The 142,386-nt window shown below is 45.6% G+C and overlaps 5 protein-coding genes across 8 annotated transcripts in view; 4 read left to right on the top strand and 1 right to left on the bottom strand.

Moving 5' to 3' along the window:
- Positions 1-6,407, top strand: part of LOC123034520 — an 8,208-nt gene extending 1,801 nt beyond the window's left edge. Inside the window, exons 2-3 of one of the 2 annotated variants that reach the window (XM_044451922.1) lie at positions 2,684-2,810; positions 4,647-6,407. In XM_044451922.1, the coding sequence (XP_044307857.1) occupies positions 2,684-2,810; positions 4,647-6,226 (1,707 nt within the window). In that variant the 3' untranslated portion in view covers positions 6,227-6,407. Of the gene's footprint in view, positions 1-2,683; positions 2,811-4,643 lie in introns of both variants that reach the window. The other variant, XM_044451921.1, reaches the window with a different exon arrangement.
- A 29,165-nt stretch (positions 6,408-35,572) lies between these two features.
- LOC123034523 (zinc finger protein CKR1-like) lies at positions 35,573-52,594 on the bottom strand. 3 transcript variants are annotated; one of them, XM_044451929.1, is made up of 3 exons: positions 52,509-52,594; positions 43,829-43,952; positions 35,573-37,329 (listed from the first exon to the last, which is right to left on the bottom strand). In XM_044451929.1, exons 2-3 carry the CDS (start codon positions 43,914-43,916, stop codon positions 35,849-35,851), a joined length of 1,569 nt encoding a protein of 522 aa, XP_044307864.1. In that variant the 5' UTR covers positions 43,917-43,952; positions 52,509-52,594; the 3' UTR covers positions 35,573-35,848. The 3 variants fall into 3 exon arrangements, with proteins under 3 accessions (XP_044307864.1, XP_044307862.1, XP_044307863.1); XM_044451927.1 differs by having other exon boundaries at positions 35,574-37,329; positions 52,513-52,594; XM_044451928.1 differs by having other exon boundaries at positions 35,574-37,329; positions 43,829-43,949; positions 52,513-52,594.
- Positions 52,595-63,187: 10,593 nt separating this feature from the next.
- LOC123034403 (zinc finger protein with KRAB and SCAN domains 7-like) lies at positions 63,188-82,875 on the top strand. Its single transcript, XM_044451728.1, has 5 exons — positions 63,188-64,440; positions 71,095-71,550; positions 71,775-71,886; positions 73,116-74,106; positions 81,431-82,875. Exons 1-5 carry the CDS (start codon positions 63,190-63,192, stop codon positions 82,179-82,181), a joined length of 3,561 nt encoding a protein of 1,186 aa, XP_044307663.1. The 5' UTR covers positions 63,188-63,189; the 3' UTR covers positions 82,182-82,875.
- Positions 82,876-102,762: 19,887 nt separating this feature from the next.
- LOC123034537 (ADP-ribosylation factor-like protein 6) lies at positions 102,763-116,490 on the top strand. The gene is made up of 8 exons (XM_044451952.1): positions 102,763-102,816; positions 106,871-107,021; positions 109,864-109,925; positions 110,526-110,594; positions 111,459-111,553; positions 113,585-113,714; positions 114,874-114,929; positions 115,546-116,490. The coding sequence occupies exons 2-8, from the start codon at positions 106,899-106,901 to the stop codon at positions 115,569-115,571; spliced, it is 561 nt and encodes a 186-aa protein (XP_044307887.1). The 5' UTR covers positions 102,763-102,816; positions 106,871-106,898; the 3' UTR covers positions 115,572-116,490.
- A 5,475-nt stretch (positions 116,491-121,965) lies between these two features.
- The window catches only part of LOC123034532 (pantothenate kinase 3), a 23,704-nt gene continuing 3,283 nt past the window's right edge, over positions 121,966-142,386 (top strand). Inside the window, exons 1-7 of the mRNA XM_044451942.1 lie at positions 121,966-122,402; positions 126,597-126,949; positions 130,784-131,037; positions 131,877-132,053; positions 134,342-134,465; positions 136,496-136,621; positions 138,098-142,386. The exon at positions 138,098-142,386 is cut by the window's right edge and continues 3,283 nt beyond it. Of these exons, the coding sequence (XP_044307877.1) occupies positions 122,375-122,402; positions 126,597-126,949; positions 130,784-131,037; positions 131,877-132,053; positions 134,342-134,465; positions 136,496-136,621; positions 138,098-138,148 (1,113 nt within the window). The 5' untranslated portion in view covers positions 121,966-122,374 and the 3' untranslated portion in view covers positions 138,149-142,386. The remainder of the gene's footprint in view (positions 122,403-126,596; positions 126,950-130,783; positions 131,038-131,876; positions 132,054-134,341; positions 134,466-136,495; positions 136,622-138,097) is intronic.

Genomic DNA, 142,386 nt, shown 5'->3' with positions numbered 1-142,386 from the left:
GGTGATTCTGGGTTTTTAATTGTATTATTATGTATTATATTTATTTATTTTATGTGAGCTGTCTCAAGGCTATAAGTGATGGGACGGCATACAAAAATTCTAAATAAATAAATAATTCTACCCACCCCATGTCAGGGTTTGGGGAGGGCTGTGCTGGCAGGGTTCCTGTGAATTTTTCTCCTTTTAAAAGCTTTTTGAAACAGAGTGGTTTCTGTTATGCAGCTCTCATGATAGAAAGTTTTTTGGTTTTCCCCTTTGCAGTTCTAAAAGCCATGAGAGCCACATCAAAAAATTCATTTGCTTCTGTCCCCGTGCTGAAGCAGGTTCTGTATTAGTTCACAGATTGCTCAGATTCTGAGCAAACGGGAAGCACCTTGCTATCTGGCCTTCCATTCATCTAGTGTTTGGTTTGATTAGAAAGAAATATGGGGATTTTGGGGGAAGGCAGGGACCACGATGAAGAAGTTTCATAAAATGCAGTGATGTGGAACCTAAAAATGGACGCTCAAACCTGGTCTGGAACTGTGTTCAAACCATCCTTAAAGATTTGGCAAACCTACTAGCTTTTTGGCAAGTGATAGAAATCATGACAGAAAGCAAATAGTCCAGGTGTCCAGTGCACTGAGCGTATAGCTGCTTTATGCTGGCTCAGACCACTGGAGTTACCTTTCCCAGTGGCACGGGGTCTCCAGTGTCCTGGGCAAGGGCCTTTCCCAGGCCTGCTAGTTGTATTTGTTCCAGTCAAGATGCCCGAAGGCCTTGTGCCCACAAGGAATGTGTCCTGCTGCTTAGCCTCAGCTTTAAAACTTCCTGCTGTACCAGCTGGGCTTCCTCTGTCCTGGTCATGCCAGAAGGGCTTGCCCACAACTCAGACCAACTCCTCTTTCACTCTAAGCCAGTGGTTCCCATCTTTTGGTCACCAAATTATGTCGGACTGGAATCCCCATCACTGCCAACCATTTAACCAGGTGGGAGTTGTAAGCCCTGCAAGAACTAGAAAACAGTATCCTAAGAAGTAATCATCTCCCAATCCTACACCAACAGGCCTGATACAAAAATAATTTGCAGAGAGATGTCAATGAATCACAAAGGTCCATTCTTCAGATAGGATTTTGTTATAATTTCATCAGGTTTGGCTCATCCCTTTGCAGCAGGGGTCCTCAAGCTTTTTAAACAAGGGGCCAGTTCACTGTCCCTCAGACTGTTGGGGGGCTGGACTATAGTTTGAAAAAAATACGAACAAATTCCTATGCACACTGCATATTAACAATTAATTTAAATTAAAAAATTAAATCAAACTTTAAATTAAATTAATTAAATTAAAATTAATTAAAAATTTTAAAAAATAAAACATGTTTGTGGGCTGTAGTTTGAGGACCCATGCTTTACAGGGCTATAGTAACAGGAGAACTCAGGTGATTGAATGTTTTGGGCAGTTCTTAACAACCTAGAGCTGCAGCCACCATCTGGTTGTGACCTAAGAGTCAGGAGATGTTGCTCCAGCCCATGTCTGGGGAACTGCTAGCACATTTTAACAGAAAGCTGTTAACTGCCGCTCACTCAAGCCTCCAGGAAGGCATTTCAACCTTTCAGGAAGGGTGGGGGAGCGGCACAGAAGGTGGGAAGCCACCAAACAATCAGGGAAGGGGGGTAGGGCCATCTGGTGATTTGTTTTAGATCTGCCACCCTGAATCTAACTGATTCTATTGTAAGGCGCAGGACGAAAGTCTACTTAAATAAATAAATATTGTAAACACCCCACACCACATCTCCAGCTTTCCCGTTCTCCTTACTTTAAAAATAATGAAAAGTGATTAAAAGTTGAGGAACGTAAGAGCCTCACACACGGGATCAAAACAGAGGTCCATGTAAAGGGGCATCCTTCATCTAACAGTGCAGATCCAGACGCATCCAACAAGCAGGGCAGGACCAAAGGGAGTTTGCCCATGTGCATGTCTCGGCAAGTGGGGTTCGGAGGGTGGCCTGGAGTTTCCACTTCGCTGCAATGCCCAGTAGCCACTGGTAGACCTATCACTCTCAGATTTGTTAATTCCCTTCTTAAAAGCCATCTGAGCTAGTAACCACAATGTATATTGTGGCAAACGTATCAATGAGATGTGTGACTGTTTTTAAAGTATTGTTATCCCACCCATTGGCCAAAAGGGTCTTGGTGTAGCCTACATATAATCAATTAAGAAAAGATAGTTGCTACACACAGGCTTATCTAAAAAGACATGACACACAAGGAAAAAAGGAAGAGGAGGGAAGAGGAAAGCATTGGCTTTTCGTACTGTGATAAATAGCCGTTCCCCTCTCTTCTCTTCCTTGGTACAGCTTGCTGAAGTGAATGCTGGTGGTGACTGGTGATATAGTTCAGTAAAATAGTATTGTCTCGCTGGCAACAGAATTATTTTGGGAGATTTGTAATTATTTCTTGTTCTTTAAATTAGCAGTGTACTACAATTTATAGCACCACCCCTGTTTCTTTACACTTAAGGAACATCTAGCATTCATTGCCATTCATGCAGAAATCACGTGCAGTACAATATTGATTCCCAATTTACAGATTAGAAATGGGCTGGCAAAAAATGGACTTGCCCAGGACTGTGCAGAAGAAAGTCTACGGCTCCATAAATTCAAGCTCCAAGTCTGTGCAAAATATCCTGACCTTTGGTTGTTTCAGGACCCAGTGACCTTCGAAGACGTTTCTGTGCATTTCACCGAGGAGGAGTGGGCGCTGCTGGGCTGTGAGGACAAAGCCCTTTACTGGGCCGTCATGCATCAGAATTACGACAGTGTGGCCTGCCTAGGTAAGAAGTCCTGGCAAACCCTGCCTGCTGTGGGAGCCCCGGGCATAAAGGGGAAGACAATGCGCTGAATGACTTTGGCCCTTAGAGGGAATGTGTAGACAGACTCCGGTTCCCAGGATCCAGTTTGTTAATTAATTTATTTAAAGCTTTTATACCCCATCCCATTACTAGTGTCTCAGGACGGTTTACAATCTCGGGATGGTTTTTTCCTAAAACCCCAAGATCCACCAGCCAGAGCTGATACAAAGCAGTAGAGGGACAGGCTGACTGACAGACAGACAGACAGACAGGAAGAATAAAGGAACATGGTGCTACTGAACACATGCTGAGCCCAGGAATTTATGATCAGTACCAGAACCAAAGCTACCCTGCACCAAGCATCCACTGTCCGTAACCTGTTTTAGTATATAGGGGGTTGTCCGTATTGTTAGACCCCTGGGGACCAACCCCTTGCCAATCTGCTGCAGATCTTCCAGAGACCTGCCCACGGAGCCCTGCCTTCAGCGGCAGCTGCTGCCCATCTGGGGTTGGTGGGGCTGAGACTGGGCAGATGCTCAGTATGCTCTGAGATTGCCAGAGCTGTGCAGAAGGCGCCCATTGCGTTTGGAAGCAATGGCATGAATGTGCCTGGTTGTGGCAGGAAATTTCTGCTGCAGGCGTTTGGGGGAAAGGCAGGAGGCTACTGCTCCCATTTGCCAAGAGCGAGTCTGGAATAGTGGTTAAGAGCTGGGACTGGGACTCGGGCAATCTGGGCTCTAGTCCCCTCTCAGCCATGGAGCCAACTGGGTGACCTTGGGCCAGTCACAGCCTCTCAGCACCAGCTCTCAGACTCTCACAGGGCTCTTGCTGTGAGGAGAAGATAAGCCACCTTGAGTTCCTTGGAATGAAAAAAGTGGGATATAAATCCAATTAATAAATAAATTAAAGAGCCTTCTGTACCAACCTTCCTTCCACTAGTACAGTTGAAAATTTTTCATTTCTGCACTGGAAGGATGTGAGTTTAAATATCTGAATGGCTGTAAACCTCAATGGCTGGCATTAAGTTTAGCCTAAGCATAAATTTATATAAACTCCCCTATAATCTCCTTAGAAGAAGTTGCACACTTTAAAACAGGAAGGGTTAATCTCAGGCTTGTGAGCAAATCTGCCTAGCCCGAGATCCCAGTCTGGCCAAATGGTTTTCCCCAGATGGGCACACCCACCCCCTTTCCCCTGGCCCCCACCCCCTTTCCCCTGGCCCCCACCCCCTTTCCCCTGCCTTTGGTGGTTACCTGGCTTTTGTGCAGCTTTTCTTGATTCTGAAAAGCTGAAATACCAATAAGAAGTTACTGGCAGTAGAAGCTTTAAAGGAAACTGCTGGGATTGGTGGCATTTCGACCGCACCTCCTTTGCCATCAGTCCTACGCACCACTGGGGTGCAGCCACTGGGATGACATTGAATTGGGCTGGAAGAGGTTCGGCACCCCTGCATTAAAGCAATGCGTAAATGAACTAAAGGGTTGGTTTGACTGGTTTCTCCTTGCTTCTCCGCCTTCGTTATGCCTATCCTACTGCCTGTACCTTTGCTGCAGACAGAAAGGGCTTCAAAACGATCGTGGGAGACACGTCCAAGCAGAACAAAATATTATCCAGTGGGTGAGGCTTGTTCCTTCTGCTTCACCTACTGCACATTGACTAGTATTAATTTAAGATTTTTTATAAAGCATCTTAATTTTATAAAGCACTATGCAATTCGGAATACTTCATAATTCTACATTCTTCTTGATGCTACAGGAAAGTCTCTGACAAAGGCATTAAGGGTTTAGGGAGTGACGGTTGTTTTCTTCGCTTCAGCAGGTTATGGTGCAAAGCACAAAGATAAAGAGAAGGAAGCTTTCCAAGAAGCTGCCACAAATCTGGTGATGGATTTGTGGAGAAAATCTGGAAAGGAAGTTTCACAAGGTACTGAACAAGGCTTGATCACGGAGGACTGTCTGGAGAGGCAGTCTGAAAGCTACTCAGGAGAAGAAATGTTTACTCATGGCAGAAAGAGTTGGGAAGAAGTAGGCCCAGGGCCCGATCATATAGAAATGGAACTAGGACTGGAGAGTTGGTGCCCATGTACTGATTGCGAGAAACGGGCTGAATCTTCAGCACAGAAAATATCCAGTGAGGAAGATCGAGAGGTACTGTCTGGGGAGTTGCCTGAAATTTCCCAAAATCTCAACCAAAATCTAATCCAAGAGGACCAAAACCATGTGGAGAAGCAACAGGCAAAGCTCTCGGGAAAGGGAGATGATAATTTGAGGAACCTGATTACTCAAAATATTGGGCCTGACCGTATGATTCAATGCATAACTATGGACAGTACAGAACAAGATGAAACAACACTCCTCCGTTATAACATCCACAGTGGGGAAGATTCTGAATGTGTCGTGCTCTCTGGGGAGTCACTAGAAATGTCTGAGGCAAGAATTTCCCAGGGAGCCAAGCAAGAACTGACAAAAGATGCGCTTTGCTCAGATGCTCAACCACCCGCAGAGGACCAGCAGATGCACGTCTGTTGCAGGCATCAAGGTGTGTGCTCAACATGCACTGGCAGCCAGAACCCTGACTCTGGGGGAGACCTCTGTGTGCACCCTACGTGTACGAGACCAGTCACCCAGAATTCGGCTCCTGTCACCTGGCCAAGCTGCTCTTATACTGGGAGAATCACTGGTGGCCCCTCGGCTTTTACAAAACACCGAAGATTTGACAAAAAACACCAGCGTTTTAAGGAGAGAAACTGGTGCATCAGGACCGCTCTTGCACACAAGAGAATCCACCCAAGACGGGGGCCTCAGAAATATTTGCACCGGGAGGACCAGGGGGGCAACAGGCAAGGTAGTTGCAGGCTTCTTAAACCAGGAAAGGGCCTAAGGGAGCCCCCAAAACCAAGCTCCGTAAAGCTGAGCACCCCAGTGCATGGAACCTCTCATCCAACTCTGGAGAGAGCTGGCACGCCTTCAGGAGCAGGAGCTTCCTCTTCAGACCCCAAAGGCCTGGATCCCCAGCAGGGATCTTCCTCCCTTCCCCTTCTGGACAAACCGGCCACGGAGTCTGCCCTGGCCCAGTTAATTGCTGTCCTGCAGCAGGTGGCGGCAGATACGGCCGAAATTAAGTCTGCCGTCTCCAGCCTGCACAGCACGATAACCGGCATCCACGATGCCCTGGGCAGCCTCTCCGGGTCCACGGATGAGGCTGAGCACAGGATTTCCCACCTGGAGGACACATCCCGGAACACCAGGGCTCAGCTGGTGCAGCACTGCAACGATATCAAAGCCATCGAGGCCAGGCTGGTCGGGAAGCCTGTTCAGAGCAACGTCATAGCAGGCCTGTGGTCATTGCTGGGGGCCAAGAGAGGGGCGAGTCCTCTGTATCTGCCCCCCAAGTCATGAGTAAGGAGGATTCCAAAGATGATTGTTTTGGCTCAAAGAGGATTCAAAGGCCAATCATTCCATAACTACCCAGGCGAAATTGTCCAGCCACCCAGTCAAATAGCACTTCTTTTTGCCTTCTTGGAAAACCTTTGCAAGCCTTTGAACCCGTGCTTGTTTCAATAAATCCATCGCAATCACAGTGGTGGTTCTTCTGTCCAAGCTGTTGACCATCTGGGTGGGATCGTTGCTCTGGGATGTGGAATGGGGTGAGGGAGATCAGTAAGCTTCAATCACGCCATTGAAATGGTCCGAGCAAAATGAAGTCCTTGTGCGCCATTGAGTGCAGTGGGTCTTCAGAACGTGCTTGGTTTGCACATCAGAAGCCCATGGTGGGCATCAGTAGCAAAAGAACTGAAATTAAAACAGCCAATATCATATTGCCCTTTAGCAGGGGAAAGGGGATATTGTAGGGCTGGGGAAAGTGCAGAGAAGGGCAACTGAAATGATTAAGGTGATGGAGCAACCCTCTTGGAAGGAAAAGTTACAACAGCTGGGATTGTTTAAACGTGGTAAAGAAAGGAATGACAGAGGGGTACAAAATAATGAACAGGGGAGAAAGTAGATAGGGAGACAGCTTTTCTCATCATACTGTAGCTGAGGATCATCCCATGAAGCTGCCTACTGGGAGATTCAGGGCAGATCAAAGGAAAGACTTCTTTACACGGTGCTCTGGAGTTCGCTGCCATGGGACGTGGTGGTGGCCACCAACTGGATGGCTGTAAAAGGGGACCGGAGAGATCCCTGGAGGAGGAGGTTATCCATAGCTACTCACCTTGATGGCTTTATGTTGCCTCCAGTATTGGGGACAGGGCAGCTGTATAGACCAGTCGTTGGGGGACTTGGCGAGAAGTTCTGCTACACCCCCGCGCTGCTCGTGGGATCCTGTGGGAAGCTGGGCGGCCACTGTGTGAGCAGCATGCTGGCCTAGATGGGCACTTGTCCGGCCCAGCAGGGATCGTCTTACGTTCTTGTGAGTTAAGAAGAGCTTAACTTTGCATGGATTTTGCCTGAAGGCCGCATTTGGACCAGGGGCCCAAATTCACTTTCTCTAAAGTTCACACCTACATTTTTAGCTATGTTTTGCAGCACAGAAGAAATACCTGCAAAACTACATGGGACCTACAGTAGCTCTACACTCCTACACTTAACATAGGTCAGGTGTAGCTCCCTACCAGTGTGACTTCTATGGTACTTGAGTTGGAAAAGATTTCCAAAAGGCAAGACTTGAAAGGTTTGGAAGCTTGGGGAGAGGAAGACTCAGCTGACCATTAAAAGCACCAGAAACATTTTGAAATGTCCATGGATACACATATGAAAATAAGCACCAAACCTCTTTATCTCCCTTTCTATATCTCAGGAGCAGCTTTCTTCTTGTGCTCAGGAAGTTTGTAATAATTGCATTATCTCTATAGTACTTTTGCAATTCATGCTTCAGCCAAGTTTCTCTGTAAGAGAAGACACAAAGCAGGAAATACGCATAAAAATAAAGTTGCCGTCTTAGGCATACTTATTTAGGTTTAAGCTCCATTGTGTTCAGTTCGACTTACTTCCAACTAAACTTAAAAATCAGGTGGCACATCATTATTTTCCAGTTAAAATTATTTTACTTTTTTCATCTGCATGTATAACATGTTGAACTGATGTTACAACATTCAAGTCCAATTTCAATCTATATTAATCAAAAAGGATGTGTAACTATCTGTCCATCAGCACCATCACAACCTAGAAACCGAGACATATATGTATTATAACAGAAACTAGGGGTATGCACCTCAGGTTATGTTCTAACATGAATCCGCTATTGTTTATCCATTTAAATGTGATTGAAGTTGACAGTAACAACTTCAGCCACTGGGGGCAGATTTCCCTGGCAAGCATGTAGTTCAGCTTCTAGGCGGGGGGGGGGAGTAGGATGAGCTCTATGCCAGCCCCTACCCTTGAGGTTGGGCTGATCTCTCCAGCAGCAGCGCCCTGCCTGCCCAGAGTGGAGTGGCTGGGTCTCCACTGGATGTTCATATGCATCTGAGATATGCAGATACGCATCTGAGCCCAATTCCAGGGGCTGGTTTTAACCTATAAAACCCTACATCTCTTGAGACAACAGTGCCTGACAGACCTTTCCCGACTACAATGTACCCAGACACAATATCTGGGACTTTCCCCTAAATGCCACCTCCAAGGGAGAATTGGTTGGTGTCAACACGGAGAAGGGCCTTCTCTGTGGTAGCCCCTACATTACAAAATGATCTCTCCACCGATGCCCACCAATTTTTACTCTCTTTCTGGTGCCACATCTCTTTGCTAAGGCATTTACCAGCTGTAAAAACCACACAGGAGTGGAGACCTTGTCGGTGGTTTTTAGCAATTCCTAGCAGGATGTTTACGTTATTAAAATGTCATTTGAAAAGTTGGTGTGATTTTACGATGCTTTTATGGTTTTATCCTGTATGTTATTGTATTCATTAAGTGCAGTTCACTCCCCAGAGAGGAGGGGTCCAAATAAAATTAATGAAAATAAAGAGTGCAGCAAGGCAGGGTCGTGCTGGGGGTGGCAGGGGTTTCTCCCAACTGTGGAACTTTGCTTGAAGGCTTCACTGTGTCAAATGAAGGGATGTTTTGGGCTGTGTGAAGTCTTGTGTCCAGAATGAAATAAAAGAGTCTGTTGCAGAAAAAAAGAAAGAAGGAAATCTCATCCTCTCCCAATGCACCCATTTCAGCAGTTCCTGCCTTGAGGTAACACATACGGTACCTTGCAGATGTATTCACGTCCCATCCTGGACCTTTCCATATTTTGTTGTGTTATAACCTGGAATTAAACTGGATTTAATTGGCATTGTGATCGCTTGATAAACCTAAGATGCTTGGTACAGTGAAGGTGCACAGTGTGGTAGCAGACAAGACCAGCAAAATTAAGTGGCGCTTCGTTGGTTGCACAAATATTCCCAAACACACAAACACCGGTCACTACTTGGGAAAACTCCCTTGGCAGCAAGGACAGCTGTGAGCCATTCTGGGAAAACTTGGCACCTCTGAATCCTGCCATGTTTACCCGTTCTTCCTGGCGAAGCTGGTAAGCAGCAGCTTTCAGGTCCTGCCACAAACTCTCAACTGCACTGAGGGCTGGGACTTGAGCAGAGCCTTCTCAGGCCACTTGGTTCTCGTTTCGCAACCACTGCAGTGTAACCTGAGCCATGCATGCAGGGCCACCATCCTGCGGGAAGGGGGACCTCTGCCCTGGGCCCAGGTCCCTCGCAGACTGGAACAGGCTGTCTTTGCTTCCGCCCAGGCCACCCTCAGTCCTGACCAGCTCTCCAGGCCCTTCCAGGGAACAGCAGCTCCACAACAAGATGGTGCTGCTACCACACTTCACTGTGGGGCAGGTGGTCTCAGGACAACGAGCGCTGCTGGTTTTGTGGCACACACCAAGGCCAGGATGTTCCACATCGGTCTCCTCGGCACAGAGGACTTTCCCTGCTTGTTTGCTGTGTCTTTTACATGCCTTTTTGCAAGCTCCAAATGGGCTTTGTTTTGGCAATGGCTTTGTTCTCACCACTCTGTGGCACGTTGGGCAATAGTTGCCCCGTGGACAGTATCTCAGCTGTGAAACTCTCCAGCTCTTTTCGAGTTTCCACAGCCTCTTCGTGGCTTCTTAGAGGAAAGTCCTCCTTTCCCAGTCACTGACTTTCCCAGGCAGAATTGCAGCTGAGCCATATTTTTCGCTTGTCGCCAGTAATGGATTTAACGGTGCTCCAGGGAAGGGGGGATGGTCATCGTTTCAGATTATCCTGGGGTAGTTTTAATTGCTCCTTGGTCTTCATGTCGCTTTTTAGATTACCCTCCCACAAATTCAGGCCCCCTCCAGGGACAGGTGTATTTAATCTGAGATCCTGGGGAACTGTAAGTGCATACAGGTGGACTTCATTCAGCTGCTTGCAGTATGTGGCTCCTGAAGGCAAAAGGTTGCACCCAAGCTTATTTAGAATCGCAGGATCATGGAAGAGTCTATTGGAAGGGGCCAGAGGGCCATCAGGTCCAGCCCCCTGCTCAGTGCAGGACTCCCAGTTAAGCCATCCCTCTCAGGGGGCTGCCCAGCTGCTTCTTGAATGCCTCCAGGGTGGGAGAGCCCACCACCTCCCTTGCAAATTGGTTCCATTGTCATGCTGCTCTAACAGCCAAGATCGGCTTCCTGATGTTCAGTCAGAATGTGGCTTCCTGTAACTTGAACCTGTTATTCTGCCTCTTGTACTGTGGGGTGATCCAGAAGAGATCCTGGCCTTCCGCTTTGTGGCAGCCATTCAAGAACTTGCAGAGTATTATCATATCACCCCTCAGTCTTCTTTTCGCAAGACTAAACATGCCAAGCTCTTTCTGTCTTTCCTTATGAGGCTTTGTTTCCAGTCCCCTGATCATCTTGGTTGCCCTCCTCTGAACTCCTTCCAGTTTGGCTGTATCTTCATGGAAATGTGGTGCCCAGAACTGGACACAGCACTCCAGATGGGGCCTAATTAGTGCCAAACAGAGGAGAACGAGCACCCCATGTAATTTGGACCCTACACTTCCGTTAATGCTACCCTCCACAGCACCTGCTTTTTTGCAGGCAGCTCAGACATGTGACAGCAAAAGAGGTGAACACTTACATGCACCCAACAAGTGCCAGTTCATCTTCTGTTTAACTTTTGTGCCAGCATAACAATATTCGAACCTTCACAGTGCTGAGTATCTTGTGCATATCCCAGGACAACCATGCTGGTTAAATCTATTGCAATTCTAGGTTGTAAAACCCCAAAGTGTGCGAAGTCGGTGCATGTGGCATCCATAAGGTGAGCAGTGGTCCTGCTGAATCAGACCCGGTGCTCTGCTCCCAGTGTGGCCAGTCAGCTCCTTGCTTGAAGGGAATGACTCCCTTTCCAGCCTCTGTCCTCGACCACGGCTGTCAGAGCAGGACTGCAAATGCTCTCTTCATGGCAAAGGAGCATTCCGTTCTCTTCCCTGAATTTGCCTAAACGCCTTTTCTAAAGCCGGCTGAGCTGAAAGTCATCGCCATAACTTGCAGAAGAAATTGCTTTCTCTTGCTGCTCCCAAATTTAAGGGACTAGATGACCCTTTGCCTCCTGTGTGGATTTGCCTGTGTCCCACTACTTTGCAATGAGAAGCACGAACTCAGGTCTACAGCCCTTGGCACTTAATCATGGCATGAGAACTTGGAATGGACCTTTCCACCAGGCCTGAAGGGAAACTTTAATATGTCTTCACACACACCTAGTCTCCCAGCTGAAGTGGTTGTCCCCATTCATCTGGTTTCTCAGGGGGTGCAGCTTAACCTGTGAAAGGCTGTCACACACTCCCTTAAAGCTTGCAGTAATAGGATATTGCTTCCCCTGCCAGCTGAATACTCTGAGGAAACACATTAGCTGGGGAAGAAATTGTTGAAAGAAATTGGATGGAAAGTATCTGGCCATGTTAAGCCTGTCTCAGTGCAACCCTCTTGAGCCCAGTTTTCAGGGTTCTGTTTTTGTGTACCATCTCAGCTGATGCAAAGTGGTAAAGACAGTGGGACCTCTGCTGAAACTTGGGGTGTTCTACAAAGCTGCTGCATACCTTGTCTAAAGAAAAATGTGCCCCCCCCCTCAATTTCAGACTTTCTGCAGCCATATTATGGCAGAGTTTGGGCTCATTTAGTCCTAACACCTGTTAAAGGGTCGCGTAAATCGCGGCCTTTGATTTGTTTGCCTTTCAGAGAATATCCTGTTGTGAATTCCTAGAGCTGACATTCTTCAAGATTAGGCTCTCTCCTTGGGATCTCAGAAGTTAGATCTCTGAAGTACACATTCCCCAAACTAGTTCATGGACACCGAGACAGCGTTTCACATACTGCAGCTGCTGAGTTGCAGTGTCCACTGTCAATAACATATTGGAGGATCATTGTTTTTGTTTTGTTGTGTTTTCTTCTGTCACACAGATCTTAGAAGAATAAATTCCCTTCACAGAATTTTGTTTTTGAGTGTGTGCAGGAGAAGCCAGAGCAGATCACAGGACCAGGACCAGGACCAGGACCAGGACCAGGACCAGGACCAGGACCGGGCACATGCTTCAAGTGGCAACATGCAGGCCAGGGTGGAGGAGAGGAAGAGGGCGGGAAATGGTACCGCAAGACTTCTTGAAGCACTGGCCCTAGTAGGGGAATGGGAGACACACCGTTCAGGTTCAGGGTCCCCTTCAAACAGCAAAATGTCTTGAGTCAACAGTGGTAAAAAGGATAAAGGTAAAGGTTTCCCCTTGACGTGAAGTCCAGTCATGCCTGACTCTAGGGGGCGGTGCTCATCTCCGTTTCCTAGCCGAGGGAGCCAGCGCTTGTCCGCAGACAGTCTCTGTGCTCAAGTGGCTGGCATGACTAAACTGCAAAGTGCCCGGAACGCTGTTACCTGCCCACCGAAGTGGTACCTTTTTATCTACTTGCATTTGCATGCTTTCGAACTGCAAGGTTGGCAGGAGCTGGGACGGAGCAACAGGAACTCACTCTGTTGTGCAGATTCGAACCTGCGACCTTTCGATCTACCAGCCCACCAGCACAGCGGTTTAAACCACTGCGCCAACAGTGGTAGAGTAACCAAAAATAAAAATAAAAATGGAGCATGCCTCCAGCTAAGCTTGCCAGCTTTTGAAGTGTGTCTGACTATACCTTGATTTGCAGATGTGTTTCTTCATAAAGTGTCTACAATTGCTAGGCAAGGCACGTTTTTAAAAAATCAGTAGCTGCCTGCAGAATTGGAGTCTAAGAGCACATAGAATAATTGAAAACAGAACTGGGTTTTGCAAAGGCATGAATGGTATAATGAAATATGGAACATGGTAATTAATGATAAACTGACAACAGAAATAAAAATTAAAAGAGGGCTAATGAAAGTAAATAAATATAATGAAATTTGGGAAGATTTTGTAAAAGCAGTGCTGATAAAAGGCAAAGGCTGTAAATCCGGTCAAGATTATATGAACTTCTGGAGGGGATATGAAAATAATTGAAGTATATTATATATGATTATTAATTGTTATGGTATGGTGGCAGCATTGGTCTCCGGGGTGGTGGGGGCACTTTATTATTTACTTTATTGTTTTGTTATGTTACATTATTATTGTTGTGATGTATTGTAATTTTTTTTTGTAAAAAAAGTTTAAAATGGGAGGGGGGAGAACTCATAGAATAGAGGAGTGTGTTTGTTTATTATATTTATATCCCACCTGTTTTCCTATCAAGGAATGCAAGTCAGCTTACATAATTCTCCTACTCTCATTCACCACCCAGCCAAAGCTCACTGGGTGACCTTGGTCACCTGCTATTTCTCAGCCCAATTTTCTGTTCTGTAGTAAGGATAACATGGAAGCAGGGGCACTGCACGCGCTGCCTTGAGCTCCTGGGAGGAAAACTGGCATACATGTCCTGAAGCAATAATAAAGGAAGATCGGAATCAAGAAGAGGAATCTAAGCCAATCGCAGCACCCTTCCACGCATGCCTAGGCAGGAAAAAGTCGTATTGCTGAGAGTTGTAGGATTCCCCGCCCCCTCTAAACATGCATAGGATTGCACGCAAATGTATGACGGAATCTTACCGGTTTAGCCAAGGTTACCCCAGCGTTTTCCCTGCAGACTGGAGGGCGGAAGGTGCTGCGGGGGGGGGGGGGCTTAGCTCCATGCTGCGAAAAGCACCCTCCGGGGGACTGGGGCTCCTCCAGCGCGGCCCGCCCCCGGCCGGAGAACAGCCCCGTCTCTGGGCCGAAGGGCCGCTGCTGCTCCTCCCGGCCGGGCAGAGCCTTATCAAGGCACAGCGAGTGGCCCAGCAGGCGGGCGCGGGGAGCGCCTGTTTTCTTGGGACCTTATGCTAAAACCTGAACTTCCTCCGCTTTTATCATTGCTTTTCTCCAGTTGGATGCTCGTTGCTGTGACGAACGTAGGGAAGGAGGAAGAGTTCACGACAGCTGAGCCTACACGACCAGGTGAGACCTCGATCGGGATTTGGACGTTTGGCTCCAGGTAAGAACCTACGCAAAGAGCATAGTCCAGGTTTTGGGACTACAGTGAGAGGAACGGATCCGTGCTTTTGCACTTAGTTGTCTCTTGGTTTCCCATCCCAGTTTACAATTCAGGGCTTCTCTCAGAACATTGCTTTGCTTTTTGCGTCCTCTGCCTGAGAAATTAACCCTGTTTCAAGAGCTTATGCTTGGTAACACAGGTCAGAAAGAATGAGGGGCAAATCATTATTTCAGTGGAAATCTAATCATCCTGTCTTAGAGCATCACGGTTAAAATAATTTTTATGGGGTAACTAATCTGCTTCATTCATGGAGTCGGGAAAGTAATACCTTCCATTAATACTATGATATGCAGACTTTTGACTTACACAGAACTCATCCTCAGGCTGGATATGCTAGCGGGGGGATGGTGTTTCTGTGGAGGCCTGGCCTGCATGGACTTTCTGTGGCTACAATGTGCAGAAATAAGAGGCAGCTGGGTGGATCCGGGGATACTCCTTTTTAAAGTCTATTCCAAGTATTCTTGATCCAACCCATCAACACCCATTTTAAGTACACTTGCTCAGCAGGAAGGCCCACTGAACTCAGCGGAGTTACTTCAGAGTAAACAAGCTTAGGATTGTGTTGTCACTAACAAATATTTCCTTTTAAGCTTCAGGTGAGCTGCTGAGACTTTTAAAAAGCTTTGCTGAGCTTTTACTATCATTTTAGGTTCTGTTTATCTTCCTTTTAAGTCTGGAATAGACTTTAGGCAATTTGAACTGGTTTTTGTTCCACCTCTTCTGATTGCAGCCACTGTTGAGGCTAGCTTATAAAGAACAGCAAGGTGGGTATTGTAGATAGTAATATAAAATACTAGAGTGTCATTTCCCACTGGCGGGAAGAACCCTGCATTATGGAACACTTGGTCTGCAGCTATGAGCACAGGAAGGTCCTGCAAGAGATGATCGGGTAGAAATTCTGTTTCAGACACATGCAAGAGGAAGGGAAGTACTTTTGGAAAAGAATGTGGAAATAACAAATGTGTGTTATCTTATTAATTAATAATCCTGGCCATTTTGCCTTTTCACTATCTTCTTCCTGATTCTGATGCAGGTTCCTGCCTACAACTTACACTGAAATTCTCTTGAGAGTCCCACTGAACTTAATGGCATTTCAGTGGTCTTTAAGGTTCTGTGCTTCCTTTGCAGGCAGCAGTGGCCCAAGTGATCCTTGTCAGGTCCTAATGGGCTTATCTGACTCACTTTGCTCCCATTGTGGGATAATTGCCTAAGACCACAAAGAGGCAAAGAGCCTAATGACCAGTTCCAGTAAATTATAAAGTCAGTGACTGGAATTATCATGTGAATCCTGCTACACAGGAATTCGCCCATTTGCCTTTGAGAAGCTGTAGGTCTGCTGAAGTGTTTTTATAAACTGGAGCAAATGAGCTAGAAAGCAGATGAATAACTCCCACTCCTGTAGTTTGTGCCATCGAGAAAGGCCACTGGGACTCATGGAAGAATGGGATATATAGAATAAATAGGTACTGCCTTGCTTTTTTAAGGTCAATCATTATTGTCCTTTGCCTTTCCCCCCTCTCTTTTTGTTTCCTTTTCAAAAGAAAATATGTTCAGGTATTTGCCAGCACCAGTGGGAGTGACACTGCCGGCTTGGCTCCTGCCCTAGTTGAGGGTGCAACTTACCTGTGGGTTCCAGTTCAAAACCAGTAGTGTATTTTTTGTCTGCCTTTCAGGAAGCTCTACAATCACAAGGAGAATTTCCACTATTGCAAAAACATCAGTGTACAATTTCAGTTAAATAGAGCAGGTAGATCAGCAGTAGCTACTGATTTTGCAACACCAAACAGATTGGAAGCAGTAGTTTTCAGGGTCCCTTTCCCTCCAGAGCCAGCAGTGATGAAGGTGTACATACCTCTCTAGGAAGGGAGAGAGTTCCAAAGGCATGGAGCCACCACTGAGAAAGCCCTGTCCCTGAGCGCTCTCCAATTTAATGGTCCTGCTTTGCAGCCAGAGAGCAGGGCTCCGATATTATCCTTAATGCTTGAACAGGCTCATGCAGGTGTTGGCAGTCTTTCAGATAATTTTGAAAGCAAAGCCAGTACCTTGGGTTGGGCCTGGAAATAAACAATCGAGCACTGTATGGCTCTGTAAGTACCATCCCCAAAGCTGCAGCCTCCCCCACTTCTCAGTTTAGCATGATTAGTACTGGTGCCAACAATTACGTGGTACCATTGGACCCTTTCTGAAAGCCAATAAAGGGAGCATTTTAATACTCCAAAGTTAAGGTCTCAGAGGAGCCCTGTGTGGCTCTGTCGTGCACCACCTGCTTAATTAAAAGTTTGTATTTCAGCCACTAGGCAAGTTCAGCTATTGCAGGACTCCGTTTCCTCAGAACACTGCTAACTCTCAGTCCTCGGTTTCATCTTCATCATGCGACCCTCCATTGGTTGCTCCATTCTGAATCTGTGCTAGGCTTAGGCGGGAAGCTTGGCCTGGGGTTGTCCTGTGGGCCTAGAGAGGCACTGCCGGTCCGTGTTGACAGTACCAGGCTAGATGGACCAAGGGCCTGACTTGGCAGCACCTCATGTCGTGTCCTTCTTAGCATATAGAACATTTATGCGAATCATGGCCCCTTTTGAGTCCTCTCTTTTTATTCGTTTATTCACATATTGATATGCTGCCTATAACTGCCTGAATGGCCTCCCTTTCTGTTGATGCATATCCTCTTTCGGGTGATTCTTAAGCAGCCACCCCAGCATCAGGCCTCACAAACCCCTCTGTGCTTGCCTCAACAGGTTGTGGGTTAGGGCTCTCTCTGGGGTGAAGATGGCTCAGTCCAGGCCTCTGGGCAGCCACATTTCCCTCCCAACCCTTCTGTGCTCGGGAAGGGTCCTCCAGCCATGGTCTTCATCCAGGAGAGAGTCAGCAGGCCCCAGTGCCAAGCCCAAGACGCCTGGTTTAGCTTTGCCGCCAACCAGCCAGGAAGCCCATCGGCAGGAGTTCCGCCAGAGCACCATCCTGCCGGGAGAAACTCCCCGGGAAACGCTGACCCGCTTGAGTGACGCTGCTCATCGCTGGCTCTGCCCTCAAGAGAGCTCTAAGGAGCAGATTGTGGAGCGGATCGTCTTGGAACAGTTCCTGGCGTTACTTCCAGTCGACATGCAGGGGTGGTTCAGAGCTCAAGGGCTGGGCAGCAGCCAAGAGGTAGCTCAACTAATAGAGACTCTCCTGGGAGAGCAAGAACCTGCTCACGTTGCCAAGGTGAGGAAGCCAGGCCGTTGACAGATGAGTGCAAGCTGCAACCCGACCCGGCTAACCACAGGGCATGAAATCGGCTTCCCGGTGCACCATCACTGGCAGCAGGCATTCATTTTCTCTCTCTGAGTGGAACTACACATCTAGGGTTAGAGCTACCGGAAGGGAGGGCCATGTCCACAGAATGTCCTCACCCCAATTTTGGGGACATGTCCCCTCCCCCAACACACATGGCAGTCACCCTGCTCAGCAAGGTCTCCCATCTCTCTGTGTAGCATTTTCAGGGGACATGAAGGGCTTCCCTGGGAAGGAGGGCCACTCCTACCAGCACAGCTGAGATGTGGATCCAATCCAGAAAATTTCTCCCAAAAATTATGAAGCTGGTGAGGAATGAGAATTTCGATCTCTCCTGGCCACATATCATGCATCACATAAGCACTCTATAGCTTTGTCTAGAGTTCAGCAGGCACTGCATCTATGTATTTGTTCAATCCACGAGTTCTAGGATCCTGTTCCTTCTGTAAGACAGAGAGACCGACCGACAGAAATGGGTGTTCAGGAACTTGAGGCCCAGTTTCCGTTGTCCTGTGGCAGTTGGCAGTCCTGTAAACAAATGTTCCTCTACTTGTTTTGAAAAGTGGAAAAGCAACCTGCACTTTTTTTTCCCAGGCTTCTAATAGCGAGTGGGCTTTGACAGAAGCCAAACAAAAGACCTTTTACTGGGAAGCAACAAAGGAAAATTATGAGAACAGGGCATCAGTGGGTAAGAACTCGAGACTCCCTCTTCTCTCTGCTCCTGGATACTGCTATGGTGGGCGGTGGGGAATTGCCAGGGAAGAGCTCTTGCTGCTTGCACTGTGGTGCTGAGGGCAGTTCCTGCAAACTTGGCAGGAAAGACCATGCTAGAAATTAGCATAGTTGAGATGACTGATCAGTGGGAAGCGGGGATTCTCTCCGCACCAGGGACGGCCAGTGCACCCAGCATCCTTACAGCTGTGTGTGGTGCCCCTTGCCCAAGGATGCCTCCTCTGAAGCCCATGCTAGAACTCTGTTTGTGCTAAACCTTGTGTTCCTGTTACTGTCAGTGCTTCAGGTTTCAAAGGAAGCCATGCCGCAGGCCAGAGCCTCTGTGGGCAAGGAGTCTGAGAGCAGGAAGGTAAGCAAACCTTGGGGGAAAAGGGCGCTGCTAGAGGGATGGGAGAAAAAGGTTTACCATGGGCAGGTCACTCATTCTCTTTCTGCTGTTCTCTTAACAGCTTGAATCCACACATCCAGACTCTAGTTCCACCTCTAATGATCCAGGTAAATTAGTGAATAGCTGGGGGGAAAGCAGAATGTAAAAAGTCCATTTCCAGTGCTCTGAACTCACCACGCCAGGAACAGCTCTGAGCCTTTATGGCAGCTTTCTCCAACTTGCAGGTGTTCTTGGGCTCCTGCACCCACCTGTCATCCCTGATCACTGGCCACCCTGGCTGAGGCTGATGGGATCCAGAGTCTGACAGCATCAGGGGGAGGAGGGGCAATTGTTTTAGAACTCATGTCATAACTTAGTACTCACATAGAGCTTTGATCCTGTTGAATTTGCATCATCCTTGAGCATTGGCCATGCCAGCTGTGGCTGATGGAAGTTTGCTCAGGGTTTCATGTTACTTGCATGCTCCTGAGCCGAGGGTATAAAAGGAAAGAGACATTGTTATCTGGCCCTTTTTGGACATGCTGCTAGCCCTGAACCCACCACATCTGGCTGTCCTCTGGGGATGCAGAATGCAGGACTAAGTGGGCCCCATCCTGGCCCAGAAGGGCCGGAACCGACCAGAGATGCTGGATTACAACTCTCAGCTTGAAGTCAGTGATGATGTTATCCAGGACATCTGGAGGCTGGGGAATGCTCTGCTAGTTGGACAAATGGCCTGACCAGCTAATAATCGTTCTCGGCTCAGGAAAGGGTACCACAGTCCCAGGTGCAGCTAGGACCCGGCCTGGGCCAGGGTCCAGTGCCCCACAGCCTGGGGTGGTGGGCAAATGACCATCTAAAGAGTGGCAGGTGCAGAAGCAGACTTGACTTTATTGCGGTTGTCATCAGCTGCAAGTAGTTTAAGCTGCAACGTGACCCATGCTCAGTGTCTTTTTTAAGAATCAGACTTGGCAAACGGTGGGATTGTTCTAAAATGTCTTACAGTAGCAGCAGTTGTAAAGTATGGAGCAGAAGTGGAAGGTGGAGGGTGGGAGGGAGAAATGTCTAGTGTGCTACACAACGGAGGTGATGCTTGTGGGCATCTGAAGGGAGAGGGGTCATTAAACCACGCAGCCCAGGGAATGCAGCCGCGCAGCTGTTCCACTGACTGCAGTACCAGCTGCACATGTGCACAACGGTGAAAGAGAGGAGACTCTTCTACAGTGAATATTTGCCAGGAACAAGCAGGATTCACCTCTGACAGAATTTTATATTTTGTCCCAGATTTTCCAGATATCATTGTTGTGGATGTAAAGGAAGAAAGAGATTTATGGCAGGAAGATTCTAAAGAAGATGGGAATGAGATTGTTTCAGACCACAGGAAGCACAACAAGGAAGGTGAGAAGGAGAACTTGTATCAGCCAGAAGGACGGGCATGGCGGCAGAGCCTCTCATGTGGGGGGAAAGAAACACTCACTCCCTTTGGAAGCAGCTTGGCAGGAAACCACCGTCTCCAGGCCTTCTGCAAAAGCAAGCAAGAGGTTGCTCTCACTTCTACCAGGCATTCACCTGACAATGCACGCCAAAGTGTATCGAGATTTGTCACATGTCAGAAATGGAAAACGAGGGGGAAATTATTGTATAAGAGGCCTGACAATGAAATGGAGCTCCACCTTGGTTCAGACTCTATGGGCCATCCAGAGATCTGCGTTGAATTGCCACCCTATTCCTGCACCAACTCTGAGACCATCTCAAGCAACAGTTTTGCCTTCCTCGGATATGTTTCCTCTACCCCAGAGGGACGTGTTATGCATGTGGGGACTGTGGGGAAAGCTTTACTTAAAAATCAACCCTGAATAACCATCAGAGGATTCACGCAGGTGACAGACCCCACAGATGCCATGAGTGCAGCAAAAGCTTCTGTTCCCAGTCAACTCTAGATTATCATCAGAGAATCCACACTGGAGAGAAACCCCACCAATGTCACGATTGCAGCAAGAGCTTCAGACTGAAATCCACCCTCACCACCCACCAGAGAATTCACACCAGAGAGAAGCCCTTTCATTGTCCCGACTGTGGAAGGCAATTCATGAGAAAGGAAAGCTTGCCTGTCATTCCAGGATTCACACTGGTGAGCGTTCCTACCAGTGCCTTGGCTGTGGGAAAGAGTATGTTGCACGGAGAAGCCTGCCTAGACACCGGAGAGCCCACTCGGGGTACAAGTGCAAAGATGTCCCACGGGAGCTGTCTTCAGCCTAGGTCCATTTTTAATAAACGCAGAGGCATAAAAGAACAGTGCATCTAGCGTGTTTTGTGAATGACCCAGTGGTCTGCAAAACGTCGTTGTGTGTATAAGAAGTGGCCTTACAGGCAGTGGCTGCATTCACATGTGAGTGTGAGCTCCAGGTTTTTGAGGGCTCCTTTGACGGATCTCCTACTTGAGGGATCCCACCCTCTCACTGCCTGTCTCACCTGCTGTTTCTTCTCCTAGTCCTCATTCCTGCTCGACAGGCCAAGCGCTTGGTAGGCATCCACGGCTGCTCCTTCTCACCCCCACCATTGCACGGCCGAAGTGAAAGAGAGGTGAATAAGCAGGATGTGGGGGTGGGGGAGGAACCCCCTGCTGGAACGTGGGCCCTCAGCAGGTGCCCAGCTGTCCCTAGCCTGGGTGCCAGCCCTGCTCTGAATGGCTGAGATCTCTGTTCTCCCGGGAACAAGCATGCATGTTTGTGTGTGCTGTTTGCTCGCTCGCTCTCTCTCTCTCTCTCTCTCTCTCTCTCTCTCTCTCTCTCTCTCTCTCTCTCTTTCTTTCTTTCTTTCTTTCTCGGCACCTCTGCAGCAGGAATGGCTAAACAAACCAGAGAGCCTCTGTCTGTGTTTACTACTGCATCTCAGTGGGAAGCCAGAATTGTAAGCCAGGGTTTGTTCTAGGAAGGGATGCACGCCCAGCCAGCAGAGGATCACCAATGGTGGCATTGCACTGGCCACGCAGGGAGGCCTTGATCAGTTTCCCCAGGATGCCTTCCAGCCTCGCAGCAGCTAAGGTGTTGTAAATGGCTGTGCTTCATAGGATATGGCTGGGGCTGGGGCTGGGGCTGTGAATGCCAGCCTGAACACCACCTCTCCCATCCTATTGCCAATCAGACCAAGGCCATCTAGGAACAAAAAGCAAAGGCAATATAATAGGAAGTTTTGGAAGACCAGTTTGCTTCCATCTTTACTATTTTCTGTTGCCCTGTCCCCCTCCGCCAGCTGCTGTTTCAAGGAATGGACGAGGCTGTTTCTGAATCCAACTGGTTCACAATCCTCTTCCTGTTCAGTTGTCCCATTAGTTCCTCCACTACCCCCTTATCAACTCTTTCATGATTCCCCTTAGACTTTGGGGTCCTACTTCACCCAGTACTCCCAGGAATGCAAAGGTCTCTTATATCTCAGATCTCCAAAGATCCCCCCTCTTCTCCTAAGGCTGAGCCAAGATGTGCTCAATGTCCTTTTGATTATGACTGTGATTGTACCAAGGAAAAGCATATGACAGAATCAACTTCTCTGAATATGTATCAGTCTTATATCAGTTCACTGGCATTGTTTCCATACCCCAAATACTGAGAATTTGGTTGAGCGTCTTGCAATACTGGCCAGTTAGCTTAATGTCTGTTTTGAGTTCATTGCTTGAAAGCATTACTTAGAATCAGTAAGCACAAAGAGGGACACCACTTGCTGAAAAACAAACAAACATGGCTTCCACCAAGATAAGGCCTGTCTCATTAGCCTATTAGAGTTTTTTTGAGAATGTCCATCAGCACATGGACACAGTAGACTTCCAGAAAGCTTTTGACAAAGTCCCTTACCAAAGAGTCCTGAGCAAACTTGGCAGTCATGGAATAAGCTGGTGAAGAGGCAGGGTCTTATGGATCAGTAAACAGAAAGCAGAGTAGAAATAAATGGTGATTTATCCCAATGGAGGAAGTAAGCAGTGGGGTCCTGCAGCATTTTTATATTAGGACCAATGCTCTTCAACCTATTCATCAATTATCTGAAATGATGAGTGAGCAGTGAAGTGGCCAAGTTTGCTGAGGACACCAAATTATTCAGTGTGGTTAAAACTAAAAGAGCTCCAAAAGGAAAGTGAACATCAAAGTGGCAAACACAGTTAAAGCAGTGAAAAGCGAAACATGTTGGAGCAAAAAATCTCAACCTCAAATATGGACTGATAGGATCTGAACTAGCAGAGGTAGGTCAAGAAAGGGGTTGGGGAAGGCAGCTTGATGTCAACCCACTGCGCAGCTGCTGTGAAGACTAGAGATGTCATGTTAGGCACAATTATTAGGAAATAAATTGAAAATAAAATTGCCAAGGCCACTATCCCTTTATAGAAACCTTTAATGCAGAGGAAGATCAGATTTCATTCCCCCTGGGCAAGACCACTGTCCCAACTGTTTTCAACATATCTCTCACCCCATCTTTGAGTGTCATGATAAAGCAAAGAAAAAGACATACATTCAGGTGGCATCCAGACTAATGTGCCTTGTCTACATCTTTTGTAATGCTGATGGCTCCTAATTAGCCATCCAGGACCAGGTCAGCCCAAAGTACTTTGCATCACAACAGTAGTTGCTGCTGGGGAAGTCCACCCCCATCCTTCCCTAGGCTGTGAGGATTGCAGCCACTTTCAGAAACAACAGCATGGTCTGAGGCAGGTGGGAAAGGAGGCCCGTGTCCAGAAACTCCTGGGCATTTTGACCCCACAAGCCCCACAGTGGCTCCACTGCGTACAGGGATTCCTGAACAGATTCCCTGTGAAGGAAAAAAGACAGGACAGTTATGTGCAAGAATGTCACCTATGCGCCAAGAAGGAGGCATTAAAATTGCACAATACCAGCCTCATCCAGAAGCGCCACTTCAGCAGTGCCAGCAGTAGGAAGCTTTAAAGTGGAATGCATCTGTTCAGACCTCAGCAGATGAGGACCAATCTATACATCCTGACATGAGTGACATGTTTAAACAAGTGTAATTAATCTGAATGCTTTTCTTTTGGAAGTGGGGGAGGGCACACCAATTTCCTTTTGCTAATTGCTCTATCCTCCTTCCCCCCCCCCCCCGCCAAAAGTGTTCTTTTGTGCAAAGGATGGCTTCAGTCACAAAGAGCAGCCAGCTAAGTGTGATTTCCAGCAGAAAACAGTATGGGATCCAATCCCTGTAAACGAAAAGTGGTCAGGGTGAGCATGCTTGTTCAAGCAGGTCATGGCTAAGCAACTGGGGCATTGCCAGCTTCCACTGCAGCACTCTGGCAATGAAGACTCCTAGAAGAGTAGGGTTGAAAGAGGTCAAGAAGGCCGCTGGGTCCAAGCCCCTGCTGGTGCAGGACACCCGTTTACACCTTCCTGCTCAGATGACCGTCTAGGTTCGCCTTGTATATCTCTAGTGTGGGAGAGCCCACCAGCTCTCTAGGCAGCTGGTTCCACTATCCTATTGCTCTGACAGTCGGGAAGCTTTTCCTCCTGTCTAGCCTGAATCTGGTGTGCTGCAGTTTCAGTTAGTTGTTCCATATCCTACTCTCAGGGATGAGTGAGAAGAGTTACAGTGGGAGTGAGTCAGACAGGATGGACAAGGACCTGGAAAGACAGAAAACAGGCAAGGGAACAGGGAGTTCAGTGCACCCTTTGAAAGGAGAATTAGACACCCTTCCCTATCCATCAATTTGTCTTGCTCTATGTGTATACTGTTATGCCTGACTCCCCAGGATCCTGACATAATAGAAATATCTATCAGCTTTCTCAGGGCATTCAGGATAGGCATGACTCCTCTAGGCTCCAGATAGGCATGACAGGCCAAACACTAGAATAATCAAACTGTCTCAGGGTATGCATGATAGGCTTAGCTCTCCTAAGCTCTAGCCCATTCAAATGTCTAGTAACTGCTTCAGAGAATTCCCCTCGGAAAGTGGAAAGAGCTTACCTATTGCTTAGAAGGTGTAAATTAAAAGATAAAACTTACTGCTAACCACATCTGCTTTTGTATATCGCTTGCTTAACTGCTGCTATGTGATTCTGTAATGTTGTCGCCATTGTTCTGATTTCTGTCAAAAACTGATTGTATTGTTTCCCATTTACTGAAAACTCACTGTGAAGCTATAAAAACCTCATTCAAACTCCATTCGGGACCGCATTCCTCTATGAATGTGGTCCCTGCTGCAGGAATAAACCTCCTCTTTATTTTACCATCCGGTCTCTGGTCTCATCTGTAACACCGCGGGTTACAACATATACCATGTTTCAACCATTCTGATTCTTGAAGAGGTTCACATGAGTAAGATCAGACCTGTAGGTGGAACATAGCATTCTTACAAGGACAGATCCAGAATGCCAGAGTATGTCAAAGGTATGAAAACGTATTTTCCCTCCTTCCAAGGAATTCGAGGTGGTGCATGTTTCAGTTGCTTTCCCACAGTTCACAACCCAACAACCATGGGTTCTCTTCATGGGTTATTTGTGGTTAAGCTGGCACATGATAACCCCCATTTCAACAGTAACCCACACTCAGCCCATACTCAATCCTTGAATGTGCATTACTATGTTGTCTGAGCCTAGTCACTAATTTCTCACTTCCTTGTTCTGCAGTTGAGCAGTGTCTGGACTGCATCAGTCCTGCAGGCTGCAGCTGAGGATTCACAACACTGAATGCACTTTTGTGCCAACAGAAATGTAAAATGGAAATCTCTGCACATAAAATGCTGCTGCTGCTGCTGCATTGCACGTATACCCCACCTTTCTTCCTCTTGCAAGGAACTCACAGCGATTACAGGGTTCCTCTCTCCATTTTCTCCTCACAACAACAACCCTGTGAAGTAGGTTAGGCTTGAGATTCAGTGGCTGGCCCAAAGTAAGCTTCATAGCTAAATGGGGCTAGAAACTGGATCTCCCGGATCCACAGTCCACATCACATACTAGACATGTTTCCTGACAGCACATGGGCAGCATTCCATGTGCAGGACTCTCCTTCCTCTGGTATGGATTTGCATCATGCTCCCTCCAACCTCCCACTCTGAAGTCGTTCCCTCCAGAGACAGGCTTGTCTCCCCTGCTTCTTTTTCAGTGATGCCAGCTTCCAGAGGAGACAGGGGCCCTGTCAAGTCTGCATCCAGCTTTTGTGGATCCTTAAAAGACACTCCTCATCATCATCATCCCGACTGCCTAAGCTTTCTGTGCCCAAAAGGAATTCCTCTGAAGGGGTTGCTTGATGCGCCGCATCACAAGTCGGAAAGAAGTTGCACGGAAAGAAAGGCCTTGCTAAGTACGAGTGCAAGAAGCGCCTTGAGCTGCTCGCCGCCGGGGCGGGGAGTCTCGGGGCCGCGAGACGCAGAGCGCGCCGGGCCTAAGCGAGGGCAGCGAGAGCCGCCTTCGGATACGGCCACCGAAGGCCTGCGGAGGACGGGGCGACGGCGGCCCGCCTTTCTCGGCGTCTGCCCCGCCCCCCCGGGATGTCGGGAGGCCGGGCCTCCTAGGTCGGCGCGGCTCCAGGCTGCCACCGGCGCCTGGGGCCCGGAGCCGCGCTAGCGGCCCCCGCGGCGCTGAGGCTGCGCCCGGCTGAAGCGAGGGGCACCCCTGGCGGGCGAAAGCCCCCGGGCTGCGGGCTGCCGGTGGTCGCGCCGAGAGCGCGCCCCGCCCGGACCCTCTTCGGGGAGCAGCCGCGGGAAGGGCTCCATCTTAGCCGTGCGCCCAAGCCTGCGCGTTCGCGGCCGAGAGGCGCACCTTGCCCAAGAGGACAAATGGCTCTGCAGGGGAACTTGAAAGTCAGCCTCATCTTTTAAAAATGCCTCTCCTCCTCCTCCTTTTTTAACAAACGGGTTATGAAAACTGCGCGGAGAAAAGAACCTATTTACCACCACTAATTTGCTTTAGCGTTTGCCTTACACTTACCCGTACTTACACTGCAAACGATTTTTTATTATTTTTATGGCTTTAATAACTAAACAACACAGCAAAACGACTGATTCACTGTGAGTATCACAAAGTCCTACAGGGCAGATAGGCGAGCCTGATCCAAAATCCATTCAGATCTGACAATGGCGTTTCTGATGGGTATGTCACCTCCCTTTTCTTACAGGTTGCTTTTGAGCTTTTTATACCATATATGATAGGGTTGCTACCTTTTCTTCTGGCAGTGCACCTGTGGCTGGCAGAAATTCAATAAGTCTTCTTTTCTCATTGCTATACTTATGCCCCACGAGTTGGTGACAGAAAATTCCCTGTGCTGAATTTTGGCAACCACGCAGCTGTTAAATATTTAAAAGTCTTGCAGGGAAAAAGGCTGGAATCCTAATGATGGCAAAACATTAATCAGGTGCAGCTTCTTGTATTAAATGTATCAAAGAGCTGAAAAGAAGGGGACCATGATTTTCTCTTGGGAAAGTATAGGAACATTTGCACAAATATTTATTCAAATATCCATTCATCCATCCAAAGTTCTAGTTCACCTTTCAACCACGGCAGCAGAGCAGGGTGGCCAGATGCAAAATGGGACAAAAAAAGGCACATTTAGCATGGCTAATGTTAGCCACACCTGCTGCAGTCCCACTTCTGCCCTGCTGTGAAGTTGCAGCAGCCCTTCCTGGCTTCCCTGTTCCTCAGCCTCAAATCCAGTATAAAGTATAGCTAGTCAATAAAACAGCCACCATTTACTGCTGGAAGCATCTCAGGCTTACTTTTCCTGGAATGGCTGCTCATTGTTCCAGAGGTTGTGGTCTGCTGAACCATGGCTACTGGTTGCCATGGAGCAGTATGTGTTCCTAGATCCTTGGCACAGGGCCTTGTCCTGGGATGTCATGCAAGAGAGCTATGAAACTGATGCCGCTTGGTAGGGATCCGTTTCCTTTCTATGGCTGGAAAGCTCAAAGGCCCATCCTGGGTTCATTTCTGTGTTCTTTCCTTCATCCTTTACACTTTTGAAAGTGGGGCATCCTCTAGCCATTCCCAAGTGAGTGATCTCCTCTCTGCATGATGTCTTGAAAGTGAACTCTGTTTTGTATATAATACTGTGTGTGTGTGTGTAGTTATAAATACAGCTGTAAAGGTAAAGGTTTCCCCTTGACATGAAGGCCAGTCATGCCTGACTCCAGGGGTGGTGCTCATCTCCATTTCCCAGCCGAGGGAGCCAGCGCTTGTCCACAGACAGTCTCCGTGGTCACGTGGCTGGCATGATGAAACACCAAAGTGCCCGGAATGCTGTTACCTGCCCACCGAAGTGGTACCTTTTCATCTACTTGCATTTGCATGCTTTCGAACTGCAAGGTTGGCAGGAGCTGGGACAGAGCAATGGGAACTCACTCCGTTGGGCAGATTTGAACCGGCGACCTTCCGATCAACCAGCCCAGCAGCACAGTGGTTTAAACCACTGTGCCATCTGCAGTCCCTAAATACAGCTATAGAGAAGTGCTAAAATACATAAAATTTTATCTTTTAGCATTAGCCCAGAAAGTGAAAAATGCTCTCATTGGTAAGGCAACATTTTGCATTCTGTCAGTTTCTGTGCCAGTGCAAATAAAAGCTTTCAAGTTACATAGAATTTAGAACTGGGACATTCTGATCTGCATTTTAGAACTATGTGAGCTAGGAAGATGCTTGCTTGATGTAACAGTATTTATGAATCACTTATGTTAAAGAAAGTTTTAAACAATGTACAAAAACATCCCATTATACAGAAAACAAAGCTACTTTTCTAGCTGGAGCAAACACATTTTCACTAGGCACCAAAAACCCAGAAAAGTCAGAGCTTGTCTAATTTGTATGGGTAAGGAGCTCCAGAGAGCGAGCGAGCACAATGACACAAAGGGCCCTGTTCCAAGCTGTGGTGGACCATACCTCTGAAATCTTAGATACTACCATGACAATATCTTCTGATGATTGTAATAACTGGGCAAGCTTGTAGGGGAGTCAGATGATCTCTGAAGTATCCAGCTCCTGAGTTGTTCAGGAGCTGTCATTTTCTTAAGGAAAAAGAGGCAACCAAGAATTTCAGAATGTCAAACTCTGAACTTGCACAGCAAACATACAGATGTCATGGGAGTGCCTAGCCCCTCATTATGTAAATCACCCCACATTCCCTAAGAGAATGAGGGTACTCTGAGTTTCCCACAGTCATTTCAATATACCCGCAATGAGCTTGAAGCACTGAGCATGATGGGAAGGATTTCATGAGCCTGTTTGTACACCACAGCAGCCCACTGCAGCTTAATCTCCCTGCTGGGACTGGCACATTGTGCTGGGCGACCGTGATCACCAGTTTTGCACAGCTTGTCATGCCAGGCAAATCCAGGGTTTTCTTGCCCCAGGCGACCCCTGCTACTGGGTGTGCAGGACAAGACAAGCCCCTGCAGGTCAGTCACCTGGCGTAACATAACAGTGCCTGCAGCTGTGTTAAGTCACAGTGGGCTGTTGTGTCTTGGCAAGCAAGCCAGTGCGGCAGCTCATGAGGATTTGCCTGTTTTCAGGGCCTGGAAATACATAACATCAGAAACAAGTTCCAAGTACAGTTTCTTGATGGTTGAGTAAACAGACTGTCTCCCCACATCAGGGGAATATCTTCTGGACTGCAGGGTGTGGGTGGTGTTTCCACAAGAGGAAACTTGGGACATTGCTTTTTCTTAGGAATTATGGCTGGACGATTGGGCACAACGTATGACAGGAGCGGAAAGACTTCAGGCTTGTTCAATCAACTTTGCATTTGCATTGTAACCCCAAAATTCAACAGCCGGAGCCGGGTGGAACATGGTAAAACAAGGGTCCCCTGTGCTAAAACAAAACATCAAACCTGCAAGGCGCCATTCAGATGTGCTCAGCTCAGGATGCCCTTTTCCTCATCAGAACTGAGCTCTCAGCCTCTCCAAATAAAAATCTGATCTGGGGTTTGCTCCACATGTCTGATTCTGTACCTTAATATGCAACGGGTCTTTCCGTTGTTAAACTATGCAAAACAACCCTAATTAATGAATTAATTAGCATTTCTGTTTCTGTACTGCCCAATAGTTAGAGCGCACTGAACTATCTCCAGTTGCCCAGAGACTGTCAGTATTTGTAAACCTATAATTCCTAGTGTAGAACCAGGTCTAATTTACACCCACCTGTTGCAATTATCGCAATGTTAAAAGGGTAAAAATGCATTTCCTTGTTTTATCGGCTTAGGCAGATGAACTAAGCTGTACTTGCATTCTCTCCTGCCCCCAATCTATCCTTTTCCGGAGAAGAATTTCAAGTCTGATTTGCTGTCCCAAATGGAACAAGGATATGACACAAGAACCTTTGGCCTGCAGGGGCCAGGAGGCATCCCTTCAGGCGGGTCATGGGCCAGACCAAGGGGCCTGGAATTCTTTGCTACCCAGATCCCAAGGGTCAGAGTGGTGAGTGGTTAGCATGTTGGACTGGGACTTGGGAGAGCTGAATTCTAATCCCTGTTCAGTCACAAAGCTCACAGAGTGTCTTTGGGCCGTTTAGGAACTCCCACCCTAACCTTCTTCACAAAGTTGTTATGAGGCTAAAATGAAGAGGAGAATATTGGAAGCTGCCTTGTGTTCCTTGCCAGAGGGAAAAAGGCAGGATACAAATGCAATGCACTCATCATCATCATCCGGGTTCTGTTCAGCATGCACAACTGGAATAAGCTGTGCACATGCATCTTAAGTGACATATACTTCACCAGCATTCTTCTTCCTGCTTGCACGTTTGTGGTGAAATGTTATTGAGTAATTGTTTTCAAAATGTCCCCAGAATTTAGGATGGCTGTCCCAGTGGAAGCCTGATATTCGAAAAGTACCTGAATTGCTGGCTGTACTTTAAAATCTGCAACCTGAATACACCAGTGAAATCATAGAGTGTATAAATGTCAAAGCAGTCTTTCATTTAAGAACTTGCCTAACTATAAAAGCAAGGTGGAGTTGCTTGCAGGCCAGGGAGTGGGCTGATGGAAGAATGCAGCCAGCATAATATGCAGTGTGCTGCTCTCGTGAGGAACAAAATTCTCACCCCGCTTCCGTCAGCCCCCCACAGGCTAGTAAACCTTTTGCAAGCTGGTAAGTACTGTGACCTTGCCTACATAAACCATTATTTTAGGCCTAGTTTTCACAAACAGCAGGTGAGCTAGCAACCTTGTCTGGATTATGCCTCTTCAGATGTGCACTGACATACAAAGATATTTCATTGCCTTGCACAGAAAAGACTAGACATCATGTTTTAGCCTAGCCTTTTCTGACACTGAGTTTCCTTGGTGCAAGGGAAGAGCCATCAGGCATGCGATCTCCCCAGGGCGGTCAAAAGTGGCACCTCCTCTGCAGGTTGTGAGAAGTGGGCTTTGCAGGACGATCCTGCACCAGGTCTCTGTGCTAGTCTGATGCAGTTCCAGAGTTTTGTGACTGGGAGCCACTCAAACATGTAGGTGTGTACTTGTACCTGCAGATCACAAAGAGGAAGGTCAAGATCTCTTCTTGCTGATAGCAGAGTGTAGGACAAGGAATAATCAGTTCAAGTTGTGACAACCCAGATTCAGGCTGGACATCAGGAAAAGCTTCCCACTATCAGAGCAATATGACAGTGGGACCAGCTGCCTAGAAGTGGTGGGCTCCCCCACACTAGACATTCAGAAAGAACCTGGACAGCCACCTGAGTGGGATGGTGTAATGTGGTGTCCTGCAGCAGCAGGGGGTTGGACCTGATGGCTCACTTGGCCCCTTCCAACTCTGCTATTCTATGATTCTGGGATCAGCTCAGTCTCTGTCTCATGAAGTGCCATAAGTAGCCGACTCTCTGGCTCAGCCACTGCTTTGCAGGTGTTGTGCCTGGTGGATCCTGGAGGTCCGGGTCTTGTCCTGGCCTTGAAAAAGAGCTCGCTCTCCTCCTCCTGCCTCCACTTGCTTGCCTCAGCTTGTTTGCTCTGTTTCTCTTTTAGGTGCAAGGTGTAGACAGTCCCGGTTAAGGTTTCTCCCAATACTCCTCCCTGCTTGAGCCTTTGCTTCCTTTTTCCATGCACTCCGTGGCCTTTCCTGCCCCAGCTTTTATCCTACTTTCTCTTGCCAAGATGTGTTTCAAAAAATCTCCATTTTTGGAGGCAGAATAAATTCGTGTGTGTGTGTGTGTGTGTGTGAGACACGTGCCTTTTGCAGAATTCAGTGTGATTGCAATAGTAGTTTGGGGGTCACTGAGCATTACATTCAGATGTCTCCATCTAGCAGCCATGCAAATTAAGGGATGGAGGAAGCAGGTGACTGAGACAGAGGTGGGAAGCAAGCCCTGGAGCTCCGGTGCTTCTCCCACCCAGGGAGTCCAGCACGGGGAGGCAAGCCTGGCTCCATACCAGGAAGCCAGCTGGACCCCTTGGCCACCCCTCCCCCCCCCCCAGGGCTCTCAGGTGCCCATTCAAGGCAAGCCTCTCCAAGCTCTGTACATCCTCGCTGGTTCATTCGTCCCCCACCTCCCTCGCGTGACAACTCCAGCTAAGATGGAGGGGACAAATAGCCGTTGCCAGTCTCCCACCCCCGCGAGTCCTGCCTCAACTCTGGGGCAGGAATTCCTGCTGAAGATGGTGGGGTTTTGCCTGGGGTGCCCTCTCCCCACCGCCCCAAACTGAGCTTCGGCAGGTTGTCACAGATGCCCCAAGAGCCCCGTTCCCAGTCGCCCTCCCAAAGGAGAAGCCGCCTCTACACCCAAACTTCAGCCCACTAGCCCAGGCCCTTCTCCTCAGCAAATGCAGCGGAGGGGTGGTGGGGTGGATCTTTCCCCCACACACACAGTCAGAAAGTTGCAAGCTGCTTCACTTCTGGGGGCTGCAAGGGGGCAGGAAAAATGAAGCCATCTAAGCACTGCATGGTAACCCTGCCCTGTGCGTGCATTACAAAAGCTGCAGTACAGAGCAGGACAACAACTCCCATTATCCATCACCAGTAGCTATGTTGCCTAAACCACCAATGAGGCTTGCAGACTAAAACATCAGCGGGACTGCAAATTTCCTCACCTTTGCCTTGGTGCTTTTCTGAACCAAAATAAAACAAAACCAGTCTGTTTTTATCCACCCTGATCGGACAAAGCTCTTGCCATGGTTCCAGCTCACTGCATTCCTTCTAAGACTTTAGCTTAGTCAAGCAAAAGGATTCATTAACCGCCTGGGCTTAACCGCCTGGAAGCCATGCCGGGACCCCAGCATGGTGGGACTGCTGTCGCAGCCTCGCTCTGGACTTGGACTGCAATCCAGTGGGGGTTTGTGCTCCGCTCATGCAAGGCCAACACTTCAGCCCAGGGGTGGCAAGACTACACTTTTCTAGAAGTTACCGGGCCTCGGCTCTCCTCAGCACCAGTCAATATGGTCAATGGGCAGAGATCTAGGAAGCTGGAGCTTAAAAGGACCTGCAAGGCAATGAGTTTCTCTTGGGTAAAGTGCTTTCAGTGCACCTTGCTGGAGCTATACCAAGCAAAAGCAACTTCGTGCTCTCTGGATCTTTTGGACTAGAATTCCCATCAGCCCCAACCAATAGCCAGGGATTCCAGGAGTTGGGGTATGAATGTCTGGAGTGGAGTTTCCACCCTCTGCTCTGTGTGAACAGGCCCAGGGTTCTCACATGCATCAGGGAAAAAAACCCAGACTCACCTGATGTACATTTTGTCTTACTTTTATTACTCCTAACCAACAACAAAGAAATCAGAGCTCAGAAACTTGGTTTTTCCTCTACAAGTCAGTTGGAGGGAAGGGGCCCTAAACAGAAAGATGCTTGCTTGCATGGAATCAAAACAAAAAGGGAAGGGGGGGAAGCAACTGTGGGACCTTGTGGAGAACAGACATCCCCAAGGTAATGAAGTAAAAAACCTGATGCTGAGAGGCAGAACAGAGGGAAGCCGGCAGGGAAGGGCAGGGCAGGGCAGCAAGACAAGAGGCCGGGATACAGTGTTAGACGCAGGGACCGCGCCAGCGCATTTGCTAGCCATGCCAAGCAGGTGCTGTGGCCCTTGACCCCGCGCACGCAGCATGTCGGGATTGGCCTCCAGGTCTCTCCCTTCCATTCCAGACATTTCAGGCCATCACAGGATTCTGAGGTAGGTGTTGGGAGAGCAGTAAGCCAAGGAACAGCAAGGTCACCACCTTAGTGACAGAAGGAAAGAAAGCCCCCTCCCACCCCCAGTGTTTCTTCCACTCGCTTAGCCCCACTCACTCCCACATACTGGGGGAATCAGGGCCCCCTTCATAGCCCATCAGAACAGGGGGGCAGATTCTATCTGCACAACCCCACCAAGCATAGGGACAATTCCACCATTCACAGCCTCAGCTGGGAGTACCAACTCACCTCTCCTCGTGAGCAAGTTCTTCCAAATCCACTGTGGAGGGGCTTCAAGTCTTCAGCAAGGCCTTTCTTCCCTCTCCCAGCTGTGCTGCCTTACAGTCGTGTACCCCGGGGGGTCAACCATGCAGGGTAGGCTGGCATTTCCTTCCCTGCCCTTCAAGAATGTACCCCCCTCCACCCATGCAGCAATTTCTCACCTGCCTTCTTCCTGGTGGAGACCCAAGCTCTGCCTCATTGCCCCTCAGGCCTCCCTCTCAGTAAACACAACAAAAGACCTGAACTTTCGTAACCCTGGGCAGAAATGCGTGCGCGTATACTGTCAGTTTTCCTTTCCTTTGTTAAACCCTCTACCAAGATAGGAAGAATCCCAGGAGTGCAGGTTGTCTGGACTGCTGGAAATGAGATCCAGCCATTTAGGAAATCTGAAAGTTTTTAAGAAGGTTGGTGCAGGACTGATGCAAGAGGGCCGCTCGCTCCCTCACCAAAACAGAGGCTGGCGCTGCCCAACACCGATTCTGAATCTCTCCCATCATCCTTGTGGCACACCAGCAAGCTTGCTCCTTGTTGCCAAAGCTGGGTCCCTCCAGAAGCCTCATCTGGATTGCTCTCTCTCACTATGTCGCAACCTTTGGCAATCACTTCCCTAGACTCAGGCAGCTTTCTCCACTGTCACCTCAAGCAGCAGGTCTACCCACACGCACACACGCACAAATCAATGCCTGCAGCCGAACTACCAAGAACCCCTGGGCAAGAGCACCAGAAACGGGACCATGCAGCTCCACTGTGGCTCATACGCCCAGCACTGCTCCTTCCCCAAGTTTCTAAAGAAGAGCCAAGCGTCTCCATTCTCTTGGCTCCTTCGGGTTCACGGTGAAGAAATCACCAGGCATTTCTGAGTTTGGAGGAAGTCCTTTACCCACCACCAACTTGGTAAGCAGAACTGAACTGCTGGGATTCCCAGAACGCAGGGAAACCAAATGGAGTTTCTCATCCATGTAGAAACTGCGGATGAAATCACGTGGCGTGATTTAGCCAATGCTGCAGTCTGACCTCAGACAGTCTCTGGATGCTCCGTACTCGCGCGCGGCTTGCTGAATGCAGCTGGCCAGCCCTGCACAGGGGAGCTATCGCAGGGCCCGCGACACCGAGATTCGTCGAACTGGGTAAGTCAATAAAGCTTTTTCCTCCACATTAAAGAGGCTTGCAAAAGTTCCATTTTCACCTCCCTGTGAATTCTTTAGCTGCTAGTCAAGTCCAAGTCTGCCTCAGCCGGACGCTTAAGGTTTGGAGGTCAGTCCTTGACGTTTGTTAAAGCTTTGTTGTCCAGAGTTCAAAATTATAAAGTGGGGTGGAAGGGATTTCAGTCTATCCCAGGAAAGGTTTCTGATGCATAAACATAAAGATGGTCAGTAAAGCTTTTTTCTCCCAAAGTTTGTTTGGGGCATATGTACAGTGTCAAACAAATTTATAGATTCCATACCAGGATCTATTTCCAATGTGTACATGGTTGCTTTTTTTTTTTTTTAACTTCAACAGGTCTTGTCCCCACCCCCCCCAAAACCCTCACCCCGGCATCAGCTACACCCCTCCGTCCTTGCGTTTCTATGAGCTTCTCATTTGTACTGTGCATTTTCTGAAAAATTCCTCAACTGAGTAGAGATCACTGGGTGCCGCTGCAAGATTCAGATCAGCACTGAAGTTACCCCATAATCAGAACATACAGAAGGGCTTCTCTCGTGTGGATTTCTAGATCGCCAAATGCAGAAAAGCACGATCCCTCTCACACCTCCGGCCCGGCGAGCTGCACACTCCTTACGGGCTCTCCTTCATGTGGCACCTCTGATGCTTCAGGAGGTTGGCCCGGCGGGTGAACCCCTTCCCACAGTTGGAGCAGCGGTAGGGCTTGGTTCCAAAGTGGGTCCGCTGGTGGATGATGACTTCCAGGGTGGTGCCGAAGCTGCGGCCGCACTCGCTGCACTTGTAGGGCCTCTTGCCCAGGTGGCTGCGCTGATGCTTGAAGAGCTGGGACGTCTGGCTGAAGTGCTCCGGGCAGTCGGGGCATTTGTAGGGCTTCTCGCCCGTGTGGATCCTCTGATGCCTCTCGAGGTGGGAGCTCCAGGCAAAGCTCTTGCCGCAGTACTGGCACTTGTGGTTCTTCTCCATGGCGTGGCCCCGCTGGTGGGCCAGGAACGCCGAACTGTCCCCGAAGCGCTTGTCACAGTCCCCGCACTTGTAGGGCCGCGTGTGAGAGTGCGTCTTGTTGTGCTGGAGCAGATGCACCTTCTGGGCAAACTTCTCCCCGCAGGTGGGGCAGGGGAAGGGGCGCTCGCCCGTGTGCACCCGGCGGTGGCGCTCCAGGTGCGAGGCCCACACGAAGCCCTTCCCGCACTCCTCGCAGAGGTGGGTGCGCTCGCGGCGGTGCCCCCGCTGGTGCCGCATCAGCGTCTGCCGGCTCCGGAAGACCTTCCCGCAGTCCTCGCAGCCCAGGTGGGTCTTCTTGTGCTCCTCCAGCTCGGCGATCTGCGCAAAGCTCCTCCAGCAGGCCGGGCAGTTGTAGGGCCGCTCGCCCATGTGGTTGCGCCGGTGCTTGGCCAGGTGCGCGCTCTGGCTGTAGGTCTCCCCGCACTCGGGGCACTTGAAGGGCCGCTCCCCGGTGTGGACCCGCCGGTGCCGCTCCAGGTGGGACGCCCAGATGAAGCACTTCTCGCAGTCGACGCACTTGTGGCGTTTCACGGCCGTGTGCCCCTTCTGGTGGTTCTCCAGGGCGGAGCTCTGGGCAAAGCGCTTCCCGCATTCGGCGCACTTGAAGGGCTTCTCGAGCAGCTGGGAGCAGCGGTGCTGCAGGAGGTGGAAGTTCTGGCTGTAGGCCTCCCCGCAGTTGAGGCACTTGAAGGGCTTCTCCCCCGTGTGCATGCGCCGGTGGCGCTCCAGGTGCGAACTCCAGATGAAGCACTTGCCGCAGTCGGAGCACTGGAAGGGCTTTTCCCGCGCGGCGTTGGCCTCGCTCCGCTGGCGGCCCCTGCCGGTGGTGTGCAGGATCCGCGTACAATCCGAGCAGCGGCTCTCCAGACTTTTCTTCAGTGCGTGGCCACGCTGGGTGGCTTTGTCCTTCTTAACCACCGGCGCGATTTTCGGTGGCTCAGGAGCAGCCCGGTGTACCAAGGGCATGATCCGCCTGTGGGTGCTTTGAGATGTCCCAGGACGCAACTCCTCGGGGCCTTCATCGTCCTCTTCTTCATCATCTTCCTCCTCCTCCTCCTCATTGTTATTGCTATTCAGCAGTTTATCAGCAGCTGAGAAAGACAGGCATACACAAAAATCTTAGAAAAACTATTTTCTTCATCCTGTTTCTAAGCTAACATAATCTTCTTCATAACCATTACTATTTATGAGTTGTTTCTCAGTACAAAAAGTAATCTCAAAGTGATACACAAATACAGAAGTCCATAAGTTAATATAACAGGAAATGGACACCTAAATCCAAACAAACCACAACCAGCACAGTACAAGTAAAAATAAGCATAAACATAACCTCAAACAAACACAACTGCAACCTTTTTATTTTCCCATTATTTTAAGGATGATAGGTTTTAATGTGGGTTTGATTGGAATAATTCAGATGCTTGCTTCATTTTATGTTACTCTGTTTTTAATTGTAAGACCATCCTGAGACTTTAGTAGTTGGACAGCATATAAAAGGTTTAAATAAATGAATAAATAAAAAACAATCTGCTTTTTTCAATTTTAATGTCTCAACTGCTAGCAGGTTTGAACTGCTGCAGTTTAAAAAATTTTAATGGAAACATTTAAAAAACTGTATTATATTGCTTTTTCTGTACACATTTTAATTAATATTTCTGTAGGACAATATAGGTTATATGCTTAACATCAAAAACCCAGGACAGAAAAAAATATACAAAAAGGAACCCTCGTTTGCTCTTCTTTATTTCCTTACCATGCCCTGCCTTAAACCCATGAGAAACTGCAAGACTATTTTTAAATTTCTGTACATCACCTACTGATTTTAGGCTTGTTATTAACAATTGTGTGAAGGGGGGAGTGTGCCAAGACTGAATGAAAACTCATGAGTGTATAAATTACAATGCTGAGCATATATACAGACCTCCTAATTCCAGCAGAGATCAGTGTTTCCCCCACCCCAGCACCAGTGCCCACAGTTCCACCACATCTAAATGCCCCCCAAACCCCTCACATGCCCCAACTCTACAGAGAGTGGGCCATCTTGAAAACATGCGCAGAATTTCTCCTTCATCCATGGACTACAAGCAAAATCTCCATCCTGCTCTCTTCACGGAGCAAACATGCAGGCCAGACCAAAACCCCCAAACACAAACCCCAAGCAGGCCAAGCGCCCGGGTTGCTAGCAGAGGGCCCAGCAAGAGCTGCAGGGCTCAGGAAGGAGGGTGGGCAGGGGACTGGGTGGGGATGGAGAAAGCAGCAACTATACAGGGGCTCGAACAGATCCTTAGCAAGTGGGAAGTGGGGCTGCAAATGAGGAGGAGGAGGAAGGGAAGGAAAGAAGGGGAGACAGATTAGCAAACACTGGGGTGTTGCAGCCTTGTTAGGCCTGAGGCCCTACTGATGTGTGGGGCAACAGCCCCCTGGCTGGGGATGCTGGGGGTTGCACTCCAGGACATCAGGAGGGCACCCAGTTGGAAAAGGCTGATATTGAAAAGAGGAATAACAATGCATGGAAAGCAAACGTTAACAGCAGCCACTTTTCAGAAAGCATCTAACAAAATCCCACCCTTCACAGCCTCCCACTTTTCACTTATTCATTAACAAATCCTACTAACCGCGGGTGATGGGAACGCTGAAAACAGGATCCTCAGTCCATGCTTTTCCTCCTCTTCCTCGTCTTCTCCTCCCCCTCCCTCTTCCTCTTCCCCTTCCCTCCATTAAAGTAGCCAGAGTTTCTACCTTTTCCTCTCCAGGAGGGATGAAGGCAATTTATTGGCTGGACAGACCACTTGCCTGGTGGGTGGGGCTTTGAAGGAGCATCCCCCCAGCACAGGAAAGGGGAGGCTTAACCCCTTTGCCTTGTTTCCAGAAAAAAAACCAAACCCACCAACCCCCAGATCTGCTGCCCTCCCCCTCCCCACTCTTAGAGGAAGTGGGAAGGTTCAAAAATTCCGATATGGGTGGAAGGAACCTCCCCAGGACTTCCAAGCTACCTGCCCTACCAAATAGGGAAGGGTAGGAAGATGTTATGGGCAAATGTACATTTTTAAGGTGCACTGACAGAACATGGTATTTTAAAGCTCTGGTCAGGGGAAAAAATATTCTTTCTAGTTCCTGAAAAATCTAAGATAGTACAAAACATTGTTGTTGGAAAGAAAATCTAGATGGTTTATGAAGCTGTAAAGTTAAATAAGGGGCCTGATTTCATACTGCTGTTGTAGAAAGTCTAATTGGCCAGTCTAATTGGCTCCAGGTGCAAGCACCCTGAAGGGCAGCAAAGGTTAAAAGGCACTGCAACCCCAAGCTTATACCCAAGAAAACAGGGTGCTCTTAGATATGTACAGCACATACAGAATGTATAGCTTGATATGCATGCCACTGAACAGAAAGAGCAGCTTTGCCTTGTCTTCTTGATTTATAATCTAAACTTTAATAGTGGAGGTGTCTCTTTAGCTAGGTGTTTAAGGTTGTTTAAGGTTGTAACCCTATACCTGCTTGGTTGAGAGCAAACCCCACGGAATTCAATAGGTCTTCCTCTATGTAGAAATGTCCTGAGCTGCATTAGGAGCCAGCTTCTAGCCCAAGCCTTTGCTGCCCTAGTTTAAAGATTGCTTTTGCATCTCTGATTGATTTTAAAATAAGTCCTACTCTTAGTTTTCTGCCAGAGTATGAAGCGTTTCATGTTTGAAGTTACAGAAATTACGCTGACATGTTAACAAACTGAACATGTTGTGTGATAAGTGTTGAAAGGGCAGAAACAACTTTGTTTTTTTAGGGCTCAAAGGAATGCCCCTTATGAATGCTCACTCTGGCTTTGGAAGGCCCCGGGGAACAACAAGGCTGCCTTCCTCAGTGATGGTGATGGGGCCATTGCTGCCGGCTCTTTAGCAGGGCCTCCTCTTCCTTGCAAGCAGCACTATCCTTGGCTTGAGAGGGCAGGAGCCCCAGGCCAGGGCGGCAGGTGCCTCCAGGGCTTCTCCTCCCCCTCAGTTACCTGGACCACAGGCAGAGGGAGGTGAACAAGCAGCCTGCTGGGAGGGGTAAGGAAGGGAGGCAAGTCTGGGAAGCACTTGCTTGCCCCGGGGCCTCGCTGGTAAGCGCCCGCCCATGGCCAGCTCTGTAGTTGGTGCATTTTGAAGCCCCAGCACTGGCCACAGCTATCCTGCAGCCAAGGCCTCACAGACTGCACAACAAGAACCCAAGTCTCACTTTCTCGAACGCCTTGGAATGAGTGGTGAGCCCAGACTGGGATTTGTCCCAGTTATTCAAACATCCCCTTTTCTGAGGCAGGATCCTCTGTGCTGGCTTTGAGACGATCCCTAAAGCCTTTTCATGTCTCCAGCCTGGTTTCCAAATGCTCACGGGCTGTGTTTTAGCAAAGGTTTACCAGTTGCTGTTATTTAAAATGCTGATCTTGCTCTGTTTCTTGTTGCAATAAGGTGACACTTTATTATCTTGTTGCTTTGCTAACTGCTTTGTAAGCTGCTTGGAAGGGTAAAGGGTGAACAGCAGTGGAAGGTGGGGCAGAAATTCAGTTCTTTCCCCATTTGATTCAGCTTCCCCAACTGACACTTTCCCTACTCTTATCATCCATTTGCCTCCACTGCATACCCAACGTGGGTGGGGGAGGCCAGCACTTGATGCCACCAAGGAGAGGAGCACTGTGCTGCGCTTGCAAGGGAGAAGCTCAAAAGCGTGCCAGTTGGCAACCCAATGCCTTTTCTGGAGTTGCTTGAAAGGACAGATGGATGTAAGTGAAGCTAAAGTCCCCCCATGCATACCTTCAGGAATATCTGACTTTTTAAAATCACCCTGTCACATACACTCTCCAAATGGTTAAAAGGGCAGTATTGAAGTTCAACTCTGTATCTTGGCTAGCCAGGTTTCAAAGTAAAGCTGCTGGCTGAAATGTATCTACAACTTGGCCTTACTTCCAAGTAAAGATAAGCACATCTGAAGTGCAAATCCAATCAAACTCCCCATTCTTTCCTTTCTTGTAGTGTGTAGCTTGGCTTACTTACACAAGTTACCTAGAGCGAAGTGTTCCACAGCCCCCCTTTCTGTGGTGCACCCTCTCTCTGCTTTGGGGTTGGGTGCACAGATTGCTTGATGGGTGGCCCTGCCTTCAGAAAAGCAGGCAGACAATCCAAGGGGCTTTCCGCACATCCTTTTCCAGCTCTAGGCATCTGGATCAGTTTCAGTCTGTGCAAACAGGTTAAAAGACAGGCTCTGTCTGCTCCACACAAGGCACCTGGTTTGCACTTATGCCAACCTTGCTGCAAATTACTAGAGGTTGCAATCACATGCAGTATTACTCATAAAATGAACCCCATAAAATAGCAATTTATTTATTACAAATTCACCTGAGGAAATATGCATGTAAAGCTGGACTAATTCCTGAGAAAGTATGTACAGAATGGGATTAAATGTTTAGGCGATGAGAAACTGACAGCCCTATCCATGATCTGTTGGAAGTAACTCCCTGTGATTTCAGTGGCATAATAACTCTGTAACTGCCATGAGCAATCACAGTCCTGAGATCTGTCTTGGTTCTTATAATGTGGGGGGAAGGAAGAAAGGCAGCCAGCTTGGGGCCATGGGGAACCAAGGTCAAACCTCCTGCACATCCATGCTTTCAAGAACTTTGGCCCATCCTGCTCCAGTATGTTCCTGGCAGATAGCAGCTCAATGCCTAACAGTCAAGATCCTCCAACTCTTTCCAGCACTGATACCCAGACGATGCTGCAACAGACGCCAGATCCTTGAAGTAGGAAAATCTTAGCCAATGTCGCCTGATCACAGGCCCTGTGAAGGATACTTTTCACTCCCATATTTACTTGACTGGTTAAGGAACGGATGGGGCTGAGAACTGGAGATGAAGACATATGGACCACTCATAATCAACCCCCTTTCCACTAAAAGGTTAATACAGATGCCTGCGAATCACTAAAATAAAAGCTCTCCTACCCCACCCACCCAAACACCGTTGCCTCTCAAGTCCCTGCAGTTTATGGGGGGGAACCCCAAGTAACTCTTTGTGTGTCTGCACACGTGCACGCACATGCTTTTTCACAGCTTCTGTCTCTGTTCCTGCTGCAGATGAGATCATTTGGCACGCCCAGTGTCTCGCTCTGCAGGAAGCCTGAGTCTTCCTGCACTCAGCTCTGGCACACCCTGAGCTTTGGGGAAAGTGTTGGTGAGCAAGGGGATGGGAGCCAGCAGGAAAGCCCTCGGGGTGTCAGGATGCCAGCTGAAGGTATCACCCCAGCTCTGTGAAATGGGCCAATCCCCACCCCACCCCCTATTCTTGGGGGGGCATTATCTGTGGTATTGGCTGCCTCAGAGCTACAGCAGGGATGCAGAACCTGGAGACCAGATCCAACCCTTGTGCATTCCCCTTTCCCTCAGCCCCACCTTCTTCCCCCCAAATACTGATCTGGCAATTTCCCAGCATCCCACCCCCAATTCTAAATGGTTGGAATGCTTCTTCTAAGGCCCAGTTATGGGCAATATGAGCAACAGGCCGGGTTTTCTGTATTTTGTTCCTGACCTTCCACACTTGCACTCTTGCGCTCACTCACGTATTAAGCAGAGTTGCTGCTGCCTCGTTCAAGATGCTATCATTCCACGGGACCAGCCAATGTGCTTTGGGAGCCCCCTGGAGGCCAGCCTCTGTTTGCTCCTCCACACAAATCAGCTTCCCCACACTGAAAGGCAGCACCTCCAGTCTGCCACCAGATACCACGCCAGAAAGGGAGGGAAACCTGACTATGCGCCAGCTGGGTTTCCCAGCTCCCCGGGAGCCGAGAAGCTGAGAATTCTCAGACACTCTGAGCATCCCACTGCCTCCAAGCAAGCCAAGCCAACATGAATGCGAACACATGCAGTCTGCTCAAGGAGTCTGAGAGGGGCCTGGATTGCATCCTTCTTGGAATGTGCATCCCAGCATGGAATGCTGTGCATAATACCCAGTGTGTGGAAAACAGCTTCTGCTGGAAGAATTCCAGGCAGGGGCCTCCAGGGGCCTAGAAATCTGACACCAGCACCTCAGTATCTGAAGTGCTTATTCAAGGCTTGCCGTTGCCAGAGCAGCCGACCGCCAGCTCATAGGGACCGAAGTGTGTGTGCACACACAGCACACACTTGCGTGTTCTTTTCTTCTAGCAAGGTCTTAACTACTGTGGCGCCTGAGAAAGTAAGATGTCCCTGTCAATGCTCTTAAGACACTTAACTCCAAGCAGCTCTACCCCAGTCCCTTTTATATCCACCATGTCCCTGCACGGTCAGTGAAGCCAAGAAAACAGTGACTGGCCCAGGGCGCTCAGTGAGGATTGGCGCTGTCACCCTGGTCCAGTGTTCAGGCCAATGAGCCATGCAGGCTCCCGCGTGGCGCTCTCAGCGCTTTCCCTGGAAGGCCCCACCAGGTCTTCGTTCCTTTTCGTGGATGCCATGGGAGACGCTGCTGCCTCCCAGAACAGCAGCTGCTGCTGGGTTGCACAGGAGAGATGGAGCTGTGCCAGCACGGATAAGCCGAAACCAAGGAAGCTGAATAGCTGCAAGAGTGGAAGGAAAGCGGGGAGCCACCCTTACCGAGAGACATCAAAGTCTCGTAGCTCTCTTGCATGACATCCCGATACAGGGCCCTCTGGCGGTGGTCCAGGTACACCCACGGCTCCATGGCAGAAGGGTCTTCTCAGAGGCTCACCAGCACCTACTGACAAAAATCAGATCCATTCAATGCCTGTCCTTCTACTGGTGTGTGCTACTCAAGAGCAAGCCCTCCCCACCCCAATGCCCCCCCAGACATGCTTGACTACAACTTCCATCTTTCCCAAACAGCTTGACTTAGGGTTAGGATGGATCTTGAATTTCTCACAGGGTATTTGTAGCTGAGTAAAGATCCTCAAGAGCAGGAATGGGCAAAAGGAAGATTGGCAGCTCTCTAAATTATTTGCTGCAGATTGACAAAGATTGTTAAGCCCGTTCTTTATTGAAGCGCAACAAATAAAACCCTTTGCCGCCATTAAAAAGTAGGTTGCTGAAATGGAAAATAATTAACAGGAAGCTTTAGGGGCAAAGCACAAGTGGATTTGCATGTAACAGGATTGCAAGCTAAGCTTTGGTACTGAAAACAAATTCCTGGGTAAGCATATGCTCAGTGGCACGCTTGACTCGTATTTCTAGGGCTGAAATAAACATGCTTATTGAGGACCGACTTCTAAATAAACTTCCATAGGACTGTATTACAAGTGTATGCTGTATCCTTCCCAGATGCTAGTTTGGTGCTGGCTCTGGGAGATGAACTGAAAAACAAAACAGATCGCACAAACCTACCTCTGCCCTTTTTCCCTTTACAAGAGCTATGAACTCTCTGTACTGCTGAGCTGGGAGAAAAAGGGAGACATGTGCTGAAGCTCTTTATTGTAGGTTGAGGTTAGAATTCCAGCTTTATTCACAGCAATGTAAGACAATGTTCTAGCCCCCATGACTAGGAGATAAATTTGAACATATACTGGCAACACCTGATATAGCTCTCGGGCCTAAACCACATGTGCCCTCCACTGCTGTGTAGAAACAAGTTTTGTTCTGGAAATGCTACATTAAGTATGGGACAACATTTCATGTAGCTATTCAGTGAACTCAACTTGTTCTCAAGGCACAAAATTTAATTTTAGCCTAACTTAGAACACTAACGGGCAAAGAAACAGCCTCTCTCTCTTCTGATTGTATTGACAAACAGCAGGCTAATGGAGAAGAGGAAGAACTGGAGCCTTCATCCAATGCAATGCAAGCGGGCTTCTGCCTATGTAGTGGGCCTTAGCCCTGCTCTGCTTCCACAACACCTCCTCTGGGTGTGTGAGGACACCACCAGATGGACCGCATTAGATATGACCCCATAATTAAAGGCCTGTCCACTGTATTTAGTGTATACAGGAAGGCTAAGGTTTAAATATCTTCCCCAGACATTCTTAGATGTGATTCAGCTCACTAAAGTGTCAAGCATGTACAGAGCTGTGTGTTTCCACTGGCCCATACAAGTTCCAAAATAGTCAGGCACTTCCACAATAGCCTAATGACAAGGTATGTACATGGGTTTTCAAAAACCACGTAACAGTTTAAACATGCAACACACGTTTTTCCTCCTAATAGCTGCCAGTACTCCAGCAAAGAGCAAGCCAAATGAGGGATGCAAAATGTCCAGAAATGTTGAAACGATGAGAAACATGCATGCGTGCACACATGTACGTTCATACACAATTTCCCACTGGAGAGGAAAACAGGTATTCTGGGGGAAATGGAAACATATGCAACGCTTATTTGCCCATCAAACCTAAACTTATTTTACTGCTTTAACCACATAAATGCATCACTCAGAACTTAGCATATGAGCTTGTGATAATTGGCACACTTACCACATTTACTGAATGATCTTATGCATGTTTACTCAGGGAAGACCCAGGCTTGCTTATATTAAGTGAGCATAGTACAAATGCCTTCATTTTTACAAGCAGAATTGTGAACACCACCACTACTAGAAAGAGTTAGAGTCTGTTGTGCCTGGGCTGGGTGCAGAAATGGATCCAGTGCCACGTCCTAACTGTGTTCATATACTATACAGTACATTTTCTTCTCTAATGCTGCATAAGCTATGCTTCATCTAACATTAAAACAATATGACACATTTTGAGGGAGTAAAAAGCTTAAAATGCATTTCACTCGTTCCTAAAGAAATATTTCATAGGAGTGTTTTTTTCCAATGATTCCCCAAATTTCCATTTTTCCAATAGATGTTTGAAGAAGTCTTCAGGAAAATAAAGGGGAAAAAAATCATTACCCAACCCCCCCCCTTTTCCTATCCCCCCTCCAACCCCCAGGATTTCTCTTTTTGGAAAGGGTGATCCTATGGTCCCTGGACTAGTGTCCCAAGGAACATAGGATGGGCCTGGTAAACACAACCACGGCCAGACACTGTGCTCCAAGGTCAGAAGAGGGAGTCCAAGAGCCAGGCCCAGCCCCTCTGCCTCTGCCTGCAAGAAGGAAGAGTGCTGGCTGCTCCTCCAAGACGGGGAAAGCAGCCTCAGTGGAAAGGGGGGAACCTCAGTGGGCAGAGAGCACAGAAGACTGGAGAGGAGGCCAGAATAGGAGTTATCCTGAGCCTCCACCCTGCTCCCTCCCAAAGTGTGAAAACAGTCCTTTCCTCTCCCAAAATACAGGAAGCCACTGGAACCTTGGAAGCCCCTGCCCATGGGGGCTTCTGAGCTGTCAGGGCACAGTAAATGGGATTGTGCCATGAGTTTGCAACAGCGGGCAAGTCTGTGGGATCCCCTCACCAAGGGCAAAGTGTTAGTTGTCATCCAATGAGGGGGACGTGAGCACCAACGCATGCCTTTCTTTAGATGCCATCAGCCTAGCTCCCCTTCTTACGCTTATGCAGTCACTGCATCCAATGCTATTTCATTTAACAGGTACACAGTGGCCTTGTTGACATACAGTGATCATTCAAACTGTGAGCAAGTGAGCTGCCTCCCATGGGCTTGTCACTTTTATTTCACTTAACATCCCTTGTTCTGTTCCTGGGTTCTCATGGCCCCCAAACCCAGAAACTATGATCTTATTTGCGCATCACAGAGTCAGCTCCTGGGTTGCTTAACCCAGGAATTCCTGAGGACGAGCAGAATGAATTAGCTGTGAGTAAATACTTTCCACTTTTAATAAATGACCATTTCCACTTTTGATGAATAGCCATTTCTACTTTTGATTAATTTGTGAGCTAAACAACCCAGAGTTAGCTGATGGTCTGTTACTGGGTTACATCTAGGTTGTTTAACCCCTCACAACCCAGAGTTTCCAGATCCGGACTTCACAATAACTCAGGTTCCTGGATCAGCTGAAAGCAGAAGTGCCAAGCCCACAGCGAGCAGCACACGGGCTCTTCCTAGATAAAGGCAACCCCTGGGGTAATAATGCAGGCAGTGCTGTTACACCTGCACCAGGGAAGAGAAAGCTATTTAATCAGGGGGTGCAAGAGCACAGAGCACCTCGGCTGCGGCACTGAAATGGGGCGACAGCATCGTTACAGCTACATCAGATCTGCACAAATCTGAGGGAGGCCGAGGGGGTGCTTTGGCAAGATGGGGGAAGCAGCAGCACCAGGCAATGCTACCTGCCGAACTTGAGAATGGAAGGACACACAAAAAACGTTTGCATTATAAAAACAGTAGCTGAAGTGCTTAGGAAGCTCCTGGCTGAAGTGCTTATGAAACAGCAACCTCTCATAGGCTTCTGTTTCCATGGCTGCCAAATTCAATACAGAGCTGACTTCGCGGCTCTTTGAAGGTATTTACACTATAGGTTTACACTAATTTAGCATCAGTGCCTACTTTCTCCATCCAGAAACCCCAGAGACAGTGGTTCCAGGAGTGGAGATGGAAGAAGGCCTCAAAATCATGGCATTTTCACAAAAGTAAGTCTCTTCCAAAGGCGGCCTTGCGGTGACTCCATCAATGGCAGAATCTCTTCACTGTGACTGTTGCCTGATTCCTGGAGTTCTTATTCAACTCACAAAGAAGCAGTACAGCAGGGGGTGAGGAAGATATGAAGTCCTCCAGATGTTGTGGGATGGCAATTCCAATTAGTCCTAATCAGCACAGCCAACAACTGCAGCCCCACAACAGCCAGAGACCCACACTTTGCTCACCCCTGGTTTAGGGTCACTGCTGATTTAGTTTCCCAAATTTCAGAGGTCACTTAATCAAGAAGCAGGGGTTTTTTTAATTGATGCTACTGCATGGCCCATTTCAGCCTCTGGGTCATGTCCAAGGCTAGCTCAGATTGTGATTCTCCTCCCCACACACCCCATAAAGCCAGAAATAGCCCCATCGGCCATATACTGTAGCCTGCTTGGCCCTTTTGGACAGACTGACTTTGCCCAGGACGGCAGAATCTGGAGGCTTGGCTGCATCTCTGCATCGGCAGAGTGCCTTACACAGCTGGCATGCTGAGCCCAGCTCCACTGTGCAAGCCTGCCCAGTCCGTCAGCAGAGCGCTGAGCACCCATCTCCCCTGCCCAAGCTCAGCCCTTGATCTGCTGCACCAAGGGATCCGATGCTGGGTAGTGTGAGTGGGAGGCTGCACTTAAGACTGGGGAGCCTTGGGTGGGAATCCCAGCTCAGCCAAGCTGGGACTCCAACTCGCTTGCTCTTTCTATAGGGGCAGCCTTCCCCAACTTGGTCCCCTCCCAACGCTTTGGACTACAACTTCCGTCATGTCTAACCACTGTCTATGGCAGCTGAAGCGTCTGGAATTTCCAGTCCAAAACAGATGGAGGCCTTGTTTAGGGACAGGCATGCTGGGCCCACCAGATGTTCCAGTCACAATTCCTGACCAATGTCCATGTTACCTGAAGCCTGTGGGAAGTGTAGTGCAGAACGTCTGGAGGCCACCCTGACCCAGCAAGGCAGAGGATGAGTAGACAGGAAAAGGAACGAAGAGACCTCACACCATCCTCAGGTCCTTGGAGGAAGGATGGAATAGATACACCGAGAGATGGTGTAGTTTAGTAGTTAAGGCTGCTGCACCGAGATTCTGGAGATCCAGGTTCTAGTCCAGACGCAGCCATAGAGCTCCTCAGGTGATTTTGACTCCCATGCTAAACTACTTCACAGGGTCATTGTGAGAACAATATGGAGAAGAGGAAGATCATGGTTTTCTCAGAGGAAGAAAGGCAAGACATTAAAGGTAACACTTTTTAAATGCCCAAGAACGTCCTGCTGCACCTAATGGACTGATTCTAACCCCCAGTACACTTAATTTCTCCTTCTACCAGCAGAGTCAGTACCTTGCCAATTTTGACTTGATGAGTGCAAAAGGCATGAAGACTACCAAAAGGTCAATGGAAAAATAGAAAACTTAGTGGCTGGAGAACTCTGCCCTCCCCACCACCCAACCCAACTGTTCAAGGCAAGTTTATTTGCAAAGTGTAGTCCTTACTCGGTTTGGCAATTCTTGCACAATCAGCTATTGGTAGTCAGACAAGCAAATACTATACACAGGGTGTGACCTGCCACTGTTTAGACAGTCTGTTTAAGTACTTCACTTCCAAGGTTTTGGTTAAAACGCACACATACACCCTAACAAAATGGAAAAGCAGGGAGGGAAGCTTACCAGAAATTCCAACACTTGCTTTGCAAAAAGGTTCGAACCTTCTCCCCTGCTCCTCTGAACAGAAGCCTCCTGCTGTTCAGGAGGACCGGATTAAACATTTTGGCAACTGAGGCAGAAAATTCAAATAGTGCCCCATGTTCAACACTAGAGAAATATAATGGCTCAAAACCAACCAAGAGTCTTGTGACACCTTTAAGATTACTACTGCTTTAAAGTACAGATATATTGTGGCATTAGCTTTGGTGGATTACAGTTCACATGACAGAAATTTTATCTGAAACAGTGACCCCTAAACTGCAAAAGTTTATGCTACAATAAAGTACATTGCTTTGGATGCAACGGGCCTTCAAAGTTATCTCACTGGGATAATAAATGAACTAGTAGTTTGTCACCAAAATCCATCACCTCACTCAGCATTTTAAACTGATTTGATTTAAGCTGCTTTTATCATTTTCCAAAATTATGCTGCTTTTATAGCATAAGAAGCTGTCTTCGGAAGACCTCAGCCTTGAAACACAGCTAAGAAGATAATTTTTGAAAATGCCCAATGCTACCAACAGTGATCTTCTAAGCTACCTAGGGCAATCCCATAGATGTGCGCACAAAAGTTCCAGTGAGTTTGATGGCATTTCCTTCCAGTAAAGGTTTTAGGACTGCAGTAATCACAAGGCATAACACTGCATTATTTGTTTTAACCACCACCAGTTTACACTTTTACATCCATACATCACTAATATAACATGTTGGTTGCATCTGCTAACTTTTTGCCAAAAGTTAACTCAAGTACTTCAGAATAGCATCTTGAGGTTGTCCCTCCTTTTTCAAAAAACAAAAAAAAGTTTAGGGTACAATAATCCTATGTCAAGTCAGAAAAGTTCTGCAAATCCTCACATTTCCAGTTAGTGAGGATACAAAGGGTTCTACCCCTTTCTTGTAGATCACTTAATCTTTCAACATCCAAAAATGCATCCAAACAGGCAAAGTTGAGTAATATCTTATTTCAATTTTCTGCTTTGTTATCTAGTCTTCTTACTATTTATTCCATGAGTTTTAAAAAGAACATGTAAGAAACTTTGCCTTGGACCTTTAAAAAAGCTCAAAGTGGGTTATTTAATCTATAAAGTAGATTATTCTTTGTGGTGTAAAGTATCACAAACATTTTATGTATTGATGAATTATAAAAATTGCACTTGTATATAGCTTTCTGTATTTTATGCCTTTATCAATATGGTACCAGCCTATACCTGTTCAGATAGAAAAAAGTTCTACAACTTCTACCAATTAGCACAATTATCATTATTTTCATTTCTATTCCAGCCCACAGCTGAAGCTTTCTAGGTGGTTAGCATTGGCATAATTTTTCTTTTTTCTTGTAATTTTCCTTGATACTGTTACACTATTTGGAGTTGGAAATCCTTGCTGATTGCCTCCAGACCACTCACAGATCCTAAGCTACATTCTGCTCATCCATGAACTAAATGGATATATTTCACATGATCGGCTCACACAAACTAGTCAGATTTTTCTAAAAGGTGGAAAATGTGTATTAATTTTTGGAATATGTTTAATAACAGCATTCAACCATATATCTTCTTTATGTTATGCTGCTCATCATTTTAATTAAGAGCTTTGAATTGATATGTTAAGTTTTTACTTTATGCAAAAGAAATTCATAACATCAGCCAAGAGTCCTGCAGCCCTTTAAAGAGTACAGTGGCTGGCCAAGGGATTCTGGGAGTTGTAGGGCTTTTTCTTTCTAAGCAGTCCTATAGAATTGTCCCCTTAATGACAGACACAAAGAATTAAATGTACAGCAGTATAAAAAGTGTGGTTTTAAAAATTCGGTAATATGTAATATTGTTTTGATACTTCATTTCACTTTATTGATTAAATAACTCCCATTGAGGCTTTTTTAAAAGTTCCAAGGACAAGTTTTTTTACCATTAAAAAATCAGAGGTATTTCTGGAAGAAATAATATGAAGACTAAACAACACGGGAGAAAACTGAGATAAGATATTACATCGTTACTAGTCTGATGAGCTTTTTAGTACTGAAACATCAAGGAAGCCACAAGAAAGGGGTATGATCCTCTGCATCATCCTAAACATACCACAGTTAAAAGGAACGACCATGAAGAAGGATTATTGCAAATTGTCTCCATAGTCCTCTTCAACAGGTTTATACAACTCCTATTCCTAAACTGCAACTCCAGTAGGGCCTTTAACCCCCCAAGTCCGATTGTCCTAGAGACACGTTCGAAAATGCTCCATCGTCGGATTACAAGAGGCAAATTCGAATTAGTTACAGACGTTAAAAAAAATCTAAAAAGGTCTCTGTTGTTAGCATCGCTTCTTCTCCCCACCCCCAAGTCTGCTTAATCCTTACCCTTGTTGCAATCCCACCCACCCCCTGCAGCAAAAGGGCGGTCCCGCAGAGATTCAATCAGGCCAGAGGCGATGTTAAGAATCGGCTCGCTACGACTGGAGCCCCAAATCCTTCAATTGGAGCCCCGAATCTCCGGAAGGCCTCCTGTCCCACCCTCCTATCCACAGGCACTTGCTGAAAGAAAGGTACAGGAGCCCCGATTATCTCCGTTGCGTCTGATCCCCCCGCATTAGCTGATTTTCATCACCGTGTGCTTCTCCCCGACCCCTGAATCCTTTTTCTGAGTTTTATTGCTGAAATCAAATGCCTCCCGCTCCCCTGCCCATGCAGCCCTTTTTACAAAGAAGGAGCCAGGGTCCTTTAAAGCCACAGACTTTAGAGCAAATGCAAATTAGCATAAGCGAGTGTGTGCTCTTTAATCTTTTTGGTCCTGTGGGCCTGAGTCCCGGATCTTTTCGGTACCTAGCACCGCCCCTGCTCACGACGTTCTTCTTTCTCCCGCTCCCCCAAATGAACCCTGATCTGCACCCCTTCCTCCCCATCACGGGGCGCAAGTTTATTTCCATCAGCAGCTCCCTACCTCCCCGCCCCTACGCAACAACAACAAAAAAAGTCCCGGGTGGATGGGGGGGGCGCCATCAGGGCCAATTTGTGCAAAAAGCCCTCCAGGCCCGGCCACGGCGGCCCCTCCCTTTTCTCCACCGACTCGCCTTTGATCACCTACAATCAGCCCGCGGTGCGCCTCCAGCAAGTTTGCAGCTCGGGGGGGGGGGCGTCTCTTTTGCGGGGAGCAGCAGCAACAGCAGCCGCCACTTAAGATTAATCCGGATGTGCAGCGGCGGCCGACTCGCGAAACTCCGCCTCTCTGGCCGAGGCTGCCGGGCGGCGGCGGCGGCAGAGAAGGGAGCAGCTTCCCTTCCTCGAACACGGAGAGGAGCCCTCTGGCGGGCGCGGGCCGAGCGTGGAGCGGGACGACGGGGGCCGGCCCTGGGGGAGCAGGCCCGTTGAAAGGGAGCGGACTTAGGGCGATGCTAACGCGGGGTGCTATCCGCGGAGCTTAAAATCCCATTTGGGAAGCAAACGGTTGTGCGATCTCGCTTTTGCCAGTGGCCGCCAGACGTGGGTCCACCGGAGTGTCCGTACACAACCCAAGTTTGTCTTTAAGCGCAGTTCTATGGTCCAGAGTTTCCAAGGTAGCTTTTGCATCGTTTCCAGAGGGGAAAGGAATCCCGCAGGAGTTCTTAGTTCTCTAACCCACTACAGACCGCTCAACAATGATTTCCGGGTTGCTGCCCCCAGCCGCGTTTAGAGAATAACAAATACAGCCTTCGAGGAAAACATCTTCTGTCACCGGCAGAAAGGTGGAGAGGAGGTGTTGCATGCCCCTAAAGGCAGCCTAAAACTCATTTTAAATAATACATTTAGATTAAAAGAAAAGGGGTGGGGAGTGGAGAAATGAAGTCTGTTGTAAGTACCATTCATTCCAATGGGTCTACTCTTAAGACCAAAATGAGATACAACCCTAACTAGGATTACTTATTTGAACTTAGGTGCAGTTTGCATTTTTTTCATATTTGTGTAGCTTCTGTGCTTCATCTCAAAACTGTTGCAAATTCAATGTTATGCCCAGGCAAGAACTAGCCCAAGATATTTTGCTGCCTAAGTGAAGCAGCAACACCCACTCAACCCCAAATCTAGGTGTGTAGCTACCCAAAGCGAGCCAGGTGGTTTTGGCAACCAGAATCAAAAGGACCTCTTCCCCTCCCTGGAAGTAAATAATAATCCGAATGATCCCATACATACCCATTCAGAAATAAGCCCTACTGCGTTCAGTGGGGCTTACTCCCAGATAAGTGCTTGTATGACTGTAGCTCAATTTTAAACACTGTTTAGATAGGAGAAAAAGCCTCCAACTTCTAGCATGTCCCAGCCAGGACTGCTCCTTAACTGCTTGTTGTACTTGCATGACTGCCAAATCATCTCAATCTGCTTAATGTCAGGGCCAGCTCTCAGCTAAGCCCTTTCTCTTTCCTTCCCCTACAAAACTAGCTAAAAGTGGGATAGATGGAACAACCATCAGGTGGATCCAGAGTTGGCTACAGACCTGATCTCAGAGATTGCTGGATTCTCCCTCACTGGAGCCATTCAAGAGGCAGTTGGACAGCCATCTGTCAGGGATGCTTTTACTGGTGCCCGTACTGTGCTGGGGATGGACCTGATGGCCTTTTGCCCTCCCAACTCTTCTACAAGCTCATTCTTTAATCCCTGCAGCCCAGTTAGTGTTCTTTTTTTGAGCAAAATTCCAGATGAAACTGGCAGCCACCTGTGTATGGCAGCCAGCTCGGAAGAGACCGAAAGTGGCCATTTCCACATTATAAACGAATGTGCCTGAGGTTTGCATACTGTGCTGCCTACCTCACCCCAGTCCTTCCTCCAGCTAGCTCCATTCCAGGAGCTTTTCCTTCCCAGAAGTCTGTTGAAAGCCTAGCAGACTTCTGCTAGAGGGCTAGGAGCAGGGGCAGTGCAAGGTATCACAAGGATCTGGGGCAGAGCACACACAGGTAATTGGCGCATGCTAATTTATATATGCATGGAAATCTCCTTTAAAGGAGCCTTGCCTCCTAAGGGCATTCCTACTTGTAAAAAGGGGAGTACCAGGAGGTGGGATGTGGATGGCAGGAGACAGAACAGAGGCACCAGGGCAACCCAACAGGAGGCAAAGTTCAAGAGCAAGTCCAGGTTCAGTAGCAAGTTCAAGCTGTAGTCGCAGAGCAGGCCGGAGTCAGGAGCCAGAAGTACAGAGCAGGGCAAGGCATGGACAAGCCAAGCACTGAGAACCAGGAGTCCTGCATTGCTAAGCTGAGCCTGCAAGGCCAGATCATGGCCAGACACGAGGCAGGCACTACAACAAACGGCCGGCTGTGTTGCTGAGCCCAGTTTGGTCTGCTCTCATGTAGCCCCCCCTCCCCCCAGATGGTCCTCGGGAGGCTGAGTGCTCCAGCAGGGCCTCGGACCAATCCTGCAAATCCTGAGGTGGCTGTGCTGGTCCTGGCCACCAAAGGCGCCCCAGAACAGCCCAGATCCTGGCAGGAAGATGCTTTAATGTGGAATCCTGTGACCAGATGGCTTTACTGACCCTTTCCCGAATCTACCATTGTAAGACAGAAGGCGTTTGTGTTCATGAAAAAAAGCAGGCAGTATCAGATTCACTGGGGAGGCAGCAAGGAGGTGAAGCACATGTGAGCAGAAAGGCAGCTAATCCAGGGGGTTCGGATGCAGCGGGGATCGGGGGGCCCTGCACGTTTAGTTCAGCAACTCCTGAAATGAGGGGGGGCAGGAGGCTGCCCAGAGATGCGGGGCTCCAGCCCTAGTGGGCAGCCCGAAACCCCACTTCTGGCCAAGAGTGGGACTGCTGCGCTCCTTTGCTTGGGGCCGGCGGTTAGCAGCCCTGCCTTGGCTTCTTGCATGCAGATGTACACGAACGAAGGCCACGCATTCTCCGTCCTCATCGCTTGCTAGAGGCGCCGCTGGGGGCCTTGCTCGCTCGTCGACCCGCACGCACGCACGCACGCCCGGCCCGCTCGGAGCTGCCGCAGCCACCTCTATTACGGGGTTTGCTTTGCTGCCGGCACAGGAAGGGGCTGGAACAGCCGGGAGTGATGAAAGCCTGGATGTATTGGCGGGGAGGGGGCCAGGCAGGAAGGAGCATCGCCAGCGCAGGCAGATCGGAAATCGTGGGGCTCCCTGATTTGGACTTGCTGGCAAGAAAAGCCCCTTTGTGATCCCCGACCTGCCACCCGGTGCGGCGGCGGCACAATCGCTCCAACTTCTGCACCTGGATCGGGGCCAGGCAGGGGAGGGCAAATCTGGTTGATCTCCACCGCCTCCTCTGCCCGACCAGAGTGAAGACTGTGCACCAGCGATTCTTCCCTGGACCCAGCCCACCCACCTCCACCCTGAGGTAGCCCCAGAACTTTGCATCGATTAACCCCTGAGCCAGCTGCTCTAGGTAAACACGGGGATGGGTAGGAAATGCCATTACTACTTCTCCGTCTTTGGAGGATGCTGGGCTGACAGACAATAGCGAAGGATGATTCTTTTCTGTTTCGGGTGAAAGTTCTTCCAGAGGTTCCCCTCTAGACTTATTTTCTATGGGTATACCTCACTCTTCCCCGGAGGGATCAAGGGTGGGGTACAAGTTAGCCTATTGCAATCTCACAACAACCCTGTGAGGTCGTTGAAGCTGAGCAGGAAAACTGGGTGGCTTCATTTACCCAAGGAACTCCATGGCTGCAAGTGCTCCAGGGCAAAGCTTTTCTTGTGCAGCCGCCTGGCCGCAGTCACATAACAATCCAAATGTTGTTGTCTTCCTTTTGTGGGTTTCTCAGCCCACTAAAAGAATAAAATAAAAAGCATCCAGGAGGCAAAGTTTGGATAGCTGCACAATTCCTTCTGATCAGAGCCAGGAGTCCTCCCACATAAAAGCACCTTTGGTGGGGATTGACCTTTCCAAATAACTCATATTTCTGGTGGCACCAAGGGCTACTTACAATTTTTGCATGCATATCTGTTCATTTAGGAAATTAACATGTAGTCTGCATCTGTTAAGTACAGTGGCCTTTATATTTGACAATGCCACCCATGGGCCAATGCAACACAGAGTGACAAGCCATCTATGTTTATCACATGCAGCAATTTACATGCATGTTAATTTCTACATGTAATGCTTCCATGCCCAGGTGGCAAAACTGATATGCCTGTTCATATCTGTATATATAAATATTACAGAAAAGGGGTATCTACCTATGTGTGAATGAGCCCTTGAAGAAGAAGAGATAAGAAGGGGGAGGGGTACTAGAAAGAATGGAAAATAAATGCCAAAATGAGGATATGCATTTTTCCCAAACTCATTTGACATACTTTCTTTTTATGATTGTTCTCTGCGGTTTTTGGCTGAATAGTTTTCCTTTGATGGTGGCTACCCTCCTGGTTCCAAGGGACAGTTTTTAGAATGGGCTTGACCAGAAGAATAGTGGATCTTATTAAGGATGTTATTAAGGTGAGCCAGTGTGGTGCAGTGGTTAAGAGCATGGGACTGGGACTCAAACGATCTGGGTTCGAGTCCCCGCTCAGCCATGGGGCCAACTGGGTAGCTTTGGGCCAGTCACAGACTCTCAGCCCAACCTACCTTACAGGGTTGTTGTTGTGGGGATAAGATGGAGGAGGAGAATGATGTAAGCTGCCTTGAGCCCTTTGTAGGAAAAAGGCAGGATATAAATCGGGGGAGGGGGAGTTCAACAGGTGGTACCATGAACTTCCCACTCTCTAAAAGCCAAGTTAGCGCTTGGAACCATGCCGAAGTCTTGCGGCTTTCAGCTTGTTAGGAAGAGCTCCAGAGACTGGAGCTGCCTTCCCTGATCATTCTGCAAATGGGGCTGATTTTGCTGTGACAACAAAACTGTTTGCCTAACTGAAGCCTGCAGGGGAGCCTTGCTCCCAGGAAGGGAGATGCAGAGCTTTTGTGTACCCTGACAAACTCTGCAATAGTGGGAGGGAGGAAGGCCATAAAATCCGCAGTGAGAGGCGCTGTCTTTCTTTCTCACTTTGGGGCAGGCACCTTTGGAGCATCCCAGAGCCTATTTGGGGAACCAGTACAGCCGCACATGAGGAGTTTGTAAAATTTCCTTTTCTTGTTTATATTTTGCATCCATATTTCATCATTGTATTCAATAATCTTTATCAGCTTTTACACAAAACTCAGGTTTTGTTTCATCCTGAGTAACTTCAAATCTACATGTGATTTGGCCATGCCCCTAGGATTGCTAGAGCAAAGAAATGCAAAATAAATATGATAATAGTTCTGACTTTGGATCAACCAGAGTTAATGTAGGAATATGTATTCATGTCAGATTTTACTGAATACTTCATCACTTCTCTGCCTGATCATGTGTTTTGTGAAGCTCAAAAACCTGCAGTTAACTCAGCTTTTAAAAATGACAACCACTCTGTTGTTTTTTCCTTCTGGTTTCAGTGAGGAAGTAAAAAAAGAACTTTCTTGCCTTCTGTTTGTTTGGGAGAGATGCTGTCTTGGGAACGGTCATGGGTGTGAGCTGGTGGGAGGAATAGCTGGAAATGCCTCTTGACTTTGAGGGTACCAAACTTTGTCTTGCAAGTGAAAGTTGAAGGTAGGAGAAGGAAAAGAAGACCGCATATGATGGATTGACTCCATAAAGGGAGCCACAGCCTTGAATTTAGAAGAGCTGAGCAGGACTGTCATGGATTGGACAGTTTGGAAGGCTTTCATTGCTAAGGTTGCCATAAGTTGGAGATGACTCGATGGAGTCCCTGGAATGGCAGTTCTTTGATAAACTGCTCAAGTTTCTTCCCCGAAAAGGGCACAGAAACCTCCTGACATGCTGGACTACAGCTCTGGTAATCCTCCAGCCAGGAGCTTGGTGACAAGCAGAGGCCTTCCATGTCTGCAGTGTAAGATTTCTCTGGGGGCTTTTGCCTGGGATGAACGTGCTCTGTCTTTGCGCTGCAGACCTGGAGCAACGTGGTGTTTGCCAGGAAAAGAGGTTGGGTTGACACAGTGGGTCAGATTTTTAAAAGGAACCTTTCTCTTGCCTCTCTCGGTGTTACAGGCTGTGGGAGACCTGGCACCTTTGTCCCAGGTTGAAGCATCCTGCTGAGGGAGCAGGAATGGCCACCGCCGAGGCGACTCAGGTAGGAAGTGGATCTTAGCACTGTTTGGAGCAAGGACATCCTACAGCTGTTACTGTTCCCCTGCCAGTCGTGCCCATGTACCTGTGCAGGATGAGCACTCCACTGGGGAGAACAGGGGAGAGCTCTTTCCCCCAGCTGTAGTCCTGATCTGAATCAGTCTGCACCCCACACCTGTTGTTTGTATCAGATGGAAAGCTCCCATTGGCTCCAAATGCACTTAAATTGAGTAACCTGAGCTGTGGTTCTATGCCTATTGAGGACCCCCCCCCCGCCCCCGGCAAGTATCTCTACAGCCAGCCGGGCTGGTCTTTGTGTGCTAGGAATAGCAGGACTTCTCTCTGTCTCAACATGCAAGGGGTTGTGGCCCCAAGAGCGTGGTCCTGTGCAGGTCTACTCAGACGTCCTTCCCATGGCCTCGCATGGGCCTTACTCCCGAGTCAGTGAGGAGAGCATTGCCAGCTCGGAGGGGAACCGCTGCTGGCATGGCTCTGGGATGCACTGAGCCCTGCGTCCTGGGGGTGGGGCAGGGGCCACTGAACCTACACCCTGCAGGCATCCAGGTGGGGTTGCTGTGAAAGCAGTGCTGCGGAGTTGGGGACGTTCTTGTTTTCAGGAGCTGGACACACCCGAGGAGGAAGACAAAGAAGGGGAGCAAACACTGGGTTTGGCTGATCCTGATCAAGGGTCCTCCAAGAACCAGGGAGGAAGGGAGGAAGAGGACTGTGCAGCTTCTCCAGGTGAGGATCCAGTTACGAGCATTTGTATTTGAGGTGCTGCATAGTCACTCACCAGGCTACGGGGGTTCTCCCTCAAACTCTTTCATTCCGGGTTTCCCCAGCCTCTGATTTAGCATGAACAGGACTTTTGCCTCAGCACTTTGTTTCCTGGGAGAGCCAGATGCAAATCAGTAGAAGGAAAGTGGCAGTTATGACCGGCTCTCCTTTCTTGGAGCTAGAGAAATGCACAATCGGTAATACCATTTTCAGTGGCATCTTTTAATTTCTCTGAGGTTGTTATAGTTGTTCACATTAAACCTTTGGTTCTGCTGTTTGCAATAATTTTACAATAGAAACAGTGGACTCTGTTTTTTTACAGTGGAAACAGTGGATTCTGAAATCAGGCACTGTCTCCAGAGTAGATCAGAAATCTGGACTGGTTTTGTTTCCCATGGAATCCTTGCTTGAGCTGGGAGTTTTGTCTTTGGTCTCATCCAAGCTCCTCCTCTGCTGTTACATCTGGTCTGCCCAAGGAAACATATCCATCAGGAGCAGGGAACCAACATTGGCTGAGGGGGCCAATTATGCACAGGGAAACCCTGCCGTGATCACAGACTGGTGATAAGAGCAAGGCTGCTGCAAAGACAGTTCTAGAAATGAACATTTGCACTTGCTCCCGATTGCTCCAAGAATCACTAACTTCACATCATGCTAATGCGAGGGCTTGCTGGCAGACGGCTCGTACTGGGCCCTGCCCTCCGCTCTGGCAAGCCTTCTCAGCAACCAAAGGCATGATGATTCTTGAATTGCAGTCTCTGGTGGATCCCTCCATAAGACTGCCATGCAGGGGCAGAGCAAAAAATGAGCCGCCCACTTCCCACGCCTTCCTTCCGAGGGGAGGATTTGCATCTGGGTTGTTATTTGAGCACAGCTCTTGTGAAAGGTCTGCTTCTTAGAATAAGAAGTTCATGCTTTTGTGAAAGTCCAGAGGATCCGCTGTTGGGCTGAAGGGAGTAATAAGATAAGGTTGCCCTCTTTTCCTACCAGCATCCTGTGCCTCTAAACAGGAGTGGTGTTAGGTGACAAAAAGATCTGGGGCTCAGACCTGGAGGACCAAAAAACAAAACAAAACCCACAGATCTGCATATCCTGGTTTAAATATGTTCCAAACCTGTGTGTGTCTTTAGAGAACCTTGTCTCCTCAGGACACCCTTTCTGTAAAAATGGTGTATGAACAAGAGAGAGGAGGGCATTTGATTTCAGAAAAATACTTCCTGCAACAAGAGTCAAGGGTCGGGCCAGCATGATGGGGGCAAAGTTCAGAGGAATCTGATGCAACAGGGGTGATCAAAGCTCCTGCAACTTTATGGGCAGCTGGGTAGTGGGGCAGAAAGCCTCCCAGAGATTTCAGGCTCCGGATGGAAAACTCGGGGCTCCAAACACAGTGAGATGCTGCCTAATGCTGCTTCTGCCTCCAAAGTCTGAAGAGCAAGTGGAAATTCAGCTTAGGATCCCTTTTCCCATCACAGGGATGCCAGATGAGAAGAGCTCCATCAGTTGAATTCCTGCCTGCCATGCAAATGTTGCAGGAGCCCTGCCAAGATAAAATGGTGGCAGCCCAGCTGCCTTTATCGCCCCCTCTTAGAAACAAATTCTGGTATTTTGTCTAACAGGAGATTCTGTCTATCAAAAACAGGAGTTCCAAGTTCTGCTGGGACACCCCAACCAGAAAGGGGAGAAACGCCCTGGGGACTGTCTCTCCAGTGCACAGACGAAGCAGAGAACCCCCCGGGCGGCACCAGTCCAGAGGAGGCAAGCAGCTGGGACTCGCGGGAAGTCTTTGTGAGCACCCCTTGCTCAGTGTCATCTCACCCAGGTCAGGAACAGACCCAGAAGTGCTGGACTGCAGGAGCACAGCCTAGGCTTCTCCCTTTAAATATTTGCACAGGGATCTAACTGAAATAGCTGGAAAGGGAGAGTAGACACATTTATGCAGGGTTTCAGAATGGGCTTGACCAGAAGGATAGTGAGGATGTTATCAAGGTTCAACAGGTGGTCCCATGAACTTCCCACTGTCTAAAAGCCAAGTTAGCGCTTGGAACCATGCCGAAGTCTTGCGGCTTTCAGCTTGTTAGGAAGAGCACCAGAGAATGGAGCTGCCTTCCCTGATCATTCTGTAAATGGGGCTGATTTTGCTGTGACAACAAAACTGTTTGCCTAACTGAAGCCTGCAGGGGAGCCTTGCTCCCAGGTAGGGAGATGCAGCGCTTTTGTGTACCCTGACAAACTCTGCAATAGTGGGAGGGAGGAAGGCCATAAAATCCGCAGTGAGAGGCGCTGTCTTTCATTCTCACTTTGGGGCAGGCACTGGACCACTGAATACCACCTGCAGGCATAGGTGGTCTGTGCCCACCATACAGACTTGCCATCGTGAGGACACTGGCCCACTGTTCATTCAACAGGTGTAGCACTGGCACTGAAGCACAGGGCAACCGCTACATCAACCAGCGGGCAGCTCCAGGTCCAAGGAGCACCATCCTCACAAGAGGGAAGTGAATGATTGCTAGCACAAATGGCAGCGGGCAGAAGGCAGGAGCAAACAGCTCCCCAAGTGAGCACTTGGGAGGTTTTCTAGCACCTCCATTTCCCTCCCTCTCAGTTCCATTTTGCCTTTCTATCTCTCTGTTGTGCTTATATCCCTCCTTTCTTTCTCCATGGAACCCAAGGTGGCTCAACTAATCCTTTTCCTCCTCCTCCTTCTCCACCTCTGTTTCATCCTCACAATAACCCTGCGTGGTAGGTCAGGTTGAGAGTCCGTGACTGGTCCACAATCACCCAGTGGGCTTTGTGGACAAATGGAGAGTAGAACTCAGATCTCCTACATCCCAGTCCAAATTCTCACCACTACACTACACTACACTACACACTACACTACACTACACTAGGTCTCCCTTTGTTTATCCAAGCTGGCAAGGATACATTGCAAACTTGCTTTGTGTCTTTCCCTAATATAGTCCTTGCTTTTACTTATTCACATTTCCTCATTGTTAGTTATTCTTTATTATGGGTTGGACCCAGTACTGCTTTCCAGGAGGAGAATTCCCTCTTCCCAATTTCTGGGGATCCTCCTCTCCCACACACAGCTCACCCCATTTTTCATAGAATTTTGGAGAATTGGAGGGGCAGCCATGGAAAGGTGAGTGCAGGGGTGTTCACTTGATCCAGTTTAACTCTGGATCCAACCGTAAGTATTTCCAGGTGCCATTTGCTTGCATATTTACAACAAACCTTTTATGTTTTGTTCAATAAGATAGTAACTTATTTAATAAGTCTTCTGGTCCGTTCAGAAATGCTAAATCAGAGATGAAGAACCTACAGCCCTCCAGATTATGTTGGACTACAGTTTCCATCATCCCTGATAACTGCTTCTGATGGGTTGGGATGATTGGAATTGGAGTCCAACCACATCTGATGAAACCAACTCCATTAAAAATCCATGAGAAAGAGTGATATTAAGTGTCAACATTGAGCTTAACTCTATTGTCAGAAACGGGAAAAGGTCATTGTGCCACCCTGGCATTAGTCCAAAATTGCACTCACAGAAGATCAAGGCTAATTGAAGTGCATTGGTGCCGGTGGCCATGGCTCAGGGAGGCAGATCGCTAACCAGCTCATACTAGTGCAAATGCTGGTGCAAACATTGCTAGGATCAGGCCTCTGGAGTCCGTTCCAGCTATGAGTCCACTCTGGGTTTTAACTAAGGGTGACTTGCCCATTCATGTGTGGATTTCTTTTCAGAAACCGAGAATGAAGAAGAGAATCCAGAGGTTGTGGAGTCCCGCACCCCATTCTTGGGAGCCTGTGAAAGAAGCTTGCCCCTGGATGTTCAAGAAGGTGACGCCCATGGGAAGCAGGTTAAGAGCTACCTTGAAGGCAGGTGGCCCAGCCCTCCTCCTCTCATGGAAATCCTGGGAGGTGCTCCGGAGCGCATCGTCCACCAGGGATCCAGCACCCATGGCAAGGAGCGTGGGAAAATCCTGAAGGCCAGGCCCTCTAGCCTCATCACCCGCCAGAGGCTTCACGGGAGCAAGAAGCTCCACTGGTGCTCTGACTGTGGGAGAGGCTTTGGCATCTTCTCAAACCTGATCCGCCACCAGAGGACCCACGTGGGGGACAAACCCTACAAATGCCCTGATTGTGGGAAAGGCTTTGGCCACAGCTCGGCCCTTGTCACTCACCGGCGCATCCACACCGGGGAGAAACCGTACATGTGCAACGAGTGTGGAAAAAGCTTCAACGTGGTATCCAACCTTCTGCGCCATCAGAGGAGTCACACGGGGGAGAAGCCTTACCAGTGTCCGGACTGTGGGCGATGCTGTAGCCAAAGGTCCCACCTGATTACCCACCGGCGCCTCCACACAGGGGAGCGGCCTTACCAGTGCCTGGAGTGTGGGAAGAGCTTCAACGTCAGCTCTGACCTGATCAAACACCGAAGAATCCACACTGGCGAGAAGCCCTATGAGTGCCGGTATTGCGGGAAGCGCTTCAGCGGCAGCTCCAACCTCATCACCCACCAGAGGCTCCATACGGGCGAGAAGCCTTACATCTGCCCCGAGTGTGGCAAAAGCTTCACTATCAGTTCCAAGCTCATTGCTCATCAGAGAATCCACATGGTAGAGAAACCCTATGATTGTACAGACTGTGGAAAGAGCTTCACAGAAAGGCCCCACCTGACCAGGCACCAGCAAAGCCCCTATTGCCGGGAGAAACGCTTCAAGTGTGCAGACTGTGGGAAGTGTTTCACCACCAGTTCCTACCTTATCACACACCAGCGCACGCACACAGGAGAAACCCCTTACATCTGTGGGGACTGTGGGAAAAGCTTCACAGTCATCTCCAATCTTGCCAGACACCAGAGAATCCACACAGGTGAGAAGCCCTATCAGTGCCCAGACTGTGGAAGGAGCTACAGCCAACGTGCCCACCTGACAACACACCTGAGAGTCCATACAGGGGAGAAGCCTTATATTTGCTCTGACTGTGGAAAGAGCTTCAATGTCAACTCATCTCTCACGAAGCACCGGAGAATCCACACAGGGGAGAAGCCCTACATGTGTCCTGATTGTGGGAAAACTTTCAGCCAGAGCTCCAATGTCATCACTCACCGGAAGCTGCACCATGGGGACAGCCTCCTTGAAGGCCCCATTAGGGTCCTTCAGATCAAATAGATTTCTCATCTTCACAGCTGGTAACTGTTACCTGCCTGAGAGTCTAGCTGCAGCTAATGAATTTCTAAGTGGGTGTCTTATTTTACCTTGTCGGTGCTTTGGAATACCTGCAGTCAACATGTGTGGGGCTTCTTCTCTCTCCCAGAGGTTCCTGATCACCTGTTCCTCAGTGAGTTGCAAAAAATGCCATTCACTGCTCGGGGTGAGTGCCTGTGCTGAGCGAGGTGGGTAGATACACACTGCAGACTTGTGCCTCATCACCCACTAGTGCTTCCAAGTGATTGGAGCCACTTCCTGTGGGAAGGCCTCCGGGCAGCCTGTTCTGCTCACTACACATCAGAGAATTTCTACAGACTGGAAGCCCACATCCTGTGGTAACTGATCTTGTCTTTCTAACCAGAGACAATCCTGTGTGAGGAACCCCTCTCCGCTCAAATGGTCAGGGGAATTGCAGCCAGTATTCAAACATCATACACAATGCCGAAGATTCTCCTGCTCTGGGGAAGCCCTCAAGCCTCCAATAGACTACAGAAGTCCTACAACTTATTCCCATGAAGAGGCATTTATCCTTAAGCTTTCAGACAGAAAGTGCTGTGGCACCTTTGAACTTGTTTGAGCATCTGCCAGTTCTTGTTGTGGGGGAGGGATTAGGATGCAAAGTTGATTCACAACATCTGTTAGGGTCCTCTGGATTGGAAGCATGGCTCTGTGGGCCCTGGCTGGCTGGATAGCAGAAAGAGCAAAAGGGCATCCAGTGAGAAATGGCTTCCAGAATTGTGTGGCCTCGCTGTTTGCCATAACTAAAGACAACAAAGATCCCTTGGCATGTCATGTTAGGGGGAGATGGAGAATGGTCTTGGGTCTGGTGTCTGTCATAAGACAATAAAACAATGCATTTGTTAGTAAAGCTGTGCTTTCTTGGATAGCAGTGAGGTGTGTGTGGAGGGGGGACTATTGTAAGTGGGTTGCTTATTGTGAAAATTGAGTTTTAGAGCCACGTAGCATTTTTGTGGCAATTGTGTCTTTGGGACTGCAATACATAAACAAGATGAAAGGGTAGGCAACCCGTATCAGCCTCCCCAGCATGGTGAGCTGCAGCTGCCATGAGCAACTCAGGCTGGGGAAGGCTAAAGCCGTATGAGGGGCACGTGCTGGCAAGTGCAGCCGGGCTGAGCATCTCTGGCACCATGTCTTGGATGCCTCGGTAGGGGAAGAATCAAGAGTTCTTTGTAGGAACCGGGATGCAATGAGCTCACTAGTGGGCGAAGGGTGAAGGTCTATGAAGCAGGAGCAGCAAAGCAGAAGAAAGCAAAACGCCACAGAGCAAGCTTATCCCCTCCAGTTGCTGGGGAACTCATCAAATTTGGCAAAGGATAATACCAGCCTCTCGTACGCAGTTCTTTTCCAGGGCAGCCCACTTTGAAATCTAAACACACAAAAACATTCCTCTATCCCAGCCATAATCAAAGTTCTTCAGAAATGTTTGACAGTAAACTAGTCTGGGTAATTTCATCCCTGGCTAACCTTCATATTTGCACAGGCAGACAAGGCAGTACCTCTTTGAGGCTCCATGAAACACTCCTCTTTCTTGTTACAGGTGAGAGTGTTTACACAGTCTGCAGGGGAAAATCCTGAGACTCTAAGCTTCAAATCCAGGATTTTTGTGTACTGTGGCACCAGTTTGTACTGTTTGATCTGTGATTTTTGTCATGATCAGGGACAGATGCAACATGCATTAGAGTGTAATGTTTGTGTAATACAAAAGTGTATTCGGTTTACAAACATGAAATGCTTATAATGTTTGTTTAAAAAACAGTAAAATCATAAAATATCTGTACAGAATTATTGCAGAATCCCGGAATACTCAAGAATAAGGCAACAGCTGCTCGATACTGAGTGAGAAATCCTGCTCTCAGGGGGCTGCAACATGGCGAGATATTCTACCCTGCTATTTCCTGGGTCAGCCATCCCCAATTTGGTGTCGTGCCAGATGTGTATGTATTACAACTCCCATAATACGAGTAGCCACGTTTGGCGGGGATGATGGAGGTTGTAGTCCAATGCGTCCAGGGAACCCGGTTGGAGAGAGCTAACCTAGGCTCACGTGACTTCTCCCACGGTTTCCTCCAGCTGCTCTCCTGGAAGGCATCCATGGGTTAAATCTACAGAAATCTTATTCCTAGACGCGACCACGGAAATGGGGGGACTGGGAAGGATATGGTCAGGTCATCTTCCTGTCCTGCCCTATTCCCGTTCCGCACCCCTCTGTTCCAGTGAGAAATTACCTTCTGGAAATATTATCCCGCATTTTCTGGCAAAAACAAAAGGCGATGCCGATGGCAACGGCAGAGCTGTGATTGCAGAGACGCCTTGCAAGCGGTCCAGGTCTGCGTCGGAGGCAGAGGAAAACTGGAGGAGGCCAAAGGCTGCCAGGAGCCCTGGCCGCGATAGGCGCCAGCCCAGAGTCAGAGTTCTGTGCATCAGACCCTGGCAACATCCCGTCTCCGGTTCCGTCCGGATCGGGGAGGGACGCAGCGAGGTGATCAAGGCAGGAAGCAGAAAAAGGCACCTCAGGGCGCACACTGGACCCGCAGGAAGCATCCCTTCGTGTGCCGGCCTGTTCAGCGTTCTTGCGCCAGGACAGACCCCTGGATCATCTCATCCGCCTGATCTGCTCTGACCACTAGCAGCCCTCTCCCGGCTTTTCCATCACCTGCTGCCTGAAGCCTTTCAGCTGGAGATGCCAGGACTAAACCTGGGATCTAATGTAGGCAAAGCATGTGTTCTGGCCCTGAGTTCTAGGTTCGCCTTGGGAGCAGGATGTAGAATTACGATCCATTTGGAGCCAATTTAGGTTAGACAGAGCAGGCTTGTGCCCATTTTTCTGTTTGTACCAATATTGTATGTTCTCGAGTGGCAGCAGCTTTCCCAGGCTTTCAGTACAGCTCTGTTAGACCCTTTTAATTAAAGATACAAGGTGGACCCTACATCGATGAAGGATGTACTTTAGTACTTAGATAAGGGCTTTCCTTCATAGACTGAATTTAGAACTGTGATAGTGATAGCTTGTCTGGATTCACTGTGCCACTTATAATGAAGCAGCTCCCACAATTAAAATTGAAATTGGATTTGAGGCATTTAAAAAATTTTAAATTGTTTTCTTAAAATAAAAATGTAAAAGAAAGATAAGAATACCAGGGGATCTTACACAAATATAACATATACCTTCATAACCTGCAAATTCCTAAAAAAGACAAAAATTTCTATCTTTGCATCAGTCAGTACTTTGCTGAAGCTCACAAAAAAGATAATTACAGTTCTCTGAAACAATACATTGTCCAATAACTTCAGGTCAATTATAAATCATCAATATTTTATGAGCTTTCTTTTGTTCTAAAGTAGGGTTAGGATTTGAGGCATTTTTTCAGTTATGAGGACTAAAAGGAAGATCCTTTTTCTTTCATTTGATGAGGAAGAACTTTCTGATGTTTAAAAACCCAACCCCAAATGAGAATGGAGGCATACATCTAGACTAATACTAGAAAGAACAAAGATGTTTCAGGCTGAGGGCAGATTGGTGCCCCTGGTCTGATCTGCTGCTGGACTCCTGAGCTAGCTCTTCCATTCATACTGTTTCTTTCACATCCTTTAATCCAACCACATTCATATCTGACTATAATGCTAGCTGTTTCCCCACACAAAGCCTTCCTTTTGCCTTGTCCCTGCCATCCTGTCTTCTCCATATCACCACCTTTCACGGTTTGCAGTAGTGGGTCTTCTCACTGGAAAATTGTAGTGGAGTTTGAAGATGCAGCCTGCCATGAAGAATCTAGTGCAGCTTGTCCCAACCCAACAAATTCCAGATGTCTTGGACTACAATTCCCATCATCTCCAGCTAGTGTTGTCACTGTTATTCAATGGGTGATGGGAGTTGTGGTCCAAAACATGCCCCACTGGGTGTTTTTCAAAACCTCCACATGAAAGATAATTCCATACACTTTCCCAGAAAACTTGCATTGCCACAGGGATGCCTTCTCCATTCAGATCGCTGCAACATTCAAGTGCTGACTGGGTTGTATGAATTAAACAGCCCTTACAGATACACAATCATAGACAGAGTTTCCATATTTCATGACTTCTCTTCAACCACAGTAGTTTTCCCTGGAGCAGGGGTGAGCAACATGTCCTCCAATTAAAATCATCATCATCATAATTCACAACCAACATGGAATTTGTAGTGAATACTAGGATGGCCAAATTTAGCTTCATGGTGCTGTGTAGCCTCTTTGGAGTGCCAAGAGTTAAATTTAGCTTTAAACATGCTGAATGTAACCACTACAATATTCTGCAGCACCAGTAAGTTGTTTGGGCAACAAACCTGCAATTTTAGCCCTTTTTTGTAATGAGAGAGACACTGCAGACTATGAGCTGCAGTTTGAAAATCTCTCTTGTACCTGTGAGAGTTATCCACAGAGGCAGTTCACTGAGTGATGAGTTTCTCAAGCACTACCAAGCATCTCCAAATCATCTTTCAGGTAGACTGTTATTGCTGAGAAATATTCTTGGTTCAAAATCTACTTTTTAAAAAAAGGCCAAATCAATATTATTTTGCCTTTATAACAAGATTTGCACCCTTTTTTTCAAGTGAGAGCTACATTCCTCATGGGTAATTGTATGCAAGCAGTAAGCTGGGATCAAAAGTGGTGGGTCACCCCATTTCTGCCACTATCACCCCTGTTTCTCTTTCTCCTTTCCCATTCGGCAGGCGGCCAGGCAAGGGACAGATTGCACTTGCCAAAGTCTGAACTGACCGCATGCAGAGAACTTAACAAAGTAAGGTGCAGGCTGCCATCTGCTAGAAAAGATTTTGTCAGATAGGGGACACGGGATGTATTGTAGTTCCTCAAGACACTATTTGTGCTATTCCTGATCAGGAAAGAACCCTACTACAAGTTCAGGAGTATTTATAAATACACAAATTAACCTTGTGAGGCTGTGGGCCAAATATGATCACAGTGGTTTTTTTTAAGCCTCTCCCTACCTTATCATCATTTAGGGTTTAGATACATAAATTATTGCATCTTCTCAACATACAGGGTGAATTTTTGTTTCCCTTTTTTTCATTTGTCAAAGATCTGAAAGCCTCACGAAACTCTGCTCACAGTCTTATTGACTAGGTTAAAATGCACCCAGCCTCTTTTCTGTGTGCCTTGTCTTTCTAATCCTTGTTTTTCATGTTTGCATCCCACCTGTCCTCCAAGGAGAATATTCTGGTTTATCCCATTTAATCCTCAAACAGTACAGGTAAAACCAAGAGATAGTAATTTGACCAAGGCCACCCTGTAAATAATATGTGGACCTACAAAGAGCTGTCTGATCCTGACAGTTGTATTTTCAGTTCCTCTTCTAATTATGTTAATCATGGAGTTTGCCTTTTTAGCAGCAATGGCACACTGGCTCAACATTTTCATCAAGCTGTCCACGTGACCTTTTTCATGGTCATTGTTAGCTCAGCTCCCATCAAATCATGATTGAGGTTGGAGGTTATTTATCTATTTTTGTCCCAACTTGCATTTCTTTACGCTTGCCTACACTGAATGACATTGCCCTTCTGTGCCCGTTCTCTCAGTTCCCTTTGGAGTTCCTCATGGTCCCTCAGTGTGGTGTCATCTGCTGGCCGTGGATTTCATCCGTGGGGTCTCCTAGTCCAAGACCATGTCCACTGTGCCACGTTGGCTCTGCATTTCGCTGGGTGCTGCTTAGTGTAAATTACGTTAAACAGCAAAACTTTCACAGTACATCGTTATTCTTCACACTTCTATCAGATTCTCACTTGGTTATCTCAACTTCTGCAGATGCTTTCTCACCTTTGTATTATTTATTTGAATGTATACCTCGCCTTTCCTCCAAAGAGCTCATGGCAGCACACTTTATACCTCCTTTCCCCATTTTATTCTCACAGCTACCCTGTGAGACAGGTTTGGCCTGAGAGACAGTGACTGGCCCAAGACCACCCTTCAGCTTCATGCCTGAGTGGGGATTTGATTCCCAGTTTGGTCTGTTGTGTTCTTTCGAGATGACTAAAAGTATTCACAATATTTATGTGTGAATGCACTTTGACTCGTGAAATATTGGATCATTTCTACACCTTTCCAAAGCCTCTGTGTGCTGTTGTGGCAGTCCCTGGGCAGATTCTGAGGAATCCTATTTCTTTCAAAAGCCTGGTTGGTGGCTATTGTGTAATGTATGTTTCTTTGCACTTACTAAAATAGGATTCTTTTTGCAGCTTCAGGAGTGCGGAGGGGAATAAAAATGGAGTGGCAGGATGCAGCAAGGCCCCAAGCACAAGAGAGATTGAAAGAGAGTAGGGGAGATCATCCAGCAGCTCAGGTTGGGGCCAGTGAAGAGGTTTCAGGTGAGAGAGGTCCACAAGGGGAGAAACTGATACCAGATGAGGTGGCCACACACAAGCCTCGACTGGCACCCTGTGAGACAACTCAGCAAGAGACTAGCCAGATGGCTGAGGAAAATCTGCAAGATCACCAGAAATTGCAGCAGCCAGTTTCCCAGAAGACCGCCAAGTCCCGCAGGAAGCCACTGCTGCCAACCCGATGGGACCATCCCCAAACCCTTCAGGCTTCTTTCAGGAGAATAGCTAATGCCATCCACTGGCCTAGAGAAGTGAGGATGACCCGAAGCCTGCCAGGCCTCAACGGCAAAGCCACCCAGGCCTATCAGAGCTCAGGCCCCCCTGGGCTCCGAGTGAAGAAGCAAGAGCTGGTGGAGGAGGAGGACACTGTGAGTCTGGAAATATGGCGGCTGCGGTTCCGGCAGTTCTGCTACCTCGAGGCTGAGGGTCCCCATGAGGTTTGCAGCCAGCTCCAGGAGCTTTGTTATCAATGGCTGCAGCCAGAGAAACACACCAAGGAGCGAATCCTGGAGCTGCTGATCCTGGAGCAGTTCCTGGCTGTATTGCCCCAGGAAATGCAGATCTGGGTCAGGAAGCATGGACCAGAGACCTGCACTCAGGCTGTGGCCTTGGCAGAGGTGTTCTTATGGAGGCTGCAAGAGAGGGAGAGGTGGGACCAGCAGGTGAGTGGTGCCAGCTTGTTGATTTAAGCCTGGGAAACCCAATTAAAATGTAGGACTGTGGATGGGGGACTGTTCATGAATGTCTGTTTTGGGATATTGTTTCTCTGCTCTCCTAGATGAATAACCCAAGTTGGGATAGGACGCCAGGCTCATTTCCTGCCCTCTCTGGTTGCCCTTCTCAAGCCTCTCGCTGTGATCTAACCGTGTCCTTACTTCTAATTCAGGTGCCAAGGCCAGTTGAAAAAGTGGCTACTAATTACTCTAAGGCAGACCCTTTGAAGATGCAGCTGTACATGGTGGCCATGCAGGAGGGCGAAAGGATAGCAAGCTTGCTGGGTAAGGATTTATTGTGGGTCCCCCAGTTCTTGAGCTGGGGGTGGGCAGTTTAATGGGCAAATAAGATGGAATTCTATGTCGGCGTGAACCTAAAGTGGGTTTCAGATGTTTTGAACTGCAACTTGCAGCGTTGCCGACCATGACCATGTTGGCGTGGGCGTCTGCCGTATAGACCCTGTATGAAAATGGCGGGTCACTCACCCTCTGGCTCCTTGGACCCTCCCAGTGCAGCCTGCCAAGAATTGCTTGTGCTGCCTATCTGTGCCGTGGCCGCTTCATGATCAGTGGGTATCACTGTGCTCCGTTGCTCTCCTGGGCCACATTCACAAGCCCAAAGATGCTTGGGTCCAATGCCAAAATGGTACATCCTGATGGTACAGCCTGGCAGCATACGCTCTCCTCATTCTCCAGAAGGGAGGATTTTAATTGGCATGTCATTGGTCGTAAAAGTGAAGTTTTAAATGACGACTGGATAATTTCGGCTTTGGGGGAGTCTGGTATTCTGTGCTCCTTCGACGGGAGCGGAATCCTACTGGAGGGATTGCCCTGTGTGCCACCTCATCTCCCTCTGCTGCAGCCTGCTAGAACGGCCACTGATGGGGGCAGCTGAGGGAGGGGCCGGAGCTGGATCTCTCGTGTGTGAGTTCCCTCCCAGAGCAGGATCTTGAAGGTAAGTTGCAGAGGTCAGGCAGGGCTGGAGCTGGTCAGTGCTTGGCAAGAAGGCCAGCTGGGAAGCCCATGTGGCCACCCTGAATTCCATAGCAGAAGAAAGGTGGGGTGTAAATATAATAAATAGTCCCCAGTTAAGACATTGCTTTTCATCCCAGCATGTGATATATAATCATCCATCATATTAAGCTGCTGCTGTTTTGAGTCATCTATTCCATCATGGTCATCTATCCCAGCATGGTCTAGTCCAGAGCTAGACAACCTGGTGCCCGCCCCACCTGATGCTGTGGATGACAACTCCCAAAAATCCAAGCCAGCATGGCCAGTATTTGGAAATAAGGGAGCTGTAATCAAAAACAGCTGCAGAATACCAGGTGGTTAGTCTGGCTGACAATGGCTCTGTGGGCTATTAGATGGAGGCCTTCCTAGGCCCTGGCCCAGTTCCCCAAGATCCTTTTACCTGGAGAATCTTGAAACTAAATGTGGGTCCTTCTGCTTCCAAAGTATGCACTCGCTTACAAGGCCTCCAAGCATATTCACTTTGCGATTGTTTATTCTAGCAGGAAATGACCAAGTGAGTGCGAACAAGGAGGACAGTCTTGTACAGCAAAGAGAGCTTAAGCGGATGTCACTGGAGAGGGCTAAAGGAGGCATCTTCCTATTTCCGGAGATGGGAGAGATGCCTGGAAATCAGCTGCCTGCTGGAAAAATGTGTTTCCAACTTCCTGAGAGGGAAGAAACACTGGGAACTCAGCAGCCACCTGGGAGGCACCAGGACAGCTTCCTACAGGCGACTGTGAAAAAAGGCTGTCTTTGCAAAGGGGAGAACAGTTTAAATGGAAGCACTTTGTGTGAGGTGCTTGAGGTGGGAAAGAGGAAAAAGGCGACTGTGGACAGTAAGACAAGCTCCAGCCAGGGGACTGATCCTCTTAAAAACTTGAATGCTCGGGGGGGAAAGCAGCCATACAGGTGCTCCTATTGTGGGAAAATCTTCAACCATGCCTCGGCGCATCTGCTCCATGAGAGGATCCACACGGGAGAGAAACCATACTATTGTTCGGAGTGTGGGCAGAGATTCAGTCGGAGATCGCACCTTACCAGGCACCACAGAATCCACACAGGGGAGAAGCCACACACATGCTCAGAGTGTGGGAAGAACTTCAGTCGCAGATCACACCTTATAGAACATGAGAGAACCCACACAGGAGAGAAGCCATTTGCATGCTCCATCTGTGGGAAGAGTTTTAATTATCGGTCACTCCTTAAGGAACATGCAAGAATACACACAGGAGAGAAGCCATATAAATGCTCCGACTGTGGTAAAAGCTTCAATCGGAGAGAGAGCTTTATAATACACAAGAGAACACACACAGGGGAGAAACCCTATGAGTGTCTGGACTGCGGGAAAAGGTTCAGTCAGCGATCCAACATCACTGCCCATGAGAAAACTCACATGGGGGAGGGAAAATATAAATGCTCGGTGTGTGCGAAAAGCTTTTGCAACTCCACCAGTCTCTTTAAACATCAGAAAATCCACATGGAAGAAAAACCATCATAAACATTCTAGCATGGACTAGAAACTAGAAACGTGTTTTTAATTATCTGGTTTTATTAAAAGTAAGAGCCAGTTCATTTGGTACAGGAAAAAGAATGTAAGACCCTCACAGGACTGTAGCACTTCAGATTGTGGGTGGGAATTCTCATGACTGAATGCACAAGTCCTTTATGTGGACCTTCATGTGGTGAGCTAGCATCTCAGGAAGATAAGTTTTAGACTACCCTTTCTGGTGTGCTCAGTATTAATGTGCAAAGAAATTTCAGTGTGCAGGGCAAGTCAGATATGCAATTTTTCACACACATTCTGAAGTAGAACATCCCCAAGAAGTCTTGTATCAGCAGAGGGAAGGAATTGTTTCTAAACCAGCTCCTAAAGAACATACAAAATAGGAAATCTCTATAAATACTTTACTATATGAGTTGGGGAAAAGCTTCAGCTTGAGCTACTCACCATACTGTTTATTGTGGGGGCAGTGGGGAGAGGGCAGCAATGGGGCATTGACCTGCTCAGATTTGAATAATTAGTGTAAGATTGGATGCATTTTTTAACATCTTCAGTTCAGATCTTGCAGCCCAGGGATGACCAGCTGTTAGAAGTCTGCACACACATGCACCTTTCTGTGTCCTGCATACAAGAGCCCAAGCTGTGTTTGCTGCCCCCACAGTGACAGTTCCCAGCATAGTGGCCACCAGAAAATCCGGCACAGCTGCTGAACAGTGTTGATGTTTCCACCTTTCTAATTATGCACTAGAAAAACAAGAATGAATGCCTACAGCTGCCTTGAAATCCTCCTCACTACAGGCACTTGCCACTAAGTTACCTGTTACAAATATTGTTCTTGGTGCAGTTTCTATGAGTGTCACTTTTCCCCTCTGCGCATGGGGGAGCGTTCCAGCGCAGCCGATCATTCAGTAGTTGGGACGGGGCAACTGCTTCATGTGCAGGTGTGCAATCTGTTATCCCTTGTTCTTCCCCCATTTCTCTCTCGTTGTGGCCCAATGTTTGTAGTTTCTTCCACAGTTCCTTGTGTAATCTTGTACTTTATGCCACTGCTGTTTCTTAAAAGGATAGTGATCCAAAGCAAAACATTTTGTTGGAGAATACTTATTATGCATGGCCTGGTGCATTTTTGCCACGTGATGGTCTTTGCTTCCTGAAAAGGTTTCCCTACTTACTGTAGCAGTCAAGCTCTCTAAAGGGTAGAGACGGAGGGGTAGGACAGACTTCAGGTTTGTGTATCTATTTTACTTTCTTTGTAGAACTGTGAGATCCACCACCTGGAGTATGGTGCAAAAAAGACATTCACTTAGAATCAAAGCATTCTGAATCCAGGAATGTGATTAGATAGATTACAAAAATGAATTGAATTTATAGTCCTTCCACATACAAATCTACTGCTACTAATCTTGAGTGTTCTTTATTTTGGCAGTAGTTTCATTTAGGTTGGGAAGCGAGTAGTTTTCTTTAGTGAAAGCTAAGTAATTGGGAACCAGTAATGCTTGCAAATCTGCTGCAAATCACCAAGAGTTCTACTACTAAATCCAGACCTCCCTTCCTGGCCCGGTGCTTCAGCTAGGTTTCTATAACTGGCAATAAAAAGGGCAACCATATTTGCAAAAGCTCAGGCTAAACATACCTTTAAAATAACACTGTCTATTTCATCTAAACAATTCCATCCCACTTTTCCACAGGATGGTTGTCAGGGACATTTTAAATATGAAAATTCAGCAATAATGAAAACATGGGGAGCCACTCTGGTGTGGCGGTTAGAGTGCTGGACTGGGCCTTGGGAGATCAAGTTTTACACCCCACTCAGCCATGAAGGCCAGTGGGTGACCAGTCACTGACTCTGAGCCTTAGCCACCTCATGAGTGGTTGTTGTGAGGATAATGTGGAGAGGAAGAGAACCTCGTAAGCCCCCTTGGGTCCCTTGCAAGATGAAGAAAGACAGGCTATTCATAGAATGGAAAAATGCAACAGTAGCCCAGTAAAGCAATAGCCCAGCAAATCAGCATAAATAAATGTTTCCATAAAATATTCTGCTATACTAGTTGAGTTCTGCGCTGGGGAATATTTGGGGAGAAGCCCAGTCTGTCCAAAAAGGGATAGGCTCCACCTGAATTGCAATGTTTTCACTTGATGGTCCTCCCTCCCTCCCTCCCTCCCTCTAAGCACAAAGCTGCTTTTACACTTGATCTCCTGGGGAAAAGTTGACAGATGCTGGATGGTATCTAGTTTGGAACAACACAGTCTGAAGGCATGGAAGTGTAAATATTCTAGGTGAAATGTAATGAGCAACGATGAGGACATGCATGCTTGTTTTAGAAGCCAGAACAGAAAATAGACACCTCAAAGGCATTGAGTGTAATAGGAAGAAATAGCACGATCTCTGTCACCAGGCCCTGCTTTGGGTTTCCGGAAGGCATCGGGTGCAGCTGCTATGAGGCACAGCCTCCTGAATTAGATGAACCTTTAGCAGCAAGTTCTTTTTACATTCTGCACCCATGCAGGAGTTGTGTATATGTGCAGAGCTCAAGCAGCCTTCCACAAAAGTACTTGGGAACCTCCTTTATATTCTGTTCCAGTGCTAAGCTTCTAAACTTGGAAATTCGGTCCTCTTCCCAACAATGCCTTTTTGCATGGTTGGTAAGCAGAACCTGTCAGTTGCAGATTACAAGAATAACACCGAAACAGAAATTTGCCTGTGGAACACTGAGACTGTTCACTTCTGCAGGAGGAGATGGGCTAGTATGCCGCCCCAGTATGATATTGGGACGTGGCACATCAGATTGGCTTATAGGACCCATATTGAAACAACAACCTGAATCTCTGTTCTATACCAAAAGGAAAGAATCAACCTGAAAAAAAATCAAACCAGCTACACAGGAAGAGCATCGCTTATAACAAAATCCCTGCAACTTCTTTAAGAGCCCACTGAGACTCATTCATAAATGAGACACAGCTCTTTCTAGAGTTGCAGGTGGTCTGAATGCCCAGTGTCAGAATGGGAATTGCCATTGGCCAGTGATACTCAAGAGAATGGTGCTGCTTTGTCTCTGCTTTTTTTTTTTTAGTGAAAGCCCAAAGATCTCCTTTTGTGTATTAATATTAATTGAGTTAGGAGGATAATCAAGGAGAGGTAACTGGTGCTGTTAAAATCAGAAATGCTCATCAGTGTGCGTTAGGATAGTGGCAACCTTTCCTTTGCAGGAATATTTGTAGGTGCATCCATTCACTTTTTGGCTGCCAAAGAACCCTGCTAAGTGCTTTTTAACGAGGAAACTTGAGCAATTAAAAGAGTTTATTTGAGGAGAGTGGGCTTTTTAAAAGCTTATTTCCCTTTTTCGTGAGAGAAAGGGGGGAGGAGGAGACAGGAAAATCAGACCAGATTCCTCACTGCCATCTGGTGCTGCTTTAGGTCAACCAACCCTTCAAGTTGATGGTTTTCTTTCCCACAAAGCAGCAATCCTATACTCAGCATAGAATAGAGTGGAGCGGGACATGGATAGAGTGGGAAACGGATTCTTCCTCTTTGTTACCCCTCCCACAAATCTTCATGAAACGAATGAATTCCGTAGCTTAACTACGTGCTGTGCTGGGAAGCACGCCCTATTATATGCCCTAAAATCTCCCGCCTGTCAGGTTCATGGGATGACTCCAGCTTCTAGTACTGGGTCAGCCTCAGATGTTTCTCCGCTGAAGGTAGTGCTGGAAGGTTTCTTGGGCTAGGCTTTGTTCAGTGTTTTGTTTGTATTCTTTATTGCATTGTATTTTTAATCTGTTGTACAGCCCAGACAGCTTCGACTATTGGGCTGCATGTAAAAATAAATAAATAGGGGGTTTTGTGTTTTTTAATGTAAAAGAAAAGATGTAATGTGTACTTGCCTTGAAGCCATGTCTTCTGAGCTAAAAGCCCTGTTCAGCTATGCGGACAGGATGCTAAGCTGTGCCTAGTCAGTGATAAAGGTATTTTACCGTTACCTAAAAAAAAGCACGCTAATTCTCTAGGGCTGAACCTTGGAGATAAAAGTCAGTGCTGTTAAGTCTTGGCTTAAGTGCTGTATGTTGCAGCCCACCCTAGGCTACTTCTGACGTTCGCCATGCCGTGAGGGATGCGAATGTTCGGTGGCCCGTATGTGTCCGATCCCCAGACTTAGACTCTTTGGGAACATGACCGAGACGGCAGAAATCAAAGCAACAACACATAGTAGTCCTTCCAGCGCAAAGCCGGGCAGGCGCGACGAGTCGCAGCCTTCCGCCTCGCCCCGCCCGTTTCCGCGGATCTCCGCGCCGCTGCCATGCATGCAGCGTCCTCCGAGCAGCGGGAAGCGGCAGCGGCAGCCCCGCTTCAGCGGCTGCCAGCCGCGCAGTCCCTCACGCGCTGGGGCTGCCTGCCAGCGCCCGAGCCGTCATGGCTGAGCCTCGCCGGGCTGCCGGACCCCCGCCCCGGGGCGACCGCCCCAGCCCGCCCGCCCCGCGGGCCGCCTGTGCACGCAAGCGCGCCCGCCCGCCCGCGGCCAGGCACCGGGGCACCGGCGGCAGCGACGCGGCGGCCAGAGCGGAGGCGGTTGCAGCCCGGCCCGCAAATGGAAGCGGCACAGGAAGGGGCTGGATCTGCTCCGGGGGCGGCGGCGCGTGGCCAGCCCGGCGGACGAATCCGAGGAGCAGATCCGGGTGGGGAAGAGGCCGAGGAACAAAAGGAGCCGAGGCAGCGCGCCGTGCCCGGGCTGGCGGGGCTGCTCGAGGTGCGTAGCCGGCGCTCCCGCGTCGCCGGGAGGAGAGCGCGGGCCGCTGCCCGCCCCTCGAGGCGCGGGCCTGAAGGGCCGCTCAGGATCGCGGGCAGGCGGGCGGGCGGGGCGTTGCGGGGCGGGGCGGGGAGGGAGAGGGCGCCGCTTCCAGCCCTGCGAGCGAGCCCGGGCGACGCGCGGACCGCCGCAGCCTGGAACCGGCCCTCCCGCGGCCAGGGGTCCCGGCCAGAGTGCAGGAGCGAGGTCGGGAGGAGCCCGGAGGGGCGGTCTGGTGCTGTGCTGGCCGTCCAAAGAGGAAAGGACGGGGGCGCCGTCGACCCAGCCGGCCTTGCTTTGTGGCGGGAATTGGCTGTCACCCCGGGCACGTTACCTGAGAGAAAGCCGCGCCGAACCGTTTCGAGGAAAGCGGACATCGGAGCCCGAAACGCGGCTGGGTCTCAGCCCTCGAATACGAGCAGAATGAGGGAAATGGAGGGCAAGTGTTGCTCCTGAAAATATGCAGAGCATTTTCCCTGCTTCCCTAAATACCTATTGCGAAATGTCACCGTTCTGCTTCCCCGGCCTCATTTCCAAGCGTATTTCCTTGGAAGTAAACCCCAAGGAAATCAACAGATTTCATTTCCAAGTAAAAAATACTTAGGTGTCAGTTGAAGAGGGAGTATGGAAGTGCACTTGCAGGTCAATTCTAAACAAGCCTTCTTGAAAGGGAGGGACTCTCTGCCTTGTCCCCTGGACATTGCTGCTGTTTAGTCCCAAAGTCCTGCCCAATCCATCACGACCCCACAGACAACATTTCTCTAGGCCTCCTGAACATTAGGGAATTGCTTATTTGAATGTGCCTTAAAAAGGCCACTTCAAAAGTTTAGGTGGAAATGTAGCGGACCAAGAGGAAGGTTTTGTATAAAGCTTTCTGCCTGATGCTTGATTTCCCATCATGTTGACATGTGGGCACTTTGAAATGAGGCATCTTGCACATTCATTTTCATGGCTCTGAACCCCATTACATTTCTGAACATTTGAACCCACTCTGTCACACATGAAGACATGAATGGTCAAAGGCATTCTCTTCCCAGGTAATATACTGTAAAAACATCATTTATACTTATATGGGATTCTTTTAGTTACAAGCTGTAGTAGAAGAGGGCTAGAAACACTCCCCTTTGACTCCTGGAGAGCAGCTGCTAGCCAGAGCAGTCGCTGGACTACAAAGACCTCTCTGTTTAAGGCAGATTTCTGTGTTTGTGTACCTCCTATACAGAGGGAAGACAGAGGACCCCCCATCCCACTGCATCCTAGCAGCCACTCAGAACAGGGTAGCATAAAGATAGAACAAATAATCTTCATGATAAAGGTTTGCACACAGCTGTGAGCCTCTTCCTTTCCTGACATAAAAGTAGATAGACAAGCCCTTCCATCTGTGCATGGCTGTCTTTTCTCTAGGTTGAATCAGTGGAACTAAAGGAGGAAAAATGGTTGCCCCCCCCCCACGCTTGCTGTTCCAGATTTATTTTTAACAGCTCTGCTGTTACCGGTGATTCTGTTTGTGTTTACCACAGATCTCACTGGTTTAAGGGAGAAAGTTCTGCTTAGGTGAATTTTCTGAGAAGTGCTAAGAAACCCCGCACCACTCAACATTGAATGGTATGTTTTTTCTTGTTTTTCTTAACACATCTCCTTATATAATTTTCTTTTCTGCAGCTGCAAAAGCAGCTTAGGGCATGAGCTGTGGGTCAGGTTTGTTCAAACCTGACTTCAGCCACAATCCAATAAAGTGATTTTAGGAAAGTGGTGAACTGCCAGCCACAGCATTTGCAACAAAGGGATATTTTTTTCTGACCCACTTTACAGGGCTGTTACAGAAATTACTTTAAAAACTACTTTGGATACTAGAAAGTACTATAGACATATTAATGACGCCTAGAAACTTGTTTTTTTAATGAAGGCTGAGATTTGAAAGATGCCAGTTGTGCTTTAAATACCATGCACAGGTCTAAATAGAATCAAAATACATAGAGCACAGACAGTCCTTCCTTCATACAGGAAATCTTGCTCCTCTGGTTTAATCAGACCTCCTCCTTACAATCTGTTTTACTTCCTTTCCAGTTATGTCCCTGATTTTCCAACTACTTTTTGCTGATCCACAAGATGATAAAATCTATCTTTATTTCAGCAGGTTAGAGATGATGAGAACAAAGAAGAACTTTGTGAAAAAGGAAGAGATCCCTCTAGAAGAACAGAAAGATGAGACCCAAGAGGTTGAATTAAAGCAAAGCCTGGTGAAAGAAGAGATCCCCGAAGAGGAAGAAATCCAAGTGAAAAATGAGATTTCCCTGGAAAAAGAGAAGGAAGAGATCCTGGTAAAAGAGGAAGAACATGAACAGACTGAAAGGGGTGAGTCCCTTCTAGAACAATACGAAATAAAAGTTTTCCAGATTCCTGGAGATAATGATGAACCCTGTGATAGTGAGATACAAGGATATGTCCCAAAGAAGAGACTCTGTAAAGCTGTACCACAAGAGGAAGCTGCTGTGGAATCCAACAAAGCCACAGTCAAGAAGGGAGGAAGAATCTATAAGTGTCCTGATTGTGGAAAAATTTTCAAACGGTGCTCACCCCTTATCAGACACCGAAGAACCCATACTGGGGAGAAACCATATGTCTGCCGTGAGTGCTTGAAACGCTTCAGCGACAGCTCTGCCCTTGTGAAGCACCAAAGAATACATGCAGGAGAGAAACCTTACACATGTCCTGAGTGTGGGAAGAGCTTTTCTCAAAGCTCAACCCTAATCGCGCATCAGAGAATACACACTGGAGAGAAACCATATAAGTGCCCTGATTGTGGAAAGAGTTTCAGTGTAAGCTCTAATCTTGTTGCTCATCAAAGAATCCACACAGGAGAGAAACCTTTTGGGTGCCCTGTCTGTTTAAAAGGCTTTCTGGTGAGTTCCCATCTCATCAGACACCTGAGAATACACACAGCAGAGAAACCATACATTTGCAGAGAATGTGGGGAATGCTTCACTCAGAGTTCCCACCTTGTTGTACATAAGAGAATCCACACTGGAGAAAAACCTTATCTGTGTTCTGAATGTGGCAAGAACTACCGTGGGATTTCAGATTTGATCCAGCATCAGAGAATTCACACAGGAGAGAAGCCCTACAAATGCTCAGAATGTGGAAAATGCTTCAGCCAAAGCTCATGTCTTAAAAAGCATCAGCGAATTCACACAGGAGAGAAACCTTACATGTGCCTGAAATGTGGGAAAAGGTTTAACCGGAACTCACACCTGACTAGGCACCAGAAAACCCACACTGGATAATTCCCAAAGAATGATATCTGAAAGTTCATCTCCATAATTGCAGCCACTGTATAATGAGTAAAGTCAGGTATCTTAAACAGTTAGCCTTTCCCAGTTTCCAAAGGATCTTTTATCCCACCAGCCCAAACTGTTACTGCAGGAATTTAAAGGACATAAGATTTTGAATGAGTTTGGATATACTGCCATTCCTACACTTTTAAAATGTCCCTTCTCCCTTTCTGGCTCTGGCAAATATTTTTTCCAGACTGTATCCATTTTTAACTGGATCCTAGAATCATCTCTGAATTTTCTGTACCTTTTTAAAAATGCCATCCTATTGCAGGCATCTTCAGCTTAGTTCCTGAGGTGTCATGTCAGTTGTAAATTTTGAGACTCATGATCCTTCCTCTTCAAGGAAACCCTCTGGCTCATGACTGGTTGTTCCCAAAACCTTGGAAACTGTAATGATTGGTGGCAGAGAAAGAAAGCAAAGAAGACCATGAGTCCTTGCCCGATTAATAATCATACCAAACTTTGTGGAGATGCTGATGTTCATCCTTTGCTCAGCTCTGTGGCATATCACCCATTGAACCTGCTCAGTGTCTCCATACTGGCACACCGTTCAGCTGTTGGGAAACTACTTCTGAAAAAAAATCCCCTTTCCTCTGCTCATAACAGGTTTTATCATAAATAAAGAAAATAGGATTTAGTGTGACTCCTTGCTTCTGTGTTTTGTAATAACAAGCTATGGAATTTTGACTGCTTAGAACCTGTTACAAGCCTGCATCTCCTTAAGGCCAAGAGACTCTTGATTTTGGATGGCCTTTCCAGTCGATGAGGAGCCATGGCTTAGCGGTGGAGATCGCCCACTCTGCATGCAGAAGAATCCATGTTCAGGCGCTGGCATTTCCAGCTTAGTCAGAGCAGGCAATACTGAGCTTAATAGACCGATGTTCTTCTGTGCTCAAGTTCCTTGGCACCAGCACCTGTTCTGATACATCACATTGTATCCTAAGGAGCAGGAGAAAGACTCCTCTAGAGGCCCCGTCTGTCCTTGCTTGAGCACAATTTGGGCTGTCACTCTGCTTTGCCCTTAGCATCCAAGGTCAGCTCACAGTAACAATATCAAGAGCTTTAAAATGTCAATGTAATTATTTTTCTAATGTTTGTTTTTTAGGAGAGGCTATTCAGGATTGGGGTTCGATGCTTTTCAAGTGACATTAGAATAGTGACTAAGAGACAGAGATATGAATCAGAAAATCCTTGGTCTGTATCTCACCTCCATAGGTAAGGCACTGCTTTCTTGGTGTCAGCCACACACATCTGCAGCGTTGAGATAATAACACGGGCCTACAGTGGTACCTCAGCTCAGGAACGCTTCAGTTCATGACCAAATCGGGTTGCGAACAAACATTTCATAAAAATTTTGACTTAGGTCGCGAACTCTACATTGGGTGGCGACCATGATCGTGGCCATCTCACCCCCCCCCCGAGTGGGGGGATGGTCGCAATCGTACTGGGAGTGGAGGGGAGATGGCTGAGATCACACCCGTCTTTCTTGCACAAGCGCGCCCGTGACTGCACCCGTCCTTCCTGCAGGAGTTCAACCCCGATCTCGGCCATCTCCCCACCTAGCATGATCGTGCCTGCCTCCCTGCCCCCACGTGCCCGTGTTCGCACCCGTCTCTCCCGCCCATCGCATCGGGATGACAGGCACAGTTGCGGTCATGTTGCGGGGCAGGGAGATGGCCGAGATCTTTGTTGTTCTTTGTCACTTTGCTTCACATTTTTCTGATTAAAAAAATAGTTACAGAACAGATTAACCTCATTTACATTGAACCTTATGGGAAAATTTAACTTGGCTCACGACCAATTTGGGTCACAACCAGAGTCCTGGAACAGATTACGTTCGTGAGCCAAGGTACCACTGTATTTTACATGGGTGTTCTTAAAATTGTAGCAAAACATATGTGAAGTGCTTTGAATTTTCCAAAAGCACTCTATAGATGCTCAGTATTATTTGTAGCTTGAGTTTGGGATTGTTGTTATGGCTTCCACATGAGGAAACGCAAGTGGACTCCATGATGCATTCCACTTGCACTTTTCTGCATGCGTTCCTCTCCCCACCAAGTAATTAGATGTGCTTGAAGGAAACAGCAGGGATGTACCGCTGCTGTCCATCCTTTCTCTCCTGTACTCCTAACCATCCTGCAAGCCATTTGCACATTCGAGGGATAATTCTTGCACTGGGGAGCCTGTACTACTCATGTCAGCACTCTGCACAGTTTAGGATTCTGATGAAGTTTGAGCAGAATTTATCTGTAGGACACAGATCAGTTTTCTTCGACCTCCAGATGTTTTGGACTTTCACTTCCATGGTCAATGGACATGAATGCAGGGAGCTGTCATCCAAAAACTCTGGAGGGCACTGGGCTGGGGAAGGAAGGAGAGGGTTGTGCCCATGGTGGGAGGTGGGACATCCAAATGCAGCCTGAGTCTGAGCGACCTTCTGAGCAGAGAAACAGCAAGTCAGAAGGGGTATCCTGGGCCATCTAGTCTGACCCTGGCACATGCCAGTTCAGCTCATATAGTAGCCAACATCTGGGTGACCAGTCTTTCCTTGAATACCTGTATTGATGGGGCCTGTACCACCTCCTGTGGAAGCCCATTCCATATCCTTAGGGTCTTAGCTGTCAGGAAGTACTTCCTGACATCCAATCTAAAGTCTGGTTCCTTTGCCTCATTGGATCACATCCTTCCCTCCACCACAGGGAAAAACAGGTCATGACCTTCTACCTTGTAACTCCTTTCACATCCCTGTAAGTCACTATAAGATCCCCTTGGAGTCTCTTCGTCTCCAAGCTGAGAAGTCCCAGTTCCCTCAATCTCATCTCATATGGCATCCCCCAATTTTTGTGACCCCCCCCGCCCCCATCCTACCACCCTGCTCTGAGCTGCTTCTAACCTTGCTCTGTCCCTCTTGTAATGTGGAGCCCAGTATTGGGCAGAATCCATGAGCAGGAGCAGTACAGGTTCTTGTGTACCCCGAAGCAAGGCTGAGGGCTCCATGAGAAGGAGAGGTTCAGAAGCAGTGAGAGCCAGTCAGGAGGTGGGGCAGGGAGCTGATGGGGCACAAGCTGGCTCCAGCAGCAGCTCCGGAGCAGCCGGAAGACCAGGAATGCCCCAGAAAGAAGTCCCTGAGGAACAAAACTGAAGAACGCAGCTTTAATATTTGCCGACTCCAGAAGCATCCAGCATAGCATTTGGCCGTTTCCCTCAGCTGCCCTTGATGCCCCTGCCTGAGTTTGTATCAGAGCATTCTCACGTTAGCTGTGGCAAAAATGTACTTTTCTGCTTGCTGTCCTTTTTTTTCTGAAGAGGATATCTGATAGTTTTCTACTTCCAGTATAGAGAAAGAGTGTTGTTGTTGTTAAGTTGTTTTTTTTCCCCCCCTTTTGTTCTGGACGCCAAAAGAAAAAAGAAAAAAAAAGATGATGATGTGTTACACTCCCAAAGTATGTACAGACCCCTATGATAGCTGGGTATTTACTCTGTGTGGTGCAATCCTGTGTATGTTTACTCAGAAGTAAGCCCCATTGTGGTGAGTGACACTTACTCCTAGTAAGTGTATATAAGATTGCAGCCTTAGAATGTGGTTTTTTTTTTTTTTAGAAATAAATAGAATGCTTTGGAGAATATACAGCTTGTTGGTTAACTCTTCCACTCCCATATCCAGACCCTATTTTATACTTCTGATGTGTTGCAGATATTCCGGAAGGTAAAGAAGGAGTGTTGAACTTCAGGACTGTGGGCCAAGTATGACTCACAGTGGTGCCAGTCTGGATTCTCAAGTAGGCCCCAGCCCTTTCCTCAGACTGCTGTCATTTAGTGAGTTGCTGACTTTTGTACAGTTTTGTTTTCCATTCAAAAAGGTGTAATGTTTCTCCTAAGGTTTAGTTACCAACAGTAAAACTTTAAGCTAAGATATGGTGGTATTTTCTTAATATGTCAGGAAAACAAACAACTGTAGCGAGGTGGGGGACAAACGATCTTACGCTTCAAAGAGGCAAGTCTCCTTTGGCAGCATTAACCAGGTGCACATTGACGGTGATCAGGCTGGCTGGCGACTCCATTATTCCTCACTCGCTGCAGCTATTACTTCTTCTGCTCTTACGTGACATTTATAGCTGGCATTCTGAGCTTTATTGAGCTGTCCGTGGTGCTGAACTCCATCTTGAAAATAGGCTTGCCACCATGGAACACTGTGGCTAGCTCAAAATAAAAGCTGTGATGGATAAAGAGCTCCGCCAGCTGCTCCGGACAGGGGGACTTGAATGCCCAACCTATTATTATTTTCATTTCTATACTGCTTCACAGCCAAAGCTCTCAGGGTGGTTTATAACAACCCATAAAACAGACAACTAAAGTACAACAAAATACTGTAAAATCGGAAAAGTGCTATGAAGTGTAAACAGCAAAAGCAGACAATAACAAAGAATGACTGCAAAATCCTGGGATGAGTAATGCCCCTCATGTCCTGGGGAGGCCAAGTCAATGTTCAAGGCCTTGGAAGAGAGGGCCATCTTAACCTGGTGCTGAAAAGATGGCACATTCCTCACTAGCTGGGCTGCGGTGGGGAGCTTGTTCCATAAGTGGAAGGACAGCAAAGAAAACCTTCTGCGCTTCCCTCAGAGACGGCATTTGGAGGAAGGTCCCAGAGGGTGAGCGTGGTGTCTGATTTTATCGCTGTTGGGAGAGGCACTCTGACAGTTATTGTAGTCCTAAGTCATGTCAGGTTTTCAATAGGTTAAAGCCAGCACCTTTAATTGGTTCCAGAAGCATACAGACAGCCAATGCAAGCTTGCCAGAACCTGTCTGATGTGTTTGGACCTACAGGTCCCAGTTATTCATCTGGCTGCTACATTCTGCACCAGCCTCTGAACCATCTTCAAGGGCAAACCCATGTAGAGTGCATTGCAGTAATCTAAGTTAGAGATTACCACATTGTAGATTACTGAAGACAGGCTATCCCTGGCCAGATAGGGGTGTAGCTGGGCCACCACCTGCAGCTGATAGAAGCCGCTCCAAGCTGCTGTGGCCACCTGAGCCTCAAGTGACACAGGTAAATCAAGGAATACCTCCAAGCTATAAACCTGTTCCTTTCAGGAGACTGAGAGCCCATTTGGAACATAATGAATACCCTCCAGTTGGTCAAAGGAACTGCCCACCAACCACATCTCAGTCTTGTCTGGATTGCATTTCAGTTTGTTAGCCCTTTTCCAGTCCCTTGTTGCAGCCAGGCACTGGTTGGTTTAGCACATCCACAGCTTCACCTGCCGACAATGAAAAGGAGAGAGAGGGAGAGCTGCATGTCATCAGCATATTGATGGTGACACGCTCCAAAACTGATGGCCCCACCCAGTTTCATGTAGATGTGAAATAGCAAGGGGGACAGAACAGACCCTTGAGGAACTCCACCCTGGAGAGTCCACAGGGCTGATAGGTATTCCCCAAGCCTTCCCTCCAAGTAGTAGAGGAAACTGCAATGCAGTGCCCCTAATTCAGACAATGCAGGGCAGCCAGAGCTGTTTCCCTGCCAAAAGCAGGCCTGAGCACCAGCTGAACTGGAGCAAGATAATCAGTCTCATCCATGAGTGCCTGGAGTTGATTGGCCACCCCCTTCTCCAGAACCTTGCCCAGAAAAGGAGTATTTGCCACCAGCCTAAAGTTATTCACATCTTCAGCATCAGGGGAAGGTTTCTTTCTTGCATCACCACCTCTTTAAGACAGCAAAGAGGCTTCCTATTTCCCAACCATCCATGGGAGTCTTTGCTTCACCTGAAATAAGCAGCCAAGCAGTGTTGAGAGGCCATGCTTCAGATTTGTATCTTTCTGCCTCTCCTTGGAAATGACTGCAGTGATAGGATTTGCACTTTGAATAGATAATTATGTAGTAGATAAACCTACTGAATGCCAAGACCTTTCAAGTACCCAAGGAAAGCTATCCCATGATGTTACACTTTACATTTCTGCCTTGCAAACAGGTGCAAGAGTCAAGTTTGATCCATATACAGACACCAGAATTTAATTCAGAGATCTCAATCTTCAAAGCAAATTTATTTTATTTGTCACATATCAAAGAGTAAGTACTGTATATATTGTACTTCCCCTTCTTTGAAAACAGATGGGGGTGAAACATCAAGCAAACATTCAAGCTTGAAATATAGAATAATGTCCTGAATGCGTGTACCACATTTCATTCTCATATCGGGGTCAAGTGACCTGGAACATGGATATAAAAATGGGTTTTTAAAAAAATGAATGTTTGTGCAGCAAGCAAGTAGGATGTCAAATGGGCTACTGGGAAGACCTCATTTCAGCTGGCCGTCTGTAATCCCTGCTTCGTTCTTAGAAACCATAATGCAGGTTACACCCACCTCCTGATCTGAGTAGCAGAGTATGGGGAATTAAAACCACGGGCAATTAAAGAAGATGTGCTGGTACTTAAATTTGCCTGGAAGCTCTTTCAGCTAGATCAAGGGACACAGCTGACTATAGTAATATAGTGAAGAGATGCACTTGGAACATGTTCAAAGCTCACATGATGCAGAGCTGAGATTTCATACTGAAGAAGTTCCATGGCTGAGCACTGATGGGCTTTGCCTGGTCATGATGCAAGTAGCTGCCCATTCTGTTGATACTGACTTGCAGCAGCTTTCAGGAAGGAGTTTTTCTGACCTTCCAGGGAGATGCCAAGGAATAGACCAAGGACTTCCTGTGTACAAAACATATGCCTTGCCACAGAGATACCTGAATTCATTCATCATCCAACCTCCCTCCTGTGAGGGTCGCTTAGAGTGAGATACAGCAGCTGGCTCTGTATCGGCCAGCATGCTTTATAGCCGAGGAGGAATTTAAATCTGTGTCTCTTCAAGCCAAATCCATGTTCACTAAATCAGCAGTGTTGTGAGCTGGGTTCTCTCCCAGCAGTAACAATCTCACCAGCACTTCCTGCCAAACATCTTTATTTTACATGTAAGTCCCTGAGCATACACAAAGCGAAATGTTGAACCCTCTCTGGCCCCCTTCACCCAAAGCTTTGCTTATGAATCCTCCTGCCCCTGTGGGGAGGAACACTGTGGAACTGGGCATGCCTGTGCTCCTCCCTCGGGAATCCCAATCAGGCCACCCTACAACTGTGAGGACAGTCTATCAGGACCACCTCCTCAGGAGGTCGGAGCTCCCCATTTGATAGACTCCCCCTCTCTGAATCCCCTCACTCAGGATGCTGTCGCTCTTCCTGGACTGACTGAGCCCCTTAGCTGCCCTTGAACTAATCTTTTCCCTAGCAGGCACAGGAGGGTACGCAGGGCCTTGCACTGCAGCTGGAGCCGAGTCCTTTTCAACAATCGACTCTCTCGTTATCAGAGCCTGAGCTGTCAGCTCTGCTGGGACAGGCCAACTCTTATTCTCTGCATATGAGCTGTCAGTCCAGCCAAAATGGTCAGCTTCTTGTGCGTGCGCCTGAAGCTTGCCAGAATGTGTGCACACAACAAGCCGTAGGCAATCACGCAGACCTCCGAGGCTGCTTCCGTGCCCCCTTCCCGTTTGCTGCAATGGTAACCAATGACTTGATTTTGCAAGGAGAAGGGGCAGGTGGAAGCAAGACCTGCCAGAAAGGCCGGCACTCGCAGCATCCTTTGTTTGCTTGTAAAACTCCCACAATTGGGGCAATCCTGGCATGATCTTGCCCCTCTTGTCTCCTGGTATTTTAACACAGGAAGCTGCTAAGATCACCTGAGCCTCCCCCAAGGCAAAAGCGAGGCGTATCTGAACAACTGACACAAACTGAATTCTAGTACTAGAAACTGAGTCGCAAGGCTGGAACTTTTGCACGCTAGCATCCCCCTGACATATATGAAATACCTTGAGACCAAGTTAAATTCATGCCACACTAAATACAATCAATTCATTAAACTGAGACTGAATCATGACAAAGTGATTGCCAAGCCACCGCTCACAGCCCAGACTCCAGCTCCAACCGCTATCAGTGCTAACCTGAGAAAACCAGAATGCCAACGGGAAAGAATATACAGAGGTGATATTTCTTGTGGGTAGCTATATTAGTTTGTAAAAGCAAAAACAACAAAGTCTTCTGGTACCTTAAAAATGAGCAAGTTACTATGGCATGTAAGTTTTGGCAAGCTATGAAAGCTTTCAGAAGCTGTGCAAAGAACTGGAAGACCTTGCACAGGGTTTAAAAGGCTACCTTAGGGGAAAGAAGAAGAAACCCCACAGTCATCGTAGCGGCTTCACACACAGCCCAGGCCCCTCCTGCTGTCAGCACAGAGACCATGGTGAGTTCCAGATAATTATACTATGCAAGCTTTTGACCTCCCCTTAACTCTTCCATGGGCAACCACAAAAAGCAAGGGGTGCAGGTGGTGGTAATGGCTGAAGTTCAAGCCAAGCTTTCCTTAAGATGGAAAGTGCAACCTGTGGAAACAGTCTCCTGTTTGCAGTTCAAGCCAAGCTTTCCTTAAGATGGAAAGTGCAACCTGTGGAAACAGTCTCCTGTTTGCACCCGGACACCTCCAGGTCGGGCAGGAAAAGTCTGCCTGCAAGCTTGGAAGTCCACTGACAGTCAATGCCAACAATACTGGGCCAGAAGGACCAAGGGCAAATCAGTGCAAGGCATGTTCTTAACCTGGAACCATCTCGCCTCTTGATAGCCTCTGAGAGGCAGCCTCCATGACTTCAGCATCAGACACTTTTTTCCCTCCCTGCCTCTTGCTTTCCCATCTTTCCCAATGAAGAGTCCTACGGGACTATTTTGTGCACTTTGGGAAACGCTCTTATGCAATCTTACTAGCTATTCGAGGGCCAGCTATTCACTCTCCACCCAGGTTTGTTTCCCTCCGTGGTGATGCGTGACGTCACAGAGCATCCTTACAGGCATGATGTAATCCAAATAAGACTGACTCCGCCCCTTTGCTCTTCCAGCTGCCCGGGCAAGGCGCCGAATAGCCAATGAGTAGGCGAAGATTCAAACACGTGGAGAGGGGGGAAAGAAAGATCAGAACTGACTCCGCCCTTCTGCGGCTGAGCGGGCCTTTTCCCCCTTCTTGCCAATCGCATTTTTCTGTCTGGGTTAACTTCTGTTCTGTAGATCATAGTTATCGGTAATTAGAGATCACATACTCTGAATCCCGGATTCTGCCCGGACTTGCCACGCGTCCCTCTCTTTGATCGCTATAAGCTTTCCCGTGCTGCTGGGCTGGGGCGCGTTTTGCGGGGGCTCCTCCTGCTTTGTCCCTCCGTCCATTTAAAGTCTGCCTGCGATTGTTTGGAGCCGCGCTTGGCCGGCGTGGGGGCGGTTTGTGGCTGGGCTCTTTCGGTGTTTGGGGTTGGAAGCTCATTTCTGTTAATGTGTTTTAATTCTCCCACCTTTTCTGAAAGGACCGACTAGTTTCCAAGCGGAGCTTTGAACCTCGAGCCATTTAAAATGGTAAGAGGTTCGTCTTTACAAAATTGCAGGAAAAAAATCAGGCCAAACTCTCCCAGGACATGGAGCCACGGAGTGCGCGCTTTGGAATACAATATATCGCAGGATATTTTCAGGCTGGACTGCTCGAAGACAATAGCATTCAATTTCGAAACTTCGAACTTGTTTAAAAATATATTTATTTAGGGCAAGTGGTAGGCATTTGGATGTAAAGGAGTTGTATTTGATTAGCATGGCTTTCTAAGACGCACCTGACAAATTGCCCTGCATTTGCTGCTCATTTAAATATACAGAGGAGTATTTGGAGGAGTAAAATGTGTAGGAAATAGGTTTTCTGTAAAGGATTGAAGAAAGTAACACAGTGACTGAGAAACAGAAGCCATTAATCGAGTCATGGAGTGATTATCTGAAGGAATATGGAGGAGATGAAAAGCTAATTGGGTTGAAAGAAAGTGGGCTACCTCCTATCTTATACCCCCAATAGTTTTTGTGGGACGGGGGTTGTAGGGCAAGGTGAAGTCAGAGAGCAGTGAACTTGTAGTTATAAGCACACAGGCACAATAGGTGGATGAATATTAACCCACACACCTTGAATAGACAATAGGCTGATTATAATGCACATGTGATGTATGTAGTGGCATTGTCTGGACTTATATGAAGTAGGCGGAAAGAATGTAACCCCCTAGTACCTCAGCCTGTGAGGGAATTGGGGAGGTCTGTGGCAGATGAGTCGAAGTATAAAAGGATCTGCTTTGTGTGTTTGTACTTTGGAGAGATTCTGATAGAGCGGGCTCTCCCCATCTATTGTACTAAACGAAGGAATCGCCTCACTCTGTTGGTAGTCTTGGTTATTTAACTTGAGAAGTATTTCTGCAGCTTTTTGCAGAACAGGATGAATGCTGTTCAAAGAAAGTGAAGGCACTGGCAGTGTAAATGTGAATTTCCCTGGCTTGTGTAAGCCTGCCCTCCAACCTCTCACATTAATGTTTACTATCTTTTTCAATACTTACCTCTGGAGTATGGAATAAGAGGAAGGACTCCTTTGAGTTTAAGTGAGAAATCATTTTCAGAAGTCCTCCCCTCTGCAATCACTGTTAACGCCACATCTGTAAGATTAAGGGCAGGACACATTAGCAGAGGAGGAGGCAGTGGCTTGTCAGCAAGATTTAAAGATACTGCCCTGGATATTGTCAAGCTAAAATTGTCAAAGGTGTTTTGCGAATCATCCTTGCAGTTAGTTTTTGATACTTCATAATTGCTATCATAGTGTGATCGAGACAGAAAAAACAATTGCCCCTTCCTTTTATTAAACAATAGTGTTGGATATATCCATCTCATACACCAGGCTGTTTGATCATAACAAAAGTAACTCAGTAGGTGTTGTTTCATATGTAGTATAAAGGGACCTCTAAGGAAAATCGCATAGAGGTGGAATCCCTTCCCCCACCCCATGTGGAGAGCCAGCGTGGTGCAGTGGTTAAGAGCCTGGGACTGGGACTCAGATGACCTGGGTTCTGGTCCCCGCTCAGCCGTGGAGCCAACTGGGTGGCTTTGGGCCAGTCACAGACTCTCAGCCCAACCCACCTCACAGGGTTGTTGTTGTGGGGATAAGATGGAGGAGAATGATGTAAGCTGCCTTGAGCCCCTTGAAGGAAAAAGGCAGGATATAAATTGAAAAATAAATAAAAATAAATAAAATAAATGTTTCAATCTGTAAAGTGGTGTTTTTTCCGTGATCTCTTCTTTCACATTATTTGTGTGTTCCGTTCTGTGTGCCCCTTTCTTTTTGTCTTTAATGTGCATCATGTAACTATAAACGATCCCCCTGTTCTTAATTCCTTCCCATTTTTGTTTAGTTAGATCTTAGATCAGTCACCTGCTTCTTCTACTTGTATTACTAACATTACTAACTATATTACTCTTACAAACATTATAAAAAAGTAAATTGACAAAACACCAAAGATAAAACAGCAATGAAAGCTAAAAGCCTGTTTCCCTTTAACAATCATGTCAAAATTTACAATTGTATATGCTAGTGTTTTAACCTATTTATCTTAAAACAAATTTTCTATTCCACGAAGGCAGAAAAAATCAATGCATCATTCTTGTCAATTTATTTACCGCCTCACTGTATGCTTATGAACACTATCAGCATCAAAATTCCCATGAGCACATTAATGTGCCGTATGTGGAATATAGGGATTCTGTCCAGAGGGGTAGCATACATACTATAGATTCTGCCCTGTGCTTTGTGGAGCAAGTGGCATATTGAGATTAAGAACAAGCAAGGGCTTGGGACACAAAATTCTGTTTGTTTCTTTGAGTTTGAATGGCACAGAGTGAGAAATGCAAGACTTAATAGGCTTAGTTGAATTTTAGGGTTAAATAAGAGTAAGGGGGAGGTGAATCTGAAGGTCTCAATTCCTGGTTGGTCACAAATAGAGCCTCTGAATCAGTACAGACACCCTGGCTTTTAGTGGCAAGTTCAGATAAGGGTAATCACCCTGGTAATCTTGTCCCTGGAATGTTTGTGAACACTTTGTACAGAAACATCTCAAATAAAGGCTTTTGAATAAGCAGGGATGGTGGGGGAAGCAGTTCTCTAAGCTTCTTGCTACTCGACCTAGAGCCAAACAGAAGTTGGCTGCAAAAATTGAATTTGGATGGAGATGAGTGAGATCTCAGCCTAGTCCCTGAATAACCCAAGGAACTTGACAAGGGGTGGGATGAGGTACTTGGAATAAAAGGGTACTATGGAGGGTGCCTTCATAATACTCTTAACTCATGCGCGGTGTTAGTACAGGCCTACCTGGTTGTTGTTGTTGTTGTTGTTGTTATTAGAACACTTCTATGCCGCCCCTTGCCGAAGCCTCGGGGCGGCTTACAACACAATAAAATACAATACAATACAAAAATAACAATATAAAATTAAAATTAATAATATAAAATAAATAAAAAATATAAACGATATAAAAGAAGTTAGAAAAGAAAAGTTAGAAAAGAAAAGAAAAAGGAAAAGAAAAGTCGCCCTGGCCAGATAAATAAGTAAATATTGTTAACAATTAAAATGGCGTTTAAATAAAAAGGTTATGAGCACTGGATCTTTTGAGGGGTGCTCCAGTTACCACTATCAGCCAATACAAACTCGCCTTTTCACACCAAATTGAGTAGCCTTGCGGTTACTAGGAGACCTTCAAGTCTCCTCCACAGCAGACCAATGGAGAGTTGCATACAGTCACCAGCCTATTAAACTTGAGAGGACCTTCCAGTTTCCTTCTATAGTCCCATTATTTTCATTAAATAAAGTTGCCCAGCAGTAAATTTACTGCTTTACTACTGTAAAGTTTCCTAGCAGGACCGTTAACAGCTTTTTCAGAGTGAGTCTCACTGCAGAGATCTGCCCAGAAAATTCCCACGGACCAATGGTAGTTGTATCCTGGGTCATTACACAGCAAGGCCCTGACAAGAGGAAGCATCCTGGCAAAATCCTCTGGATATGGGGTCAAGCCTTAGAAGCAATGCGTTGCTATGTTCGCATTTAAAAATCAGCCATCACCTTGTATCATGGTACAAGCATTTTACCTCCTCCGCCACCCACACCAGTTTTTAGGAGTCTGAAAATGCTCGTGTCTTCATTTTAATTAGTCCCCCGAAAGCCACAAGAGCTTGTTCAGATTTCCACATGGATTCCAAGGATATTTTTAGGTAGAAGGAAAATTAAATACAATAGCCACCTTTCAGAATGAATTGTGATTCATGGAACCTGCAATCAGTGTAACATGAAGCAACCACTAATTAGTTTGCTAGAAATTCATTTGAAATAATACAATTTAGCAGTTAGTGGGAGAGGAAAGGTCACTATGGAGAGCAGAATTTGTTACTTTGAGCATAATATGTGATGCTTGAAATAGCTGGGATTTATAAAGTAGAAAGAGAGACCAAAAGTCTGCAAAAGGAAATGCAGCAGCAGTCTTGTGTAAACCACACTCTGGCACAAAAACATTGTCCCCAATTATTTCTTTTTAACGGCATTTGTTACCCAAAAGGCTCTTGTCTCAGTTGAGGAGAAAGACAACTGAGCTAGAATAGGCAGATCATAGAGCTAAAGTCCTACAAAAGCCTGTTATGCAAGATAGCTATTTCACAGGCTGTTCAGTGCCAGCAAGAAAATGGGGTAGGATGGGGAACGACCTATTGTATTATGATTTAGTAGCAGAGTAAAGAAAGAAGACTTTGTTTTCTTTTAGAACAGCAACTTATTAGACAAGCCTCCACACACTCCCACAAACCATCAACCTTCTATGAAATAAGCCCAAGTTTCTTCAAAATGACAGACTAAACAAGAATTGCCACAATAGGGCTGACTGTATTCTATCAAAAGACAAACATGGAGTTAAAATGAGGTTCATCTGTGAAAAGCCACGTTTACAATCAGATGAAGCATATAATGGCAAGTGATGTTTTTAATGGCAATAATTATTCTCAACCAGATCTCAAAATCCACAAATAATTGGTCTTTCTTCAAAGTCTTTGGACAACATTCAAATTTCTTTCTCACCAAATGATAAATGGAATCTACCTCTTATAGTCACTGCTTAGGATCAAGTATTTGAGCCCATTTGGGAAAATCAGCTTCATTATCTACTGGTCTCTTTGCAATGATACCTTCAGATTTTCATAGACTTTGGACAGGATGGACGATTTAAAAAAAAATCTGTGGAAGGTCATGCCTTTGATGGTTACATAGTATTTTCATAATATGCTCCATAGCATCCCTTCTGTCTTCAAATATTAATATTTTCTATCTTTTTACTGGCTTTGTATAAGTTCAGGTCTTTTTCTTGTAAATCTAGGCTCAGTTCCAGAAATTCTTAGAGAGCATCACATATCAGTTGTAAGTCCAGCAGAAATTTGACTTGAGGCTAGCTTTCTTTGTTAAAACCTCTAACATGGATCTCCCTTTCTTGTCTTGTCTTTTCCACAACATGAAGGACCAAGGCTTCGTAATTTTCCCCCATGACAGACACTGATTTGAAACTGGAAGCTCCCCACCTTGTATTTAATAATCTTCTGTTAATAATTTTAGTTCTAGCCACTTTATCTATACACTCTACTACAAAATCACTACTATTTTTTTAGTGAAGCATGGTACAAAACACAATTTGTCAATGGAAGAATTGAACTGGGTGGTTAGAGATAGCATATACAGCATCACTCACTGATACTTCCAGTGTACAGTTGGCACAGTACCATACCAGAGCAGAGGGAAATATATCTTGCAACAATTTCTTAACTCCAGAACAATTTCCTAGTTTCGCAGCTGGACCATCACAAGCAACAAAAACCAAATATTAACTCAGATACTCTTCTGTCATTCCTAAAGAATGGAGAAGTTGGCCTAATGAGCTGCAAATTCCTCTTGCTGTGACATCATCTAATTCCATAAAGCCAGGAAACAAATTTATGAGGGAACTCTTTGCACAGTCTGAACAAGACCTTGTACATACAAAATCAATTTAGATTTTTAAATTAATGGTAGTTGATTTATCAGTCATTAAGGAATTTCTGCTATTAGATTTTTGAATTCTTTTGATTAAGTTATTCTCATTTTGCAAGCTGTATGATTGACAATCTTGCTGCAGCCATTTGTGGAGCAAGTAAAGTACTATATATTTTATTTATTTATTTATTTATTTAGTAAAACATTTCTATGCCGCCCCTTGCCGAAGCCTCGGGGCGGCTTACAACATCTAATAAAATACACAATAAATTAAAATTAAAAATCATAAAATATATGATTCATGTTGATACCCTTCAATTGTGGCAAGTTAATTTCATCTTCAAAATGATTAGAAGTCTGATTATGTTTGGGCATTTTATATGTTGTGCAAAATACCCTGTGATATCATTTTCACAAGTGATGGATTTCATATATGCTTTCTCCAGAGTTTCCTTCTGATCTTTTTTTGCTAACTTAGCAGCTTTGTAACATGAACATTTTAATGGTCAAATATTTGTTTTCCTTAAAGATAGCAACTACTGTGCTTCTGTTTTGGCACAGGCAGAGATCTCATAATTTATCTACTGTTTCGATATTTTCCTCCCTATTGTCTTCTCAACTGCAAGTGTTCCAAAATTTGACACTGAATGCAATCAAGTTTCTTAGTTTTGCAGATAACCAATCATACTTCTGGCAGTGACTGTTTATTTGTTCAGATGTTCAACAGCTGGGCAAATTTGTATGTAGACATCTTTTTTTCAGTACAGGAAGATGCACATGCCTTTGGGATTACATATGATTCCACTGTTTTAGTTTCTTCATGTAATTTCTGGGGCTTTTTAGCACAGAGAATGAAAAATATTTTGTTTGCATATTACCCACTATCACAGTCTCATCACAAAAGAATGCCCAGTGTCATGTGAAATAAAGCAGCCAGATTTTGATGGAAGACCTTGGTTCTAGCTGCTAGGAGGTTTGCTGCGGGTGCAAGTCCTATTTAGAAGACCCTGGTTTGTTAGGACTAACTAAATCCAGACTCTAAAGCAAGATCAAAGGCCAGGCAGTATAATAATGAACATATTTATCTTAAAACTAGGAAAAGGTGTTGAAACTCCATTCCGGCAAGTAGCTAATACCAGAAAAAGCCCTGCTTTTGTGGGAAAAGATAAAGGAAAAACTTTATGAAGACTATAATCCCAGTACACTTAAACACACTGATAGAATTCTTATGCACTGAGTATCTTTTACTTGGTGCCTTCTGGCTGAACTAACTAACCTGAGAGAGAGTCATGTTTATATAGTAGAGTTGTATGACTGAGCTTCAGGTGCTCTTTGGATGACTGTAGGAAGCATAAAAATGACTGTTTGGATCTACAGGGCAAAATAAGTACAGTATAGCAAGACATATTTTATTCAGTAATAACTCTGCTCTTAGAGACATTTTCTTGTTTCTCCACTGAGATCAACCATATCCTGGATAGCTGCATATTTAAATTGCTGTTCCCTTCCAATGTCCCATCATTAGAAAGTTTTGTTCTAGCAGCATCCAAATCATCATGGTTTATTTGTAGCTTCTTTTTATTTCCAAAAGGAAGCCTAAAACAGCTAATAATGTAATAAAATATCAAAACTCTACAATATAAAAATCTAACAATGGAAATAGTATAATAGCTTGCAGTTCAAGGTTTAGATATTAGGTCAGTTAATAAATACAAAATTAAACATATATACTTTCACCCAGCATCAACCCCTCCCAACAAAGGTTGTATTTGGGGTTGGGGGAGTGAACCCCAAAGTGATTTCTTATTAATTAGGATATAAAAGTCCCCCACAATGCAACATGTTTTGTTTTCATAAAGGTGAAATGTGTTTAACAAAACCAAAACACCCAGAGCTAAGAAAATACACAGTGCTTAAGGTGGCATGTTTACTCTGAATACAGAATAACTCTGCCATTTTGCATGCAGAGTAGCCATCAGCATTTCTGCATCTTCAAACATTAAATTTCTCTAACTGTAAATAAGGATAATAAAAACAATGGTTTTGACTCAAAAAGGCAGAACATCCATGCACACTGGCACAAATGGGAAACAAGCTCATAAATACTTTTTGAAAACTAGCGTTGTTTGCTCTGAGGGGCATTTTTGTCCTTCCTAAGTCTGATGGAGCAACTGTCTTCTAAAGGAGGGACCATTATCTGTGCCAACCCAATTGCACAAAGAGCTGGTGCAGTGCTCTTACACACAAACCTCCTACGGCCATTGCACTGTCCCGTAGCTTTGGGACTCCCCTGATGCATCGAGGAAAGTAGCATGATAGCTTCTTTTTGTGGGAAAAGAGGACATCAGATAAAGTCACTATTAAAACCAAACAGTGATAATAGTGGTTCTTTCTGCATATGTGGCCGCATCGCAAGTGGAGTGTATTTTCTCTCTCACGTATGTTAAGGCTTTGTCTATCAATTCTTCAGCCAGTTTAATTCTCCCTTGCCCCCTACCATATTTCTGCCAGTGTGGAATAGGATCCCGCAAGGTTTGTCACCATGTTGAAGCCAAGGTGAGTTCCCTGTGGTACTCTAGGCTGCCTACACATCCACACATCTCTCCTGAGAGGGCAGGATCTCCCAGCATCACAGTACCACCAAACCTGTATGGCATATTTCCTAGGTTTGCTGGATATGTGCTTCTTGAATGGCCACATGTGGCATTCCCTCCTCTTCTTCAGACTCAGCGTTTACAGTTCCACTCTTTAAAAGCTGCTTCAAAACTTCTGCTGCACTCAGACGGCAGACTGTAAAATAAGAAAATATAGAGTATATTTATTTCTTCCTGAATTGGTTATATAATATTCCACATCCCATATACAGAATCACATAGAATCATAACTGCATCCCTACTGACGCTTCTTTTTCTGTCCCAGGAAAACCTCCTATTCTAGCCAAGCAGGAAAAGGAGTTAATATATTTTTGTCAAGGATTTATTTATGCTTTATTGCTTTATTCCCCCATTCCCCACAGAAACAGGACAAAAGCATTAGAACTGTACATACATTCCCAGAAATGCTTCTCTTTCCATCCTAGGAACACTTTCCATTGTGTAAAATCAGGAAAAATAGAGTAAACATCCTCCCCTCTCAAAAATAATGTCTGAATTGAAGCGCACACACTTTTTTTTTTAAACTGTGCATGCACTTGAAGATGCCACATTTTTCCTTGGCCCAATAATAGCACTAAATTAAGTTGGAAAACATGGTTTTCTTCCAAAGAGATACCTCCCTGCCGTTCTCAATGTTAATTATTATAAACAGATCTCACTGAAACTCTGTATCTGAGAAATGACTGTCCACTCATCAGAGAACCGTCAGCAAAATAATGGGCTGCCATATTTCAGCCTGTGGGTCAGGGAGAGGGTTTCCCATCCTCCTGGCACCCAGTCTAAAATCTCCCGCAATCCCCCATCCTTGAAAGGCAAGAGGGTGCTCTTCGGACATGTAAATCAGACTAAAATTACCTTTAGTTTCACCAAAACAATATGGGACATTTTGTACCTCAGTATGTTCCATTATATAGCAAAGATCAATAGCTCTTCGGGGGAGACATTTTGTTCCCTATGTTTTTGGTTATTTTGGTTTATAGAAAGAAAACTCTAAAAGATAGAATGCTGAAATTTGGGGACAGTTTTGACTAGGCAGTTTGTGGCAAAGTCCCAGAAAACCTAGATTGTAGGTCTCCTTAATTTATACAACTCAGTGTGAACCCCTAGTTATCCAACATTGGTAGTTACCCTAACATGTAGGATGAATTAAACAAGGGACATTATAATCTATATTTTAATCAAAATGACATACTTCAGTCCTACTCCAGCAGCCAGTCAGGGTGGCTGCTGGAAGGCTACATCTCCCACAAAACCAGCAGAAAAAACCAAGGTGCAACCAATTGTTAAAATAATTATGAAAAGTACAAATAATTCCCATACCCTGAAACTCTCTCATGCTAAACCTGCCTCTCACCACAGGTTAATACAGGAAGAGAAAAGGAGAAGGTAGGCGTAAATGAACCAAAGCTCTGTCATAATACAGTTGCGGAAAAGCTGAAACTGAGGAGAAGTTTTTGACTGTTAAGATGGGCATCCCAATCTTGTCAGGCAACTATGTGGTTAGTTCTGATTCCCAGGTACATCAGGTATACATACGCTAATATATGTCTGCCCTGACACATCTTCCTCCTTTTTTCCATCTTATTCATTCATCCTTTTGGTTCCACTATCATGTATCATTTGCAAACAGCTTGTATGACTATGATATCACAAAAGCCCCTTGTACAGAACATTAGTTCGTTGTGTACAAGGTAGTTCTTTAGTTCGTTGTGTACAAGGTAGGGAGAGGGGAGGGAGGACCTGATCAGAGAGAAATTTCAGGCCAAGATAGCAGGTGCTTCAAGATGAATTGTCATATTATGCAATCATCTTGTTTCAGTTGTGTAGTTTTACCACGGTCCAGACATCATTGCCTCCCATGAGCAACCCTGCTGTGTTTCCTCACTGTTACTGACTTCTGTCCATAAAAATTCTTTTAAGGAGAAAATGAAGGATTATGTGCCTTGATAATAGTGAGAGAAATCTATCTGGGAATACAGATTTGTTCCTTTGCTCATAATTTTGCATTTCTCTTTTTGATACTGCATCTCTACCAGTTCTGCCTTGACCAAGGACATAACCATCACTGGGGGCAATCAGGCAGAGTCCTTATTTCAGGCGGGTGTCCTGCAACATTATGAAAAGTTGTTTTAAAAGCATTTGATTTCTGCTATTCCTTGCTTTACCTTGAAGGCAGATGTAAATAGAGTTATATGTATCTGCAGCAATTCGCAGGTGCTAAAAGGAACAGCTATCCCTTGAACTAAGTATTAAAGAGCAGGGTTAAAGAGTTCCAGTGCTGATGCTTCCCCCTTTGGAGGAACTTCATACTTTTACGCCAAGGAAGCCAATCCAGGCATAGGTTCCCATGAGTCATATCCATAAAATGGAAGGTGGCTGCTTTAACACCCTCCATCTCTTCCTCCACATATCCAGTGTAAGCAGATATGGATCTCCAGACATAAGATTATGGCTAGCACTAATTATGGATATTGAAACGTTTGTCTTTTGATGCCAAGTGCAACTTAGAGCTACTATGTTCGAAGAGAATGGAATCCAGTTTTGCATCTACCACACTTAAACATTTGCTCAAAGAAACCCAAGGGAGACAAAGCTTCCTGTATTTGTTGCTGCCTTTTATTGGGGACAGAGAGACATGATTCTGCCAACTCGCCGCACTAATTCCCGGATTCTGCACCTGCTGTTCCCGTTTCTGTCTTGCTATAAGCGGGAGAAAGTTACTGGAAGAGAACTGGAAGTTGGGCACAATCTGTACTTCCAGTCACTCTTACGGTCATGCTCTTCCTCCTCTGCTCGAAGCGATAGGCATCCCTCGTGCAGACAGCGACCGTCCCACAGACAGTGCTGAAAAGGGGGCGTGGCGAAATCTTCCCACGGCCGGGAGGGCGTGGCTAAGAGGATGATTCGGTCTCCCAGGCAACGCCGCCGCGTCAGGGCGGTGGGGCGGGGCCGCGGCGCTCCTTCCAGGGCCTAGTCTGAGGCGGCCGCGCTTCCCGCGTGAGTAGCGTCGGGCGGCCTCTTTCTCCCGCAGAGCCGGCGATGGGGAGGTCGGGGAGCGGGCGTGAGTGATGGGCTCGCAAGCGCTTCGCTCGGGGCTGAGGGCGGCTGGTTCCCTGCTCCGTCAGTATGAGTCGTGTTTATGACATGGCCATGCTCTGACGATGGCTCCCTTTCCCGGCACTCACTCCCGTCTTGTCCTCTCCATACCCCTGCGGAGTAGGCCAGGCTAGGCTGAGGGGGGGGGGGGAGTGTGCGTGAGTGACTGATCCAGGGTTACCCCAGGAGCCTCAGAGCCGAGGAGGGAAATTTGAATGGGGGCGTTCGACCTTTTAACCAAGGCACCACCGCTTGATCTTCTTTTCTGGGGGGCGGGGGGGATCTTGGACCCAGGTGGAGTCAAGAGGGTAAAGGCCGGAGGTCGCCTGTGTGGGTTGGTCGAGTAGGAGAGGTCCATAAGAAAGCAGCTGCCATGGTCTTAACCACTACATCTCTTAATTTAATACTTAGGCTACCGTGTTTCCTTCTCTTTAACTTAGGCAGCTTCTGGGGATGGGATCATGCATAAAAACTGTAGTACCAGCGAGTGTAAGGATGCAGTGGTGGAGGATGAAAACTTGGTGTTTTACTATCTAATCCTTTTTACACACACCTGGAAATAGCATCCACTAAGTTAAGTGGAGTATGTAGGATTACAGGTCAAAACTCAGATCCTACATATGCTGATATAAAATAATAGAACAATAGAGTTGACGGGGGGGGGGCAGGGAGTCATCAGGTCCAATCCCCTTCCTCAGTGCAGGACTCCCAGTTAAACCATCCCTCCAGCTGCCTCTCAAATGCCTCTAGTGTGGGAGAGCCCACAACCTCCCCAGGTCATTGGTTCCATTGTGCATTGCTCAGAGACTGGAAGTTCATCCTGAAGTTCAGCTGGAATTTGGCTTCCTGTGACGAGCCCCTTATTCCGTGTCTTCTCTGGGATAGCCTAGAGATCTTGGCATTCCTCTTTGTGACAGCTTTTCAAGTACTTGTAAAGTGCTATCATATCACCTTTCAGCCTTCTCTAAGTTACACATGCTCATTTTTTGCAATCTCTCCTTATACTGGTTTGCTTCCAGTCTGAATCCTTTCCACTTTGTTTGCATACCGCAGTCCAGATGAGGCCTAGCCAGTGCTAACAACTGTAATATTAGGGGAACTACTTGTACTCTTTAGTGAAAAGGCAATGCTCAGAAAAACATTTATGCTACAAAACTTTGTCTGAAGCATAGATTTTTATTTATTTATTTTGCTCAGTACTAAGGCCTCTCAAACTTTTTTTTTGAAATGTTGGCCCCTTAGCCTTTCCCATCCTTCCCACTTATGACTGGGCTGGCTCAATTTCCTTAGCCTAGTCTGCCTTGTCTTTCTCTGCTCTTTGGTAAATGAGGATTCTAATGCATGTTGGTGCTTATACCCCCCAACCTTCTAGATTAGATTTAGGATTTGTCAAGAGGAAGGGAGAATTTGAACAAACAGAACTATCTGTTCTGGCAGGAGGACACCTACTGGCTAGTTTTAATTGAAATAACTGCTCCAGCTATTCAGTTCAGAACCCACAGGATTTAATCTATCAGGTCAGACTCAATTTATACATTTGAAACCATCCTGCTGTTGAGTGGCTGGTACCCAAGGTCATAGCTGGAAAGAATATTAACATAGCTGCAGGTATTTCTAACATTGGCATGAAAATATTTATTTAATTTTTTCTTACCCAGATTCATAATGATGAATTGTTTCACACTTGTTTTATTTCTACCTTCATAATATGTTCCGTATCTTTCTTACTTTTGTTAGTCGCAAAGTCATGCCCGATCTATCATGTTCCTCCAGGCATTGCTGCCTCCACCATCCCCTGGAGCCCTCCCAAGCTCACACCCATTGCCCCAGTGGCTCCATCCAGCCCCCTCATCCTCTGCAGTCCCCTTCTTCTTTTGCCATCAGTTGTTCCCAGCATCAAGATCTTCTCCAGTGAGTTGTTCCTTCTCATTAGGTGGCCAAAGTATTTGAGTTTCATCTTCAGTATCTGATTGTGCTTACTAGTGATACTCAGTATTGTGTTAGTGGCATTCTAAATAAACTGCTTTGTTTGCCTTTAAAAAAAAACCCTGTGTCTTGGAATTATATTAACATTGCTAGTATTTCATTTATTTCATTCCCTTGATACCTTGTCATTTGGGCATATTAAATACTTAGCTAGTTTCTTTAGAATAAAAACACCCCACTAGGTATGGGGTATGGGTGGAATTAAAACCTTACTTCTTTTTAAAAAAATATTTTTATTTTCCCAACATATACAATTACATAGGAAAAAATACAGAACAAAAGAAAAACTAACATAAACAGAACAGACTAAAGTGAACAAAATAAACGAAGTTGCCAAGGGAATTACAAACAACACAACCCATTTACTGCCACCCCCGGAACCGACTCTCTTCATATCTTCCCACACTCTATGAGAGTTTGCAAAAAAAAAAGAATCATGATTCTATACATCAACAGATTTTTTAACCAGTTCAAATTCTAATGCTTTCCTTTTTCCCTTCTAAACTCCTGAACTTCCATTAATCATGCTGAGCACAATAAAATTTCCATTTGTCATTAAATTCCTCTAATGGTCTATTTGCATAATTAGTTACAGCTTTGCCATCGCTGCATATTCTGCTAACCTAGTTCTCCATTCTTCAATGGTTGGAGGCTCTGGTGTTTTCCATTTTGAAGCTATTGTGATTCTTGCTGCCATAGTCAAATATTTAAATAACTCTGACATATTTTTTTTAAAGGGTCTCTGGCACAATATTCAAAAGCATGTTCTTGGGGCTCATAGGAAACTTAATTTTAAAGATTTTCTGCATGTATCAGTTTCCAGAATTTTTGTGTTAAAACCTTACTTCTTAAAGGTTTTTCTTTAGCAAAATCAAAAAGATGAGTGAGAAGCTTACTGGCGAGGAAGGGCACTAGTTCTTCAGGAAGGTCTTAACACAGCCTTTGCAGCAGAAAGACAACATTCAGAAGAGTGATTCCTGCATTTCAGATGATTCCTCTTGTTGTGAACCACCCAGATTTCTTTGGCTGTTGGGCAGTATAGAAATAAACTATGAATACTTTCAGTTTGTCAGAATTACCACATGCCTAGAAACCTGTAGGACCTAGTTCCCAAGTCAGAGTGCCACGCCACAGGGACAGATACAGTTGGCACAGAAAATGTCGTGGGAAGTTCAGATTGCAAACCTGATCCATAGACTACGTATGGAGGCCTTTCCGCTGTAGTTGACAAGTGCCATTTTTACAGCATTGTAGTATGGAATACTGATCCTATCCTTGATGATACAACGTATTATATAGTTCAAACACTTTTATAAATGAGTGATGATTTCTTAGCATTGTATGGTGTTTTCTGTGTAATTTGGCTCATTTGCTTCAGATCGTTGGACCTATTTTGAAAAAGTTATGCAAATATCTCTGGTGGTCGTCTTGCCTTGTATATCAGTATTAAATTCTAAGGAGATAAAAGTGGTTCGGTTCAGAAAGAATTCTGAACTAGGGCTTGACCAAATGTTATGTGAAGCCTTTCCAATCATAACGGAAGAAGCAGATGTTCTTAGCACGCTCACTAAGTAAGGGTGCTAAGTAAGTAATGAGACCAGTTAGTGCATTTTATTTCCCTATGCATAATGCACTGATCTGGATGAAACAAAAACTGTGATACTATAGGTAAATTATATTGATATAAGGATATTGTACTTCAGACAAGTAATTGAACTGCTTTGAAAGTACCACACTTTCCAAATTATTCTTAGATTGTATTTATATCCCACTTTTCTTCCTCTTGCAAGGAATCCACTGCTGCTTACAAAGTTCTTAGTTTATCTTTTAGTTACTTATATTAAAGAACCTGCTTTGACACCATTTTCTCTCTGGATGTTTTTATCCTAAACATTTGATGACCATGGTATTCATGTTTACCTGCTATAATTGCAACTGTTTTAAGTAGTCATATTTTTCATTAACACAGGTATTGACTGTGGCATTCATTCTAAGTTATGGGATTATTCGACAAGCTAGCCGGCTGGCTTGGCCTGAAGAAAAAGGACGTTCACGTTTTGTGTCTTGGGTTAGACAATAGTGGCAAAACAACAATTATCAACAAGTTGAAGCCATCTAATGTAAGTAATATTTTAGTGAGTATGTTAGCTCGGTTTGAAAAGTCTTATTGAAGAGCTGAAAAAAGAAAACATTATTGAAAAAAATTACCATTGGATACACTTGTGGAAGGATAGAAGGCATTTGTTTTGTTGTTGTTATATGCTGTCAAATCATCTCTAACTTATGGTGATCTTGTGATGTACTCCAGAATGTCCTGTCCGTCAAAGCCCTGCTCAGGGCTTGTAAATTCAAGGCTGTAGCTTCCTGTATGGAATTGATCCATCCCGTATTTGGCCTTGCTCTTCTTCTTCTCCCTTCAACTTTCCCTAGCTTTACTGCCTTCTCTAGTGACTCCTGCCTTCTCAGATCCTAATATGCATAGTTCAGTCTGAAACACAGGTTTATCGCTGTACTTTGGGGTTTGTTCTTGCCTGTTGATGATTCTGGATAAACCATTGGCAGCAAGGAAGCAAGTGCTGGTTTATATGTGCTCTTGTATGTCTTGTAAGTAAATTCTGTTTAAGCATTTTGTTAAAATATATCTGCAGTGTTACTGGATTTAAACACAGGGCAACAAAATGAAATGAAACCTTTTATGTTTCCCCTTTCAATCTTCAGTCTAAATTAAAGCACAAGGTGAAAGAACTTTCTCATTCAGAATCCTTTAGATAGCAGTGATCACTTTTGTATGCAAAGCTTGCTCTTCTGTTTTTCTCCACATGCAAACCCTTTTAATTTTCTTCAAGACTCAACACACATGCTCTCCCTTCATCTTGATTCATAAGTGCCAATAAGGTTTTTCTGCTCTTCGTGGGTTGCCAATAACATCTTGACCCCATTTAACATCCTTTGATGAACCAGCCCTGATTGCTGGGGATTAGAAGAGGATATCCATTTCTGGACTTTGCAAACATAATCCAAGGGAGACTGGTTTAAGGAATTATTAGCAGGAATCTGGATCCAGATTTTTTTTTAATCTTTAGGCCTCATGCTGCATCTCACCTTTCTGGCTACACACTTAAATGATTCTTCTGTAGAGCACTGCCAATTATTTAAGAGTTCAGGATCAATGTGCGTCTGAGGCATAGGAGGAAGTTCTTCCATATTACTTCCAAGAACACCGGCATTGTTTCCAGGCATTTCAGACTGACTACCCTCAACAATGGGAAGGTAGCAGGTGAGTCTTCGGCTCCTCTTTGGGAACCTTTTAAAGCTGACATTAGTGCTTTCATTCATTAGCTCCACTGCAGAATCAACAATGAAGAAGGAATCTCCTTAGTTTTGTTGTTTTTACCAGATCCGTGCGGGTTTGGTAATTTCTTACCAATTACTCATTTTCATTTAAGGTATTTATTTCATTTTCTCAGGAAAGTTTTTTTTCAGCTGATTCCCAAAGAAGCAGTTTTTTCATTTCATATGCAGCAGCATCTTGAAGTGGCGAGGATGACCTTGACATGTCATCTTCCTTAAAAAGATCCAAGCTGGAATGCAGGCAGCTACTATTTCCTCCATTGCTATGTAATCGGCTGTTGCTTTTAGCAGTTTCAGTCATAGGTTTGGTGTTCAGGACACCTGAGCTGAAATCATCGAAGATGGACATTTGTGGTTGCAATGTGCTTCGATAAGATGACATAAAAATCTGTCATCTCTGAAATTGGACTAAGGTTTCTTTGATGCTCTCTCTTGCTGTTCATATGGTGCTTCTTGCTCCTTTCTGCGCCTTCCACCTTTTCCAAAAGCTTTGCTTTTGGCTGCTGGTGTCTTTTTAGAAGAATGCTTTCTTGCATGTTTGGCTTCCTGCGATTTGCTGTACTCCTGTTTGGAATTCTTGGCTAGCAGTTCAGTTGCTCAGTTAAGATTCATTTCTTCTCCTTTGCTGACATACTTCCTTGTCATAGAGGACCATTTTTTTCTAACAGCCACAACCTGGAAGTCAGAACTGCCTTTTGTTTTTTTCCAGATCAGAGTTCATCGAACATTCAGTAGTGGTCACTGCTTCTGATGACGGTCAAAGGTTATTGCCATGGTCAAAGTTTGGTTGGGAAAAAGATTCCTTGGGAGAAAATACATTAGATCTTTCTTCTCTTGATTCTGATGGACTCAGTGGAACATTTCCTCATCTGCATGATAGAACTTCCAGAGGAAGAAGTGTAACAAATACATCACAGTCTAGATAGTTGTTGTATGTATTCACTTCATCCACTGATCCAGTAAGTCTTTCTGTGATGTTATCTATTTGCAATGTTTCACGGCTTTTGAGGTTGGGAAGCACTTTCCTCTCTATTCTTGTATCATCAAGATACTCCTGCATCTGTGTACACTACTTCCTTATTCTCTATTGATAAGCTATCCCCAATTTCCCTGGTGTGTCCCAGGAGATTCCCAGCAATCATGTGGCATTTTGGACTCTGAAGAAATGTAATTTCCCTATAGTATAGCCTTTCCCAACATGTTGCCTCCCAGTTGTTTTGGATGGCAACTACTGTTGTAAAAGCACAACACAAAGGAATACATATTGTCCACCTATTACCACAACAAAATAGTAATAATTGTATGATCAGTGCTCAGAAATTTGATCAGCTGTGAAAACTCACAGACCAATAAATAAAACAAACAGAAATGTTATTTAAGATACAGACTGACTGCTGAAAAAGACAACATAGAGCTATCATTCTGCAAACCTTTCCCTTTTATTCAGAGATGTTTTTCATGTTGTTATTGTCCAATTCTTGACTTATCATTATATAATAGCATTTGAAGCTTATAATGCTATTTAGATCAAAAGAAAATATAAAATCTGATTTTAATACTAAAACTGAGCTAAATTAATACTAAAACTGAGACTAATTTTCTCTCATGAAGGCTCAAACTCAAGATATTGTTCCAACAATAGGATTCAGCATAGAAAAATTCAAAACATCAAGGTAATACTTATATCTGGATACTTTTTCTTTGCCTTAGAAAATACTTTCTTGGTGGATTATATTAGCTGCAACATTTCTCTTGTCCTGACATCATTCCATGTTGAATGCATTTGTTGTTCATTCTGAGTAGACTATGAATGGGCAATGGTGAAACAGCGTGTATTAGTATATTTGCTTGTTCATAGTAAACTGGAATACGAAAGAAGTACGGCTTACTATGGTATCCAAAGGTGGTTAGTAAGTTCACTGGGAATTATTAATTAGCATGCTTTCAGAAAATTAAGATGTAAAAGTGAGTTCTTGTATAAATTTTGATGTAGATAATCTTGATTTTTATGGTGCAGCTGGCTTCAGTGTGGCTTATTGATTAGTAAGTGTGTATAGAATGGCTGTTTGATTTTAAATTAATATCAGACTTAAATTTTCAGATTAGTGGTATACTATCAAAAACATTTAATGGGATAGAAATGTAATGTAATAATATATTGTCCAGTATTCTTGTGCAAATGCTATTGAGTTCAGTGAGAATAGTAACTGTATATATAATTGCAGGCTTAAATGCATCTCTGTTTTAATAATATGTTTACTGTTTGTTTATAGTTTGTCATTCACTGTGTTTGATATGTCGGGTCAAGGTAGATACAGAAATCTCTGGGAATACTACTACAAGTAAGTAGTTGCTTACTTTGTAACAGCAGTTGCTCTAAAATAATACGACTGTGATGCTTCTGTTTGACTAAGGATGCAATCTATGGCTGCTGGATGCTGTTTATTTTATTTAGATCCTGCTTTTTTCCTTTCAAGGAAGTCAAGGCAGCTTACATAATTCTTCTCCTCTTCTCATTGTTATCCTCACGACAACCCTATGAAGTAGGTTGGGTTTGGCCCAAAGTAACTTCGTGACCCTGGCTGAATGGGGACTAGAACCTTGATCTCCAGAGCCCCAGCCCAGCATTCTTAACCACTACACCACACTATAGCCATAATATTCTGAGGTCACAGCTGGAACTCTGACCTTGGAATGCCCCTGTAGCTAGAATTCTTTCCGTGCCCCTGTACCACACACCACATCTTTCATGAAGACACTCATACTCCCTGGAGTGGCTTTGGTGGGGTGCAGAGGATTTGTGGTTGGGTGGAAGTGGCAGATGAACTCCACAGAGTCAGTGTGATGTAGTGATTAAGTGGTAGACTAGGGACTTGGGGATTGAGGTTCTAGTTCCCCCTTGCCCATGCTGCTCACTGGGTGGCTTTGGGCCAGTCACAGACTCTCAGCCCAGCCTGCCTCACAGGGTTGTTGTCATGAGGATAAAAAACTGAATTATGTAAACCGCCCTGGGTGCCTCACAAGAGGAAGAAAATGCAGGACATAAATGCAGTGTAATAATAAACTATTTTTAGAGTCTATAAGAATATGATGCTCCAAGTCAGATCAATAATATATAACACTCTGAGAAAGACTTGAGTTACCTGTTTTGTCACTCAAGGTTTTAGAGGGCCTGTAATTTGCTTCTTTGTTTTTGTGCCTTGTAGAGATTGCCAGGCCATTATTTTTGTCATTGATAGCAGTGACAAACTAAGAATGGTTGTAGCCAAAGAAGAACTTGAAAATCTCATCAGTCATCCAGGTGAGAATAGCTCTTTATCATTCACTCAGTCTTGTGCCCATTGTTTGTTCTCAGCATTAAATGGCTTTCTTCGTCTGTATTTGAATATATATTTTCCTTTGTTTCTTTCCTTTTGTAAATAGGAATTAGAATATAGGTTTCATGAATACCACTACAGATACATTTCAAATAATGAGTACTAGTTGGAAACTGATTTCAATCAATATTAAACCAATTTATTCTAGGAATAATCAACTTACAGAAAAAGAAATTCATGGAACTTTTATTGAAGTCACTGAGAACTGGAAAAACTTTAATGGCTTTATATAATGAGAAGGCAGATATGGGAAAGAAATGGAGATAAGTGTGAGGATGAAATGGAGAGGAGGAAGATTATTTAAGCTGCTTTGAGTCCTTTGCAGGAAAAATGTATATACATATAAATAATGTCATTTCAGCATGACATTTGCTCTGGTAATGTCCGCCTCTCACAAACAAGAACTGCTCTTCTTCTCTCCCAAATCTGTTTTTAATACCAAAAAAGAGTTAATGATTTTGGTTTGGAAATCTTGACGTTTGTGGGTTAGAATCAGAAAAGGGAATCAGTTGAGAGCCTTCCTGGTGACCTGTGGAGCAGTTAAATAAAAGATGTTACAGCATTTATGTCTTGTTTGTATTTCCAAGTCCCTTTCATGCTGAAAAACAGGCTTCAGACCCATACCTCTGACACCACTCCCAAGCTTGCATGTTGTCTTGGTCCTTCATTAGGTGTGAATAAATGCAGATACACCCTCTTGCATGCATAGCTCAATGTGATGAGGGGTTCTGAAAGTTTCAGAGAAACTGAGAGAGCAATGCCACTGGGAGACCAGGCAGTCTCACAAGCTGGTTTCGTAATAGAGGCACTCAAGGTGGAATGGTCAAAGCAGAGATACAGACTTAAGCTGCCTCCACCTTCTTCAGGAGTAATGATCACATCAGCAGAAGTGGATCTCTCTATAATGCTGAAGGGGGCAGAGAAGTTTCTGAAGGGTAGCAACAGGAAGCCACAGCTTTGAACTTAGAAGAGCTGAGCAGAGCTGCCACGGATAGGTCATTTTAGAGGGCTTCCATTCACAGGACTGCCATAAACTACAGACAACTTGATGGTGTATAACAGCTTTACAACAAGCACAGATAAAAAGCCTGTTCATGTAGACCTCTTCTTGCAAGATATTCCATCCATTCTAGATCTCCAGTTGTGCTGATAAAGCTATTTCTATTTCTATTCTGTTTTCATCTCTTTTGGAAGTGGGATGGAACTGACATTCCCTTTATTGTCATGTCCTTCCTGTCTTCACTGCAGTGGAATGAGAACATGCTATACTGAAAAAGAATTGGTACTTAGTTGTACTGAATCTTTACATCTTGACTTAATTTATACCAGGGCTAGGCCCCAGAATCTGTTTTTGGTACTAGAGATGACGCTTGGACTATGTGATATACTAGTCATAATAACCAGCGCCTCTGTGGTAACTACCCATACACCAAAAGCTCTGAAAAACAGGCTATCAGGGTAGGTAGCATGATTCCAAGAGTAATTTAGTATCCTTTCACCTTTAATAGAAATTAAGCCCTGCTTTTAGTTGTTTAGGAGATTTAGCAATTGCTAGTTTATTTTGGTCCATTATGTTGCTGCAGTCCTACATCATATCAACAAGCTGGAATCTCACAGGTGGACTTCTGAGTTCCTGTGTCATCCCTTACAGCTCCTGTGGCTCAATTTGAAAGAAGTGATCCTTACCCAGATAGTACATATCCTTTTTGTATTATAAATAGTTTGTACTTGCAGCCTTACACATCACATGCTGAGGTCGGGGAGAATTACTTTAAAAATTCTACTCAAACATGAACCAGAAACATGCACTCTTCATGGCCCAAGAATGCATTTTAATTGAGTATAATTTTCAAAGGATTATAGTAAAAAGTTAGTAGTCTGTGTTTCTCTTTTCTTTTCCCAATTTGATTCTTCTAAATCATGACCGGGATAACAAAACACTGTGTTACTCCTAGATCTTAAACATCGACGAATACCAATTTTATTTTTTGCAAACAAGATGGACCTCAAGAATGCTGTGTCATCTGTAAAAATCTCTCACTTACTGGCCCTGGAGAACATTAAAGATAAGCCATGGCATATCTGGTAAAGTTGCGTTACTTGCATTTGTACTTGCGTTGACATGCAGTGTTTGAACTCAGATTTGACTTCCTTGTGCTGTAGTCTTTCTTACACATTCTAGTTATAGCTTGCCTCTCATGTGGCATATTGCTAGTTACCGTTTGCTGTGCAGCTTTAGGGACTCGGGGCCAACAAATAGTGCACTTTCCCAGATTAATTCAGCAACAAGTCTTTAGGTGAATTTGTTTTGAGGTCACTTATAATGTATTCTATTCACTTGGAGACACTGAACAATTACAAGGCACAGAGTGCCATTCAACACATCTTTAGACTGTTAATCATCGTTATCATCTAGAAAGTTACCTCTTCCATTGACTTGCTGGGTGTGCAGCATGTCCTGTGCAACTTGAACAGAAATTGATATCCTGCCCTCTGCTCTCCATAATGCACACATCATTATCTAGATTCTTTACCACACACAGAAAGAGAGTAAGTCAGAAGGGACCTCCCAAGCCATCTAGTCTGACCTCCAGCTCCAGCCGGCTCCACTCATGATATGCCTACCATGTGCATGTCCATCCTATCCTTGAACTTGCTGCTGGTGCTTAATGTGCTAACTTGCTTTAATGAAGGGATTAGAAGTTCTCATTTAGTAAGAGGGAAGAAGTGAACATGATAGAAATGCCAACTCTTAAATGTCTCCAATAGAAGGCGGCCTATATAGTGTTTCACATGTTTAGGTGCATGCCCATGTGTTGAGTCACCACCTTCTGAACTGTGTTGCTGGCACAGGTGCGCAGAGTTGTCAGAACGCTCGGGTGAGGGCAGTCATCGCCTTGGGTTGCTCCTTTGTGTGACCCACTGCCTCGGAGAAACTTGCCGCTCTGGGACCCAAGGCAGACTCGCAGGGGGATCGGTTCAATGCAGGCATGTGTCAGTGCAGCAGAGGACAAGGCACAGCTTGTCTTTTGCCTTACCGCTGTTAATTAGTGGAAGAAAAAGAGACACCTAAGTGGCTTTCTTTGGCAGCAGTTGCACCCATGTCATACCTAGCTCTGCCCTGGAACATGAACAATATACTTTAAATATAGTGGTCTTCCATTTCTATATTTTAAACATAAAAAGTAATTACTCTTTTCACTGGTTTTATATACTGATACAGTAAATTCTCTGTTTGTTTCAGTGCTAGTGATGCTCTTAAAGGTGAAGGCTTACAAGAAGGTGTAGACTGGCTTCAAGGTAGGTTTCATCATATTTTGCTGTAGCTGCTTCCTTTTCCCATTGCTTTTTTGTTTTTATTTTAAAATCTTTTCCACCATTTCATTTCTTCCTGCCCATTTCTGCTATCAGGTGAAATTACACAGTGAGTATCCTTATTGAATTCAGTTATTCAGATTCCTTACACTTTTTAATCTTTCCCTTTTAAAAGTCCTATTTTAGCAAAAGTACAGGCAATACTGTCACTCCAAAAAAGTATATAAGAATAGAGCCACTTTTACAAAAAGTGCTTGTACTCTTGGTACTTCCTTTTAGTTGTTGTGAGACCCTCCCCCCGCCACCAGTTAAGTTCCATGAGATAACTCTACGTTCTATACATAATGCACACCGGGCATTATTTTGGGCATCTCAATCATGTATACCCTTACTTGCTAAACAATCCCAAATGCTGCAACCTTTTTTTGATATGGGATTTGTTCTACCACTTGGTTATTCTTTTTCTATCTCTACAATATTCCTTGTATCCACTTGGCTCTACAAAATTATTCAGAAAATATGCTGCAATTCTTTAGAATCTAACATCTAGATGATATAATAAAATCTGCATTTTAATGTGAATTCTGTTTGTTCTACCTAGATCAGATCCAAGTAATGAAGACATGAAAAAATAATAAAATAAAGCTGTCATAAAGATCATTTGCAGGTGTACATGAGGATCCTTGAAGTTAAAGACTACTTTAAGTCTGTTTCTATATTTCAGTTGGCTTTTATAAAAGCTCAAAATGTAAAATATTTATTGTAAGAAAACATAATAGTTCATATACTTAGAGTGTGTTTGGATAGAATACTAGAATCAATGTTACTATGGTCTGAAAATTTTAGTGTCTTTTGAGCTACGGGGCCCAACAGTTTGACTCCCTAATCACTCCCCCTTGTCTTACTTTCAAAAATAAATGTTGGGCTTGTTTGTACATTGTGTTATACCATGGTGTAATTAGAAACAGACTCAATAAGCTTCCATGAATCTTGGGCTCCCCTGTTCCTTCCTTCCGTTTCTGACTTTTTACACTTTCCTTCAACCCTCCTTCCCATGCTTAAATCTTGACAAACTGGTCATTTTCAGTAAAACCAACTTCTGACCATTGTTTCTGAGGCTGCTTGTTAAACTAACCAGAATTTTTTTATATACCAAGATCTCTGATCTGGATGAAAAAAGAAGCTGGGTTTTGGGGAAGTGGCACTAGAAACTACTAAAGGCATCCTCCAAATTGTGCCAGAGCTGGAGAGGCACACGCAAGCCCAAAACTCACAGTCTCTCCTTCCTGGTGTTGTGTGTCTTGTTAAACAATATATGAATAGCCTGTTTGATGGGCCTTTTAGCAAAAGGTAATAGCTTTAGCTTACAGAGAAAATAGCTACACCATTTATTTTTTTAATAATCTTTCCGTTATTTATGAACTGTATTTTTGTAAGTAATTGTGCTATTTATCAATAATTTGTTCTTTGTATGTGTTGAAATATATTGTATTCCATAATGGCTGAAACAATATTTTGATAAATAAAACTATATGATTAATGTGTACTGGGTAGTATTTGTTTTAAGAGGACACATAGTGTCCAAAAGGGAAAAAAGAAATGTACATAGCTGAACTTTAAACTGCCTTTTTGTTGCATAAAACTTTATATTTTTGTGCTTAGAACTTAATATACTAATAATTCATATTAGTACAGAACCTGCATCTCTCAGTTTATAGATTATGTATGACCAAGACAACTTATTTAGCACTTTATAGTAATAGTTTTGGAGAACTGATTGGCTCGGCATAGTTTGCTAATCCATTGCAAACAGAAGATCCATTCTTTCTTCCAAAAAGATTTACTGTATCACTGATTTTCCAAGCAACAAAATTTCAGCATGAAACATCAAAGGATTTCTAGCCACCTTTTATGTCTGATATTTTCAAATGCCATAGTTCCCACAAAGTAAGGAAATGTTAGAATCTCTGTGTTTAGTTAACTTTAACTATCTTGGCTACAGTCCACTGACCCTGGGTGCCTTCTTTCCTGACTTTACCTGGGGTGGAGAAACATGAACAAAGTGATATCGTTGACTAAGTTCAGACCTGTATGAAAGACTAGATACTCACATTTTTTAGTCAGAACTGAAAAATTATATATGCCCTGAAAGAGGTATCCAGTGAAATTAAGCAAGACAGATGTGTTTCATATATGAAAAAATAAAAATGGTGAGGGGTCACAGTTCAGAGACAGAAAATCTTGCCAAATGGAAGTAAAGTTGTATGAAGATCCAGCATATAACTGACCCCAGTCTTCCATGGAGGAAGAGACAAGATTTCTAGTGTTGCAAAAAAGATCCTTCTAGCAATGAGAACTGCTCTCAGAATCCATAGAACTGGATATTTATGAGGTACCCATAGACCTTGTATATAACTCAGGATTAAATTATTAGCTATAAGGGTCAATAAAACAAAAAGTGTCATGTTACCTCAAGTTATAATTTAGTGCTAGAAATGAACAATCTGGGGCCTTCCCAGAACATGTGAACCAGATTAGCTCCAGGTGCCTGGCAGTGCCAATAGCTGTTCTCACTAAGATGTAAGGTTACAGAATTTGCTGGAGTACCAGTGTTACTGTAGAAGGGGGACAGGGTTTTGCTGAATAATTCTACTATATTACATTTATACCCCACCTTTCTTCCTCTCACAAGGAACCCCAGGTAGCTGAGAGTCTGTGACAGGACCAAAGTCACCCTGTGAATTTTATGGTTGAGGGGGGCTAGAACCTGACTCTGTGGAGTCCCAGCCCAGCACTTAACCATTATGCCACGCTGGCTGTCAAGCCGAAAGTGCAAGCCTGAAATGGGGGAATTAACAAACTTGGGTACAGTGGGATTTTTAATTGGGAACTTAGTTCTAAATTCCTCTCAGACTTTATGGATTTGAATTGGTTTTGATTTTGCTTTTTTAAAAATTACAAATTATTCTGTCAAATTTGGAGAGAAGTGAAAAAGTAATGCTACCGATGAAGCTGCAAAGGCTTTGAGACCAAAAACGGCGGTCAAGCAGTGCTTCAGTTGCATGTATTCCCATCCAGATCTGATTGGGAGGTTGAATTTTGCACATAGGATTTCAAAATAAGGGAAAGAGATCAAACCCAATTCCCTTTCCAAGGTTGTAGGAGTGTCTGTAGGAAGGCCCAGCTCTCAATTTACTTTATTAGTTCTAGTCTGGCTGCATCTGGCTCCTTACTATCTCCAAGGCGTGTGGACTGTGTTAGCAGTTATAAACTGTGGCCTAAGGTTATGCTTACTTCTTTGCAACTTGTAAGAAAAACTAATTTGTTGCAACTAGACTTGACTTGCCCTTATACCAAAGGTAGCATCTGACAAGGGCACGGAACTAAGCAGGCTGGCCATGCTGGTCCTACATAAAAGAGCCATTTCTTTATATACTGGAGTGCTGAGAGATGTCCAGTGAATAGTCAGAAAAACTTCAGCTGGAGCTTGTAATGTGGTGATCCTGTTTTCCTTCGTCACACAGAAGAGTGCTGGACACCTCAGGGAGGCTTCAGCTACTTTTTCTGGCAAAGGCACTGGCCTGCTGGAATCCATGTGGAGATCCACCATCTCCTTGGGAAGGTGTTTTATTTATTTATTTAAAACTTTCCTGCCCCGTCCACCACTGACGTATCAGGATGGCTTACAATAAAGAAGTGGTTGAAGTGGAAGAGGGAAAACTCTCCTTTTTAACTGGCCAGTTTCTCAGGCCTGTCCCAGGAGATTCTCATGGCTTAGCAGGTGAAAGGTGATGGGTCCTGGGGTGGGCTGCCTGATTCCAGGTCTGACCCAGACACCTGTGGAACCTCATGATCGACCAAATGAAAGCCAGCATTTCTGTCCCCTTCTAAGTGCTTCCCAGCCCCCACACAGCATAAATTATGGCACTTGCAGTTTTCCAAATCCATTACTTTGGCTTTTAATTTTTTTTATTTTGGAGGGAAGGGGTTAGATAAGCTGAGCTGGTGGCAGAGGTGTCTTCCAAATTAAAACTCTGGATTTCAGCATTAGAAACCTTTTTATTTTACTGCTTCTGAATACATTATAGTTACAAATTCCGCCAGGTCAGTCAATAATTTTGGTCATTTTTTCTAGTGCCTGTAGTCTCTTATAGAATCCTTTAAAGAGAGATAAAAAGTAGATCAGCAACAACATTAATGGCATATCCCCCTCCCTCAGTTAATTCAGGAGATGGCTTGCATAGCTGAATTTCCTCCCATCAGCTTTTAACTGCTAACCCAGTCCTCACACGTTTGAGATGTCAAGGAGTAAGATGCTGCCATATTAGGAAGTAAAATTGAAAGCTGGGCCTGATGGTTGCTATAGCTCAGACAAGGATGTCTTCTTTGGTTAGGAACCTCCAGCCTCTCCTCTCTACTAAACCAGTTTCTGCCAGCCATCCACACCAGCAAGTCTCAAGTTCTGATATATGGAATGAAATCCTGGAAATCAAAGAATATTGTCATTATGTTAGCAGAACAATTGGTTCCCATACTGGCTTTCTAAATGGGATTTCCAGTATGGTGCAAGTTTCCAGCTGCTATCGCATCAGCAGTTCCACTCAAGAGTAGTGTTAACCAATTGGAAGGTTTCTTCATTTAATGACCTTTTAAGTATTTAATAATAGACCACAGCACATGACTGAATGGAGCAATTTGTGGAACCAGATTCGCTTATGTCATTCACAAATTCTTTCCTCCAGTTCATGTACGGTGCTTTTTATGGAAAGTGTACAAGTTGCTCTATTTCTGTACCTTGCTTCAACCATAGTTTCAGTCTTCCACAACAGTACTAGGATCTCAAAATCCCTGGCAAAATCTTTGAATAGAAAATTTTAAATTATGGCCTGTGGATGTCCTTGATTTGGTGGTAGCTTTTGAGGCACTTTGTATTAAAAAAAAAAAAAAAAGCTTCCACACATTCTTTTTTAACCATGGCAGTGCCATAGAGTGCAAGATCTGTCATTTTCATGGTTCGCTCTGGGTATGGATGTGCTGTGATGTGATGTGCTTTTTGAGAATACATGGGGAAGGGAATCCTGTGTAAAAATCATGAAGATGAATGCCCTTGATCTAGGCTTTTGTGACATACCTGTGCTGGCATGCACAAGATCTGTTACTTTTCTTATTCATTCAATGGAGATGAAATTTTTATTGTATTCTGCGTCATGGCTGCAGAAACCTTAGTTTGATTCCAAGTAACAGGGCTTTGAGAGCCAGTACAGTGGTTTGAGTGCTGGACTGAGGCCCCCAGAGATCCATATTCTAGTCCCCACTCAGCCACGAAGCTCATGAGGAGACTTTGGGGCAGTCACTTGCTCTCAGCCTTACCTACCTCACAAGGTTGTTGTCAAGATAAATTGGAGCTATGGGTTCTTCGCAAGAGGAAAAAAGTAAATAAATGCCGTGCACCTTGATGTTTAGTCATGCCGGCCACATGACCACGGAGACTGTCTGCAGACAAATGCTGGCTCCCTCGGCTAGGAAACGGAGATGAGCACAGCCCCCAAGAATCAAACATGACTGGACTTTAATGTCATGGGGAAACCTTTAGCTTTAAATGCAATGCAATAATAATAATGAAGGAAATTTCCTTCTAACTAAAAATCACGTACAAAGCAGCTGCCTAATCATTTAACCGTTTTGTGAAAGCTACATCCTCACATACGACTTCCAAATCAGAGTTTTATAGTGTATCCTGGGTGTTAAATTGGAGACCCAGGTTCAGGTTTGCACTCAGTCACGAAGCTTCCTGTGTGAGTTGGCCCACTATGTGAACTAACCTCCCTCACCGGATTGTTCTAGGGATAAAATTGAGCAGGGGAGAATCATGTGCACCACTTTGGGCTCCTTGAAGGTATATGAATATAACAAATGTTGTTGTTGTTAGTCGCGAAGTCGTGTCCGACCCATTGCGACCCCATGGACAACATTCCTCCTTGTAACAAATGTTACTTACATGTTTAAACCTTCCAGACTCTGAGTTTGGATGGTATAAAAAAAGGATTTAAACCTCAACAATATAATGTAAGACATAATATAAAGTCCATTTATATACAAAACTATTTTAAACAAATATCCAAAGACCTGTTACAACTTCATCATATACTGTCAAACGCCTGCAAGTTAAGTTTTCACCTGCCATTGGAAAGATAATATCGAGACCCATCAAGACTTCACTGGCGAGAGTATTCAAGAAATGGGAGGTGGGGGCCTCAGCCAAAAAGGTCGTCTTATTTGTTGCCATCCTCTGAACGTCTCTCACAGGAGCACACATCCTTCATCTGAGGCTTGCTCCCAGAATGTATGGGTAGTTCTGCATTGGGATTGGAGGACTTTTCTCTCCCAAAAAGATTCAGGTGTGATAGGGGGCCCGTTCCGCTCTCCCTCATATATTTTGCCCTAAATAAATCCCACGAGTGTTGCGCGCCACCAACGCCCACCGACACCGGCCCACACCACGTACCCAGGGGGAACACTAGGGGGCCCCTTCCACTAAAGAGAAGGCGCTCCAAAGGAGGGGAGGATGGAGCGGCGCTGCCCTTGCTTGCCATTGGCCCACTTTCTGTGGGGTGAGCAGCGCAGTCCTGACAGAGCGAGAGGAAGCGGGTTCGACCGTCGCTCTGCAAGCCGGGAAGTCTCAGAGAAGAGGCTTTCTTCCAAGCTCACTAAACTACCACGTTTCCCTGCATGCCTCGTGAAAGCAGAATGGCGGGGAAGCGTGAGGAGCTTCTCGGCGCATTCTGGGAGTTGTAGGACCGTGAGCCGGGGCCGCTCTGCTCCGCCTCCTTCCTTCCTTCCCATCCGCTCTTGCGCGGGTCCCGTGCCTGCTGCCTGGGGCGGAGAAGAGGGAACGGCGTTGCGGCAAAGCGAGCGGCCGTCCGCGGGGGGCACTCAGCGCTGTGGGTCGGCTGAGCCCGAGCCCGAGCCCCGCCCGCCCCGCTCCGCCCGCCCCGCCCGGTGTTGGCCGTCTAGGTGGGCGACACCCAGGGAGAGGAGGGGGAAGCCGGCGGACGGGCGGTGCCCTGGGCGTGTGGGTGGGGCCGGCTCGGCGGCTCCGACTTCCCCTCCTGCCGCCAGTTCCCTCGCGGCGATACCAGCGAAAGGGCTGAAGCAGCGCTTACGGGAGGGGTTCTCGAGCCTTGGCCGCCGCCGCCTCCCCCGGCCCGGCCTGGCCCAGCCCGGCCCTCCCCTCGAGAGCCTGCTCTGAGGCAGACACGCGCCCCTTCCCACGCGCGCCCCGTCCCGCGAGAGCAAGCTCGACCCACGCACAGGAACAGGCTTAGCGCCGGCGCCGCCTCCGCCGCCTCCTACAACAGGGCATCGGCACAACACAAAAGCTTGTGTCGGGGTTCGAGCAGAGGTTTCCACGAGAGCACAGCTGCGGAGACATGAAGATCAAAGATGCCAAGAAACCATGTAAGAGCTCCCTCCTTCTAACCTCTCCAGCTCCTGCTTTCTCTCCGTTTCACTTCCTGATTTGAGAAGCTTATGCCTGAGCCTTCACATTTAAAAAAAAATAATTGGGACGACAGGCAGCAAACATTGGAGCAACTATTCTGGGTGAAAATGTCACTCCTTTTATTCTTACTGCTTGCTTGACAGTGGGGATCAGCCAGATAACTTCAACTCCACAACACTATTTATCCAAAAAAGTGGATCTTTCAATGCTTTTTTTCATAGTAGGTAGAGGCAGGTTGTCATTGGTCTAAGTCATATGCTTGGGTTGAGAGCTGTGGATGTCATAGTGAGGGACTAGAATCAAGGATGGTGTGAGACTTACTTTCTTGTAATCTATTGCTAAGAACCAGTTGGTTTCAATATGTGCTAGCATGTAATTTCTTTGCCAGCATTGCCTTACATGGGATGTGTTTTCTATTCAGAGTATACTTCTGTCTAGCAAAATACTAAGATGGGATGTGTTGTCATGCATGTACTTCTGTTTTGCTGAGTGGTTGCATCATGAATGTTTGTTAGGATGCTTCAGTGGCATGTGGCTTTCCAGTTACATATTACTTACATATTACTTACATGCTATTTACATATTTTTGCCTGCATGTTTTCCTTTAATGAAGTTTTAACTCTGTTGATGTTTTCATTGCATCCAGTGCCTTTCCATAGTATTACTACTACTATTATTAATGTAATCATTAATAATTGTATTTCTACACTGCCCATAGCTAAAGCTCTCAGGGCAATATACAACATTAAGTCACCCATCCAGATTTCAGCCAGCCTGATCCTGCTTAGCTGTCAAGTTTAGGCAAGAACAGGCATTTCAGGATATGCAGAAGTGTATAATATAAATTGTGCCATATAAATAAAGAGTGTGATTGTGTCAGCTGGAAACAGAGTTTTAAAAATACAAATAATTTTATAGATAATGTTAGTAGCTTACTATCATGTTTGATCTCATTATACTGGGAATTCTAGTAGGACAAAATGTTCTCAGTGAGCTCACAGAGGAAGCTGGGATTAAGCTGCTATTCAGTTGTTAGTGCATGTAGCATTTCTTATCTCTTGGATTGTTGTATAAACTTTTTAGGAATACTTCTGGTAGTTAAGCAAATCTACTGCTTGAGACCAAGGATTTGTTCCTACTGAATGCAATGAAAAGTAACTCCAAGTGTGCCCACAATTGCAATCTAAGTGAAGGAAAGCAGTGTGTTCTACTTTTGCTCATGGCATTTTTTCAAATGAGGCAAAGGAATAGGATCTAGTGTTGCACCTTTCTGAGTAGCCACACAAGTGTGTAAAAAGTGGGGGGCGGGGTTAGTTCAATGTAAGTGGCTTTTCCTAGCATGTTATAACAGGAAGGCACAGGCAATACTAGAGGAGATAGCTGTAAAAACTTGTCAAGATAAGAGTTCTCAGGCACTAGCAGCTGTGGTGTATCTTTTTTGCCCTTTGGTCTTGGAAGGAAAAAATCTGTAAGAGTCTGGAATTCAAACAGAGCACCTAATAAAATGTCAGGTTGTTGCAGCAAGTTTCTTAATGGAATCAGGTGTTGCCTCTCCATCCTGTTCTGCTCTGTCTTCCTTGCTCAACCAGCTCACATGTAGTTCCTTGGAAGTGACCTGTTGAAACATAAAATGAAAGTGTTGAAACTTGCAGATATTTGAAGGGTTTTACTTCAGTGCCCGGAAAGTGACAAGTACTTTTATGATTTTTCACTAAAGACAGAGTTAGGTTTTGCAATTCCCCCCACCCCCGTTGTTACTTTTGAAAACTTGCTACTCATAAGCTGCTTTTGAACAGCAGAGGGGCAGTTAGTAAACAGTTTATTCTACTTCATGTACTTACTACTGCGTTTCATTAATTTTATGTTTCTCCTTGTGCACTTACTGATTTTATCCTATTGTAATGAATTCCTCATTCTACTAGTGTTTATGTAATGAGTATTTTGTTTTATGTTTTCTTCTATTATTCCTGTGTTGTATTGTACTTATGTTTTATTTTATTGAAATAAAATTATTCATATATGCATGCATTTTTACCCCACCTTTCTTCCTCTTGCTGTAAACCCAAGGCAGCTTATAATGTTTCCTTATTTCCAGCTCTGTGGAGACTAAAATCTGTATCTCTCACCTTCTAACCACCACACCACCTCACATCTGATCATAGCAAGTGTTTACAAAAAACATATTAAATATATAGCAACATGCTACAAGGTTTTGAATACTGTGGGTCTTTTTTTGAAAAAGATGATAGAGTTCTGCTGCAAACTAAGGAATAGCATAAAATGTTTAATCAGAATGACTAGAACTAAAATAGTTTGTTTAGTCAAGTTTTGACTTTTATTCTTAATGAGCATAGCAGTTCAGCCAGATAATTATATCCAAGCACAAATGTGTACCTGGATGACAATGCAATCTTATGCATATCCAAATAAGTTCAGTGGGTCTTACTCCTTAGTAAGTGTATCATCAGATTGCACCTCAAGTCATTCAATATCAAGTTGTCTTACACAGAAAATATGGTGGTAAATATTCTCAGTTATCTAGATTTGTACTGCATCTTGTCTAATGACTTACATCTTAGCACTTAACATCTCACCTATAATTCTCTTATAAATTATGGTCACATAATTTATAAATGGTCCTTTAATGTACGTGAAATTGTATTCCACTAGATCAGAAACATATTCCTGACAGGTATTTTGAAGTAAGTCTAATTAACTCCAGCACTGCAGGCTTTCACAGACAGGTTTGTTCTGATTTGTGTACTCCCAACATGTTCATGTAGAATTAATATCCAACTTGCAGATACAGAGAAAACTAGTGGGACCCAGTCTTTTTGGGGTGTAAACTGTGCAAGAAGGACCAGGAAAGGCATAGTGGATAAGCTGTTGCTCTGAATGTGAGAGAGCATAGCAGTATTCAGTAGGCTGGAAAACCTGAAGGAAACCGCTCCACAGAAGCAGGCTCCAGAATTTAGTGCCAGAAGCATTACCCTCAGAAATCACCCCTAGGGAAGAATACTCAGGGTAAACTTGAGATGGAAAATGAAACCAAGGAGGCCTCCAAAGGAGGAAAAGCTGTAATAATGGGAGATTTCAGTTCATTCATCCAATCTATGTGGCTGGTGTGTTCAGCCTAAACAAAGATTACTGTTGTGCTTATGGACTACTTGTGAGCTTTGCATGGGCAGCTGGTTGGCCATTGTGGGAACAGAATGCTGGGCTAGGTGGGCCGTTCATTGGGCTGATCCAGCAGGGCTCTTCTTAAGTTCTTTTTTTTTTTTAAAGCATGGGTCCATTTTTAAGGCTAGAAGCTCTTGCTGCCCTGTGGGCGGAAAAAAGCAAGGTCCAAAGTCTTCTGGGTGGCCTTGGTGAAGCTTTATTGCACAATACTGAAGTATTATAAACAGCTGACTGATGTTTTGCTGCTAAGTGCAAACAGGGATTGCAATTTCTTTCCCTGTAAGACATGCAGAAAATTTGTTAAACTGGCAAGGTTCTGGAAAATCGTCAAAGTGGAAAGCATAAGCTGACCTAGAAAAAGATGTGATTTACAAGTATAATCAAATCTACACAACCCAGTGAAATCTGTTAAATTGTGTGTGTTTATGTCTTTTCTCATAAACAGTTCATCAAAAACTAAAGAGCATTTTTCAGTGTACCTTTATTTTACTCTTAGGGTGGAGAAGTTGAAAAGGGGAGAAGCATGGCGGAGTGCCATATTTCATTTACATTTATTATTAATATTATTATTATTTGTTTAATGCAAATAGTATGATAAGGATCAGAACTCAGCTTCTCTATCTTCCGCCTTACAGCTTTTTCAGGAGTATCCTAACAAGATCCTGCAGCCCCTAGAAATTGATTTTTTTTATGTGCAGTGGACTTTGTGGGAACAAGTGGCAGTCCGTAAAAGAAATTTTTGGTGCGTGTTTACTGTGGAGTAAAGCTGAGAGCAAAGTTAGCAGATGCATGCTAACAATTGGAGATATGCGTGTGGGCTGCCCTGCAGTTCTCTTACGAACTGCCACTATAATGCCACACAGTCATTCTATAGGAATGAAGAGGGTTACAGTGCAGGCAAACAAGGGGACATTCAGTCTTGACTTTTCATATGTGTAAAACTCTCTAATGGCTACTTTATTTCTCCACAGCTTTTCCATGGTTTGGTATGGACATTGGGGGAACACTTGTGAAGCTCGCATATTTTGAACCTATTGATATTACTGCTGAAGAAGAACAGGAAGAAGTTGAAAGCCTGAAGAGTATTCGTAAATATTTGACATCAAACGTAGCCTATGGGTCCACTGGTATTAGGGACGTCCACCTTGAACTCAAAGACTTGATACTCTTTGGGAGAAAGGGAAATTTACATTTTATCCGGTTCCCAACACATGATTTGCCAACATTTATTCAAATGGGAAGAAACAAGAACTTCTCGACGCTGCATACGGTGCTCTGTGCCACTGGCGGTGGTGCCTACAAGTTTGAAGAAGATTTTCGCACAGTAGGTAGCTCGGTTGCCTCTTCTGTCGCATGTATTCAATTCAGACATGCTGTTGCCTGTTGTGGGGCAGTAATGAACCGGTGTGATCATCATTGCTCCAGCTACTTCTGCATCTTTTGTCTCTTCCTGCAAAGCTCTTGCCTGCATGACAGTGACTGCAATCCATGAACAAAGTCTAGCACCTTCCTGGCCCATTGCTGAACCTGAGCCTAGACCCATTGCTGAAATCACCCAGTTCATTTAATTATTATGCCAATTAATTAATTAATTCACACATGAATTCATTTGTGAGTCTCCCTGTCCCTGCAGCTATCTGAGATGCATGCATGGTGGAAACCCAACACAATAATATCAGTGAAATTGTTTAAAACTTTTTTTAAAAAGGCTAAGCAAGAGCATTTTAAACACTGAAGGTAAAATGTGAATCATAAAGAAGGGCTATTTTAAAACTTAAAACTCAGCACAGAGAAGGGCAATTTTAAAAAGCAGACCTTATTGTGAGGAAAGAAGCAAGGTAAGCACATGTAAAGGCCTGAGGTCTGTCTGGTGCCAGAAATACAACTAGGTTGTCACCAGGTGAGCCTCTCTAGGAGGAAGTGAGCAGGTTGAGGTTCACTACAGAAGAGGCCCACTCATGAGCGGCGCCGGCTGGAGCCAGGGGTCCGACTTGATGGCCCGGAGGCCCCTTCTGACTCGTTCTGTTTCTATCTGCTGAATTGGCGTGCCTCTAGTGGGCCTGCAGAGCTGTGGTATAAGCCTCCCATTCCTTCTTTCTTGCTGAAGAACAATGAAAGTGTTTCAGCAGTGCATATGCACATTTAAAAGTGTGCATATCTATATATATCAGTATGTCTGAAAAAAAGTCTTGGTCGTGGTAATACTGTAGTCATGCCAGCTGCTTAGGAGCAAATTTTCATTATTTTCTCGTCTGAACTAGTGAACATTTATTTAGTATATCTATATACCACTTTTCTACGTAAAACTATAACCTTAAAGTAAAAACAACTCACAGAAAATATTGACTTACCCAAATGCAACATTTAGTAGAAGAAAAAATCTTATAGGACCTCATTGAATTGATACACAGAAGCCGTTCAATAAATATAAATAAATGCGATATTGGAATGAGACCAGTACTGAGCAAAATCAGAATTGGGCGGCAGTGGTGGCAGCCGTGTGTGGGGTGGTGCATGCGAGAAAGCTGCAGAGCCGAGTGCATGCACTCCCTCTGCCTGCGGTGCTGGTGGCGGAGGAGGAGTCTGGTTGCTCCGTTGCCCTCTTCTCCCTGGTTGGTTCTTCCTTTTTTGTTTGTTTGTTTGTTTATTTATTTATTAAAACATTTCTATGCCACCCCTTGCCAAGGCCTCGGGGCGGCTTACAACATCAAATACAAAATACATTAAAACAATAACAATTAAAATATATACAGTAAAATAAAATAAGCCGCCCTGGCCGAATAAAATTCAATAACATTAACATTTAAAATGCTGCTTAAATAAAAAGGTCTTCGCCTGGCGCCGAAAAACAAATAACGACGGCACCAGGCGGACCTCTCTGGGGAGCGCATTCCATAACTTAGGTGCCACCGCTGAGAAAGCCCTCCTCCGAGTAACCACCCTCCTAATTTCCTTCACTGAGGGCTCCCGGAGGAGGGCCTCTCCTGCTGATCTCAAGGGGCGGCTGGGCATATATGGACGTAAGCGCTCCTTCAGGTAACCAGGACCCAAGCTGTTTAGGGCTTTATAGGTCATCACCAACACCTTGAATTGGGCCCGGACTTCAATGGGAAGCCAGTGAAGCTGACGGAGAACTGGAGTCATGTGAGCATAACGTCCAGTTCCCGTCAGCAGCCTGGCAGCTCTATTTTGAACCGATTGAAGTATCCAGACCGTCTTCAAGGGCAGCCCCACGTAGAGCGCGTTACAGAAGTCAAGACGGGAAGTCACCAGTGCATGAGTCACTGTTGCGAGGCTGTCGTACTCCAGATGGGGGCGCAGCTGATGAATCAGCCGAAGCTGAAGGAAAGCGCTCCTCGCCGCTGCTGTTACCTGAGCTTCGAGTGAAAGCTCCGGGTCGAGGAGCACTCCCAAGCTGCGGACCTTGTCCCTGGGAGGGAGTGCAACCCCGTTCAGGACAAGGTTCAATTCACCTTCTCCGAAGCCTGAACCGCCAACCAACAGGACTTCCGTCTTGAGTTTGAACCTTAACCATGCAAGTGTCAGCAAAATGCCTGCCTGCCTCTTCCCTGCCTTTTCTCTCCCTGCCCCCAGTCCATAATAATATGCCTGCATGCTCCTTGTGGTCTGTCAGGTTGGGGGCCAGGCCACTGCCTCCCCGCCCAGCTCCCACAGCAGTGAGTTTTCCGACTGTTGCAGCACTCAGTGCTGCTCCCTCAGGTGCACCCTTTTCCAGAGGGTGCACCGGCATGGATGGGCCCTGTTGCTTCGAGCACTCTGCTCTCTCTGCTTTAACTTTATTCAGTGCTCAAGTGGCCATCCTGTCTGTCGCAGCAACTGCCCCAAGCGCGTGCGCAGTGGTCCACCGGGTGCTGCTGGTAACAGCTATGGAACATCACCAGTTCGGTATCATTTCCTTGGGAAGTGACTCCTCTGGCTATAAGATGACTTTGCCCCGTGCTGAAAAAGCAGGTCATTAAGAACATTGTGAACCGAGACCTCCTTTGTGTCCGTGCCCTGGTGCTTTTTGGAAGTGGGGAGCCCCCTCTCATGCACCATCACAAGGTGGTGATTATGATGCTTCAGGGCGAAGGTATTGCTGCACTTGCTACAGTCAGGAGTGTATTTGATACTGTGGACTCGGTTATGATGCGATCTTGCTCCGGCTTTCACTCCACATTACCCCTGGAGAAGCAGGTGAAATAAGGTGGCCGCCGGCAGTTCTTTGCAGTTGCACAGCTGAAAGCGTCACTTTTGGTCACAGGGCCGTTGACCTAGGAAGTAATTCCTCAGTCCGTTCATGAGGGGATCACAACTGCTATTGTGAACAATGGCTCTAGTCTTCAAGACAAGTGTTGCACTTTTTGTTGTTGGTTTTCTCCCCCCCCCCCCCCAAAGAATGGCAGTGCAGGCCTTGAAGAAACTCTGATGTTTTCTGGCCAAGGTCTAAGAAAAAAACATCCAAAAGTACAGGAAACAGTTGCATGTAATGCATCTTGTGTATTTGGTAATGCATCTTGTATGATTGCATATATTAACTGCAAAATAGGCATCCTTTTTATTATGGACTGATTTTACAAACAGGGCTACAAAAAATCTAAATTAGTTTGCAGATTAATTGTATTTTCAGAACAGATACTTGTTTCCTTTGTGGTATTTTCTTTTAACTGGTAAGCACCACACGCAGACGGATGCCTGACTGCTTCTTCTCATTTCTCCTCTTTGTCCTTTCCTTCTGCTTCCTTTGTAATTCACCTCATAGTTACTGTTGTTCTTGTGTAAGCTTTCTGTATAATAGTGCATTTTCTTACAAAACCAAAATTAGTCATGTGGCAGACTTGGAAAAGGTTTTCCTACTTGCAGGCTAGTCTTGATTATTTCATATATGAAACATTCTTTATTGTAAAGACGCCATAATTTTTAGTTAGGTTAAGTATAGCTTGTGATCTTTTAAGTTTGCATAAGAGATCGTTTGACTTTAAAGTGACTGCTGATGTTTGTGATGTGGAAGAATCGTAAGTTTTTGAAGTCCAGACTAAACCAGAGTGAAGAGAGAACCAACTTCCCTCTCTTAGGTTGCCATGCTAGGTTTCTTCAATATCTGCCAAATCTTCTTAGTGGAGCATGTTGCATTAACATTTCTTTTTCTTTTTCACAGATTGGAGACCTCCAACTGCACAAACTGGACGAACTTGACTGCCTTGTCAAAGGCTTGCTGTATATAGATTCCGTCAGCTTTAATGGTCAGGCAGAGTGCTACTACTTTGAAAATGCATCGGAACCCGAAAGATGCCAAAAGATGCCTTTTAACCTGGACGATCCCTACCCCTTGCTTGTTGTAAACATTGGTTCAGGAGTCAGTATTTTAGCGGTCCATTCCAAAGACAACTATAAGAGAGTGACTGGAACAAGGTAGAGATTTGAATACATTAAATGAAATTATCTTCTGGTGTGTTCTTCATGGACCTCTTCCAGACTCCTACAGACTGCATGAAGAAATGCTTCTCCTTTAGTATCTTTTTTATTTTGTAGTGGGATCATGCAGTTTTCCTGTGTTAAGTGCAGTATAATTTGGCAACCCCAAAATTAGTTTTGAGAGTTGTGTTTTCACTGATCTCCATATCGGAAAATGAAAAATCTATCCAAGAACTTTTCAGAAGGTTGTACAGTTCAATCGTACAGTTGACAGTGTTGCTTACCACCTCAATCAGTTGGTTATGCAGGCTGCTTGTTTTAAAAAATGGGAAGATAGAAAGAAGGAAAGAAAATGTGTAGAATAGGAAAGCTTTGGCCTGCCCAGTTGCATGTAGCTGCTGCTCTGCTCATGGCTGCAATTGTTTAGTCATGGTCCAGTTTGCCAGGAGCCTTGTAAAACTTGGCTACCCTTAAGCAGCACTGCAGCTACTTGGCTTTGCATACCAGTGAAATGGTTTCCAGAGTGTCTGTCTGGGTGCCAGGGGTTCCCATGCCTGCTTAGCGTTCTGCTTTTCTGCTGTGAAGGTAGCACTCATTACCCAGGTGTCTTTATGGTACAGTAGGCTACTGCCAGTGATGCCCGAGTTCACTGACAGCATCTTCTGCAGAGCTCTGCCCTTGATTCCTTCCATAGGTTGTAGCTCTCCCCCGTTGTCTTTTGAACTCACAGTGCCCCTTGTCTGGTCTTGATAAAGAAGACAACTGCACTGTGGTATTAACGTTATTAATTTTAGAGGTGGCCCCATTTACACTCACTCCCTTTATTTCCCCACCAGTCTAGGTGGTGGGACCTTTCTTGGCTTGTGCAGCTTATTGACTGGATGTGAAAGCTTTGAAGAAGCGCTGGAAATGGCATCCAAAGGGGACAGCACGCATGCTGACAAGCTTGTCCGGGATATTTACGGAGGAGACTACGAACGGTTTGGCTTGCCAGGGTGGGCAGTGGCGTCCAGGTAGGTGTGGCAAAGAGCACTGGTCGTGTGTGTGCCCATGCACCTGCGTTTGTTCAACCGAGAAATACCGGATTGAAGGAGGCTAGGAATTTTTTCTTTTAAAAGCAATGTGGAGTTTTTAAGCGTGGTGTGTTTAGTGCAGTAGCGATGCAGCCGGTGCGGTTGGACTGGAGACCAGGGAGATCCAGGTTTATTTATTTATTTATTTATTAAAACATTTCTATGCCGCCCCTTGCCGAAGCCTCGAGGCGGCTCACAACACAAAACAAAATACAATAAAATACAAAAATAACAATATAAAATTAATATAAAATAAATAACAATATAAAAGGAAGTCGCCCTGGCCAGATAAATAAGCAAATATTGTTAACAATTAAAATGACGCTTAAATAAAAAGGCCTTCGCCTGGCGCCAAAAAACAAATAACGAATTTGTTTACAAAATTCGTTTGTACAAAAACAAAAAAACAAACAGGTTCTCGTCCTCACTTGGCCATGAAGCTCACTGGGCTGCCACCCTCACCTGCTTCGTGGGGCTGCTGCTGTGAGGACAAAAGGGAGAGGAGGATTGCATCAGCCACTTTAGGTTCCTTACAGGGAAAAAGGTGTGCTATAAAAAGACATGCCTGCTGCGCAGAGAAGCTAGTTTGGAAGTCTGTTCTTTACTCATCACCATCATCATATTGTATCCATATGCCGCCTTTTTTCTTCTCATGAGGAATCCAGAGTGGCTTACATGACTCTTAGTTTTCCTCGCAATAACATCGACCCTTTGAGGTGGGGTGGGCTAAAAATGAGCGTTATGTTAACTTCTGGTATTTGTGCTTAGAAGCAAAATGGCAACATTGTGTTGCTCACATGATGGTCTCTTACCCCTCAGCTCCTGTTCCATCCCTTCCATTTTTAGTCCACATCTTCGAACAAGAAAGTTCAGATCATGACACACCCATTGTCAATTAAGGGCACAGTCCTCTGGATGTTTAGACAGAAATTCTATTGCATTCTGTAGTAACTTTTTTTAATGCATATGGTTGCAAAATAAGCTTGGAGAAGCTTTAGGCTATGTCTGCTCAGAAACTAGCAAGAGATTGTTGCTTTAGTATTTCAAGGTAACTGAACTCTTCCTCTCCCAGAAGAACTTCAGTGCTTTTTGCCTGGAGGGTAGGCTTGTTTCTGTTCCAAATTCTGTTTATCAAGTCCAAAACCAAAAATGTACAAATAGTTCAGAGAAACTGGTTTTTGAAATCAAACAGTTAATGTGTGCATGCAGATAGAGCCATCCATTGTACTATATCCATTTTGTCCTATGGAAGACTAGGATAAGTGACTGTTTGCTTATTCATGGTTCCCTTCCTCCGGAGAAGTCCTTAGGAAAAAGAGGAAAATCTGGATTCCAGCTGGGCAGCAATAATGGGTAACTCCTCCCGTCAGCATAACTGCTGTCACAAACGAATTGAGTGGCTTACAGATATGGATAATAGTACCCCTCCCGTTAGAACAAAGCTGTTACAACATGACAGTAATGAGCTGCCAGTGTATTATCCTTGTTTCCCCACTAGCACCTTCAGCTGGAGGCACCCGGACAGCCCTCTCATTTTAGTCGATGGGGCGCAGCGTTCCATCCCAGCCTTCCCACCCATGTTACTCCACGAGTCCTGAGCAGCTCATCCAGTGCCCCTTTGACAGGAGCCACCCGATCAGAGCCTGCAGATTCCCTTTCCACTTGGTGAAACGCAGAAAGAGCAAGCAGAAGCTCACCAAAGAACAACTGGGCTGCCCTTAGATTGGCTGTCTCAGAGTTCCCAAAAAAGAACTCGGCTTGCACGTGGTTAGTCGCAATAGGTTTGTGGTGGCCCCTGGCTCAGAGATAGAATCAAAGTGGAGATGGCGTTGCAGCATCTTGTCCCCCTGCCAGCAAGGAAAACTGAGAGGCAGATGCTGATGAATGTCCCCCCCCCTTTTATTTTTGGCAGCACTTACTCTGGCCAGAGGTGCTGGAATCTGAATCTTCCTCTTTTCCAAAATGACTTTTCCTTGGTGTTGTTGCTGGGGGATGGGATGGCTATCAGCCTTCTCAGGAGGGGAACAAAACTAGCACTTGAGTTGGACTGCAGAAGACTCAGTAAAGACAAACGGTTTCCGACGCTTAAGGCAAGCCCATTCCAACAATGCAAAATATTTTTAAACCATTTTTGGATCAGCCTCAACTTTTAAAGCATGATATTGATGTAAACTGGGAGTGGGATGGGAATAACGTAGTATAACGTCGTGGGTTCTTTTTCTTTCTAGCTTTGGGAATATGATCTACAAGGAAAAACGGGAATCTGTTAGTAAAGAAGACCTGGCTAGAGCGACATTGGTTACTATCACCAATAACATTGGATCTATAGCACGAATGTGTGCTGTAAATGAGGTAAAGCTTAGGTGGGAGGGAGGAGCAGAGATGTCACATGATGGCTTTTGAAGCCCACTTTGGGAAAGAAGTGTACAAGGACTTTCTGATACATCTGTCAGCCTTTTTACTGGGCACAAGCAAGCGAGTTGTTTTCCTCACACCGCAAAACTAGCTTTTCAGGATCTGTAATTCCCCTTCTACTTTAAAATGTTCCCTCCAGAGTCTGATGGTGAACTATGGAGATGATAATTGCTAGTTAACAAGAGGAGTCCAGTTTGCCAAGAAAATGTTATACACTTAGCGGTATTATATAATTGGACTCGGGCAGGAGTCTGTGCCTTCACAAGTCTGTACCTTGCATGCAAGCGCACACTTCTGTCTGTTGCTGCTGTCGGAAGTGCACATCTGCTTCAGAGGCATAAATGTAGGAATGCAGAAATTGTCTTGCCTGACTAAAACATGATGCCAAAAGGAGGAAGGAACCAGTCTCGGATGCATTTCTTGTTGCTTTTGGCTTCTTTACAGTGCTGCCTTGTTGCAAATGGATCAAGCAGCATTGTACAGGGCTATGAAAACACCAAGTATTTCTTCACTGTAGACAGCGCTTTGATTTGACTGGATTCGATCCTTCCCACATTTATTTGACTCACCCAGGGTTAAGATCCAGATGCTTGAGATCAGATCTAGTTGAATGACTGTTGTCTCTCCAGCGCTGTTTCCAGCTGTGTAGATACCTCTTACACTGACAGCAGTCATCAAAGCACAACTCCAAAGAAAAAGGGGAAAAGATCAGTAAAAACAAGAATAGAAAGATCTGATTAGGGGCTTTTCTACATGTATTTGATGTGCACTCATGATTCCTTACACATGGTCATTTACAGGCTTGTCAGCTGACATAATAATCCTTCTGTTTCATTTCTGTTTTTTCTGACCACTTTCTGACCATGGCTGCTGCTGTGTACTTTTAAGAACAGGAAGATGTGCTGTTCAGTTACAACAGGGGAAATGGTGTTCTAGTTCACGGAGTATTAATGCTGTTCCTCTGTAGCACAGCTCCACCTGGAGGGTGTGCAGAATGGGAAAAGAAAGGATTCTTCATGCAGAGCTTGTGTCCCATTGCTGTGACAAAACCAAAAGTAGATACAGCAGCAGCTGCACAATAAATGCCTTGCGTGGGGAAGTCCCAAAACCCTGCTAGGGGAGATGCTGGAAGGCCCAGGGAAAGAAAAAGGCCCTTGCATTGTGCTGGAAATTGGGTGCCAGGTAAAACTCCCCATTCAGCATTTGGAACACCACAGCTGAGAATTGCTTCCCATCACTGTCACCTCCCAGGCTTCAGACGCTGGCGGGTCAGACGGAGATGGTGAATTTAAGATCAGATGAGCTCAGGTGAGGTGGTTGAACTCTCCACCTTCACGTTGGCTTTGGGCTGGACTCTGACCTTGCTCCCACTGGTGGCAGCAGCTCCTGAGCAAAGATTCACCTGGGAAGCACTCCCACCTGTGAAAAAGGTTGGAGGCAAGTTCTGGTGCCCCCCCCCCCACACACACACATACAGCTCCCTTGCAGCCCCCGAAAATCTGCTCTGGTGTGCTGAGGGACTGAAACAGTGCGGGCAGTGATGCTGTGGGACAGGGGAAGTGGTGAAAGCCTCTTCCCTCTCCCTTCTGCTGGCTCAGGCACCATCTGTAAATGTTTTGTAAAAGCATTGTAAATGCATCTCCAGTGAATTCTGGATCTGGCCCACTGGCAATTTTCTAGGCCCCTACACAATGCTCAAATATATGGTGCAATGTATAGATACAGAATTCTAAATATGAATACACTATAAACTGCCCCACAACAAAAATTGTGGGAAGGATGGCACATGAATTATTTTGAACAGATACGGAACAAAACTGCACCTATATTTTTTTGAAGCCACCGTTGTCCACGTGCCTGGGGCAGTGCAGAATATGTGTGACTTCTGCGTAAGCATGCAAAGGATTATGTTGGTCATCTTTTTCTTGCATCCCAGTGAGGAATCTTTTATTGGTCTTTTCCTTTAGAAAATAAACCGTGTTGTCTTTGTTGGAAACTTTTTGCGTGTGAACACGTTGTCGATGAAGCTTTTGGCATATGCACTGGATTACTGGTCCAAGGGCCAATTGAAGGCTCTGTTCCTAGAGCATGAGGTATGTATGACTGCAGCTGCCAAATATCAAGTTGCCCAACTTTTTTGGGTTGGTGGGCGCATTTGGATTGTTGAGGCAATATCATGGGTACTTTCACAAAATGGTGCCATGAGGTGGGCTTGTCCATTCATGTGCACCATGTTGGATACTCCAGGTATACTCCCAGGGCCTTTGAACTTCACAGTTACTGTCTTCTTTCCTAATCTGGAAGAATAGTTTTTGAGAGGGATTTTTGTCCTTGAATTACTGAGATGGCAAAAGAAAAACCTGAATACTGGATTACTGTTTCTATTTAAACAGGAGATCCTTATATTTAAAAGTTCATATAAAAAGTAGGTTGTATCCTAGAGTTTCTGTTAAATTTTTTCATTAACCTTGTACATCAATTAATGTACTTGACAAAGATAAGGGGTCTGAAATAGTCAAAATTGCTGAAATCTCTTTCAGGGGGGCTTAACGATGCTTGGAATGTTCCTGCCTTGTATTAATTGCTTGGGAAAGACAATTTTATTCTAGGTGCCTTAATGAAAGCAGTGAAATATCAAATGGTACTGTTCGTAATTATGCATTTTGTTAGTTTATTCAGGAATAACTATCCTATTTGCAAGTATCATGGGAGAATAAGGCTGCTGCTCGTTAAGCTAGCTTTGTACTTTTAGAACATGAGTTTTCAGTGTCATTCTCCCTGGACTCGGCTGAAATCACCGAGCCTTCAAAATAAGCAGCTGTGCAGGACAGCGGGCATCAGTCTTGCCACAATAATTGTCCACAGGCCTGCAGCTTCATGAGCTCTGTCCAGTCTGGCACAACAGCTGGACCCCGCAGTTCCATCCCACAAACCCCAAAAACTCTAGGAGAGCTCCAAAAACCCTTTCCATTTCTGCAAATGGCTATGCAAGCAGTTGCACACTCGGCTGAGCAAGCGTGATGTGTACAAGCATAACAGACTGCCTGCAGAACAGCCGCTGTGCTGATGCAGCCTCAGTTGGATTCTCCTCTTGGGCATAGTCTGGAGCCTAGCTTCTGCTAGTGCAACGCCAGTGCCACTAATGGAACGGTGCATTTGCACACTGCCCCAGTCAGTAACTGTACACAAGGTTCTGCTTTAGCCCTAGATACTGGCTGTGTCTGCAGGAAAGCCAGCAGAGTTGTGTGCGTTTGCAATGACCCACTGCCAGTCACAGGCTGGGAAAGGCAGTTGGAGTGACTTGTGACAGGAAGAGCAGGGAGGGACAGAGGGGAGGAAAACTAGTGGAGCACAGCATGGCTGTGTCAGAACGATCCCCTGAATGTTTCGTACGAGGTCTGGTTTAGAACCGCTCGTATGCTGTTAATGTATTTAATCTACCCAATTTTCGGATGTCTGTGAGGGAAAGCTGAAAGAGATTTTCTCAGGTTTGTGTATTTTGTGGGAAAAGGCCTAATTGAATATGGTTGCCAAAATTACATTGTGCAAATTCTTCTTTTTAAATACAGGGGTACTTTGGAGCTGTTGGTGCCCTACTTGGATTGCCAAATTTCAGCTGAAACTGAAAGCATCATAGTCCTGAATTGTCCCTTACCTTTCTGGAATTATTACAACACTGTTTTTTATACCAACTGGAACCAAAGTGGGGAAGGGCTGCAGTCTTTCTGTGAATGTCCTTATCTGTCAGAATTCTTGTCTCTCATGGAGGCAGAGTTTGAAATCAAGGTGTTTGTGTAAGGGGCAGTGGCCAGCTAGTGACTTGCATATATGGCATCTCTTACACGTACCAAACTTTCAGTGCGCCGTACAGTCCCTGAAAAATGAGCCTCAAAGTCAAAATTGGAATATTAGGCTTAGCTGTTCAGACTGCAGTGCAGATTTAAATGTGCTTCAAAAATCAGCCAGCACGACTATTTGATTGCACCTAGTTGTGCAACTCTTGTATTCACTGTCCATTTGAGAGTTATTTTTCATTGGTTCCAAAACTAATCCACCCATAACCATATCCAAGCACTGTCTACTGAAAATAAAGGAAGAAAATAATTTTCTTTCAGAGCAAGCAAATCATAACATGTTGATGTACTTATTTCAGATTTTCCTATATTAGGGTTTCCAGAAAATTAAAAGTAAAACAATCAGCAGAGACTTTGTATAATTGTTTTAATGAGTTTTAAGCAACTGAATATGCATCTGTATAAACTACTCATTGCATAGTCAAATTTTGTTAAGTTGTGCTTAACAAAAGCAGAGTTCATCTGCATTACAGTCCTGTACATGATTTGCTTAGAAGTAAGCTCTGCTGAGTTTGGTGGGGCCTACTCCCAGGTAAGAAGGTACAGAATAGTAGTCTCAATGGTTGTGTGTGTAGGATTTTCCATCGAACCTGACAAGGTTTTAAAAGGTTGTCAATTTTTTAAAAAACCTGTATCTCAGATTCACTCATTTCTATAAAAATGTGCCAGTAAATGTAACTGAAATCCAAGCAGCAATACCATTCCAGTTGTTGGATTGCCAGCTCCGTCGAGGTGTCATGCCGTGCGGTATCTCAGCTTAGTTAAACATGTGAGGACATTGGTCCAATGGAATCTGTGTTGACCCAAAATGTGAAGTTGGGAGCCAGTCCGTGTCTGAAGGAACCGTGGCAGCTTAGAGGTTGTACTGCACAGTCCAGAGGTCTGGCATTTGTCATAGTCTAATGAACTGTTCCCAACATTGCAACAACGTGGCCTTGAGATAAACTCCATGCATTGGGGCTACTCCCATATTTTAACTATCTGCTATTTCAGACTTGATTGTAAAAGTTTACAGTAGTGGCATATTTGTAGTAGATTGCTGCAGCAAAGCTTACTGTAAGACCTCAGAAAAAAATCATCTCAGAAAAGAAACTTTCTATGCACAAGGAGAGAGGTGTCGATGTATTGTGAAGGAATATGCAGTTAATTCAGTCCATGAACTATAGGGGAATTGACCACTGGTTAAAGCTCATAGAGCTCAGGCCTAGAGCTTGATTGACTTGGTCGCATTGATAAGATTTTGGCACACTGGTATTTTTTACAGCAATATCTGTTTGGATAATGTATTTCCAGACAGCTAGTGTGTGTGGCTTTTTCCTTTTAAAAATCCTGTTCCTTAGAACTACACTTGTGGGCTCATTAGCAGTCCTTTGTATTTAATTCAGAATAGTGTTGACATGCCTCATACTACCCACCTGTGCTATTTTCCAGTGTTAGAACTGAAATATGAGCAAACTATTTCTAGCACAAGGCTATATCCAGAGTTGTTTATGTATTCCGTTGGTCCCCTGTTGAGGCACTGGCCAGAAGATGCAGCCTGAGCAAAGCGTCTTATTACTGGGATGCTATACTTGAGTATTCTGGCCCAATTGTGGTCATCTTTAAAACAAAGTCTAATAATGAATCCATAAATAATCACGTGGAAGTGAATTCTTACCTTTAAAAAAAACTTACACAGCTCAGGCATGTGTTTCAATTCCAATATGTTACTGATTGTGATGAGCACGTTTCGTGCAAAACCTTGGCCATATGAGAATAACCTAAAATAAATCTCCATGAGTTGCCATTTAAAAATTGATATTGTGTAAGAGATGAGAACATTGATTGGAACCTGCCCCTCCCTCCAAAGTCTTACTTGATCTTGGAGTCTGGCCTCCCACTGCATTGATTTCTGCGGATGCTGTTGGGGGTGCCCTGGTGGGCAGGCCGGGAGAGGATCTGACTCCACTCGATTTCCAGCCCTCACTTACCCTACAAGCATGGGGGAACCAGTGTTGTTTAAACCAGTGTCAGCACTGGTGCAAATGAATTCCTTTCCTGTTGCTCAAAATGGGAAGGGATAATTTTCCAAGCTTTTTCCCTACAAATGGCTTTGGATTGAGTGTTTCCTTTATTTGGACTCTCTTCCTTTAGAATTGCTCTCTAAAGTGCTTCCAGATGAAGCTTTTATTGTGCCATATTTTGGCCTCATTCAATGGATCTTTATGGGTGGGGGGTGTTGCTTGCTGGCAGGCTTCTCCAGTCTCCATTTCTTTCCACAAAAGAGGAGGAGAAAAAGACCGAGTCATTGCATAATGCCTTTTGACTGGTAATGCAAGGAGTCCTCCATCTGGAAGCACCGTAAAACAGGTGGGCGACTCTGCTATTTATTGCCTGGCCAAGCATGTGTCAAGAAGACTTTTGCTGTGGTACTCAGAAGATGAAACGTGCAATGGATCCAACTGCAACTGGTATAAATAGCCACATTACAGGTTTGAAATAATCTTATTAATAAATGCACCAGTAATTTCGATGCTGCAGAGCTCTGTATTTATTGCAGTAAAGAGAAATAAAAATACCAATTTTCCTACTTTTTCTAATTTTAAAGGGATAGAAGATTTTTTAATGTTTTGATCTCATGCTACAGAAACGATATAGCATTCTGTTGTTCAAAATAAGGAGTTGTATCACTACAGGTTTCATTTCACCTTGGGAAAATGCTTTGAGGGCTTTTCTTACTGTTTGCACAGAGGAAGTTTTTTTCTGCAAGTATATTGATATCTAGGATTGGTCAACTCTCTGGCGATACGGAGCAACCTCTGGCTGGGAAGGGAGTGGATGTTTCCTCCTCCTTTGGCCCATGATCCGATGCATCTTCAGACAGAAAGTGCCCTGCACCTCCCAGCATTCCCACTGCTGGCTTTAGGACTGTTGGGAGCTGGAAGCATTTCTGATGTCTAAACATACATCGGATCACGGCTTAATTAAGGAGCAGCATAGAGGTGGTTAATGTTGTGGCTCTTCAGTCCATCAGTCATACCAAGTGCCTTAAGTGTCTTTCTGTGGTTTGAGCTACCGTTTCACCTGAGACTTCCTGAGGGTGACAAATATCAAACACTGAGCAGTGTCAGTTCTATTATTAGCGTGTAGATCAGCTTAAAATTGAGCCAGGTAGGCCACTGGATAGTTTTTTTAATTCTTTTCCTCCTCATAATTTTAAATTACATAGTTCAGAGTGCTTTTTCATTGCGATACAATATGTATCCCGAGTATAATACATAACATTTCCCCCCAAATAAGAGAAGGTAATAAGGTAATTTCATCTCTTAATAAACAGACCCATTTTTGGACTATGCCAAGAGCCATTCCATTAAGGCATGTTTGGATAAGAACTTGACATCGTTAACTTCTCTTCAGGACCATTAAGCAAGGGGATTAATGGACCATATAATGGATATTATTCTCCTACATTCCTTTTAATGTCTGCCATGCACATTCTTAAAGCACTATTCCATGAAAAAGATGTCAGTACTATAAGGATCAGACCATTTTTTCTCATTTTGTTTGCCATTTGCATTATGCTTTCAAACGGCCCATGCGTTGGCACGGTACACTCTCTGTGCCGTGGAAGTTGGTCGTGTGTGACCCTGCTGAACGTTGCTGATCAGGCGGATCAAGACCTGTGTGGTCTTTCTAGCTGTACTGCTCTTCAGATGTTTAGTTAGCAAGAGGAACTCTTGTTCGGTAGCTACTTGCAACTTCTGTGTACCTTTGTATCTTTCTATCAGCATGTCGGGAATGTACTGTATGCTACAAACATTGCCAGGGCTTTGACAGCTGGGCATATCTAAAGCCCAGCCACAAAGCTGACCCAGTGTTGCTTTTACCTTTCCGGATATTTCTCTGGACTGCCTCATGAACAGTAGTAGATCATATGTGTTAAGAGTAGTTAAGCATGTTTTACCCCTACACCTGGCAGAGGAGGCGTATGTTCCCACCAGCATCCCCACGCGTGTGCCCTGTGC

Source organism: Varanus komodoensis, unplaced genomic scaffold, assembly GCF_004798865.1.
Source record: "Varanus komodoensis strain SLA01 unplaced genomic scaffold, ASM479886v1 scaffold6_4, whole genome shotgun sequence".
NCBI classification, from domain to species: domain Eukaryota; kingdom Metazoa; phylum Chordata; class Lepidosauria; order Squamata; family Varanidae; genus Varanus; species Varanus komodoensis.
This window is presented reverse-complemented; position numbering and strand designations above follow the sequence as displayed.

Excerpts from the sequence above, each read along its gene's own strand:
- LOC123034523 (XM_044451929.1), bottom strand. The coding sequence starts at position 43,916 with ATGGAGCCGTGGGTGTACCTGGACCACCGCCAGAGGGCCCTGTATCGG. Across the intron at positions 37,330-43,828 it reads CGAGACTTTGATGTCTCTCG|CTGCTGATAAACTGCTGAAT; the intron begins GTAAGGGTGGCT and ends TGTCTTTCTCAG.
- LOC123034403 (XM_044451728.1), top strand. The coding sequence starts at position 63,190 with ATGGAAATCCTGGGAGGTGCTCCGGAGCGCATCGTCCACCAGGGATCC. Across the intron at positions 71,887-73,115 it reads AAGGATAGCAAGCTTGCTGG|CAGGAAATGACCAAGTGAGT; the intron begins GTAAGGATTTAT and ends TGTTTATTCTAG. Across the intron at positions 74,107-81,430 it reads ATCCACATGGAAGAAAAACC|CTATAAGTGTCCTGATTGTG; the intron begins ATCATAAACATT and ends GGGAGGAAGAAT.
- LOC123034537 (XM_044451952.1), top strand. The coding sequence starts at position 106,899 with ATGGGATTATTCGACAAGCTAGCCGGCTGGCTTGGCCTGAAGAAAAAG. Across the intron at positions 111,554-113,584 it reads AAATCTCATCAGTCATCCAG|ATCTTAAACATCGACGAATA; the intron begins GTGAGAATAGCT and ends TGTTACTCCTAG. Across the intron at positions 113,715-114,873 it reads GATAAGCCATGGCATATCTG|TGCTAGTGATGCTCTTAAAG; the intron begins GTAAAGTTGCGT and ends TGTTTGTTTCAG.